The 103555-nt window shown below is 39.2% G+C and overlaps 5 protein-coding genes across 11 annotated transcripts; 4 read left to right on the top strand and 1 right to left on the bottom strand.

The window, feature by feature from the left end:
- The first annotated feature begins 2054 nt into the window (after positions 1-2054).
- Positions 2055-6322, top strand: sfrp2 (secreted frizzled-related protein 2). The gene is made up of 3 exons (XM_042485436.1): positions 2055-2607; positions 2836-2916; positions 4009-6322. Exons 1-3 carry the CDS (start codon positions 2106-2108, stop codon positions 4311-4313), a joined length of 888 nt encoding a protein of 295 aa, XP_042341370.1. The 5' UTR covers positions 2055-2105; the 3' UTR covers positions 4314-6322.
- On the top strand, positions 5008-15042 carry tnip2 (TNFAIP3 interacting protein 2). 3 transcript variants are annotated; one of them, XM_042485433.1, is made up of 7 exons: positions 5008-5067; positions 11047-11606; positions 12036-12335; positions 12478-12567; positions 12753-13016; positions 13140-13256; positions 14251-15042. In XM_042485433.1, the coding sequence occupies exons 2-7, from the start codon at positions 11289-11291 to the stop codon at positions 14524-14526; spliced, it is 1365 nt and encodes a 454-aa protein (XP_042341367.1). In that variant the 5' UTR covers positions 5008-5067; positions 11047-11288; the 3' UTR covers positions 14527-15042. The 3 variants fall into 3 exon arrangements, with proteins under 3 accessions (XP_042341367.1, XP_042341369.1, XP_042341368.1); XM_042485435.1 differs by having other exon boundaries at positions 12039-12335; XM_042485434.1 differs by lacking the exon at positions 5008-5067 and having other exon boundaries at positions 11030-11606.
- Positions 15043-23187: 8145 nt separating this feature from the next.
- Positions 23188-45842, bottom strand: fam193a (family with sequence similarity 193 member A). Of its 3 annotated transcripts, none has more exons than XM_042485118.1 (23): positions 45462-45842; positions 43847-43921; positions 41401-41643; positions 37219-37394; positions 36948-37115; positions 36312-36558; positions 36072-36196; positions 35238-35385; positions 35055-35129; positions 34871-34945; positions 34650-34762; positions 33604-33846; positions 32987-33143; positions 32661-32807; positions 31406-31684; positions 30871-31093; positions 30473-30787; positions 29152-29434; positions 28819-29005; positions 27412-27651; positions 26351-27260; positions 25317-25398; positions 23188-24223 (listed from the first exon to the last, which is right to left on the bottom strand). In XM_042485118.1, the coding sequence occupies exons 1-23, from the start codon at positions 45681-45683 to the stop codon at positions 24130-24132; spliced, it is 4827 nt and encodes a 1608-aa protein (XP_042341052.1). In that variant the 5' UTR covers positions 45684-45842; the 3' UTR covers positions 23188-24129. The 3 variants fall into 3 exon arrangements, with proteins under 3 accessions (XP_042341052.1, XP_042341051.1, XP_042341053.1); XM_042485117.1 differs by having other exon boundaries at positions 30425-30787; XM_042485119.1 differs by lacking the exon at positions 43847-43921 and having other exon boundaries at positions 30425-30787.
- Positions 45843-47123: 1281 nt separating this feature from the next.
- On the top strand, positions 47124-65860 carry arfip1 (ADP-ribosylation factor interacting protein 1 (arfaptin 1)). 3 transcript variants are annotated; one of them, XM_042484545.1, is made up of 10 exons: positions 47124-47392; positions 48814-49199; positions 54439-54540; positions 55933-56041; positions 56585-56686; positions 58324-58436; positions 58634-58855; positions 59868-60025; positions 62576-62750; positions 62840-65860. In XM_042484545.1, exons 2-10 carry the CDS (start codon positions 48816-48818, stop codon positions 62993-62995), a joined length of 1521 nt encoding a protein of 506 aa, XP_042340479.1. In that variant the 5' UTR covers positions 47124-47392; positions 48814-48815; the 3' UTR covers positions 62996-65860. The 3 variants fall into 3 exon arrangements, with proteins under 3 accessions (XP_042340479.1, XP_042340480.1, XP_042340482.1); XM_042484546.1 differs by lacking the exon at positions 56585-56686; XM_042484548.1 differs by lacking the exon at positions 48814-49199.
- Positions 65861-85077: 19217 nt separating this feature from the next.
- fhdc1 (FH2 domain containing 1) lies at positions 85078-100552 on the top strand. The gene is given in 12 exon segments (XM_042485789.1): positions 85078-85268; positions 85271-85651; positions 88349-88410; positions 91110-91212; positions 91345-91430; positions 92448-92548; positions 93985-94055; positions 94161-94268; positions 95063-95133; positions 96868-96985; positions 97150-97314; positions 98206-100552. Coding segments are annotated over 12 exon segments (3558 nt in total). The 5' UTR covers positions 85078-85145; the 3' UTR covers positions 100375-100552.
- The last annotated feature ends 3003 nt before the right edge of the window (positions 100553-103555 follow it).

Below are 103555 nucleotides of genomic sequence, written 5' to 3' on the forward strand. Positions count from 1 at the left end.
TCCGAAAGATTCAAATGTGACAACACAGGAATCAACATGTGGTAGGGGAGAGCAGGGTTGGTTGGGACAGGAGGACAGGAGGAAAAGTACTTTTTTTAGTAAGTTATAAAGCACCATCTCTTTGCCATTCACCATGCTTAATTTTCCTCCTTCAAGTTGAGATCTTCAGACAATTGCTTTACATTTTATCCAGTTTTACAATCTACAGCATGTAAGTGAATTTTTAGCACTTTTGTTACGTTTCTTGTACCATACTGCCTTATGTAATGCCTCACACATAAACATGTATTTGAAAGCTGATTTTCTGGCCTATCCGACTACAGTAGTGTTAACTTTTGTTGGTGACGAGCACAGGGGTCTAAAGTTTGTCTGATCGCACTGTGATGGTTAACTCAGGGCAGTAAAGAGAGTATTGTATTGTACTGTTTAAGTATTGTTTATTGCAGGAACTTCATATAGGCCTACATTTTCAACCCCTGTGCATATTTTCAATGTGCAGAGTTTAACTATTTAACTTTTTTTTTTTTACTGTGAAGTTGTTGTTATTGACTGTTTTTTTGTTTTGTTTTGTTTGTTTGTTTGCAAAATGAAACAAACTAAGTGCCCTACATTAATCCATAGGCTACAATAGCCTATGGTAACAGTACTGAGCTGATAGGTGCCACCAAAATGAAGACTGGACAGACAGCCAAACTCCATATCTCAGTATTTTTATGGAAATGTAATCATTTTGCAAATATTTTCTTTTTCTCAAAAATGCATTAACAAGTGACATTGTAATATAAAGTGTTCAAAATTAAAAACACTTTTTTTTCCAATTTTAATTACATGTTTTAACCAGGAATAAGGTGTTCCAACTGTCCTGGGCATGCTGAATTTTGGGTGAAAGCACTCCTTGTACTTTTACTTAATTGAGCCTTTCACATTTGGGTTTGGACTCAAAAAAAGATGAATTGTAAGCAGAAAGCTGTATCTGTTCATGGATCAAATTATTTTCAGTATTGTACAAGTAATTTGTGAGTAATGGAAGGAAAAAATGTCCCAACTGACTTTGCTCTCTCCTATTTTGCACACTAGATTATTTTTTAAATAGAGTGATGATTCATTGCTTCTGAAAAAAACAAACAAAAAAACAAGTTTCATCTGAGTTTTTGGTACCACAATAGAATTTCAATTTACCTCCATTGTATTGAGGTAGCAGCTGAGGACTCTGGGTAAGTAAAACCAAAAAATATCTTAATATCCAGGGACCACAAAGTAAGTGGGGAAATATGTTTCTGTAATTTGGGTGAACTGACCTTTTTAGCTTCAAATTCCACATACATGCTAGATTTAATTGTTCACTCATTTTCAGCTTCTTCTGAGAAAGTGAGAGAAAGGTCAGGCCTGAGAAGAACCACGCTGCTGTCTGCACACCAGACTGTAGCTCAGGGGGGCCTGAGAGCGGATAGGAGCCAGAGCCAGAGAGAGGAGGCAGATTTGGTTTCACCCCTGGGTGTGCTGAGTGGTGGTCTGCTTCTCACACCAGGGCAAACAATATATCACCATGTGGTAGGAACCTGCAGACCTGCCCAGAGGATTTCACCACTGAACTCCTAATGATGGAAAATTAACGCTCCACTGAGCTGAGCTAAATGCCCCTACTGACAACATTTCCAGAGTATTTACAGCATGGGCCTAAAAACAGCAAGTTAAGGGATCACTCAGGATATATTTCTGTTGATTTGGGCGTAATGAGGGAAAAGCTGTCAGACACGTTTTGTTATGATTTCCATGAAGGGCAGGAGATGAAATAGAGGGGGAAATTCTGAAGAAAACGACTGGTGATAAAATACTATGAGCTATAATTAGGAATCAGAAATGCCTGTCAGACCCAGAGGAGCAAAACGTAAAAATGTGGGCCGAAAAGACAAATTTGTCCACCTGATGTTAGGAAACCTAAGTGCTGAATGGAGACGCGGTCTTTACGCACAACATACAGACTCCTCCCAGACATGTCTGGAAGAAAACCTCTTGTTACAGTAGGAGCTGGTCACTGACAGAGACTCCTGGCTGATGCTCAACAACTCCTGTATAATATCTGCAGGTTTTTACGCACATAAGAAATGAGGGTCATAATTTCGACTGCGATGGTGGTGTGGCTGATGACAATACCCTGCATGGAGGCTATCCACGGATTGTACAACTTCGGCCAGCATGATTTATTCTACAAAAAGAATAACTGCAAGCCAATTCCTGCAAATCTCCTTCTGTGCCACGATATAGAGTACACAGAGATGCGCCTTCCGAACCTGCTCGGACACGAAACCATGAATGAAGTTCTGCAGCAAGCCTCGTCTTGGATCCCGCTGGTTCAGAAGCAGTGTCACCCCGACACCAGAAAGTTCCTCTGCTCCCTGTTCGCTCCCGTCTGTCTGGATGATTTGGACGAGCCCATACAGCCGTGCAGGTCTCTGTGCGAGAGCGTTAAGAACGGCTGCGCGCCTGTCATGTCCGCTTTTGGCTTCCCCTGGCCAAAGATGCTGGACTGCGACCGCTTCCCACTCGACAATGACCTGTGCATACCACCTGCAGGCATCGAGAACTTTGTGCCAGTCACCAAAGAGGGTAAAGTCTTGTTAAAATGATTTATTTTGTAAATTTACCATCCCCAATTATAAATGGGACTTCAGTGGGATATTAGTTCATAAAGTGCATGATTTTCTATACATCATATCCACACATATGTACTTTTTTTGAGTACATATGAAATCCACTGTGGTCACATGTTGATATGTTCTTATTTTGAACATTTTGAATTATGGCAGATTTTGTAACATTTAATTTCTCTTATAGTGCCCAGAGTGTGCGATGCTTGCAAGGAAACAGATGAAAATGACAACGAAATTGTTGACAACCTGTGTAAGAATGACTTTGGTAAGTCCACCAAAAGCATTTAGATTTCGTGGGTGGTCAGTATTTAGAGCATATGCATTTGTCTACTCCAATAAAAACAAAGTAGCAGAGGGCTTTTATTTTGACAAATTACAGACATTTACAACATTAACTGATGAAAAAAAAGAAGTTACAAATCATGCATAAGAATTCACCAGAATGCACAAAATTGTGTGTTTGAAGCTCAAATTTTTCTGTTGGACCCCTAAAACATCCGTTTCATATGTGTTTAACCAATGAACCATATATAAAGATGGGCAACCTGTCTCCATTTACCCCCGTTATCCAAAAATGAAGTCAAAATATCCTTGCTATGGCCACCACCATCTTGCGCTGGTGATGTCATTTGGAGCCACAGTCTGTGCAGTAGCAGCCTCCGCAGTCTTGAATTCCCGCCCAAACATCTATGTGACCAAGCACAGGCAGCGCTATTTACCACGGGAACACTAAATGGAGCAAATAGCTCTCAATCATGATGTAAAACCCCCTTTTTTATAGCATCAAATAAATAAATAAAACCAAACTTATCAGAAAAATGAATACCTGAAGAAACATTAGCATGATTAGAACTACTTAAAATAACAGAAACTATATTTGGGAAAGTTTTATTTGACAAGTTTTTAGTTTGGCTTGTGTCCCATATGCTAACATGGAGGGGTCTTTTGACCTATACTGCAGCCAGCCACCAGGGGGAGATCGAGATGTTTAGGCTTCACTTTTGAGGAGCTGTCATGTCATCCAGTCTGTGGTCTCCCCTCAATATTGAAACAAAACCAATGCCCTTGATGTCAACCTACCAGTTTTATCAGAGCCCCAAGAGGTCATGAAGGGAGGTTCCAGTTAATTTCAGGAGAAAATATCACGTTAAGTGTGTTTCATTCATTACAAAGTATAAAGAAAGAATATGTATTGTGACCAGGATCTCCCCTTTTGCATGCATTTTAGCAGTAAGCCATAAGGAAACACACAGACTCTCTCAGGTGGCTCTCAAAAGGCCAACATGTCAAAAAAGATGATCTCTAATACAGTTTTTGTGAAAACAAATCCCTTATTTTCTCTTCTGCTTGCATCAAGCTCTAAAGATCAAAGTTAAGGAGATCTCCTACATCAACGGCGACACTAAGATAGTGCCAGAGAACAAGAGCAAGACCATTTACAAGCTGAACGGCGTGACGGAGCGTGACCTGAGAAAGACGGTGCTGTGGCTGAAGGATGGCCTGCAGTGCATCTGTGAGGAGATGAACGACATCCATGCCGCCTACCTGGTCATGGGCCAGAAGATGGACGGCCATCTGGTCATCACCTCGCTGAAGCGCTGGCAGAAGGGACAGCGAGAGTTTAAGAGGATTTCCCGCAGCATTCGCAAGCTGCAGTGCTAGGAAGGGGAAAAAATACCTGCATGTGTCACTGTTGAAGGAAAAGTTTAGTTGAGCTCTTTCTGATTCTCTCTTTCCAGGTGTCACACAAGTTGCAATAACGGTTCATAGATTCCTCTCTAGATTTCAGCAATGATGTATCTTTGGCCTCAGACAACACACTTAATTCCTGTATTTTTCATCAGGTTATAGGTTGTTTTTTTCTTTAAATAGCACAGTATGTTAAAAAAAGGCAATACACAGCATGTCTACTGGTAAAAAACCTCTACAATTATCATTTTCAATTAGTTTTGGTTCTTAAAGGTGCTTTTCCCCAATACACTCAAGCTACATTAATCAATAAGGCCACAATATTAAAAAACAAAATACATAGTTAAGTGATTTAAAAACATAGATTGGCCATGTCTTCTGAGCAGGGCATTCATTTGATATCTAAAGACACAAAAGTGAGCAAATGGGGTGAAAAAAAGGTTCCTTAAATTGTAGTAATATGAAATCCTTGTTTCACCAATAGACTCCCATTTTGCATGCAGTGAATAATTAGCTCCCCCTAGTGGTCAGTGTCAGTGGTATGTCTTTTCCTTTGCTGTCATCTCATTGATTGCACTCAGCTGGTGTTCAAGGTGTGAGGGAATCACCAATTTCATAGTCAGATGGTCAAAGTGAAGACTGCCAGAGTTTTGAGTCCAGGATTAAAAGTGGCTGACTTTCAAAAATCATCTGCAGATGCGGCTCACAGATAAATCCTGCAATGGGGGTGAGTTTAAGACATTGCTATTTTCTGCTGCGGTTTTCCCTGGGATCTGTTTCTGCTGTAGTCATGGGGAAATCCTTTTAACAAGTTTAAATCATCAGCAGTTGTTTGTTTAGGACCATTCAAAACTCCTAAAAGGAACAAACTACATCACAAGGGTCAAAGGCCTTAACTAATTAAAGTAAAAAAAAAAGTTCAATAAAAAGAGCTCTGGTTAGATGTTTGGAGGAGTTCCTAAATAATGTATTTGCATCTTTTAAAAACTAGAAGCTGATTAATATTGTGTGGTGCATATTGAGTGAAGCTGTGATCCCCGTGTGCATGGTGCGATGTTCAAAGACAAAATAATGTTGGTGTTTTTGTACCGTTTTCTCAAGCAAATATGAGAGATAGCTGGCTATATTCTCTTCCTCTTCATGTTTTAATACTCTTAGTAAGCTTTTTGTACTTGAGCCACTGCATACTTTTCTACCACAGTATGATAAAACTAATATTTTTCTACTCCAGCCTTGCATATTTCATTTAAACTTTGACGTTTTGAGTTTGCATCTTAATCCTGTTGTTTGATGAGTGACACAAGTTGGGTTTTTTAGGTGTTATTAGAGGATGAATATTTGGTTGATAGTGTTGATTTCATGAGCAGTAACTTGTTCGCCGCAAATAATCAAGTGGTCTGTGTGTGAATGTGTGTGCAATGTAAAATATTTTTTGAAAGTATTACTGTGTAAATATTAAATACCACCTTTTATTCTTGTATAAAGTTTTCAGCGATTAAAAGCTGCCAACAATATGTTTTCATATGAATAATTTCATTGTTGTGTTTGTGTGGCTAGAAATCAATATAGTCACCAAAAAAAAGACAAATTCAAAAATAAAACTAATGGCCAGAGTAGTAAAATGAAAAATAAACCTGTGGTATCTATTATCAATAAAACACCACCATCTAGTGGTAGTCAATGGTAAAATCTGGTCATCTTAATCACTGGATGCATACAGGCATATGGTGGTGTTTTCATTGCATTTTGTATTTACATTTATTTTTCCAGTGACCTACCATTATGAAATGTAACAAAGTTTAGCTTAACAACATAGTGTCACTTAAATGACATACACATAGTGAGTCTATATATTTCACACTTGCCTGTATTTTAATACAAATGTTTTCATATTTGGCCCGCATATCTGAATCTGTTGTATTTTTGGTCTTAGCGTAGAACCAGGCTACTGTAATAAACAGATTTACGTTTTTTGGCTGAAACACATGATACTTATTTTGTTTTGCTTCTGATGCCCATTTGTTTTTCAGTACTTTGATTACTGTGAGAAATTCTTATACTGCTCACAAACTGTTGGTATGAATGAGGCCCAAGGCTTTTAAAATACCCCAGCAGGTAATTTTATTCATAAAAAAAGATGGCAAGTTTGCCTTAATGTCTAATGTCTTTAAAAGTTTACCTCTTTAGATCATCCAATTCAATATACCTATGTATTTGCCATTGTGTCTTACGTTACTACAGCTTTGATTTTACTTTGCTGTTTGTACTGTTGATAATGTTTGTCCTGGACTTTGGCCTTTTGGCAAGTTGCATATAGAATCTTTATTGCCTTTATTTAATACCAAAAAGCACCCCATAGTCTTGCACAATGACAGTTTTTTTTTTATTATTATTTTGGTCTATAAAATATCAGAAAATAGTGAAATGTGTGACAATTTCCCCACGGTAAAAGCGTAATTGAAAAATTGCTTGTTTTGCATGTCCAAACAAACAAAAATGTCCACATTATAGGGCTACTATAAATTATGTGAGATGCAACAAATTGTCACATTTGAAATTCTGGTACCGGCAAATACACAGCATTTTTACTTAAATTGATAATTACAACTGTTTGTGATTAAAATGAATACTCCACCGTAAAATGACCATTTGTAATCACTTAGTTGTGCAGTGTTACCTTGAAGACTTTTACCTGCCTCCATGGAAAAACTGGGGACCATGTTAAACAACAGCAAAATTAGATCAAAACATCTGTTGACAAACTTTCACACAACTTGTTCAGTGTAATCCAAGTGTCATTTATCCAGTTGTATGCTCAGTTCTTTCCAAACACACTTATTTTCACTAAAAAACCTTAGTCTTGGAGTCTGGCTTTTAAGAAGTTATAGATGAGTAAACCTTTCACTTTAGTTTTAAATATTAAAGTTCTTGTGAAAATGCATGTATTTGGGAAGTATTGGATAAATGTGGCTTGGACTTTACTTCACGGGTTGTGAGAGAGTTGTTGTATTAATGTTTTTATAGCCTGTAGTTTTGTTGTTGTTAAACGTGGTCCCCAATCAATAAATCAGTATGGCTGCCATGGAGACATGTGAGAAACATTGTCTCCACAAATTCAAGGTAACACTGTACAACTAATGTACAAATGTTTTGTGTGTGAACTATTTCTTTGATTCTTCATCAACTAATTGGGTCAATTCTACAACAAACTACATACAAGTCCCATCAGCTTATGTATTCTCAAAGTGTTTCCAGGTAGTTTCACCTGAGGCATGTGGGCAGTGTTGTTACGTGGGTGACTCACACTATATTAACAGGTAAAAAAAAAAAAAAACCCCGCTGCTGACTATAGTCTAAAGACCTTTTGCCATTCTTAAAGGCTTGATCAGCAGTGGGGAGTCCCAAGCATTTCCACTTCTCTGGGATCCGCACACTGTGCCACATTAACTTTCACATTAGCTGAGTTTACTGCAGTCACATGATCAAGACAGACTTTATGTGAGACTAAAGAAGGAGTGTCAGGATGGCATCTCAAGTATTCAGAGTATCTCCTGCGGACGAGAAGCCACATTCAGGCACATCATATTGTACCGAAAGTCTGTCATTATTCTCATTTAAGTCTAACATGAAAAAACAGCTGTGCTAAAGTTAATGCAGTCCCTTTGACTTTCTTAACCTCTCCTGCACAATTCTAGTTATTATTGTTATTATCTATTTGTTTTTTATCAAATCTTGTGTGCTAATAAATTCAATTAAATACAAATAAATACATATGAATTAATTATATAACTAGTCTAAAAGATTCACCCAAAATCCCACCCTGACACTTCTTCCCACATGGTTTTGACACGCTTCACACCTTCATTCATGCGAGTCTGACAACATTCATGTGATTACCATGTGACCTCAATGACTCACCTCCACAGCTCTCATGTTACATTATGCTGTGATTGACCCAGAAATACCTGGGACTCCCCACCGGCCAGCAGAGCTAATGTGCCCCACTAATGAATGACCTTAAGGTCTTTAACTCTACACCTTCAGTCTAGACAATAGTTTCATTTTGACACAGTAATCTTTAGAAGTACAATGTCTGTAGTCCAGGGTCCAACCCTGAAGTTTTACTCATAACAACAACAGGGCGATATGTGAATTATTATGTCTTGTGTATAACACATGCTACAAGGATTGTGCATGTGTAAATACATGCTGAATTAGGTCTACAAATCAGCTTCAGCTTTACCTTACATGCACATTCGTGGAATGAAACTTATACATTTATTTGGGTACAGTTTCAGCCACTTCGATTTCTACCACTCTACTACATTTAAGAGGGAAATATTGTTCTTTGCACTTCATTACATTTATTCAAGAGCAACTATATCGACTAATTAGCAAATTTTACATACAAAACATGCCAGTTTTTTTGTTTTTTAAAAAATTATTCCATTACTGATTGAACTACCAAACGCTATATGTAGATTAAGTAAGCCTCAACTAGCTACAGCGTTAACAATGCTGCTTATGACAAACAATGTGTATGTATTTATACTTCTAAATACTGCATTTGAATGCTTATTTATTTTCACTACTGTGTGTGTGTGTGTGTGTGTGTGTGTGTGTGTGTGTGTGTGTGTACACATTATGGCTGTTCCAATTTTCCTTCATAACAAATTTTACTTGTAAGCCAGGCACATAATGCTTCTGTTGGTGGATGTTTGTTGTTTTTTTTTTTTTCTTGAGAGATTATTTGTCCTTATTCCCTGTTGAAAATTTGCATCTTTAAAATAATAATTATTTTACCATTTTATATATTTTTCACTATTTATAAGGGATTTATTGAATTGTGAGTTATCTTGTCAGCTTAACATCTCACAAGGAAAGGTGCGGTTGGATTACTGCCTTGTGAAATACCAGCATTACATACTCAATATAAAGTATGATATTGTGGATTTTTTTAGAATCATAACTAAGACAATATACGGTAAACTCAAGCAGCATGACGCTACAAGGGCACTTTTGGCTAATTACCAATTTTTATTGTAGTTAATTTGTGACGGTAACGGATATAGTGCCTTTTTTCCAAAGTTTCAGAAAGCAGAAATACCCCACAGGATCATTAAGAGCCACACAATGGTCAGTCATACTGTATGAGTCAACCTGTTAGTGTGTACAGCTACAGGACAATTACACACTCACTGGTGTGGCCATAACTGCGCAACTCAGCCTGCTTAGAAAGACTAAGTTACATCATAACAAAGCGAAGAGAAGCGAGCGCATATGATGCCTTCACGGCTATGGGATAAATCAACACCTCCGTGAGTGTGTTAAATATGGGGGAATTTGTTATGACTCCAACTGCACTGTTGTGACGTTTAGGGGGCTGGATGCGTGGAAACCCTGTAAACTACCGTTCGGAAAATATATGCTTTTTGAATCGGTATTGGTTGTCGTTGCATGTTAATATTGACTAATAGTTATGTCAATATATGACTAATAGTTATGTATAGGTTATTTTGAAGCTACTTTTTGTTGTAGCCTGCAATGACACCTTTTGTGGTTTAAAAAAAATGGTGCAGGATGCAAGTATTTATCTTTATTTGCCCCCAGGCTCTGTGGCCAGATAAGCAAAAAATAAATTAAAATAAAAATAACAGGAAAACATTTTTGCTACTTAATCTTGCACAACTTGTTTGCTATTGCTAATCTAACACACTTTAATGTTTTTGATTTATTTAACACAAGGAAAATAAAACAAGTGAATGAATAGATGATTAAGGGTAATTTAGCAACTATGGTGGATATGTTGCTACAAAACAATCAATAAAAAAAAGATCAATAGAGGTATTATTAGGCTATATTAAAAATCAAAAGCGAAAGAGTAATTTTAGAGTGAATTAGGTTGATCTACATTTTGCCAACCAGTAAATGCAATTATAAAGTAGTAGTAGTAGTAGTAGTAGTAGTAGTAATATAGGACTTATGTAGCTCTTTTCTAAGTACTGTAAGATGCTTTACATGAAATGCAAAAAGAAAAGAAATACAAAATGGAGAATATAAAATACTGAAGGTTGCTTACATGAACTGAACAGATACAAATTCAAGAAGAAAGTACAAAAACAAAATGTAGAGGATATGAGTTCAGATTTGGGGAGGCAGTAGCAGGCATTGTAGGCTTTTGAAAAGATGGGTTTTGAGTTGTTTTTAAAAGTACAGTATTGGGTTCAGTGGTGGGCTTAAAGATTTATAACATCAGAAATGTGGACTTTGACGCAGAAGAGTTTGACAAAGCAATAAAAGATGGATAAAGAAATTAGATAAAAAATTTCTTGCAATTAGGGTCTTACAAATTCAAGTGTTAATGGGCCTATCAGGCCTGATGTTTACCATATTGAATTTAAGATTTTTTAAGGACCACCTGATAATGCAGACACCCTGATATAAAAGCCCATTTGTAAAAAAAAAAAATAATAATAATGCCAAGACAAAATATCTAAAACATTTGCTAACCAAAACCACTTGGCTGCTTGAAAAAACGCACTTGCTTTCGATAATCCAAATTTACGACGGCCCTGAAGGCACCACCACTATTTTTCAGCAGTTGGAGGCACCAAGCTTTAAGTTTTAGCTTATATGCAAAATATGTATCTGTCTTTTCTTTACCTTTTGTGCCAACAGGCTATAAACCCCCTTTTTACCTCCCCAGTGACGGTGGACGGTGAATCTCAGGCAGGGCTCAGTTTGACGCTCAAAAAAGTCCGCGGGGAAGTTCCCTAGGAAATCCCCCAACACTGTGCGGGGATATTATTGTCGACACCGCTGCGCAAAACCTTCGACACAATTGACCTCCTCGGTCCATTTCTGAAGACACGGGACTCGAAGCAGAGGCGTCAAATGCCGGATTATTAAAAGACTGAAACATCTGTCAAATCTACGAAATCATCAACAATGGATAACGTCAGCCTAAACACGGACACCGACATGCTGAAAGACAAACTGCGGAGCTGCAGCACGCTCAATACTCTGTACCATGAGACGCGGCAGGAAATCGACCTCCTGAACAAACAGATCTATGTTAAGGACAATATCATTGCAGATTTAAAGGCGAGGCTGGGGAAATATGAGAGGATCTACATGACTGTGGGAGATAACGAGTCTGTGGTTATCGGACCGTCCAAGTCTTTGCTGGAGAGCTTGTGTAAAGAGATATACAAACTGAAACAGAAGAGGAACGATATGGAGTTCAAGACGTCTCGACAAACTGAGGTAAAATAATCCTGAAAATGCTCATCATAAATGTGTTCAGGGCAGATGAGTGTTTGTAGACGATGGAGCCTTTAAAGTTAACACAGTGGGACAGTTTGGTAGACTTTCAACAGGTCTGGTAAGAAATAGTAAGCTTTAAAACCCTTTAAATCCATATTTCATTTTTTAGAATTACAATCATCCAGAGGTTATTGTGATGCTCGATGTAATATTAGTTTGACTTTTTTTATACAGAAAATGCATGCAAAGAAAATCTATGATCCAGCTATGATCCAAAGAAAATCAGTGAATACTAGCAGCAATAATCAGAATAATAACATCTTATGTGTATTTGTTTGCTATTTGTATGGATCTTTTTAGTACATAAAATATGTCAATAGATGACAAACTGATGTGATCACACAATTAATCTCCCTGTCTTCCTCCCAGGAGATCCAGAGGCTGAATGTGCAGCTCCGAGAAAAGGAGCTAGAGTTGGAGAGTGTCAGGTGTCAGCCGGACCACGAGAAGGATCAGGAGATCCAGAGGCTGCGGTCCGCCCTGCAGGAGAGGGAGCGGTCCGAGGCCACCAGAGTCGTGCTCTGCACATCCCTGGCGGAGGAGGCTGACCAGCTCCGCAGCCAGCTTGGTGCAACGGTGAAGGTGTGCCAGGAGCTGCTGGCCAGGCTGGAGAAAGAGAAGAAGGCGGGAGGAGAGGTGGAGGATGTGGCTCGGCAGGAAAAGTCTGAGGTGCGAGACCCTTTCACTTTATTAGATGTGTGTTTACACATTTGGGGCTGCTTTTTTATTGACTTTGCATTGGACCTTTAAATGCAACATTCAACTGTCTCAAAGGCCTCTTTTGTAAACTCTCTTCCACCTTTTTCTACAGATGACAGAGTCTTCTGACTTGAGTAGTGTTACCGCTCAAATCCGTCAACTTAAGGAGGAGAATCAACAGCTGAAGCAGCGAGTGGCTTATGTAAGTCATAAGTTTGCAAGTTGTGCTCAGTGTCAGTTCTTATATTTCCCCCTAAACCCAAAATCACACTCGAAGATCAAACATTTATACACAATTTTTGTTACATTCAGCATCAGAGTGAAATGCAGAACACAGAGAACAATGATCAGAAGTTCTAAACCTTATTTTGTGATTCCTTCTTTAAGGTACAAGGTCTGAACTCTCAGTGGCAAAAGTATGACTCCAGCAGGGAAGACTATATCCGAGGTTTATGTCAGAGGCTGAGGGAGACCCCCGGGCAGGCCTTGGTGCCCGGGCTTGGCTCTATCAGCACTGGGTTGCTTCATCAGGAGATTTCTAGGCTCAATGGCTTATTGGAGGAGAAGATGAGCGAGTGTGCGCAGCTGGGTAGAGAAGTGGAGGAGATAAGGAGGCAAGATCAAGACCGAATCCAGACTCTGGAGCAGCAGGTCGGTGCTACATTGTGGTCTAACTCAAGATTTCACTAATAGAAGTTGAGTGTTTACAGCTCTTGGGGCATCTGATGAGTTTTAAAAAAGTGACATTAACGGTTCTGTCTTTTCCTTAATCAGGTCCTCATTTATGCAGACGACTTTAAGTCGGAGCGTGCGGACAGAGAGCGAGCACAGGGGCAGATCCAAGATCTCAAGGAGCAGATCCATCAGTTGAAACAGCAGATACACAAACAGGTGAGACGACAGCACTTAAACAAGGTGAACACGTTCACTTTCTGTTTCAGTTAACTACAGTTGCAGAGGTACGGGATTTTTTTACGCTATGATAACAGTCTCGGAAAATATCACAGTATGACGATATATGGTATTAAATGGTTACAATTCTTATCAGTTACAATTACCATGAAAGGAAGTAAAACAGAATGATTTAGTTTAAATACTTGGATTGAAACTAGAAACTACTAAGTGAAAGTACAAGTAAAAAGTCCCCTGTTTGAAAATAACTAAAACAAAGATGAGATTTACCATCTAGTGGCAAGTGTTTTCAATAATGTAGACAGGCAAATGTACAATAATAACCATCAGTTTTCATACCACAGTATACTGTAGATACTCTATAACAGCCACTGATTAGAAATGGTATTCGCTGTCTGAAGTGGGCATGGTCGTCATTCCCCCACATACCCAAACCTAGTTTGGAAGTGTAGTAAAAATTGTGTAGCAATTCCACACTATAAGCAGTGCAATTATAATGTTTGCTCCTCATTTTGGTGCTTGTTTTTATCTGCTATCTTAATTTCTCGACGTCCATCGTTGCCAAATCGCACAAGAGTGTGTTGCAAAAAACAGACATGTCTGGAACAAAGTTATTTTTCTCCTGATTTGTTCGTCTGGAAAAGTCGATATTTAAAAGGGCTTGTGACAAATTGGGCCAATATTTACTTCAGTGACTGTGGGACCAAGGGAATGGTTACGCGTGTTCACTTTTCCCATTGGAGCAAACGGCCTCAGGGCTGCCACTAGTCTCCTAAAGGGGCAAGGTGGCGGTAAAAACCTACGTGAACGCAGATAAAAGAAATGACTCTAAAGTGTGCCGTCTCGGATTTATGGTTTTAAGGGGTCTCTGGGTTAACCTTGAAACTGGATTATCGCTGCAATACTACAGTAAACATATTCCTGTATGCATTAGCTTGTGCCGTCCTAACGGCTTATGAATTGTCTTCGGCAGTGTGCAAGCAGAGAGAACAGAGAAGTGGTCCCCATGTGCCGTGTGCACATAGGACACAGGATCACCTCAAGGCGACACAAGGACTCCTCGGAGCCTCTCTTGAGGACCACTGCAGAGATGCAGCAACAGCCTGCAGCTGCAGCGGCGACTGCGAGCCCTGCGTGGAACGAATGCCCGGGCATGTCGGAGCTACAGTGCCCACGATGCCTCGCCACATTCAGCGACACAGAAGCTACAGAGTACCTGAACCATTGTGAAGAGTGTGCCAAACTATAAGCGGAACAACACTCATTTTTGGAAAAGACTCTTATCTCTTGCTGACAGTAATTCAACACTGAAGAGCAGCACTACACAGCAGAAAATAACCTGATTGGAGTTTCCAATACGGAGAGACTTGACGACAAATGAAACGACTGACTTGAGATGTTTGTACATAGTGAAGCAAAACTGTACAACCCAAAGTTCCCCTGTCGCAAGAGAAATGAGTTCATCAGTCTACATCGTTAAATATCCAATGTCGGGTTCTTAGTGTTCTCCTGTGGCAATGATGGAAATTATTGTGGTGGGATAATGGATCTGAATGCAATATATTGAATATCATATACCTCAATGTGTCATATTACAAACCTGTTGCACTTTCTTGACATTTAAACCAAAACTGAATCGTAGGATCATATGATTAAGAGATTCATGACCTATAAGCTTCTTATTTTGGATAATGTGGTGCTATTAGTTTATTTTTTAAGACATATTTCTGTCCTGTAAATTATATATTCTTAATAACAAATTTAAGTAAATAACTATTATAATAATTATTTATTCTCTTTACATTTGTAATTGGAAAAGGCAAAACATTTCAGTGTTTCGTCACCTTTTTTTTCCACCAAAGCCAAGAAATTAGATTTTTTTTTTTTGGTAAAATGTTGGGATCAAAAAATGTTAAATACAACTGGATAAAAAATGTTTGATCCACTTTTTTTTTTTTTTTTATCAGTGTGTGCAAAGATTGCATCCCAACTGACAATAATATGATTATATTTTGGAGATATTGTGCTGTTGTTCTTGAGCTGGCACATTATTTTTGTAATAAAAGACTTGTTTACCTGCACTTTACCTTTTGGTGATTTATATAGCTTTAAGTGTGCTTTATTATCGCGTGGGGTATTTTAATTCTTGAGTCTTGCAGCCTCGAGCTGTAACCACAGATCATAGCCTTACCACGAAAATGTTGGTGCTACTTAATCTAAGTCAGTGTGCATGTCTTTTTAGTGTGTGTGTATGTGTGTGTGTGTGTGTGTATGTCCATCTGTGTCACGTGTATGTGCTTGTGCGCGGTGGAAAACCCCTTCCCAGCGTTGCCTGAATGGGCACGCTGTACTGTGACAGCCATATTCCCAGCTGTTGTGTGGCTCAGGCAAACACTGCAGGGGTACTGAGAAGACCAGAGAAAGAACTGATCTCGAGTTACATCCAACAACCGCCTGCGGATCAGCTAGTGACCAAAACATTCTGCAGACAGTCACTGTGTGACGTACCATTTTGACAAAAAAAGGCCAACGGTGCTGTTTGGTGAATCAGTTATCATGGGTTCAGTGTAGTAAGCACAGGAAGCTGGACATCCCCTGTTTTAAAAGGAAGTAGGCAGTCACAGTGCACAGAAAAGACGTAGCCAAATAAGTGTGTTCTCTGTGTGTGTGAGTGAACACATAAGTCCTTTTGCTGCTTTGTGTTTTGATCAGATCATAGCTCATTTAAAGCAAGACTTTAAGTTTTAAAAGAAGACACGTCACTGTCTTCTTACGAATAAATAGTTGAACACGTTTGCTCAATACTCTCTGGGGTTTTGTCACTGTACAGCCTAACTTGGTCTGGTATGACCGACAGATTGTCATATATTGGCAAGCTGTAGATATTGCTGTGTGGCTATAACTATATGACTCTTATCAACTTGTGACTCATTTGTGGCAGTGGTACTCAACCTATTTGATCTGATGTACCCTGTCTGATGAACTTAAGTACCCTATCTCACTGATTTCCACTATATGTTCCAAATGTCTAACACCAGTCATTATATAAAAGTGAATATTGCTAATTTTGAAATACAATTTAACTGTCAATAGTTAGGCTGGTTTGGTCAGCAATTGGGCTTCTCTTGGCGGTAGTTATTATATATTGATAAAATATACTCAAAAAGAAATGAGGCAAACTGGCATCTCATCTTGCTGTCCAAAATAATGTAATGACTAAAATTGCCATAATCATCACTAAAGGGAACTGCAGTTTGTGTGTGCGTGTGTGTGTGTGTGTGTGTGTGTGTGTGTGTGTGTGGTTTGTCCAAGTGGAGTTATCGTACCTCAGCAGAACAGGCCAAAAGTGGAATACAACACTGGGGTCGGTCACGTCATGCCTGCTGGCCCAGAAAGACTTTTCCCCTTTGACTTACATCAAGAAAGAGACGTCTGTAAATCAGCAAAAAAAAAAAAAAAAATTTGTAAGCATCAAAATCCCCTCGAAATGACTAATTTCACTATCTAGATTTAAACCATCCAGTTTGGTAACTGGCTAAAAGAGCCGCAAGATTACATTTTTTAGACGGCCATACAAGCTAGCGAAACGTTAAACTGGAATTCAGTCGCTCTGCCGGCAGAAGTTACCTGCCTACGCACACTCGGTCGCACTTGACTGCTGTAAGTCTCTAGTGTGCATGCCTTATGGGCCGGTAGATGTGGGTATTTTATTGTATTTTCTACCTGTAAAAAAAGCATATTTTGCCATTGAGCAGCTTTCATAGCAATGAATGGGGCCCTGCTCCCATGGCTGTATCCAGACTACCTATAATACACCCCGAACAAGCCGCTCAGCCTTGCAGACAATTTTCCCCAGTGGCCACTCATGGTACTGCAACAAAAAAATTCCCCTGAGGCCCAAAAAGCATTTTCCCCCATAGACCACCATCATAAACGAGACGTCTCTGTATAACTGTTAACAGGACACCTCGAAATGCAAATTAGGTCAATTATGAATGTTTTTACTCTGCATTTTTTAGCCATGGTGGTTTTATATTTGTACAACTTTTCTCAATATGAAAGGCGTTTTAAAAATTGGGAACATCATCACAATGTACTGCAGAAGCTAAAAAAAATGTTGTTGTATGCGCCAGGTGAGCATATTGCATATTTGTGTGTTTGTGTGTGTGTGTGTGTATTTATCCCACTGCTTGTTAATTCTTTGAATTGTTATCTATTCTTATAGCTAACTATTTCAACCATTTATCCATTACTTTTCATTGTTTCAGCCGTTTATCATTTTAAAACTTGATTCTATGTACTTCTCATTTATTAGCCTACTTTTAGTTACCTGTTTAAACTTGTTTTCAAACACTCATATCTACTTTGTAATGGTGTTGCAGATGACTTAATAAGTGGATAGAATATTTTAATGACTGAAAGAAATAACTTAATTTTTACATGTACCCAAATTTGAGTATCACCAAGTTATGGGATAGCAGTAAAACTAAATTGCTTTTTAGCAAAAGTTGCATCATCTTGCTTTAAATACAATTAAATATTATATATACCTAGATAATTGCTGTATTTGCTTTCTTATCAAGTGTCAGATGAGAAGATTTACTTCATCTCATCTACTCAAGAAGCAAATAAATGTATTTTCCTAAATGTAGACTTGTAAATGTAGAATTATTTTTTATCTAAATCTCAAAAATTGAGATTTTTAAGAATTTTTGTCAATTTAAAGTTTTTCCACCAAAACTAGAATTGCGATTTTTTTTTTTATTTTTAAAGAAAAAACTGCTTAAAATAAAAGGTGTTTGACTACTCCTGAAAATAAATGAGGAGGTTCGGTACATCACCTAACTCTTCAAGCATTCAAATGACAGCAGGCAGCATCACATGCTAACTTACTCATCAGCTAACTGGGGAAGATTTTGTTTCCAACACATTTATTTAATTTACATAACAAGCCACCCTGGCTCCAGTTCATGAGCCCACAGAACAATTGGTTCCAATTGTGTATTTAAAGGGCAACTTCAGTAGCCTACCTCGGTTATAAAGCTAACCGCATACAGACTGGTAGAAATACACACAGGCCCTAAAAGGCCATGAGCTGTCTGCTGGGGATTCTCCCCCTCGCCAAACACACCCACGCATCTACAGCAGGGTCTATAAGTGACTGAACTTCCACACAGAAAAAAAAACACTACCCACCGATCTGAGAGTGGAAAAAAATAGGTCACAAGTCCCCACCTGAGGTGTCTGGGAACTTTTCTAAGAAACAATAGAATTAATAAGAAAAGTCAGGTGACAGTGCGGCAGATCAGTTCCTGCTGGAAACTAGTTTCAAAGCTTCAGGATGTACTGATGCAGTCGTTTAACAAAGAGGGAAAACTTCAGCCTGACACTTATCCAGACAAATACAGAATGGATAGATACAGCCTTTAATCTCATGTGTATCCTAAAAGAATGGGAATTTCCCGCCATCACAAGGGAATTCCCAAAAAAGCAGACAAGTTTATTTGAAAATGGGGCGCTGTCGACCTGTGCAGATCATTTTTAATTTATCGTGTGTTGGTTGAGGTAGTTGGTATTAATGCTGACTGTTTTTAAGGGATTTTCTTTTGTGTGTGTGTGTGTGTGTGTGTGTGTTGGAGTCCAAGGTTTCCACCATATAAAACAGCACTGTGACAGATTGTAGCCAAGAAAGGAGGAGGGGATTCCCTCTTTGGAAGTGTATGTGATCCTGAAGCGCTCCAGGCAGTTGACGATGAAAAGATCAGCAGTCTGATTACAAGCTTCAAGGCAGCTATGATCCCTTCTAATAATCCTATTGACGCTCGCCCCTGTCATTGTCACACTGCTCCTATCGTGTTTTCCTTCGTCAGCCTTTTTTTTTTTTTTACAGCAAAGGTCACCACAGGAAAACATTATGAAAGGACACATGATGGAAATTTCTTCATAAATGACTTGTAGATTTATTAATCTATTTTTAACTGAGGCAAAGTGTTGACCTCAGTAGCTGTTATCTCTACATATGTATATATATACAAATCTGTGTCAATTTCATGTTTCATTTAGATCACAGCCCACATTTGTTTCGTAGACATTTAGCTCGGTGTTTTCAGCTTGTCTACGTCAGCGTAGTTTTGTGGGGCATTTGCTTAAATGTGGTAGATCCCATCTTACATCACTGGTGACTGAGAGCGAGCGCGCTCTACAAACAGCCAGACAGTCATTCATAGCTGAAATAAAATATGAGTCAGATCTGCCCTGGTGGCTCTAGCAAACCAAAACCTTTTTGTCTTACCTCTTATGAAGTACATTTACCACAGTTTTCTCAATCATCATATTTGAATGAGTGGTAATTTTTCATTGTGAAATCCCTGGGTTTGAAGAGAGAGTCACTTTTCAAAAAGTCAAGAGGAAGCAGTCTGTGGGGAACATAACTGTAACTCACTTCCTCTGCATATCCTTTTGGCTGTGAATGTAAGATATGAATATACTGTACTTCTCTAGCATATTTGAATTTTTTTTTTAAATCACAAAAAATGTAGTTTTCTGTAAAAAAAAAAAAAAAAAAGTATAATTCTGCATCCTGACATTATTAGGCATCTTGGGCAATCTATATTGATGTCTTTGTACAAATAGATGTGAAATTAACAAGTAAAAAGAACTAAAATTGAAACTCAAGATTAGTTCCTAGTTTTCACAAGATATACCCACACAGAGATACACATTGTATTCAGCATATTTTAGCACTATATAAAACAAAGGGAGGCTCAGCAGTCATATCAAGCTTTTAAAAAGTTATTTTGCTTCTGTTTAAGCAAACTGATGGAAGAACACCAGCAAAAGCTTTTACTGCCGGACACTTTGTCCTGTCAGTACTATTCAGTGAAAGGTATGTATTAACTCATCTACATCTAGATAAACCAAAGCATGACCTCATTACATGCTCACTTCACCCTGAGGGAATGTACTTGATTTCAAAACAGCCTCAAATCAATTTTCCCTAGAGTTTCATGTGCATATATGAAATGGGGCTACATGTAAATGCCTGAGGTAGCCCAATGGCTGCACCTCCTTTGTTTAACGTACTTCACAGTTGAAACTGAACCCTGGGGTCTACATGACTCAGTTACAGTGGCCCTCTAGATGATTATGACTGTCAATTAGTGGATTTCCCAAAAGGAAGACGCATTTATTTGAGGGAGTGACTCACCCTGCAACCATGTCGAGCCGCAGACATGCAGAGTAGCAACAATAGGTAAAATTCCTGCTTTGCCGCATGTAGTATGTCCTGTCCACCAGGCCCGTATGGGCATGAACACACTGAAGTGAACTGACCTTGAAAAGAAGAAGTAAGCTTTCTTACTTTTGCATTGAATAACAAGTTAAAAAAAACAAGTTAAAAGGAAATAATTTTTTGCTTTGTCGCCAAAAGTTACACAAGAAATACAACTCTATTTGTTTGGCAAACATGAAGCTGCAGCTAGCTTAGCTTCACTCAAAAAAAGGGGGAAGCCTGGCCCTGTCCATTATATCTGCCAACCTGCACCTCTAAAACTCCTCAACACACTACATCTTGTTTGTTTAATCAGTACAAAAAGTAACGTGTAGGGCTATTTTTTGGCTCTGCGTGCCCTGACACACCATGCTAATGGTCAGTTGTTAGTCAATGGCATTTTGGCGTGTCCCACACTGTTGGCATTAGTTGGCTCTTGTCGGCTTTTTGATTATGAATTGTTGGTTTTAAGATTTAAAAAACGTTGACATCAGGATGTAAAGTTTATGAGCCAGGCAAGGACTTGAGATTGGGGGCAGCAGGAGAAACATAACTGCGCATATTTAAGGGATCACAGACTCATAAATCAGGAAATCTATAATTATTGATTCCTGGATGTAAACCCGTGAGCTAGAAACATTTTTGCGTAAGTGCCAGGCGAGCAATTCCCTTGGACTGAATAGACATTATTTTGGGTCCGATATCTAGTTTTCATTATAGAGAACCCCAGTAGTGAGTCCTAAAACACTGAAATGAATCAACATTTTAGCATCTCCGGTTCCCTCGTCTCAAAGTCAATGTGTTTTTTTTTTTAAAAAAAAATACGTTTTTAGTTAGATTTCTGAAATAAGGTTTGTGGTGAACAAAAGCTGAAGAGACTTTCACATTTTGTTCAATGACATAAAATTTCAGTAAATATCCCAGTGCACATTTTGAAGCTTTTATGTCTTAAAAAAGACTGCGGCTATTGTATTGTATTGTTGTTATTAGCTATAGACTGTATGGTTTTAGTCTAATGTTAGCTTTTTACTTCTGATGGCTGCATTTAGGCTTCAGAAAAACTGAAAGTGGTGTTCATATGTGAAGATCATCGTGCTGAACAAAACATGAAAGTATCATTGACGTTTGTTTACCACAGAGCTTATTTTTGCAATGATTAAATATCCAATGGAAAAATCCCATAGGCTTTTTACAAGGGAACGTGCATGATAAGTATTCTTTAGTATTTTAACATCTGGTTGTGTTTTTTTTTTTTAAATCACAAAAAGTTTTTTTCTGTAAAAAAAAAAAAAAAAAAAAAGTATAATTCTGCATCCTGACATTATTAGGCATCTTGGGCAATCTATCTTGATGTCTTTGTACAAATAGATGTGAAATTAACAAGTAAAAAGAACTAAAATTGAAACTCAAGATTAGTTCCTAGTTTTCACAAGATATACCCACACAGAGATACACATTGTATTCAGCATATTTTAGCACTACATAAAACAAAGGGAGGCTCAGCAGTCATATCAAGCTTTTTAAAAAAGTTATTTTGCTTCTGTTTAAGCAAACTGATGGAAGAACACCAGCAAAAGCTTTTTACTGCCGGACACTTTGTCCTGTCAGTACTATTCAGTGAAAGGTTTGTATTAACTCATCTACATCTAGATAAACCAAAGCATGACCTCATTACATGCTCACTTCACCCTGAGGGAATGTACTTGATTTCAAAACAGCCTCGGCTATTGTATTGTATTGTTTTAGCTATAGACTGTATGGTTTTAGTCTAATGTTAGCTTTTTACTTCTGATGGCTGCATTTAGGCTTCAGAAAAACTGAAAGTGGTGTTCATATGTGAAGATTATCTTGCTGAACAAAACATAAAAAGTATCATTAACGTTTGTTTACCACAGAGCTTATTTCTGCAATGATTAAATATCCAATGGAAAAATCCCATAGGCTTTTTACAAGGGAACGTGCATGATAAGTATTCTTTAGTATTTTAACATCTGGTTGTGTTTTTATCTGCCAAGTGGATAACTAGCATCTTGAATCTATCTTACCACCCAGTTTAATGATAAAGACTTCTACCACCTGCTGGTTTGAGAGTTTTTTCCTCTCATGCAAGTGTAGAACATACACGCTTAGATGGCCGTTAGCTCGTCTCTGCAGTCTGGTGAGGTGCAATGTTTGGGATGAGACACAAGTGACATGAGCGGACGCAACAGTCAGCCTTCGCTGCTACTAAGTCTTTAATGTCGGTTTGGTGTGTTTGAGCCTTAAACGGTTACCAGGCAACTGGCGGAGACTTCAAGAAACTTAGTAAAACAGCAAAGTTTTTGTTTTTTTTCATGTTTTTTTTTCTAAACAGATTTAACAAACCAAATGTTACATATTAAATAGTGATCTGCTGGTTAGCTGAGCCTAGTCATGCTAAGCTAATTGGCTGCGAGCTTTAGGCCTCAATTTCTAGGACAGATAAGAGCGTGCTATTGATCTTCTTATCCAAGTCTCCACCAGTAAGCGAATGGGCTTATCTCCCCAAAATTTCAAACTATTTTTTTTTTTTACATATGTATGTGTAGTTTTATGTGTCCATGTCCCTTATTAGAAAACTCTACTGCATGTAGGAAATAAGATTTGACACAAGACGCATAATCCTGCCATACTACTGTATTCCATCTTTCAAAAAAGAAAGACAAGATTTAATATTACTTAACAATATGTTAAAAGTAGCCAGTTTGGCTTCAGTGTTAATACAATATACACTCTATAACAGATTGATAGTGTGAGTATTGTTCTTTTTCAATTTCATTCTGAAAGTATTCTGATACAAGCTGGCTACAGGTCAAAAATAAAGAAAACAAAAACTGTAACTGGTACACTTTTACTCAACAGTTTGTTAAACAGAACTTAAAAACCAAAAAAGAACATTGTCAAGTATTACGATTTCCTCCTTTCTGTGAAATAGGGTGGAGGAGGTGGTGGTGGTGGGGAGGGGAGCAGGGAGTGGAGACCAGCTGACCAAGCCCATTCCCTTCAATCATGTGGATGAGATGCCGTGCTAGGAACGGGAAACGATGGGATAGTAAGCCACAATATCTCAAATACAGCTTTTAATTCATTACATTTCTCTTTTTTTAAGTTTTCATTGTCTCTTTTTTTTCTTGGAAGGAAACCATCCAGACATAGTAAGCATCTTCTGACTACAGGTAAGCCAATATAGGAAAATAATTTCAGACCATGGCTTTTTCAGTCAAGAGAAATGCCCAACTCAGACTAAAAGCACACAAGCACGCAAGGAAAATTAATCAGATGTAAAGTAGCTTTTTGTGATTCTTTTTGTGTCTTTTCATTTCATTTTTGTTTTAGTTCTGCAGGTGGATCAGTCCAGATGGGTCTGTGTTGGAACCACACAGCGACAAGAACAAAGCAAGGCAGCGTGGGTGTGATTTGGGCACAGCGGGAGAGAAGTTTCTGGGAGGACAACAGCTGGGTGGAGGTAAGGGGATGGGCGGGTTGGGGGTGGGGGGGGGGGCGCGTGGGTTGGTATAGCTGTTAAGGTACTGATTGTGTCCTGACAGTCACTCACTAACACCCTCAATGTGCAGCAAACGTAGCTTTCTTCAAACTAAAGTTTGACCAGTTGATGGAAAGCCGTTGGCGAGTCTGCCTTGCAGAATCCAAACAAAACCTGCAGGGAAAAAAAGACAACAGAAGGTCATTAACTTCTTTAAGAACCATTCTACCTTAATATTATTATATTCTTTTTAAAGTTTTTTTTCCTTAAATCGGTCCACAGTCATCTTTTGTTAAATCCTTTTACAGAACAATCAATCTTTTTAGCTTTTTACAACCTAATTGTAGAACACGAACAGAACTACTAGTGGTGTTTTTTGTTATTTGAGATGACTAATAATAATAATGTTTTTATTATTGTTATTATTAGTAGTATAATTGTTATTTTTGTTTATAATAATAATATTATTTTACATGGTAATAAAATATGGTGAAATTTTCCCCTTCTTCCAAATTTCCTCAAAATGTATTTTACTATTTTAAGCCTCATTGAGAAGATAATTCTTTTGCATTACATAGATTTCAGTTCTCTGTAGATGGGGTGTCTAGCTTAAGCCACTTCTTTGTAACTGCTTTTCTAGCAGCTAAACTCAGTGTTGAAAATATGTATATTTTTTTTTTTTATATCTGTAGATGTTGAAAGCAGAAGCCCCCAAAGGAGTATGTCACACTTAAAAATATTTTTTTATCCCATCTATAGTAACTACTAATTCTGTACAAATCTCACACCATAATGTATTTACTTTTGGACAGGCTCTACCTGTTTTCAAATGTCAGTTTCAAATGTTAAAAGGTAACCTGTGGAGTTTTTCATGTAAGATTTCTTGTCAGAACACACACTGTTTTTATTGGAGGCCTAATATGTTGAATGCATTTGCTGAAGATCGTCTTTTACAGGGAAGGAAAGACAGCATTTTAAAACCTACACTGATTTCATCCGTGTTTGCTATCTAGCAGACGTCCTCTTCCTTGCCTTTACTGGCAAACTGATGCACGTCTATCTCATTGCTATCCAGCAGTCATTCAGAGGAACATTGCCTAACTGTGGAAACTTGTTTCTGCATTCACCCATTTATGACCACATTACTGATTAGCGCTAACGGTGGTCAAAAACTCCACAGGGTACCTTTAAGATTAACATCAAGAGAAAAGCTCTCAAAAATATCTCACCAGTATTTGACAAAGTTAGCTACTTTTAATACACATACCTTTTGAAATATTCCACCTCCCTCTCTGTTTCATCCATTTCAGTGCTATCCAGGTCGATGTCTTTGGGCAAGAATACATCATCTAAAACAAAACAACATAAAGGCATGTCAGATGTGCTTATCTTAAACGTATTAATTTTGTGTGTATATTTTGTACTGAGATAATCTGAGACATGCACGTCAGTCTTAGATGCTTCTTTGATACTCCCACTGTGTGGTAAAATTCTTCACACTAGCTTTGAGTAACAGACGTGATGTTATGTGCATTGCCAACAGGTTTAGACGCTCAGTCACTCAAACAAAGCGTAACACGTAGACAAAACAATAAACAGTCAAAGTGTTGATGTGAAGCATTGGGTCAGCTGCCGAGCAGCGCCCCAGAAGTCCCAACAGCCTATTCCCCAAAAAGAGAAAATAACTGCTATGCACTGTCTCATGTATGGCTTGGTTTTATTCCTCCAATGAACCCATTTGAATTCAGATGTACAGAGTTGTAAACATAGTTTGTTTAATTTTTTTAAAGTTACTGCCAAAAGATTTAGAAAGGGTTTTAAAGACATTCAGATTTGATAGGCAGATTCAATTCTAGCTCAGCATGTTTAAAGGCCAGATTGAGGCTGAGTATTTGGGGCCAAATTTCACCACTGGCATCATGCCAGTGGAAAAGGTTTTTACACAGCCACAGGGCAGATTACAGCACCAGTGTGTCAGTGTCACTGATATTTGCAACATAAAGTAAAACTGCTTCAAGTAATTCCCCATACTACCTGCTCAGACGTAAATGGCAGCAGCAGCAATCTGCACAGTGCACACTTTCACCAACAACGCTGGGATGCCATATATACCACAGAATACCCAAGAGACAAGTGAGGAAACCGATCTCGATGTCTCTGGTCAGAGTTTGAATTTCCCTCACTTCTTGCATGATGTCTGTTACTTCAGTAGTGAAGCTGGTCAGGAGTGAGACGAAACTGCTGGACATCAACATACACCTGAAACTTAAAAACCAATCCGTGAATCATGATAGTACAAACCTATGGAGGTGTTCATCTTGTCCCCCTTCTTCTTCTTGTTCTTCTTGGTCTTGCCTTTAGGCTGTGGGGATTCTGCACTGGGAGGTTTGCCATTCTGCTGCGTCTGCTCAGTCTGGGACGCCGGAGGGGGGGACGGGGAAGGGTTTGACACAGGTGGGCTTCTCCTGTCTTCCTTTATTTGGGTCAGGGGTTGTTGAATCTGCTGCTGCTGCCTTTTCCCACTGGCGCTTCTGATATTACACCTGTCCTCCCTCCTGGGTTCAGTGTTTGGGAGAGGAGCCAGAGCCTCGGCAGGCCTGGTTCGTGTTGCTTTGGTGTCTGTTGTAGTGGTGGGGGTGGTGCCATTAGCTAGCTTTGCCACGACATCTGAGCTCTTGGGGAGCTCTGGAGCTTTCTTTACAGCAGCCTCACAAGTGGCCACTTTAGCAGACTGCTTGGCCTTAACTTTACTGTTGACCTCAAGCTGAGGTGGAGGAGTGCCATTGTGGAGGATGGCTGCACAGTTGGGGACGTTGGTCTCGGTAGAAAACGCCCTCTCACTGGTGTGTTTTGGGCTGTGCTGTGTGTCCGGCCGAGGTGCGGGATCAAATCTGGGTTCCTTCTGGTCAGGGAGGCGGATGAGGGTTTGTAGCAGTGACTGTGACTTTCCGTTCTGTAGGTTATCTAGGACGTTCTGAGCTGTCTGTTTGAGGGGCTGTGGGTTGTTTTGTGGGGGAGCGGTGTTTTCCTTTGCTTTCTCTTTCTTTTTCTTCTTGGCAGCGCGATGTTGCTGCAGCTCTTGCAGCCGGAGAAGTTCCTTTTGAAGCGCTGCTTCTTCCTCTTCCTGCCGCTGTCGCCGCTGCTGCTCTTCCAACATCTGCTGCTCCTCTCTTTCACGGGCCTCCGCCTCCAGACGAGCCTTCTCCTCCATCTGAAGCACACAGAGGCATACATTTACACCAAAAATATCCTAGTTTTCAACAGAAAGTCCCATGCATTTTAAATAGTAGCAGAGTTGATGTATTTTTAAGTGTTTTAGAGGCCACTGAGGTATATTTAAAGACTTCTGAAGGGACAGTTACCTTCTTTTGTTTATGCCTGGCCCGTTTGGCTGCCTTTGAACTGGAGGCAGGTTTATTGTCAGCGCTATTGATGAACTGCAACAGGTCCTCCACCCGCCTGTGGTCCTCCACTCCTCCATCTCGTTCTATCACTGGTTGCTGCTCCTCACGTTTGGGCTGCTCCTCCTTACGTTTTGTCAGACGCAAGCGCAGCTTCTCCCGCATCTCTGCATAGTTTCGACTGGTAGGAGCAGCTGGGGGCTGTGAATTATAAAGAATGATCATTAAGGACACTATGATAAATTCTTCCATTAAGCTAAAAAAATCTGGTTAACTATACTGTAGATACCATATTTCATTGTTTTGTTTCACATTATGTAAGTCTACAGAGTAGGAGCAGGTAAAATATTGAATATACTTGATGTATTGTGGCTTAATCCATGTGGGATATATTAACAGACTATTGTGAACACTGAGTAAAAATGTCATTTTTTTATTTCACCAGCGCTACACTTGCACTTTTCAGCTCTCTCGCTCTCTTCTATTGCTCTCTCCCTCTTACAGACACACACACATAAAGAAAGAGTAACAAACACGATACGTCACACACAGTCCTACCCCAACCCAGACCACTCAAGCAATAATCTGTGAGCAGGCAAGGAGCGTGTTTTTGTATTTTCAGAGCTCCGATCATGACCATCTGGCCGCATTTTGCGACCATGGCACACCAGTGTGACTTACAAATGATATATATGAATATATGAACAAGTAATATACAAATAATAGTTGGAAAATGTTAGTTTGTTTCTAGCCCAAAGTGAATAAATCCTCATATTTAAAGGCACTGCAGTAACAATTTAACTTTCTGCTAACTGCTAAGATCCAATTGTTGACCAGAAGGTTCAAGTTCACAGCAAAAACAACAACATTTCCGGCCCGAAACAAACTGGGTCTTCAAAATAAAAGTACCAGTAGTTCCACTTTGATTTATTTCATTATAATGGTACTTTTGTTTGACTTCAGTGTAACAGTATTTTGGTCAACTTAAGCATAACAGTTTTTTAGTTAACTTTTAATTTGCTTAACTTTATTGTAACTAGTTTCTTTGATAATTATGTATTTTAGTAGTCTACATTACTTTGGAGGAGATTTAAACATATCCTGATATACATTATACATCATGGTATAACTTAAAAATATCGCAATATCATTTTTAAGCCGCATTACACGGCCCTAACACAGGGAATCAAATGGTTAATTAAAAATCAATCTGTTACCCCTAAATTTGAATTTAAACAAACGAAATGCGGGACTAAAATTTAAGACTCCTTGTGGAAATTCAAATACGTGCATATGCATCTGCCAAAAAAATCATGTTAATTTGAGGCAAACACACTACTTTCAGTGAGTAATGAATGTGTTTCTTACCCCGCCGTGACCAAAGAACTCGCAGTAGCAGCAGTCACAGTACTTTCCTTCTTTCTGGTTTGTGGAGGTGGAGGTGGAAGAGCTATGCTCGGAGCAGCTGTCCTCGTCCTGACTCTCCTCCCCATCGTATGGTGGGTGCTCGTATGCCCCGTTCCCCTCACAGCGATGGCCTTCACAATCAGGATCACTGAAAAGAATGATTCTTAGAACTGGTCCCTTTTATTTTATCACAAATAACACAAATCACCTTTATAAAACAATCAGTCACTGGTATTACATTTGATTAACGGGTGTCCATCTTCATGAACTCGTAGGATACGGTGGTGGTGTTACCTGCAGACGCTGGGTGGTGCACTGACAGGACCATCTGCTGAGGAGGCTGGAGGCTCGGCAGGCGGGAGGCACAAACCCTGGTGGGCCTCCATGAAGTCAGGGGCTGGAGCCGCCATCTTTGGAAAGGGCTGGGACCCCATTGTGGGAAGGTGCGTGGTGGGTGCTGGGGGCAGAGTGGGACCGGAAAGTGGAGGAAGGGAGGTCAGTCCTGTAGGGCAGGTTCTAGGGGGAGCTGGAGCGGGTTGCCTATGGTCCTCTTTACCTAGATTGTGAAATACATCATCTAGAGAGGAAAAAGAAAAATTGGTTGAGAGCTTTGTTTAGTCCTTTGCTGTCCCACAACAAACTCTTTAAAACATGCACTTGTTCACAAAGCTTTATAAAAAAAAAAAAAAGGAAAAAGTTAGCAAAAAATATCATAAATTTAACTAGCACTCATATTTTAAAGAAAAAAAAAATCCACTTAAAGTTAAACTGAAATTAAGGTAGAATTTTAGAAAACCTGTATGCATTCTTTGTACGTTCTTTGTACTTAAGGCTGCACAATTAGTCAAAATCAAAATATGACCAAATGCAATATCCAAATCACAGGAGCTGCAGTTTTTTGATAAAGGTAAAGCCTGTCACAACATACCATCGTAAATGAAGCATTGTGTTGCTACAGCGAGGCCCCGGCCTACAAATCATGTTCATCATAGACATTTACATCAGACATATGGGAACTTGCCTTTTGTTCCAGACCCCAGCAAAAATCAAATCAAATCAATCTTCTTTTTTTTTTTGGTAAAAAATGAAAAGCCAAAATGACCATTCCCACTACATTGAGACTCATATCAAAAGTGCAAAATGAATGTCTTGTTTAGTATATTGTGCAGCTCTATTTTCTTTTGGTCAAAACTGCAATTTCCAAATGGAAGAAATTTAAGTTCTATCTTTTTCCTGCAATGACAGCAGCCCCTATACTTGTGTTACAATAGAAGATTATCTACAATAGCTGCAGTGTTAGTTTGTTCTTTGCATGAAAAAGAAGAATAAATTAACTTGTAGTTCAACTTTAAAAGCAGGACTACAACTAACTACACTTCTTCTAGCTTCTTGCTTGATGTTTTCTGTTATGTCTGTATTTTGATTGGAACGTTACAAGGCAAACATTTTTCCTTGCTGGATTTTACAATAGAAGTCACACCCCTGTAATAACTGTTATGACTGTCTAAACAGCCCATAATTTAATCATCTGTGTAAACCTAACCATTGCTCCTACCGCCTATATTACCTAAAGAGTTGGGTCTTTTAGATGCTAGGTGGATGGGTGGGTTATTACTTGACTGGACAGTGGTGGCAGTGCAGGACACAGAGGATGTGGAGGCGGAGGTGGCCATCACTACTCGGTTGGTCTCCATGAAGGCATCCTGGAAATTGTAGAGACACTTCTTCTTGGCGCCACTCTTCTTCTGCTCTTTGGCTTCAGAAGAGGACCATGATGATGACGACGAAGATGATGAAGATGATGACAGTGACGAGGAAGTAGAGCAGGAGGGGGGTACAGGGGTGGGCAACGAGGGGTGTTCCCCCTGGGGGCCGATAGATGATGTTGGGGGTAAGGGCACGTCAGCGAGGGGTGGTCCAAGCATGTCACCTGTTGATAAATCAAGTCATGATTTTAACCATCTCTGACTTGCTGAGATTTTTTTTTTTTAATTATTATTTCTGCTGGCTCACCTGGCAGGGACTCAGGCAGCAGCACAGATGGATTCCAGCTCTTCATCACAGCAGCATCCCACAGGTTCTCAAACTTGAGCGAGAGGCACTGCAGCGAGCTGTTCCAGTCACCTGCTCCACCTGCACCGCCAAAGCAGTTCTGGTAAACGTGCTCCGGTAAGGATGGGCTGAAGGCCGGCTGCTTGGCCGCTGAGTGGTTTGATGTCGGGTTTGGGGGCAGAGGCTTAAAGAAAAAAGACACAAGTTACAAAACAAATCATGTACCTTGTATGGCATTATGACAAATAAGATTTTGACTTCTCCTAGATTGAGTTCATTCTGACCCCTTGTGGTAGACAGTTAAAATTACAGTGAGACAAAGTGAAACTATAAAACAACTACACTCAGTGTTGTTCCTGGAAACTCAAACCCACGCCCCCGTGAATCAATTTTCCTTCAAAGAGACTTTTATAGCTATGATTGTACACACTGTAAAAAGAAAGTAATCAGGGAAAAAAATATTTGTCACCTTACAGTACACAGGGATGACCCTCACCTTGTTGTGTGTGAGAGGAGGACTGGGAGGGTAGAGTGTAGGGTGCAGTAGGGGCCGGGAGAAGTTGTGTAGGGGCAGGTGGCCGTGGATGTGGGGGTAGAGGTGGAGGGCAGGGTGGGCAGGGGGTGTCTTGTTGTCTGTGAAGAACTGGTGTCCCACAGTGGGAGGAGGTGCAGCGTGGAGCCGACTAGGGGGCAGGCATGTGGCAGGGCCCAGGGTGGAGGAGCTGGGGTCCTGGTTGCACACATGGCACTCGCAGGCATGCTGGACCTGTTCTACCTGAAAGTAGTGACACAAATTCAAAACATGTTGGCTACTCTTCGTATGAAGTCCGTGTTCCTCTGTGTTGCCCTTAAATGTAATAAAGGATTTTTATTCACTCATATTTAGAGCTTAAACAATTAGTTGATAGGAAAGTCAGTTTGACAACTGAATATGCTGCTGTCAGATCAGTTTCTCATCGGTCAGACAATCACTGGTGTTACTTTCAAAGAGCATTTTTCCCTAGCTGATAAACCACAGGTTGCGTCTGTTTGCTCTAATACGGATTATTTACGGGAGTTAAAATGTCGGGACTAAGAAGGAGAACTTTTTTGGGGGGCCTTGCTCTGGATAAAGGGAAGGCAGATGCATGTAAAGAGAGAAGGTGGACTGGCCAATATGTGTGGCCAGCGGTATGAAATTCTCCTCTACTGTTGTTGTTCAGCACATGTACATGTAGGATGTGACAGTTGGTCTTTGTCCTGCCCCGTCTCCACTATGATTTGATGGCTGGGTGAAAAAGTGACAGAGATGAGTGCAGTGTTTTACCCAAAGTTGAACATTTGAGAAAATAGATGCTTCACACTGCTGACATAGTGTAATTATGTGGCCCTTTAATTGTAAAGAATTTGAAAAATATGCTGGCCCTAGAAAAAAAAACACTTTCATGGAAACACAACGCTACCAGTTAGAGTGATCTCAGTGCATTGTGGCTAATTTACTTAATCTAGAGAAAATGTACAGATTATTTTATATTTTTCCCCACTAAACAACTGATTGAAAAGATGGTTAAATAGCTGGTAAAATTTCAGTTGACAAACTTTTTTTGTTTGGTTGACTACAGCTTTACTACGGTCAAGGGTGTGACATGGGAACTAGGGCATGTCCTTTTCAAGAATTATTGTAAAACACATTTCAGTAATAACTGTATTTATAATAGGTTCATCTTATTTCCAAGAAATTATGAAAAAGCTTATTGTAAGTGTTACAACACCTGTTGGTGGTTGTAGGAAGGTGGAGGGCTGTTGGTCTTTCCTGAAGAAAGCTCCTCCGGCTGCCCTCGGGGCTCCCCACCAACCTCACCATCTACTTCCTCCTCGTCACCTTCTGATGAACTGCTGCTGCTGGTCATATGAGGAGACTGAGACAGAATCGTGTTGAACAAAGAAGACTCAATTAGGGAATGGGTGAGAAACGCACACAAAACATTCCCCGAACTACCGGTAGCCCACTCATAATGAACATCAGTTTCATCATCCAGAAACTCAGCAGGGAAATTCACAGCAAATCTTGGGAGTTTTTTGAGAGTACAGAACTCACCCCTGCCTTAAGTTCCACGTTTTCACCTTCCCCGTTGATGTCATTATGGAGGCCGTTCACAGCAGCGCTCACAACGCTGTTGTCCTCGTAACCACTCATAGGGTAGATGTCCCCAAACTTACTGGACAACGGAGGCACTTCGTCATCATCACTAATACTAAAAGAGGAGTGAAATGAGTAGCTATGTTAGGGGTATGATACAGAGTGGAGACATGGTTGTTTATGGGATGACATGCAATTATGAAGTCAAGTCAATTTTATTTATAAAGCCCATTATCACAAAACACAGTTTGCCTCAGAGGGCTTTACAGCATACGACATCCCTCTGCCTTTAGACCCTCACATCATCTAAGGAAAAACTCCCCCAAAAAATGGTAGAAAACCTCAGGGAGAGCGACTGAGGAGGGATCCCTCTTCCAGGACGGACAGACGTGCAATAGATAAATTACAATAATGACAAAAAGGAAAGAGAAAGAGAGAGGGGAAGAGATGCAACAGCAAACTGATATACCCCAATGCTAAACTGTGCCTTTATGAGGTTTTTTTTTTATTTATTTATTTTTTTTTTAACAAAGCATTAACAACCTTTTGATGGGAAGAGTGACTGGCTGACTTACAAAGTGTTTGTATCCCCTTCAGGTAGAATGAGCCTCGGATGCTGCTGAATGGTGATGGGAGAACTGGAGTTGGAACCAGATGCTGAGCTGCCGGAGGAGAGGCTGGGAGGGTGCACCTCTGCCAGGTAGTCACGGGGAGGTTCCCCCTGCAGGGGCAGCTTAATGTGGAGGTCCTCAGCGATGGGAGAGTCCATGATTCCACATGTCAGGATGTGGGAGAGACTACAGTCATCACAGGTACACCTGCAGGTCAGCAATACAGACAATATTTTAAGAGCAATATCTCACTATTGATATCAAGTATTCAAAATAACATGGTAAAAAGTAAGGAGTTAAATGCGTGTTCATCCTGTAGAGTCAAATATTTTTCTAAATGTTTTGTCAAAACATCTCGAAAATAGTTTTTTGTCATAATACAATTATACGTGGAGAAAAAATATAGTGAATCACATATTGTTATCACATAATCCGAACAAACTTACTAAAGTCAAGCTTTTCCACAATTTCTGAAAATTTTCGAATGAATATTAGGCTCAATGTAATTTTTGAAAAAAACACACATTTTCACAATTTCTTCATAAAAACCCAACTTTTTTTTTTTTATTGTGAATCTACTTGGGAAGAAATACACATAAAAATGTGGTAAATAATATATTTTTAAAAATAATAATAATAATAATATTTTGTTTTATGTCTGGGGTTGGTATATTTGTGGATATTTTTCAGGAGAAATATTTCAAGAATTTTGCGACCCTAGTCCAGCTCAAAGTTGCCTTATGTTTAGATCATTGTGATAGGAATTACAGATGCAACCATACATGTAATACAACACGACAAATTCAAAATGTATTCACACTTAAGTTTACTGATTAGGTGAGCCATGGGCATAATATTTAGAGTGAGATCAATTCCCTGAAAGGGAATAAAATCTTCCATAAATAAAAAAAAAAAATGACATGAGAAGATCAGGACAAACCCTGTATATTTATTTATGTGACATGACCTCAGGCCAGAAAATGACACACCAGTGAATCCTGGAAACTCACCTTCTTCGATAATTGCAGTTTGGGCAGTCTGGAATACTCAGACGAGATGAGAGCATTCTCATAGTGTCTGTGAAGTTGTTTTCCCCGGTGGGGGACTTCTTACTGTTTGGTAACTGTAAAGAGAGCAACATTTATAATAACAAAAACGAAAAAAAAACAGTTTGAAGCACAAAAACACACATTTAAATTTGCCACGATGGCTTCATATTCTTGTCGTATACCTGTTCTTCTATAAATCTTCTCTGCTTAAAGAACTCCCAGTCCTCCTTCAGCATTCTCTGCTTAGTCTTCAAAGTCTGAAAATAGGTAGACAACAAGAACATAAACTTCCATAATACAAGAAATTTAACCTGGACATTATGTAAAACTTTGACTGTGTTCAGTTAGAGTTTTGAAGTCTCTTACGTTCTTGCTAATCAAGGACTTGTGTGGCTCTGGTCTTTGGTTGGTGACGCTCTGACCCTCCACCTTAAAAAGCAGCTGCAAAAGAGTCACATACTTATAGATTTTATCACTGCGTCATTATCAAGAATCACCTTTTTATAAATGCATTGTTACTTTCTGTATCAAATGTCTTGAAGTGTGTACCTGCTCATCTACATAGTCATCAATCCTCTTCTCACACTCCTGCCACTCAGTAGCCACAGAGGCCATCTCCTGCTGCAGCTGATGGTAGCTTTCTAACAAGGTCCTGTACATATCTTCATTATATGAATCATGAGAGGCTGTGCCATGCCTAAAAAATAATATACAGGATACACAAATTATTAAAGATACTTGTAAGGTTTCTATGTGGGACATAAGTCTAATTTGGGTCAAGAGTAGCAGATTAAAGGGGACTTATTATGGCTTTGCTTATTTCCTGTCATATATATATATATAATGTTAAGATTTCATGAGGCTCATATTAAAGGTAGCCGAATTCCAAATAATGAGGTACAAGTCTGTAAAACTCTGAAAACTGACATTTGCTTGTGATTGATTTCTTTCTATGGTCATCTGCTCCAGGCACAAGATGTTGTTTTAGAAGCTTTTATCGTTGGTTTTCATGGTAGAGAGTGCCACTATGCTCCTTTACATTTATTCCCTGGGTGCAATGCTGGTGCAGAGACAAGGAAACCGCAGATGCAGAAGACCCAGAAATGCTGACCAATCATGACAGACTGAGCTTTTTCGGCAGAAAGGCTTAATGAGACAGGAGTTAAGACAGAGTGATTCAGACAGATGGTAAATACAGGTGTTCCAGTACAGACAGTGTGAAAAACAAAGTGTTTTTTTGAACATTAAAGCATATAAACATGTTCGAGTAAAAACCCAGTTACAAGCATGAAGGTGAGAATAAGCATAATATGTCCCCTTTAAAGTCATAATGATTATTGAGTAACTCATATTTTTCTTAAAACTAGTTAAACTAAATCTTACTTCAGCTGTGCAACCAGTGCAGGTAAACTGCTGTGCAAGATCGGTTCAGAGAACACCAGATTCTCAAAAAGGTGCTTGTTGTGCAGCTCCCACGTCACCTGGAATTTCTGGAGGTGCTCATTTTCCTAAAAAGAAGAAAAAAAGGATTTGGAATCAAATACAGTATTAAACAAGCTAGGAAGTGCCTTTGAAGCCATTTGCATGACAGCTTACAGTATCTCACACAAAAGGTAAACCAACCAGGGTGAGCAGGAAGCTGCTGATGGTGCGTGCAGCTTGACAGAGGGCGTTGTACTCCTCTAGCAGCAGTGAGATGAACTGATAGGCCTGAGGAGGACCCAGGGCTGCAGACACAGTCCCTGCTGGTCCTGTAGTCTTGGGTCCTGTAGATAGGTGCTTCAGTAGCCGCACCTTCATTTCCAAGACGTATTCACGCGCCTGCTGCTCCAACCGTTGATACAGCTGGTAGGGGTCCTTTTCACAAAGTCTACAAGAGGAAAAAAGGGCCATTAATCTTAAAAATGGTAATACACTGAGACTGGATAGGCTAGCATAAATGAAAACTCAAAAAAACCCCAACCAAATATTTTGTTCTCCTTAATCCCCCCTTTGGTCCAGACCTAAAAATGCTCCCTTCGTAAGTCATGGCACAGCAAAAGGTCCCATTTCAATAGAAAATACATCACATTAAGGACGTAAAGATGCTACTTTATGGGGCTTTTGACCTGACAGATTACAGCAGAGAAGGTAGGGGTTTCAACATCATGTCTTTTTAAAGGTGGTCAGGTCTGATTGTTTTTACAGAGGCTTTTTTTTCCTGCATCCACAGTTCAATAGAGAGACCCCTAGTGGACAAAAAAATCAGAGTAGTTATACCTATCAACCAGCTCCTTCATGCCTTCCTTGTCTCTCTCTAAGGGCTGGTCGTGGTCATCTGCTAATGGTGTTCCAGTCTGACGGTAGATGCAGCGCACCAGGTAACGAACCTCCGACCAGTGATTCTGTAGCTGCTGTGACTCCCTCTCTGACTCAGCAGAGATCTCCCTGTTATTCAGGACATGGATTCATTTAAGATCCCATCAACTTTAAAGATGAAATAAAACACTGATATTAAATTTTCTTTCTATGGTAATCACTCTGAACTGACCGTCTCTCGTTGCAGGCTTCACAGCTGCACACTGTATCAGCAGGCATCGGTGCGGTGAGGTCCGGGGCAGGGAGCATGGGTAGTGTAGGCGCAGCAGTGGTCAGTCTGTCCCCTGTGGCCGCCTCCTGGCCCAGGTTTCCGTTACCCACAGGCATGTGCAAAAGGAAGTCCTGGTTCTGTGGGAATTATCAAAAACAGCACACTGAGATACAGAACAATTTTTGTACTTTTCTCAAAATGTAAGTGAGCAAAGTTTTAAAATAGCTTCATTGACTGTGCTGTTGGCTGAATCAGTTATTGTTGTTGATTATGTTCATCATTTTTTGGGGCCCTATCTTACAACCGACAGAGCATAGCACAACTGCGAATGGTAGTTTTAGACCGATGCAGTTGACATTTTCATGGCCAGTGCCCGTGTTTTGTAAGAGCCCCAATCTGTATGCCTCTGGGTGTGTAGGTCTTAAAATGAGGTGTGGTCAAGAGCATTGTTGGCAGATTATTTAAGGTAGCAGAAAGCTATTGCACCACTGAAAAACAAAACCTGGTCTGAAGTCAATAGTGTGGTATTTTCCTGGTTTTTAAAGGGCAAATTATTCAGATAGGAAGATGTGCCTACATACGGGGGTTCACAACGCATGTAGACTCTGCTTGTTACACACACAGACGAACGTGTGGATGGGTGAAATAATACATCAGTAAATCATCATTACAGTCTCTAAAATGTGAACATATTCGAGAGCAGAGCAGACCTGCTGCTCAATGCTCTGTGCATTTATGTGCGAGGAGCAGTGTAACTTCATCGGTTATTTCAGACGCTGAGAGTTTAATTCTGAGGCGCCTACTAGCTCACCTGGTAGAGTGGACATCCTATGCACAAAGGCTATGTCTGTGCCACAGCGGCCGTGGGTTTGATTCCACCCTCTGCCCTTTGCTGCGTGTCATCCCCACTCTCTTTTCCCCTTACACCCTATAGCTGAACCATCCAATAAAGGCCAAAAAAAAGCCCCAAAATTAATCTTCAAAAGATTGGTTCTTCTTTCTGTGTTGAGTTCATAACTACCATTATAACAGTATTTGCTGCAGTGACATTACTGCTCTTGCTGCATTACTCTCAGCAGAAAACCACTTGCTTCTCCAATTTGCCAAATCCGCCATGTACACGATAGTGCACCAGCTGCAGGTGCACCTGGCTTTTAAAGGAAATGAGACATGATGTTCTACTAAGTTGAATTCAAGTTAACCCAAATCACACCTGTGATCTATTAGGGGACTAAATACAAACCCTTTTACCTTTGCACTTTGCACCCAGATTATGTGCTGTTTAACATGCAAAAGTAGAGTTCGACACACCCTTGATGCACTTGCGATAGGCACTTTGGATTTGTCATTTTAGATATTTTAAATGGGGCTCTGGATGTCTAAAGTCTAAAACATGCTGCAACATCACATCACATGACAAGCACACATTGGACATTTCAACATAAATCAATGTATGAAAAATGAATGTGGATCCACTTTCTGTGTTTGGGGTATTTTACTTAATTTCTCTGAGAAAAAATAAGATCTTCATAAAGCTGGAACTATGGCTCAGAGGTCTAGATATTGATATACATCAGCAATAACTTTCTCTCTGTTGACTGTGGCAGCTACAAGGCCAGCACAGAAGAGGTACTATAGGCCGACAACAGAGGAAGTCCATGTACAGTAGCTGGGATGAACCAAACCAAGGTGCAAGTCTGAAGCCAGTTTAAGACTGCGTAATGAGGACACAATGCCAACCATGTATTCGTACATCAGGAAAAGTATGGGGTAAGTTCTTCTTACTTGAATCACATGTTGGTGTTTTTAGTTTGGCAGTCAGTCACAAACCGACACTTCAGATCTAATTCAGTGTCAAATTTATTTTAAGGCAAACTTTGTGCAGCTGCTTCACATTAAAAGCTTTCCAGTGGTTTGTTTCCTGTAGGGCAATGATATTGTGAATCAGCATAGTACCTGCTGTTACAAGGATGCAGTGGAACAATACATTTTTGAGGAAACAAAACCCAGGGCGAACAGCCAGGAACAAGGCACAACAAAGAAAGCATACCTGATGTGCCTTAACATAAAGAATAATCAATAACTTCTAAACCAGCTCAACAATGTAACAGTAAAAAAAAAACACTTGAAGTACTCAATACTTTTGAGTTATAATATTTCTGACAAGTGTTAAGCTAGTATGCAGCAGGACGATTTGTTAACTAGTGCACAATTTTCCAGGCGATGCAAATTTTAAATAAGGGGTCAGTAAGGAAGTGTGTCTTAGTGTCACTGTAGTAAAAATTTTTTTACAACCAACACACTACACACATGTTTTCGAAATTCTGCTACAATTAAGTGCTGCAGAAAAGAGTAAAAAAAAAAAAAAAAAGCATTTTAGCACCTGTCTCGTCTCAAAGTCAATGAGTTTTATGAATGGGTTTTTGGTCAGATGCTTGAAATAAGGTCTGTGCTTAACACAAGTTTAAGAGATTTTCGCGTTTTGTTCTGCAACATGAAATGCATCAGTAAATAACCCACTCAGGAATTTGGAAGCTTTTACGTCTTAAAACAGGTGGTTGCTAACAAGTGGCCAAATGAGACCGCAGAAAGTTATCACTCTGAACATAGTTTTAGCGGTTTATTGTGGTGATTAAATCTAAAGTAATGTGACCGTTGTGTGGTTTGTTTATAACCTAACATTAGCAATTTACTTTTGGCGAATGATTTTAGATTTCAAAAATCAAAAGTGGTGTTTAGTTGTAAAATTATCTTGCTGAACAAAATGTGTACTTTTTTTTTGCAGTAACCCAAAATCCAATAAAAAAAATCCCACTGGCCTTTTTTTAAAGGAACTGGGGTTTTAACTTCCCTGTTGGGCCTACAAATATATGTCATCCCTGCAGCACTACTGTATATGCAACACCTTAATCTGTGTTTTAATCTGAGTTCTCTGTTTTAGTTTCCTGATCTAATAGTTGAGTAATGATTTGGGAATTCCCTAACATTCAGAGACATGTCATCAATGTGAGAACAGTTTACCGCTGCATTAACATAGTAACTGTAGAGATGCCTACATGTGATTTATTGATGTGATTGCAAGAATTTACTTGAGGCTCTGGTCACGCAACCAAAATACAGCACATTGATGTGGCAGCAGAATTGAGTAAATAAAACCTACAATCACCTTCTGCTCTATTTAAAAAAAGAATGGTGGAATATAAAACTACTGCTTAGATCGTAAACAACAAATAACAGATTTTCTCTGCTCATTGTGTAGCATTTAATAAAATTAGACATTGAAACAAACCATTTGCAAAAAAAATGAAGGGGACTCCTCTTTTTTAAAATTCAGTGTGTAATAAAGAGTTTTTACAGGCAGACAGCCTCATTAACTACAATAAATAATCACACCCGTGAAAACACAACCCAGAAGGAAAAATGTGACTTTGTATTCAAGTAAAAAAAATGCTTTGTTGAATCACAAGATGTTTCCACGTCTTCGCTGGCCTTGTCCTTAGAAAGACCCAGACTGAGCACATAGCCAGGCCGTCTAACATAAAGAAGCTCTTTATGTGAGAAGGTATTAGTCTGGGACATCATGGCATTTTTACAACATAATTCTTTGAGCGTATTTATAGTCTTACTCTGATGTGTAAACCCAACATCTACACTGTATAAAAAAACATCCTAAAGTCTGGGGTACACTTACTGAAAAGAATAAATGTGTGTAATTGTCTATAATTGGTATTAGAGCCACTTTGTTGCCTTTTGTTTAAAGAACTTCACAGAATTTACATATTTCTGACCTAGATACTTTCATCTAGCAATAATTCAAAGTGAAACCCAAGTCAACATATGAAATGATAGTAGGTCCTTTATTACATTTTACAGCAACAGCTGTAGCCTCTGGTTGCTCCATCTGTTCCAGCTTTTCTGGCAAAGAAACTAATGTGAACACAAGAGTTACACCCTCCACTGACAGACTGACCGCAGCTGCGTGAGTTAAACTGCAGATATATGGCACTGGTGCTGAGAAGGATGACGTTTGGAAACTTATGGGATCATTCACAGAATCTGAGAACCTGCTCTTCTTTCACAACAACCATAAAATTTTACCCACCACCTTTTAACTTCAATATTCTTTATACCCAGGCGACTTACCCCCAACGACTGTTCCAGAGCAGTGTGTCGGTCCTCCTTCTCCACTGTGCGCCTACAGTCAGAGCACACCCACAGAGGCAGCTGGAGGGCACTGGGAGTCTTGTTGGGCTGTGATGTACCGTTCTGGCCCAGGATCCCTGCCTCTGAAGGCACAGCACTGTCTTTGCGCTCACATCGGCATAAGAGGCAGCGATCGCCAGCCGTGTACGGAGCCCGCTGGTTCAAGCCGAACGTGAATGGGGTCTGTGGTGAGTATGTTTGAAGGAGGAAGTTGAGAGAAAAATAAACTACAAGTTACGAAGCCACTTTAGCATATGAATAAAACACGGTCTTTGAAATAATAATTTAATTTATAAGTTAGGTGTTGCTCTGTTTGGAAGGGGTGGGGTGAAGGGTGTAACATGTGGAGGATAGTGATCTCATTGTGGCACATTAGTCTTTTTTTATTTCTATTTTATTTAGTTATATTTATTCATTTATTCATCCATGTATGCTGCACTCTATATCAATTTGTATGCTTTAACTTTTATATTATTTTTATGAACGTTACTGCCATAACTATTGCTTTTGTTTTTGTTTTATTTTTTGAAAAATACCCCCCAACAACAGAACAACAACAGAAAAGCGAAATATTGGTAAATATACGAAAATATAGTGGGACGTCTCAGTTATCTGTTTAAAGAAACATCAAACATCAGACCATGTCAGTCAATATGGATTGTGAATCTAAAGCCCTTCTCTAAAAACAATGTGCAAGTTAAAAAAAATGGCTCCAAGATGGACCAGTCTGCTATACAGTATATCTGCTATATATTAAGGCAGGTCACACTCTATTTCTCCCTAACTCACTGCACTCTGCTGTCTAAACTGCCCCTCTGCGCTCCATTAAAAACATCGAAACCATTTCTTAATGTGCAGCCTTGTCAGTGAGTGAACCACAGAGTGGCACAAACACATAATTAGCAGCCAGAAGTTTCAATTAATGATACCCACATTCAAGGTGTTTGTCAGACAGCAAACTGGCTTTTAGGGATTTTAAAAAGAGGGTTTCTTTGCATCTACTTGAGCGACATTTTAAATGTGTGCCAGTAGTTCCCAGGAGATTCTGACTCTGTGGGTGCAGTGGTTTCTTAGCTTTATACACTCCTCTGGCAGCAATATTCTCTGACTGTACTAAAAAGCAGAGTAGTACGGCAATATTTTCCCCCCAATTGTTTGGCTTTATATTTAGGCATCCTGCAAATGTCAGACAGGGTGTAACTACTGAAAAAGTTCACAATTTGAGTCAATACAATATGATTATGTCACAATCAAATTCATTTTGGGAAAAAGCAGTACCCAAAAGTGTTCCTCGTATTTCTCATTTCAGTTAATTACAACAATCAATTTTGTAAAAGTATTATCTGAGACACGTTTTAAACAATGTAGATTTGCCTGAACCATTTTCATAGTAATTTCTTATCAGAATAGCATAATCTGATGTGTTATAAATACACAAATAATAAAAACAACCAGGTAACATAAGGTAGTGTTGGTCAACACTCGCCTGGCACATTTAAAATAAACAAGGGGTGGATTCATTAATTCACAGTGTGTGTTGAATAAAATGTCTTGTTCTGAACGATACACACAAAAACACTGTTATAGCTCTATTGATTACTTACTATGGTGTATGTGGCTCTGATAAGATAGATGAACATTTACACTAATACACGTGTTAATACTTTTGTAAGAACTGTCAAGCAGACTGGTTTGATTTTTAAAGAACATTTTGGCTTTTGGACAGCTTCTACAGAGAACTTACAGGTATATGGATGAAGGGATACATTCTACTAACACTCATTTATATATTTCATTATTGATTGTCCTGATGCTGTAATATCCAGTTTGGCTGGTTTTCTGTGTTTGTAATTATTCATTCTGCTGCCCAACATGACAATATAAAGTTTGGTTAAGGCAAAATCTTTTGTTTAAGAAACAGTTTTAATGATTTTTATGTAATTACTTACATATGGCTAAATACTAGAAAGCTGCATTTGAGTAATTAGCACTATAACACTATTGTTAGAAAAGTGCTGCTGAAACTGAAATTGCTGTTGTGATCAATAACTTAGGGCAGTCACAATACAATGATTGGCTCCAATTCCATTCCAGATGTGTAGTCTGAAAACAGATGTCGGAGCGTCTTGATCTCACATTGTTGCAAAGTGCACAAAAGTCTTTAGAGCCCATAAGAGTGATATTTGTGACTGTGGTGTCTCTTTGGACACTGACTGTTTTAAATTTTGTGAGTAAAAACAGTAAAATAAAGACCAAATTAAGCCATCTTGTAGTGTGATCCCCCCTTTTAGTGTGGCTAAAGTTCTGGTATCAAGGTGTAAATTATGTCTGGCAAATAGGAAGTGGTCTCCGACTTGGACTTCTGAAACACCGGATGTAAATTTACCTGAAGGACCCCGGAGAAGTCAGCATTCACTGGTCCTTCTGTAAACTGTGGTGTTACACTGTTGTTTACTTTGACCTGAGGGGATACAAACAACTCAATGTTGACATGGAACAGGCCACTTAAGACACTTGATTTATTAAAGTTAGTGTACCCTGTAACTAATATTAAAACAGTCTATAAAAGTCAATATTTGTTGGCCAGGCTGATGATTTTTTTAAGACCTATGGCTGATTGACCTGGTGAGTGAGTCAATGGTAACATCACATTTCAAATCCTTACATAATGAAGTTCACGTCTTCAGGCATGCACAGGATAGGCAGTAAGACAAGCATAATAAGCAGCATCCATTAATGATTTATAGACATTTTTTTTTCCATTTGTACCTATTAGTGATTAGTTAAGGTTTTGTTTGCCTGCTCTTTTGGCAATTTTGCATAAGACGGCTGATTGATGTATTATAACAGCAGATTATTTAGCCTAAAAGATTACATCACCTTAATAACAGATGGACAGTGATGTTAGTGATGATATCAATATAAGTAAACAAATAACTGTGACCACACAACTTACACGTGATTTCATGCAGCGTTAAGGAGTGTATTGTTTTCTTACGATGAATAGATGAAGAAATTCTCAAGATTTCTCTGATTTGAGGGGTCACAGCATTTAGGGAAGGAGGTTACTAACTTGACAGGAGGCTGCTTGTTGGAGCATCTATTGTAAACATACACACCTTTACGACAGGGGGGGCTTTATCTTTTTAGTTCCAACAACACGTTAAATATACAGGAAAACAGACAATTCAAAGTCCACGGCCCAGCAGAAAACTAAACACATAATGGCTACATTTGTTATTTTTTGTGACTCCAAAAACTTTAAGCATTGATCAGTTAGAAAGAATCTAGCTGACATCTTATCGTGTTATAGGGTTTTTAGTGCTAACTTTTGTGCTAATGGTGTACAGCTAAGCTTCATTTATAACTAAAGTTAGTTGATTTAGCTTAGTATCGAGGACGTATAAACAAGTTACACTCTTAATAAGCAATATAAGTGGAAGGTCAGCTTGTAATAACACATCGAGGCCCGACGGGGCTGAAGTTGTTACTCCTCACTGTTAGCATTAGCTAACATCAATGTTTATCTGTGTAATAGCAGCCTGTGGTTCAACTCTGTTAGCTAACGGTGTAATCTTAGTTTAGCCAGTGTAATCTCCACCTACCTGGGTTGTATTAGCTCAAAATAATGCTTAGTTGTCTAAGTTGTTGCCGATTCAGCCGCGGTGTCTTAACTTGAGCTAACGATGATTGTCACAGCGCTCGGCCAGGACACAAGTAGCCTAATGTTTACGGCCGTTTATTACAACATAACAAGACCTGTTTAGCACGCGTTACACCGTTATACGACCTGCAAGCTGCTACAGTTTTCCACAACGCATAACAACCAGCATTAGCGGCAATTAAGACAGTTAATTTCTAGCTACGCATAGGTTAGTTGGCTAGCTGTCCTCCTCGTATCAGTGTCGGGCCCAAATCAGATTTGTGTCGTTGATAACGCTGCTAGCTAGCCAGTCGCCCCGTTTTGACATCCGCCGGTTAACATTAGGTGACAGCCTTACCTCTCCGTTTATCCGTGTGATGGACCCTATATTCCCGTTGCCTGTGCTGCCAGGTGTTAAAAAGCTGACGACAGAGGCAGGTGTTGCTGTTCCCGCACAACCAAGGGCCGAAGCAACCCCGGCCTTGCCACCGCTGGTATTGCAGACAGCACTGCAACTACTGCCACCGCCCCGCTTGTTCTTCCTGCGTTTAGCCCCTCGTTTAGCATCGGTTGGACTCATTTTTTCCACAAAAGAAGCGAGACAACTTGCCGTCCAGACTTGGCAGGGTCTCAAGTGGAATGCCAGGCGCAATCACTCGGGTATAAATCCGGGATAGCGATTTAGAGACTCCCAAAACGGCAGACACTCAGTTCTATCAAAGTGCAAGCCGACTTCATATATTCCAATATGGCCTCTAGCTGGACTGCCTCAACCAGGCTTCAGTTTGCGTTGCAACGCAACTGTGCGTCCCTGACCCCGGGGCTTATGGGAAACTGAGTTTGTTGTGTTATATCGACTTGTGACAAACCATAGACTGTATATAAAGATATTTACGGGTATATACAGTATTTATTAACATGTACTTTATATACAGTCTATGTAACAAACTAAAGAAAGAGGTCAGAAAGCTGCAGTTAGGGACTGTTCTTTATTTGTGAGAGGAGGTGATGGCTGGAGTGTGACTTTATTTCATTTGATAAATATTTTTTGTTTAACATCCTTTCACAACTGGCCAACAGCCAAAATTGTACCACTCACTTTACTTTTCTTGTAAAAACAGTATACTAATTTATCTTGTTATAATCTTGTTATTATTTATTATGTGAAGTTTTTCGATGTATTAGGCCTAAGTGATGTGGGATCATGTTGTTACTACAGAAAACGGTTCCTGTTATATCAAGATAAATATTGTAATAGCAAGAAAAGTTTCCTGTTAACATGAAAATATCTTGTTTTAGCTTAAAAATATCTTGTTATAGCACAACAGTATCTTGTAATAATGTGAAAATCCTGTTATAACAAGAAACTTTTCATGTTATAAGACCACCTGATACTGAACTTTTTTTTTCCTGACCTGGAAGTAATACGCATGTTATTACTACCGCAAATGCTGTTATACCAAGATAAATAAATAGGCTGTATTGTAATAGCAACAAATAATGTGGAAAAACATTGTTTTAACAAGAAGGTTTGCATTCTTGTCTTTAAGTTTAAATGCCTTTATTTTATTGACCTGTACTAATTTCAGTAAACACAATTCAACGAATACTAGCAGCAAATAGAAATAATAGTACTAATAATTAAACATTATCGAGACAGTATAAAAGTAAATTAAAAGATAAATTAAAGAAAAATAAAACTGTAAAAATAAATGAATAATAAATAAAAGATAAATAAGACAAACTACGATTGATTAATCAAAATAGACAACATCACATAAATGCAAATATAGAAAAATGGGTTTTCAGAAGTCACTCGGGGAGGCTCGGGGGAAAATATTTGTTGCTTCAGAGAGGATAAAACAAACAAACAAACAAACAGACAAAATGACAAGCAAAAAATAAATAAATAAATAAATAAATCACATCCCGACAACTCCTCCTCTGATAAATAGAGAACAGTCCCTTAGACCTGGTCACTGTAGTCAGCACATTTCAGCAGCAGGGGGAGAGCGCATGCAGCAAATGATGTGGTCTGCTCCCGATGACAGCCGAGGGCCCGCACGGTGGATCAGTCTTTCCGGGGTTCAAACAGCTAGTCTGGTGTGTCTAAAGAGAGTCGGGAACCATCGATGACAAATTAGCAGTGTATCTATGCAACGTTTGCATTAAAAGCAGGCGCACTGCGTTACATAAAGACGTCCAGTGCGACGCGGCATCAAGGATTTCAATCAACTACAACAACGGCTAACAGTTCGCAGCTAAATAGTTAGCCACGACCGCAGACAGGTAATGTTAACCAAAGTTTTGAGCATCGCGTTTCTCTCATGGCGTTCAGTTGCATATCTGGCGAAATAATAAGATAACGTGAACCGTTTAAAGTGCTTTTATTGAAGTTTTTCAAAGGTTTGTTAGCTACTGGTTAGCTAGGTTAACGTTAGCAAACAACACGTCAACGGTTCTGATACATCCACGTTACCTCACATTAGTGGGTAGCTTTAAGCTAACTGACTGAGAGGAAAAACTACAGAATTGTTTGTAGAAATATTGATCATGTAATATAACATTTCATTGTAAGTTTTGACGTTACTAGCATTTAAAGTATTAGTACTTTTGGACACCCTTTCTAATCACGTGACTGCACTGCAACAGGTAATTGCCCTAACCTTGCTAAACGTGAGAGCCAGCTCCGGTGATGTGTAAGAGAGAAAAGGGGCATACATTGTGACAGTAAATGTGATGTGTGACTGTCAGTCGTACACGTTTTATCATTCACCCCGTTTTCTTTGCAGCTAAATGTCACAAAAGTACCAAATCTAACTGAGTAGTTAAAATGTAGGTAATATTTTTCTGCAGGGAGCTGGAAACCTGGGCATGCACACCTTAGCATTACCTTGCCAGCGCATAACTTACATCTGTTTATTTGCATCCAAGGCAAGGATTGCTTTAGTGTTTCAAGTGACTGCTGAGACTTTTTGGCTTTATATATAAGTCATCTTATTAACGAAAGCTCATCAGATGTGGTCAACAGAACATGATACAGTTCACAAAGCTCTATATTTGTAGAGAACAGAGTCTTAACCAAGTGATAAAACCATCAGTGGTGTTAGCTGGAAATGTCTTTTCTCTTGACTTGATATATAGGACATGTCAAAATTAAATTTACCTATCTATTTTCTTGTATGGATGTTTTATGAGGCTGTGTCCGGCTGTGTTTTCCGTATGAATGCGTCTGTGGTATAGATAATAAACACAGTGTGTAAAGAAATGAGTAACTTGGGAACAATTAAGTAAATGTATCCTACATACTGTCACTCACAATAATGCATTGTGCAAAATGTGTTGTGCAAGATGAGCACAGAGATCATTTCCAGCTACCACCTTAAAAAATAGTTTCCACATGGTATAGGAACATAAAACAATACTTCTATTCAGCAGTGCCAGAACAAATTTTCATCCAGCTGCTTAGAAAAGTCTTAAAGGATTTTAGAAATGCCCTATAAACAGCAGTATATGTTATTGAACCACTTTCTGGCTTCTTCCAAATACTGTCAGGATTCAGTGACCTGAATGTAATGATCATTTGTTCACACTCAGGCACAAACTGGTTTAGGTTGGCATTGCAATTCTTTATTGTAATGTATAAGTGCACTATGCAGTCCACTAGCTTGGTAGGACCATTTTATACCCTTCTATCTGTCTGTTTTCAGGTATGTCTGAAGTTAGTCTTGAGGCTGAAACGGGGAAGACCTCAGCCGAGGACTCTCAGATGGATTGTGAGGAGGCTGGCAAAGCGAAGGAGAGCTTGAGTGAGGAAGTAGAACAGGAGAGTGTAGACAACAGTAGTGGAGGAGATGACACAGCTGATGTGCTGTACGACATTGATATTGACAGCGCCGAAGAAAATGCAGAACATGTTGACAGAGATGTTCAGAAGGAGGATGAGGGCATTCAGAGAGAGAGTGCGGTGGCATGCAGTGACAGTGATGCCGCACGCGTGTCTGACAGTGTAGAAAACGGGAGATGTGAGACAAATCATCGTGTTGAAACAGCTGAAACGCCAGAGGAAAGTGGGGATTCTCACACTGAAACAAAGGTGATATTTAACTTCACTTTGGACAATCAGCCTCCTCTAGCACTTTCTTACTGTGCTCTTGTTCATGTTGCTGTTTCAATCTTTACTTGCTGTGATGGTGGTGGCCTCTCCTACATAATCAATGTATTATTCGATTGAATTTAGTTGTGACGCTTTATCTGATATAATCAACAACATGAACTTGAGTTATAGCTGTCAAGACCTTGTGTTTGTTTCTCGCTGGTAGATGTGTTTCAGATTCTGCTTCGCTGGAGGTTTGTGGAAGATATAGTCGGGCGTAGCTGTTGCTCTGTGTTGATGGTGCAGTTGGTGGCTTTCTCTCTTTTACTTGTGCGTGTGTGTTTGGGTATGATCAAGACTTCATACATTTCTTCTGCTTTGTATTACTGCTGGCTTCTCTCAAAGTGATTGTTGAGACAGATTTATCTTTGCTGCTTATTATCATGCATATGTTTGTTATTATGAAGTGTCATTAAGTATCAGTGGTGAAAGAGGTATTCAGATCCTTTTCTGTGGTAAAGTACTAAAATGGTACTTGAGTGAAAGTAAGTATGATCAGGAATATGCACTTTAAGTATGAAAAGTAAAAGTATCCAATGCAGAAAAATTAATGCAATTAATAAACACACCCAAAAGACTCATTTTTAAAATTATTTAAGATAAAAGTATTAAAATAATTGAATAAATATATATTTTTAGAAACACCTAAAAAATAACCATCCAAGAACAGAGAAGAAACATCCAAAGAACTCAAAATTATAAACAAAATGGAAAATAACACTCAAAAAAGTCACACTTAAAAAAGAAAGAAATGTTAATGAAAATAGTTCGCAATTAATTTTCTGTTAATTGACTGATTGATTAATCAACTAATCGTTGCAGCTGTACTTGTACAAACTATTATGCAGTTTAATTTAAAACAAAACGTAATTTTATAAACTCTTGCGTTGTTTTATACAAAAATATGAATTTCTGCAGTAACTAAAGCTATTAGATAAATATTGTGTGGTAAAAAGTACAGTATTTCCCTCTGAAATGCAGTCGGGTAAAAGCATAAAGTGCCACGAAAATAAAGTCGTAGTACCTCAAATTCTTCCTTAAGTACAATGTTTGAGTAAATGCACTTAGTTACAATCCACCACTGGTAAGTATGCACTTCTCCATCTTTTTGCCTTCTTTTGTTCCACACTGACTCCGTGTGTGCAAGTGAACGTGTGCCCGATGTGTTAATGATACCATTTCCTCACAGCGTTTCCCTGTTTGAAACTGGGCGCACATAGCGCTCTTGTACTCTGCATGCTGTCAGTCACATGGCTGGGTAAGTGAGGTGGATTTGGACTCCTGACTGCACATTCTCAGGCAGTCCCACATTTTCTTGTGTCGCTGGAATGTGTGACTCCTCGGGTTGTGCATCTGTGTCAGGCTCAGTGCCAGTGTGACACGTCAGAATCAAAAGTCCTCTTTCTTTTGTGAACCCTCTTTTTTTGTTAAACCTTAAATGCATTGCAGTTGTAAACCGGAATTTTCTGAACTTCCTTTAACATGCATTTTCCTTTGTATTTGCAGCTTAAACTAGACATTGTGCAACATGGTTGTGTCACGTTCTGCAGTTTGAGAGGCGAGCCATGATTCCTTCCTCTTCAGCTGACGCAGCTAATTGGACAATTAGTTTATTGTTGTTATCTCTTCCTCCCACGTCATGTTAGCCTGTATCCAGGATACTGAACTGTAGGGAACAACACAAGATGACTCGCAATACCTTGCTTTTTCATACCGCGGGTTAATTTGCAGCCGCTTCGTCACTCTGAGTGCTCCAGTATACGCTGACACTATGAGTAAGCTTCCTTGCAGAGTGTTTGCAGATGTTGGGTTGGATCATTTTGGCTCTATGACTCCGGATCATCCCTAAAACCACGAATCAGTCCCAGTAGATTTTGCCATAAAGAAGGAATCTTGAATAGAGATGTATGGGTGATTCTGCAACAACTGCAGCTAAATTAAAAGAAAAAAAATGGTGCTGGTTGGCAAATTTTGTTACAACTGGTCTGAATTTACATCCTTTTTTTTTTAAATGCATGTAATCGGAGACGCACATCTGAAGAAAGCCTGTTCAAACTTGATGGCAGAGAGGATTATCAGGCAGGAGTCTGTCTTATCTGCAGTAAGTTGCTAGACAAGCCTACCAGTGCATGTCTGTGCCGATCTGCCTGCATGCAGGCGTCATATGGCCTTTAAGTATTTATGTGTCTGTCACATGACACAGCACTCAAAGTTAAGTCTTTTCACACATGCCAACATTAAATCTTTACCTAGATCAATTTGATGTCATTTTCCAAGTGGACATAGCTGTAATTTTTAGTTCCTGCTTTAAAAAAAGACAAGATTTGACTTCCAGAGGGCCAAAAACCGTATAACACACCAATCTCTTTACATAAAGCCTTCTTCTCCCGACCAGGCGTAACCCTTTATAAACACATGTGCAGTATCAGATGACACTATATCCTAATGTTGTAATACATGACCCATCTTTTTAATGACTTAATTAAGACCTAAGTTAAACTATTTTTAAGAAGCTGTCAAACTACTATATACTTTATTGTTTAATTAAATTGTGCTTTTTATCTTAAAAATATATATTATAATAAAAGGGCTGTCTCAGAGGTCACTAAATCTCCTCACAGGCTTAGCACTGCCTGACATTTTATGGTCATATACTACTTCATTTTAGAGAGAGCAAACCTCTTTAAACTTTAAACTTTAAAATGTTCTTCTAAACCAGGCATTGACATCAAATGTGTTACTGACATAAACCTACGATTAAACCCACATTTTTGCTCACACAGTGGAACCAGTTGGTCAGTTTAGACGAGACCTAGATCTGGTTACCTGCTGATCTGGTAGCTATTTGCATTATTTAGATTCTGGTTAAGGTCGGCCTGTATTTAAAGGACCTTGTTTAAAGCTGTAACTTCAGATTTGTTATTGATTTTGGAACATTTATTATTACAAGTTCCTTGTCTCTCACAACTTTCCATTTACAATTCACATCGTTATATATATAAAAAAATATATAACAGTAAAGAGATATAAGGCAGGTTATAAATTCATCATCCCCTCCAAATTATCCATTTAAATGCTAATAACATGATTGGCTTTTCTACATTTCCAATTTATTGTAATAAATGTATGGGCTTTTAGCTTAAGAGCATATATCATTCGTTTTTCTCTAACCACCTGAAAGATACATTACCTAAAATCGACTGATCTGGTTCAAATGTATGGGTAGGGAGCGATATGTTTGTATGTTTATATTGTATCAATACACAGATGTCAAGTATGGACTTGGTTTATTATTAATGAATTTACATTTATTTATAATTAATATTACAAGTACAAGGTAATCTTTTGGTGCCCTAATAATTTAAAAAAGATAAATAGTTACGATTTTGCTGCAATAATGACCAAAGTTAGGTGAATAGACTAAACTTGTGTCTGACTGAATCTTGTTAGATTAAGCAAATGTTAATACACTTTGGCTTTGGGGACATTATTTTTTTTTTAGTCGAAAAAACATAATCTCAATATTTTTTTCCACTATACTCAGCATATTACAACAGATTTAAAATTTGCAATTGTATTGTGACTTCAGTGACAATACGTAATAATATCACATTGTGGAGCCTCTGGTGATTCCCACCCCTATTTAAATGGTCTGTTCAGGATTTCATTCATTTCCTTCTTTACTCTCTCAGTAAACTTGTAATTCAGGTCATTCCCGGAAAATGTGGTAAAGTCTTTTATTAAGCTATCTCCAACAGAGAGTATTACATTTACTGTCATGATTAGATAATAGTATTGGTGTTTTGAAACATCTCATTCTCAAAGATTTGTTAATTTATAACACATTTGTTTCGCGTTACCTGCTTTACCAGGAAGTGCCACTAATCCACATTAACCAGCTTTACCCTGTCAGACCTCACAGAGCTCGCATGGAAGGCTTTATAGTGGTTAGGTCAGTGTCCTCGTTCCTAAGTCCACAGTGATTAGCCGCAAATTGTCCTAAAACTAACACAGCTGTATCTTCAGCCTGCAACGACACACAGCCAGTTTATTATAAGCCAAACAAAACTGATGCTGCCAGAAACTGTTGTCTCCACCCTGTGGCTTACTACAAGCCAACATGTAAATGTGTAGCTAAGCAAACCAATGTGTCATTTCGATCCACAGGCAGAAGAGGCACCATAACTTATGTTTTCATAATGTTTATAACAGGTCTTTCCTCATGGTGGTTAACTATATTCAAAGTCAAGGAGAGTTTTGTTCCATGCGTGTTCCTGAATTGCAGGATTTTCCCAGTTAGACCACAAAATGACCTGTTTTAAAGCATGATACACACAGTTTATATGTGGGCTGACATAAGTGATGTCACTGTAAAACACAAGGCCTTGTATTTGCTAGGAAACTCTGAAATGAACGTGGCAACGAGAAACCAGATATTGTTGATTCAGTGCATTGCTATAGCAGCAACTGTTAGAGATAACTTGTCGATTTCCTTGTTTGCATACAGCTTCATGGGTGGAGCCATGATGCACTAAACCTTTATGACGCATCATTTAAGATGCTGTGTGTACATTACTCCAACCACGAATAATGTGATGCTCCTGGTAACATGTTATATCCTGCCATGTTCAGTAATTACAGAGAAACTGCATTGTAAAATAGGGGAGTGTTGAATATGTATGTAAGTTGTTGCACAAGAGCTTCAGCTATCCTGGCAAAGGCTGCAGCACTGCGACCGCACTGACTTATAGCTCACTGAGTTCTCCATGCTGTCCTAGAGAGATGATGACAGAAATTGTAGAAAGAGGGTGGATTTAGCAGAATACAGGTATATTGATTGCAAAAATGTTCAAGGGTTGGACCTTTAGGTGAAGTCAGAATGTTTTCTTTAATCTATACGCTGTATGCTACCATATGGTTAAGATACTCAGTTATCAGTAGTTTCCATTTGTTCATTTTAAACATTCAGATTTATCACCAATATATATGTTCATCCTGGTGTCTCACTCTCATTGTCCACAGAGTCCACCATGATTGTGCCCACAAGATGGCAGCCCACATCTATTGTGTCTCACTCGTGGCTCCTGTGTCCTCTTTTCTTAATGGATGTGTCTTTCTTTGAAGTTTTTGGGGAACGCTTTGAAGACTAACCTGCTTCATTTCACCCTCCTCATTACAGGAAAGCACAATGACAGAGGAGTCTCATAGAAGCTCAGCCGCTGAGATCCCAGTCACCAGCAATGGAGACCTGGATCAGAGCCCTGAGACGGTTTTTCAGAGGGTAAGGGCTTATTCTGAGACTTTTGACAACAGCATCTCTCAAAACTATACAGTTATCTCATAGGGCTCGGTGAAATGGAGGAAAACAGACGTCAGTGTTTTTAACCAAATACCCTGATATTGTGATAATGTTGTAGGGGTGACTATTGGTGCTTCCAAAAAATATTTACACAACAAGATTTTTGATAAATGATCATCAGTAATGTGGATATAATGACTAAGTGGGTAAAGGCAAATAATAGAGCAGAACACTCTTAACCTTTAAAACCAGAAGAAGGCAACAGTTATGATGCTACAATATCAAAAATCATAGACGATATGTAATCTTATATTGCGATATTGATATAAAAGACATATATTGTCCAATCTATATATCAGACTGTGAGTCCATGGGCTTTCCAAACAAAACCTTGACTAGGTCTTTAAAGTCCTTCAGTTAAAAGATTGGGTTTTAAACAACAGTACTCTGTCTATCTTACATTGCTGCATCAAGTATAATGTTTCATTAAATTGTTTCAACATAAAATATTAAAAAATGTACTGCAAAAAATTAAAAGTGCAAGCGAATATGAGAAAGTATTATTTGCAAAATACTAGGGATGCAACTAGCAATAGTCTTATGTTCAAATAGCTATTATTATTTCATTTCATTATTATTTGTCTATGAAACATATCAGAAAACAGTGAATGAAATTGCTTCTTTTATTTCTACCAACAGTCCAAAACTCAAAGATATTCATCTTAATATCATAAATGTCAAAAAAGAAGAAGCTGAAACCAGCTAATGCATATTTTAACTGATCGTCAAAACAGTTGCAGATTAACTTTGTTCACCAATTTGTAAAGGAAAATTCAACTTTGCAGCTCTACAAAACAGGTTTAATTCTGTGTAGCAGAGACATACTGAGACAGTCAAGGTGAGATCCTCCCGCAGTAAAGTCATTTCGATGGAGTCCTCAGGGTGCCCTCTCTTTCTCATTCATCTGACTGAGCTGGCAGAGCTTCCAGATGGCTCGCTCTTAACCTCTAATAGCTCACAGTCGCACTGACAGTCTGGCAGGGACGATGCCACAGCCAGCAGCATGCAAAGCGCCTAAAAATGTTAAAGGTGTACAATGCCGAATTGTCGCTAACTGTTAACACGCTCGCCAAAGAAAGTAAAAGCTAACTGCAGATTCACTCGTTTGGTGTTTTGCGTCATTATATTTGTATTCTTTCGATGCTTTATATCTAGGATGCCTGCTGTGTATGGTTCCGTCCTCACTTGAGCACTGTTTTGTTTTTTTACATTTTATAGACTGAAATATTAATCTAGGAAACAGTCTACAGATGAGTTGATAACGAAGATAATTGTTTACCTATAAATATAATCTCTGTTGGATTTTTTTCACAGGAATCTTATCCCATTGGCCCCGGGGCCCTAAACCTTTCAGACTCCTGTGTCACGGCCAGTAACTTTGGTTCAACAACAGAGGGCATCATTGAATCAGGACCGTACAAAGGTAAAACATTTCACTCTCCTTTTTTATTGTTACTCTTCTTGTTTTTATGTACTTAACGCTTGCTCATTAAAAAGTTATCGAGCCTTGTTACATTATTTTATTGCTTTGCAGCAACCAAAAACAGTCTTTCTCTCCATGTATTCACAGCACTCCGTGTTGGGGTTTTAACCTCTGTGAGATTTGAAAGGCAAACATTTGAATTTGTAAAGGTGGACATCCAATTGAATTGAATGAGTTTCCTCTGATCTCCACATTGTAACCCTCCTCCTTTTCATCATCGTGCCCTACTTATTAAAAATGCAAATAGAAACTCCCTGTAGAGTGGTGAGCTGTTGTAGCCCGTGTACCAAGTTGTTGCCATGGCTATTTTCCATGTTATTTACATTGGTTGAGATAGGATTTTGTTCTTTAACATATTTGTCCCGCGGCACAGAGAGATAAGAAAAACACGCACAGGAAATCATCAGTTAGATAACCCCCCTTTAAACATGTATAGGCTGGATGGTGACATACTAATGAATCATAACTCTGAATATCTCTCAGGGTCAGCAAGCCTGCCCACATCACCCGTGGCACCTGTAGCTCCCAGCTCGGCTGTTGCTAGCCGCCTGGCGCGCTCTTCCAGCGATAGTCAGGCTGAGACAGGTACCAGCAGCGATGGAGTATTAATCAAATGATACTGAGTCGTCACCATTTGCACACTGAATTAACCCTGTTGTGCCTTTCTTGGTTTTCATCGGTTTCTTACCTGCTCCTTGTTCCCACAGGCTGCGCTGCACTCAGAATCAAACCTTTCTTCTTCTCCTGTTTATTGGCTCTTTGCCTTTGCATAAGTCTGGGCTAATTGAAGTAGTTTTCTGGCTAATGATCCATTCACACACCCCTAGAGTCATTTTACAACAATTTAGATCTGATGCAACCTCTTGATGCCTAAAACATTTGCTTGGCTTGAAAAGAAAACTGCTTTCATGTTTAATCTCGGTGGGTTTTCCTGCTTGTAACCTTTGTCCTGGCAAAAGTTTGCACCTGTAGTCTCCCGTAGTTTCTGTCTGTGGAGTCCCGAAAGTGACAGAAAGTAGTAAATGGCTGTCAGACAAGTTAGAAATGTAACAGAATACATTAATATATCATTTTTGAGGTAAAGGTTTAGTGTGTAGGATTTAGTGGCATCTCAGTGAGATTTCAGAGCTGAAACTTGTGCCAAGTGTGCAGAAAAACTAAAAACGTGAATGGCCCCACGTAGAGCTAGTGTTTGGTTTGTCCACTCAAGGCTGTTGTGGAAACTGTGAGGAGGACTCTGTGGAAGAGGACTCACTCTGATTGTACTTATAGACAACTCATTTCAAGGTACAGAAAACACAATGATTCTTATTTTCAGTTTACTATAAACTGATGACAACAAAGTCATTTTATATACCATTTCTGTTAGTAGATCCCCCTAAATCCAACACACTGGACCTTTAATTAATTAAATGGAGTTTAAAATAATGTGCATAACCTGTTCTTAATTGGTTGAAATAAAAATGCATATATGTATTTCCTTTAGCAATAATCAGTGATAAAAAAACAAAATAAAACATATTGAAAATACATATAGTTTTTGTTTTCTACTAAGTCCCTAAAGAATGGTGATATTTATAATATATGTTATTATCTAAAGAAATATCACCTTACGGGACTTTAGGGGCTCAGTAGTAAACGCACTGACCACCAGCTGATGAGCTAATCTTAGCTAAGTGAAGCTAACGCTCTCCATAAAACTACAGCAGTCAGTGCACACAATTTGAATCATATATGCTGCACATTTTTAGCATCACTGTGTAAACTCTTTGGTTGTGTAAATCGTTTTAACTGCTGAGAAAATATTTCTTTTTAACTCATTTTAATTTTTTATTGATGTATTCAGCTTTTCTTTTAACTTGTCTGATAACCTTTTTTATTTTGTGAGTTTCGGGGCTCAATATCTTTCAGCATCTCCCCTCTATGCAAAGTAAAACACTTTTCATCACTTTTACTGTGACTGTTAGCATTATGAAATGGTAAGTCATGGCTAATCACATTTTAATTTTCAATGTGATTTGAATATTTCTAGATGTCATCAGTGTCCTCTAATGCCTTAAATTTAGTATTTGTTTTTTTTTTTTGTTTAAGTTTCAGTGTTAACATGACAATCTCATTACACTTTCCGATGATTATAACTGCCTTCATTTTCACCACAGCTCTCTCCCCTGCAAACCCAATAACTTAATCAGCCACTAAGTGAATGACTTTTAATTGTCCAGGCGGGATGAATGCGCAGCCAAAGAGTGGAGCGGTGGTCCTTTCAGATGACTTAAAGAGCCCAGCGATGGAAAAATTGGACCTAGTGAGAAAGTGGAGCATCAACACATACAAAGTAATCCTCTCTGTCCTTGATTTTTTTATACATCCCTCCTCTATTGTGCTTCTTCTCTCAGCCTTAGTCTCAGTCTTTATCCTCTCTCCGTTTATTAGGATGTTGGCTGAAAAACGATACCCAAAACTGACAAATCCAAATGATTGATATCGTCTGTTGTTCTCCTTAATATTTTAAAATGCTGCTGTCCTCTGCAGTGTACCAGGCAGATCCTGTCAGAGAAGCTGGGACGGGGATCAAGGACTGTGGACCTGGAGCTGGAAGCTCAAATCGAAGTCCTCCGCGACAACAAGAGAAAGTACCAGAATGTCATCAAGCTGGCTCAGACGCTGGCCAGTCAGCTGTCCCAGATAATGCAGACGCAGAGGCAGCTGGGCGACGCCTTCGCCGACCTCAGTCTCAAGTCGCCAGAACTGCATGTGAGTCCAGATGCTTAAAAATCAATCAGATCGTGTAGGATAAACAGGATAATTAGTGCCGTGGCAAAGACTCACAAACTTATGCAGGATACAGTATTCGGGATGCACAGATTTATTTTTTTAACATTGTCATGATGTGTTCAAATGTAATCTTGTAAAACTTAGACTTTGGTGAGAAACTTCAAAGAATTAACAGCAATATAAAATAGATATTTGAGAGGGAATCATGATATGTTATACCTAGTAAAAAGGATTTTGACACAGTTAAAATAAGTTTTTCATGTGAGAAAAGGCTATTTTAAAGGTTGTTTCATATATTTGTATGGCTGAATTTGTGCTCATTCAATGGTAGTGTAATGAAGGGCTGAAGGAGTTTAAAATAGTTCTGTTTCTTTTCCATAATGAAGATTTCTTCTTTCCCTGGTACAAAAAGGTGAAAAAAACACAACAAAATAAATCACAAGAAACATTGATGTCAGCTATCAGGAAAATTGTCATTCTACCGGTGCATTAATCGGTGCATCACATATGTATTTGAATTCACGTTTGGGTCATCTACTGGGCAAAGGTGTTTTCAGAGATTGTTATCCCTCAGCTTATTTTTATTTTCATTTTATTGAAGCATCACAAGTTATTGGCTTGGATTGCAGTAAAGTGTCATGCATAATTAATGTTAGGGTTTTTCTCTACTTCCTCCGAGTCCTCCAATTGTGTTGCAGGATTTATCTTAATTGCCTCATGTATCAAACACAGTGCAGCCTCTCTTATATTTGAGTAAGTGCATTCCTAACAGTGCAGTGATTACTGTAAATCATAGAAATTTGTTCTTATAGTTTTAATAATCACTATTACTTCTGTGTATATATATATATATCTATTTGGAATATGTATTTTCTCATGTTGCCAACCACAGTTAGTTCAGTCACGGTGGATCACGGTGCCAAATTAGCTAAATTCAGCGAGGATAAAATTTGATTAAATTGATTACATTTTTTTTTACTCTTTTCTTTAGGAGGAGTTTGGTTACAACGCTGACACCCAAAAGCTTTTGTCCAAAAATGGAGAGACGCTGCTGGGTGCCATCAACTTTTTCATCTCCAGTGTGAACACACTTGTGGATAAAACAATTGAAGACACCATGATTAATATCAAACAGTATGAAATTGCAAGGTAAGTAAGACATGGCCATGTGTGTCTCCAAACCACAATGACTATCTAACTGTTTGGAGAAAATGTTTCAGTCCTGGCTGGATCTCTTTGAGATCAATAACTTTTTACCTTTGTCAGTTCAAAAAACCTGCACAGAAACTTCACTGTCCTTGCCTTAAAAAATTTAAGAATTCAGTCGCTACCAAAAGTCTTATTTGTGATGAATTAAATGTGGATTTTGTTTTCTTCTGCAAGAGGAAACATTTGAAGTAACCAGAACGGCTTTAGTAGCAGCATTTATGGCAAAAACCCACTTTCTGTTTCTTTCTGTTTCGTCACCATTAAAGCGCCCACTTTCTGTTAACACATTAACATGCGCAGTCACATTCTGGCAATTACATGAAAAATGCAACCTTTCCAAAAATTTTGCAAGTATACACACTGTATGTATGAATGCATATGAAAGGAGTTTTGTGTAGTTTTCTTATAAACAAACAGCTAGCTACTCAATGAAAGGCATTTGAGTGTAACCTTGAGGTCTCATAAACACACTGAAAGCATTTTCTCAGTTCGTGAAATATTTTCAAATCGGTCTATTTCTTTTCTGCCTACGTTGGCTCTTTGCTTCATTTCTTGAAGCACAACTGCCATTTTCAAATCAGTGGAATAGTGTGAAACCATTGGCTGGACTGTTTATCGCATAATCTGCTTGCATGTGCATTCTCGTGTCTCTAAGCAAACAAAGTGAATATTAAAAACACTCAGTAGCTCTTCTAGAGGTCAGAAACTCTACAGTGCACCTTAAAAACATCAAATTAGACATGGTGTGCAGGCCAGAGGTTACACCAGACTTTCTTTTCGTCTCTCCATTTGACGGACAGGCTTGTAAAAATTGTCATAATATATTAGTATTACACATCATTTTAATTTTCATATTCAATAGCATCTAGTTTTAATACATTATATATAGTACAAGCTTATAGATTATGTATTTATAAGCCCAGGCGAGTGCTATTTAAGTTCCATAGAGCATCTGTGAATTAACTGTGGCTTGTTTTGAAGGTTATGTAACCACTGTTTCTATGGTGACAAGTTTACTTACATTAGTCATCTATAGCTATAAGATAAAAGGATGTTTTGCTGCCTCTTGCGGCAGCTATTGACTGAGAAAAAATTGAACTCGGTGTGCCACTCAAGGCTACTATCAGCACCCATCGGCAATTTTTAAGTTGGAATGTATTCTCCCATGATGCTCACTGCCTACGTTGATTTCATGAATCACTCTTAATGTCAAGATGACAACTTTACCCATTTTATTTGTTTTTTATTTATTCTCTTGCAAGACTTGTGCTTTAGTGATAATTGGATCTTCAAGCTTCTTAAAAAACAAGTATGAATTTCTACCAGATTATTCAAAGTAAGAATATTTTATCTTCACAAAAAAAAGTGCTGGAGCGCTCCGACAGCACTATGCCACAGTCGGCATGGAGTAAAAAGATGAACCGAGACAGCGACCATGCAAGAGAAAATTTGCTGCTGATACTCTGTGACACTTTGCAAGGGATTGCAGCGATTTGGCCCATCAATACGATGGCTGTAGACAGCTAGACAGCGAGGTCATGCATCTGAGATCAAAGACAAGACTAGACATCTCCGACAGCACTATGCCACAGTCGGCATGGGGTAAAAAGATGAACCGAGACAGCGACCATGCAAGAGAAAATTTGCTGCTGATACTCTGTGACACTTTGCAAGGGATTGCAGCGATTTGGCCCATCAATACGATGGCTGTAGACAGCTAGACAGCGAGGTCATGCATGTGAGATCAAAGACAAGACTAGACAATAAATATGGAAACTCTACCAACTGGATAGGTGTGAATTACTTACGTTAGAGGAGGCAAGGGAAGGCAGACTTATTTGTATAACACATTTCATAAAACAGGGCAATTCAAAGTGCTTTACAGTGTAATACAATAAATGTATTTGATAAAAATAAATAAAGGAGTAAAGAGAAAAGATAAAAAAGATTATATGAATTACTAAATGATATGTAATTTTAAAAAATCCACATCAAAAATAGGAAAAGTGCAGACAAGAGGTGCTGAGATTAAAAGATTAAGTTTAATTGTTTAAAAAAATCAAGTTTAAATATAGTAGGCAGTGTGAAAAAGGAACGTTTTTAGCTTTGACTTGAAAGTGGTCAGAGTCGGGGCTCGTCTAACATCATCTGGGAGGTTGTTACAGGTTTGTGCTGCATGATAAAACGCTGCTTCCCCATGTTTTCTTTTAACTCTTGGGACGGTCGGAAGGTCAGCCCCACACTGACAGTAGATTGCTGTTAGTGTATTAATCTGTCAAAGTGACAAATGTCTTTCAGATTTTTCTATCGCTGTTAAAAAAATTACTTTGCGACTGAGACAAGTCAGTTAATGCAACCAGGAAAGACTTTTGTCTCATGTTGGTTTCTAACAGTCTTGTTCCCATAGTGATGTGTTTTGTTTTTTTGCATATATTTTATACATATACATTATATATTTTTAACGCTGTTTAAATAATACCATACTTCCAGGGTTGAGTACGACGCATACCGTACGGATTTGGAGGAGTTGAATCTGGGGCCACGTGATGCCACAACCATGCCGAAGATAGAGCAGTCCCAGCAGCAGTTCCAGATCCACCGTGAGAAGTACGAGAGGATGCGAAACGACGTCTCCGTCAAGCTGAAGTTCCTGGAAGAGAACAAGGTCGGTTAGAGACGAGTCCTCCTTGACAAACCTGCATCAACATATTGACTTTCACCTCAGCAGTGCTCACCATCTCTTTATTTCCTCAGGTGAAGGTATTGCACAACCAGCTCATCCTGTTCCACAATGCCATCGCTGCGTACTACGCTGGAAACCAACAGCAGCTGGAACAGACACTCAAGCAGTTCCACATCAAGTTGAAAATGCCAGGTGGGGACAGTCCATCCTGGCTGGAAGAGCACTAATCACTCCGTTTGAAGCCACAGTGGCTCAGTTTGACAGGAAATGTCAAATTCTACAGAAACTACAGGAATCTCCCTTCCTCCCTTCAACTCTACTGTCACTGCCTTTCAAACTTTCACAACTGTAAATCTTTTAACTCAAAACACAAAATGAAAAAAAAAAACTTCTACAATCCTTTTTACTGTTGTTGTTAAATCATCCTTTTCATCTTGCAGTTATTTGAAATCATAGGAAATGCACTTTTAACCTGTTTGACAAATCTGTCGAGCAGGAGTGGCTGCAGTAAACACGTTCAAAGACTCTAAATGGCCTTTTGTATTCAGCACATGAATGTTGCATCCCAGCTCAGCTCGGTGGACTGAGCTCTTTTAGGGCAGCCCCGGGATCAAAACGACTGCTGTTTTACTCATGATTAACTTTGCTCTGCTCAGCTGACTGGGATGGGGATGAATGCTTTATGAAAGTCAAATCAGGAAGCTTCAGAAGACTCTGAACATGAATTCTCTCTTGATTCGATTTTTTCATACCTGTTGTGACAGACGGGGAGAAAGGCATTCAGATTTATGAATCATGCATATGCAAAGTGGTCGCTTTTACTAGCAAACTCTGATTAAAGTAGTAGTTTGACATGTAGGGAATAAGGGAAATTGAGAATATCTAGATTTGCTTTCTTGCTGAGAGTTTGTATAATTGACCGTTTCATTGCTATTCTGTTGCCAGGGCAACAGATTGGGTCCATGTTTACTTCCTGTCACCATTAACAAACATTCCAACTGGAAATACACTTGGACTCATTTAGAAGTTTTATGTTGTCCAAATCGGGTGCATTATTATGGATCCCGCTGCTTTTCTTGGCAAGCCCCGCCCTTATGTGCTGTGATTGGCTGGTACTGGTCCTAACATGACTTATTGCCCTAATTCTAACCACCTCCAACCATAATGCATTAACTGGCTGAGTCACGCATTCACAGCACAGCAGAGCAGGACTTGATTGCATTCAAATGCTCCTTAGATGGTCCCAATTGCCCAAGTTGGGAAATCCTTCTTCCGACTTCGGTATGTTCTTAAGCGTTAAACCCATATCGTGGAAAAACCTGGATACTATGAAGAAGATTTGGAATATTTAATTGCTCACAATGTTAAACGTCCCAGTGAAGATTCATGATGTCATTCAGGTTTGGTGAACCAGTGTGAAGCTGTATGTTACCAAGTGATTTAGTTCCAGTTAGTACCTTTACCTGATAATGCTGATAAATAACTAATCTAATCTAACTCTATGTGGACAGCAACTAACATTAACAGCCCAATACCTAATATTACAAAAAATTGACATTGCAATTTATGAATAAAATGTTGATTTCCATCAACTGAACATTTACTTCAATCCGCCATGTTTCTACATATATGACATCAAGCTGGCAACCTGTCAACTGAAATTTTTGATGACTTTCTCGGTTGCTCTCAATTGAGGGAGTGTTTACATTAATTTGGCAACTGAATTTTATTTTATTTTACATCTAGCCTTGCTCTGTCCAAACATTCTGCACAAGCACCTCTAATCCTCACTAATAAAAAACCAAAGTGTAAAAAAAAATCACGTGGTTTTATGGGAGGTTACATGCCTCAGGACAGAGACAGGTTAGCTGTTTCTCCTGATTCCAGTCTTACTAATACTAAGCGGCTGCAGGCTGTAGCTTCATATTTAGGATACAGACATGATAATGGTATTGATCTTCCCATTTAACTCTCGGCAAGAAAACAAATGAGATTCTTTCCCAAAATGTCAAACTATTCATTTGAATTCATGTTTAAAACTCATATTGATGACTTTTCACAACAAGTTCGACATTTTGTGATGCAACTTTTAATCACTATTGCCCTCTCTTTTTTTTTGTTTCTTTCTTTTTTTTTTTCTTTTTTTTTTTTAGCATTTCCCTATTTTTTCTAAATTCATGGCATATGACTGAATAGGTCAAAATGTCTCTTTATATTCCAGAGAAAATGAAGGACCAGCCTTATGTGACTAAATGTGCCTTGAATGTTTGAATTTCTTCTTCTCTTCTTCTCCGTGCTTTGATATCTGGTCTTGTTGTTGAAAACAGGCGTGCTCACTCCCAGTTGTTTCGGGACCAACTCTTGGAAGAGAATGGACCAAACACAGATGCACACACTCTTAGAAGACAGTACAGTTAGAGTCTGTACAACTGTACACATTAAAACACTCCGCATACATGATAGCTTAAAAAAATGCTCCAGTAACATTCAAAAAGTCTAAATATATTTTAAGACTTGCTCTTCTCAAAGATATTTATCTGTATTGCACATGCACATTTATGCATTTGAGACTAATTACAACAAACTTGTAAGAACTGTATGATATGTAAACCAAAATACCATTAACTTGAGAAACTTTTTGTAAATTTGAAAGACCAGCATCCTTTGTCTGAGCTGCTAACAGTTTATTTCATTCGGTTATATCAAAGTATATTTTTCAAAGAGGACATACTGTACGCTGGTATAAGTAACCAACTGTCATGTCCTCACTTTGTGGATTTGTACTTTTCCTATGGCTCACCATAGCAGTTTGAGAGTGTGAATCTTGTACAACAATCTATTGTTTCCTGGAAATAGATGGATATATATTTGTAATTTTCTCTATTTTACCTTGTAGTTTATGATCAATGCTGCCATTTGGCTTTGTTTTTTTTTCCCCCCCTGAAGATCTACAGAATGATGTGCTAGTACTAGTATGTGCTAGTGGATCTCTACCTTTGTAATAATGAAACATTAACAAATGTTGAGTTAAGAAAAGGATTCTGAATGTTGTGTAACCTCTTTGGGAGAATAAACGTTTCTTTTCTTTATCATCCAGAGGTGTTTGTTGCAGTTTGTATGAAAGGTCACCACCAGGGGCCAACAGAAAAATCTGAAGCAAAGGAGACTGACAGTACATTTGGTCATAAGTGTCATTTTCACTGCACAATGAAAAGAAATAAGGATAGAGGTAAGAAAACTAGTATGGCTGGAGAGAAGAAGTTTTAAGGTGGGAAAAGTCAGAAATGTTTGCATAATTGTCCAAATGTCTTGCAAAGTCTAAAATGTATTATGTATTCAAGCTGAAACAAGTTTTTTTATGCTGAAAAGGTGACGAAATTTAGGATGATTGTCAGATCTGAAAATAAAACAAAGTAAAAAAAATAAAAAGTATGTTTTCATCTGAGCTGTAAGGGTTCAGTCCTTACGTTTAACTAACAAAAGGCTACAGCATAAAAAAGACGCAGACATCACTGAGGGGGCAAGAAAAGCTCGTGACATGCCCTCTTTGAATGTACAATCATTCCAGGTAAATCTTTTCTGCTTTCATCCTGTTTATCTTGTTTCTTCTCAGAAAGACGGCAGTGGTTTATACTCTGTTGACATATGGATGTGATTTGACTTGTGTTTACTTAAGTCCAGGTGCTTTTATGTTCCTCTTTAGGTTTTCATAATCACACCGACCACACCCATGGGTATACTGTACATTTCGCAGGATCTAGTTAATCCTCAGAAAAGCCTTGAGGATGTTGATCACAGACTCAGCGATGTGTTTTGTCTGTACATACATCATCAGTAAAATGGGGCAAAGCAAATAAATTTCCATTAACCAGACTCACATCAGCAGATTAATGTTTCACAGAGGACGGGAATGGAGCGCTGCAGTTATAAGATGTCAGGTCAAACATATAGATGTATGAGGTAAATATTTAAAAAGTAACCGCAATTATAAAAGCAAATGCATTATTACTGAATGCATTTCATTCAGCGAGAAGGAGAAAAAACTTTCCCATTTCTGAATTATATTTTCAAATTATTTGTAGTTTAGGGATTTGTGCAAAAAAAGAGAGATGCACATACTTTTCTTAGGATGTGTTATATAACTGGAGGAAAATGCATCTTGTCTAAATGAAGTTTGTCTGTTGAGCTATTTGTGCAAAAAGATATTGAAAAGAAAAGTTGTACTTTTTAATGTAGTTCATTATGTTTAACACTGTAATGTTTGACATCAATTTTTGTGACGGTAGATTTTTAACTGTGTGATTTTGTTCACACACACACAAAAAAAATAAAACAAATAATACCTTAATTTCAAGATTTAGAAGACTGGGGAAAAAAACATGCAATTCCCCTCTTTTTCCAGCCAAGAAGTGAAGTCTTTTTCCTGTGAGAAAAAAAGCATAAATGATGACATGTAAACAGTTATCTACATAATTTTATCAGCTGTGTAAAGTATAACTGCTAATATTTGCATTATTTCCTAAAAAGTGTAGCTTCTTCTCACTGCTGTCACCCCTCAATGTATCCCTGACTCATCTTCATGTTGTGAATGAAGTGTTCAATACATCGAGTATTATGATGCCGTAATAGCAAAGGCTAAAAATACTGAAGTAAAGGTAAAATTTGTGCATTCTCAAAAGTAAACCATTAGCAGTCAAATGCATAAAGTACCCAATCCAAAGTGATTTTCACTCTTTTTTGGGGGGGCTTTCATGATGTCACAGCAGTTAGGGAGGAGAGGACAGAGAGAATAAACATTATGAAAAAAATTGAGAGAAATAGGACAGAAGTAAGAAACTGGTATGCATGAATGGCTGGAGGGATGAAGTTAAGACGGCAGGAAAAGACGGAAATATTTGCAAAAATGTCTGAGCCTCTTGCAATAATGTCTAAAATGTATGTATGTATGTAAGAAGTACTTAAGGTCTTTTGTGTAGGATTTAGGGGCTTCTTTTGGCAGAAATGGAATATAATATTTGTAAGTATGTTTTCATTAGTGTATAATCAGCTGAAAATAATAATCCTTATGTTTTTCATTTCTTTGTTTTATCGATATAAGGAGCAGGTTCTCTGCCAGGGTGTCTACTATGTTGTTTCTACAGTAGCCTAGAATGGACAAACCAAACACTGGCTCTAGATGGGGTCATTTGTGTTTTTGCAGCGACCACCTTAGCTCTACTACATGTTTGGCACATGGGAGATATTTCAGTTCTACAGCCTCACTGCGAGATGCTACTAAATCCTTCACTCTAGATCTTTAAAGAGCAATAACCAAGTATGCTGTGCTTTAAGTAACTTTAAACGTCAAAAGTACACTATGCAATAGACAAGATTGCCCCATTCAAACTACATTATTATTCCACTGTTGAATTAATATAGATGCAAACATGTGGGCAGCATTTCACTGTTGCAGTACTGGTCAAGGTGCAACTGATTTGAACTACTATCCAATAAATGTAGTGGAATAATAAGAAACAGGAGTGTAACGTTGTATAAAATAAAAAAGTGCAGGTTCCTCAGATTGTACTTAATATCAATACTTGAGTAAATGTGTTTAGTTACTTTATTTCCAGACCTGATTACCGAAGTACATTAATCCACCTGAGTGTGTGTCATTGGCTGCAGCCTTGTGATTGCACCAGTGGTCACAAGCTGCGTGTGGCGCGCGCAGTGCACATGTGAACGCGCCTGTTCCACCTGGCCCAATCACGTACGAGGAAGCTCACAACACCGCCGTCTGCCGCTGCTGCTGCTGCTGCTGCTGCTGAGTGCGTCTGCACTGTATGTGCTGCAGCTCGGCCAGGACACCAGCTCCAGCTCACCTGACCACTGATAACCTGACATACAACGCAGATTTTCTCCTCTGAAAAGTATCGAGCACTAACTCCAACGGTGTCGGAGCGCATTACGAGTCCCGGCGAGCCCTCTCATCCCTCCGGTAAGTCAAGCAGGACGGTACCGCCGCATCATGCTGTGTGTGTGTGGATGTGAAATATGTAACGACCTGCTGCAACTCTGCTGTGACAAGTCATTGTACCGTGAGTGTGAGAGTCTGCATCTTCGTTTGTATTAGCAAACAGGGAGCATTAAACCTCCCTGCCACTGTTTATCTTCTCTTTGAGCCTTTAAGGTGACAACACAAGGTGTCCTGCAATGCAGTTAAGCTCCAAAATTATACAATTGTGAAGATTTCGGGTAGTTTAAGGCTGAATCTGTTGCTCTACTGTATGTAGGCAATGTAAACACCAAGGAAACATTGATTTGTAATCAACATTTTAAAGATTTGATTCAAGAACTTCATTTAACATTGCTACCAGAGAGCTCAGAATGCAAATTATTACACAATACATGAAGCATTTTCTGCCTAAAGATGTAAATCTCCTTCAAGCAGCACATCGTGATATAAAAATCATACATAAACAAAATATTAACGTCCCCTTAGAAGTCTTTATGTTTTAAACATTTAATCAAACATTTAATGTGGCTGCTTTGACCCTGATCAATAGAAAAAGACAATATGTCCATACTAGAATACTTTTTAGTATTTTAGTTATATGTTGGCTAGAGTAATAGTTTTTTTCATATTGAAATAACAACTTTTAGTTGTCACTTTGAGTTAAGAGTGTCTTGCTGCAAATGGCTGAAGCTTAGAAGTTTGGATTAATGAGCAGTTTACTTACTTGCATGATCCATGAATGTTGAATTTTGGCTGGATCTAGTTTGAAATGTTCCAGAATTAGTGCTTTGTGTTTTGGTATTTAATAACAATGTATACTTTTCACATTAGCCTTCTTCAATATAAACATGTTTCCTATAAAATCCTTGTTTTATGTGACAAAAATCACCAAAGTTCCATATACTATATGCAAGTCCATTTCTGCCAATGCGATAAAAAAGATAAACATTATAATGAGAAACTTTCTTAAATTGATGACTTCGTATCGCAAAATAATGAAACTTCTAGAATTAATGGAGTAGTATCTCAAAAAATGACTCATTATCATAAAATAATGACTTAGTATTGTGTGACTAAATAACTCAAAATAATAAAATAGTAGCTCAGAATACATGCTTATTATCTTAAATGACTTAGTATTACAAAATAATGAGAAACTTTCCTAAAAAAATAAAGTACTTATTTTGATACATATCTCAAAACAGTGGGTTAAATCTCAAAATTGCAAACTTCATTATTTCGAAAAGGTTTCTCATAATTTTGAGATACTGTGTTTATCCTTATAATGACTTACAGGATCTCTCATTTTTTCATCACATCGGCAAAAATGGACTTCAATACAAACAAGAACTTTGCTTAAATAAAACAGGTTTAAACTGATTGAACTTTGATTTAATTTAGGACCAAGTAATAAGAAAATCTATGGCTTTTTACAGTTTTTGATTCTCTACGGCGCTTTGATTGATTTTGGTTGCTATCCCATAGGGTTAAGACACAGTCCTTTATATCTTGTGGACATTTTTATTCTCGGTAAAAGTGATTACTGGAGTAAGATGTTTCGGTGGTGTGGTGGTTGTTGTGGATTCACTATCAGAACTTACTGCCCCATCCTCTTTTAGTTCAGCATATATGGCTTTATAACTCTGCCCCTTTTGGTTTTGTTCTGCACCTCAGACCCGAGCTTCCTTGGCTTTTGTACACTACTATACATGCTGAGATGAATTAGAGGGCAATCCATTCAAGTGTTGGGAACAATACCCCTGTGGAAAAAAAGGGTTTCTCCCCGGGTCAGGTCAAGGGAGAGGGCGGTGTCACCCCCCGGTTGCTGTGGAGGCCGAGAGTAACATGGAAAACTCAATTCTCTGACGTCATCCCGAGGAGGAAGATGTTGGGGGGCTTGATTTATTTCTGTGGGAGCAGGGAGGGGCTGAATAGTTGTTGGCAACTTGGGTCAACTCAAGTGGTCTTTATTGCCTGAAAATCTGTCCTTGTCTTCTAAATTCAATTTTAGACTGTGATGAAAAACGGTTAAAAAATACAAAAAACTTAACAAAAGAAGAAAAGAGGAAGACAATTAAAGCGTCGTCGGTGGCTGCATGCCTTTTCCTGATGTCATGCCCACCCCTGTTACCACCCAAATTCCTCATCTGTAAAGTGTCTAATAAAGAAATGTAAAACTGACAACAAATAACTTTTTCACCAAAACCAAACAAAAGAATTAAGGGAAAAAATAACAAATATTTCTTCCGCACATGTTGTTCTGATAAATATCGTTTAGGGGTTTTCTGAACAATGCTCAATGGCTCCCGTGTTGTGTTTTGTGTGAGTCGGTAATGTGATCCGTGAACATGCGCCAGCCTGTAAGTAGCGTTTCTCAGGTATTAAAGTGTATTTTAATGAAGCCTGCTGTGTCTCTGGGCCCTTGGGCACTTTTCCCCACTGCCATGTAAACATGTTTGCATTCCCTCCATGTTTCCCCTGCCGTTGTCTCTATGGTGACTTGAACACCTGCTTTATTTGTCACCTGTGCATATCATAATAACCACTGTTGGTTTAAGCCAGCCGTTCAGTTAAATAAATCATACAGTACTCGTGTTATTGCGCTTAAAATGCCTCTGATTAATCTGAAAGCTTCCGTGGCAGACGCTGGTTTAACGCTGCACTCGGCTGTGAAAGCCAAGAGGTGCAGCGAGATTTGCCTAAAGCTGATCTTGGCACCGGGCTCAGATTGCTGAGGCAACAATTGAGAGAGCAGAGCCAGAGGTGATTGAGACGCAGTGGTCTGCTGCGGGCTAGACACTGATCACCTGTTAACAATAGAACAAACAGAAGACGAGGCAAAGCTCTGTTTTTGATCCATAGCCTCGCAGATGGTGTCTCATCTCATCCCTCCTCCTTGTCATTACCTCGCCTTAGTGGGTTTTGTTTCACATTGTTTACTTTTACTCTGGGTATGTAATGCCTTTCTATATTTTATAAGGAGATTTAGTTTTGTGATCTGAATTGTAATATGCTTCTGGAAAATGCTCTCTGGAGTCTGTTTGAAGCTGCTGTGTCATTATGGGGGACAGAGTAGCTCCTGTTAGAAGTGGACCGTATTGATGAAATCCCCTGTGTCATTTTATATTGTTATCAATACATAGTAATGTTCAGAAAACATGAAGCAACATGTTTGTAGTGGCCTGTTTGAGAAGGGATTTCTCTGTGTTTTCACCCTGCTGTTCTAATGGGAAGACAGAGTTGTCTCAACCTTAAGCTGGTAGCAGGGTTGGTAACAGCACCATATGGACATCTGTGCGAAGGAGAAAGCTGACAGGACGATTGTGATGTTTTGACCACGTTAGGCGTGTGACCCGCAATGTGAGACTTTAAAAAGCAGCTAACAGAGGTTAGCGGCTTGATCAAAGAAGAACAGCAACCGAAAATGTCCATAAATTGGGTAGACGCAGGTGTGGGAGCTCTTTACCTGTTCAGCTGCAGGTGAGATCAACCCGCCTTAAACAGGAATAACAACTGATTGTTATTGCTGTTGTCACACTGGAGGCTGATGCTGTTACTGTTGTGTGACAACACCTGCAACAACCAATTGTTATTGCTGTTGTCACACTGGAGGCTGATGCTGTTACTGTTGTGTTACCAATCGTGCTCATCACACCTATTATGCTTCCGGAGGACTCTTTTCGCTATGCTTTGGTCTCCAAAACCTCCTAAAGGAAATGTCTGGCTCTTTGGTGGCTGAATAATTTTCTGCTATCACCAGCTAGTTGCTAATTTTGTCGGCACATTTGGTTTACAGTCAGTTTCTCAGAGCAGCTTTAAAGATATACGATCCGTTGCTAGTTTATAAGGCACACATGGCTAACACAAATGCAGTCTTATAAAACCGTTTTGCAATAAAATCTTCCTTCATGAAGGTTGTAGTTCAGTTAATATTTAAACTGTAGTAGAGAGGTGCTAATTGAACTGCGTAATCATTTAAAAGGATGGAGTTTTTGATTGTTTCCCACTTTTTCATGTATTTTTGGTGGCCCGCTACAATTAAAACATCTGCTTCCACATAGTGATTTTATATTTTTGGAGGTGGATCATTCATTAGGAGTGCTATTAGAATACAAATACCGTTTGGATATCCATTTCACCATACGCTGGTAGCGCAGAGCGTACTGTGGGCACAGACGGAGCAGCAGAGCAGCTTGTTTTATTAGTTTGCTCTGTAGCAGCTGCTCCTCTCATCCATCAATCTGATCAGCTTTGACTGGAACAGATCAGTTATCCACCCCGTAACTCAAACTGCTGCTGAGGGATAAAAATACTCATGAAGTTCTGCTTGCACTGTATTTATGAACCTGCAAAAACATCCAAATTTAGAAAGAGGACAGCCAATATCAATTGATCTGCATGTTATTATTTTGATTAATGGATTTTTAAATAAGTTTAAGAAAACTCACTCTACATCTAAATGTGCAATTTATTGTATTTACGTTTCAGTCTGATGAAAGTCACTCAGACCCAAAATCATACATAAATTAACCAGCAGTAAGAGAGAAAGTGTTTCTTTTTTACAGTTTAAAGTGCCCTTCAGCATGTGCCAGAGCTCAAGATGACATCTTCAAATTGCTTGTTTTATTTGAGCAACAGCCCAAATCCTGAAGATATTCTGTTTATAAGCATGTAAAACAGAGAAAGAATACAAATTTGAGAAGCTGGAACAAGAAAATGTTTACCAAATAAATGGCTAAATGATGATCAATTATACCAAAATCTGTCAGCTAACCACTGAATCTTGTAGTCATTTCAGCAGTATTGTAAATGTGCTCTGTAGTTAACTGTTAACTGTTTACCAACAAAACTTGAATGAGTGAGACATAGAAAACACTTTTCTGCATGGTCAGTTGTTAAGAGGATAAGCACGGATTCCTTGTTTGTTTGAATCAGATTTAGAGAGGTTTTACTGCTGGTTATATGATTAGGTGAATTCCCTCCTCAGTTACAGGTTAGCAGACAGGTACAGTATAACCTGTGTTACAGGTGAGGTAGTCATTCATATTAGTCTTAGCTGAACCCGTCTGAAGCCTGTTCAAACAGTCATTGGCAGAGCAGCAATGCGTGCCCTGCAAACTTGAAGCTTTAATCTCTAAAATCTGAAAACCTCGTTGCAGACACGGGCTGTTATTACCAGACTTATGCTAAGCTCGGGGGATATGTTGTTTTGGGGGTGACTGCATCTGCACGCACACACAAAATCCTTCCTCCTCTGACTCTGCAGGTGTTTGTGCAGCAGGGGGAGGGACAGGGAAGGAGCTTTATAATTTTTTCTGTGGTTGAGGTTTAATATTTGTGAAAATGCGACATCATTAGATTTTTATCCAGGGTGTTCGTCAGCAGGATGCTATACAGAGCTGATTTAAGTCATAATATGATTTGCGTCCTCGTATTTTGGCGATGTTCAGCTTTTCCAGTATATCATGATGAAGCTCATAGTAAGAAAGTAATATTGCACTTGTACAGGTGTCTTATAAGAAATGCTTGATTCAACATAATCTCTGCCTCAGTCTGCAGGCTGTTGCACACTCCAGCAGAGAAAAGATCTCATGCATTTCCATGATTATTGAGTGTAAGATCAATGTGTTAACAGTCACAGAGGAAGTTCTGTAGCTGTTTTTAAAAACAAGACAGCCCAAAAAGATCATATTTCCAACATGAAATGCTTATTCAAACTCCACTGTAGCACCTTCACTCCACCTAAAACTAGGTATCAGTTATTCTAATGCCAGTTTTAGGTTGCAGCAGGATTGCTCAGAAAAGATGCTCAGTCAGTAGATGACTCATTAAAGAGGACTCAAAGTGAAGCAGCAGAGCACAATGCCATAATTACTTGACATGATCATTAATCAGAACTTTAGGTAACCCAAATAGCCTACGAAGTGTTTTGTGCACTTTACAGACTGCACTTCATAACACAGAAACCCACATTTCTGTCAAAAAAATTCACTAAATGTCAAGTTAAGTCACACTGTTGGCACATACTAACCACAGACCCTCCTGTAGATTTTCTCTTTATATGGAGAGTGAAGGTGTTGTTTCAGTTTTTACTAACTTATTTAGAAAATAGATTTATTGCCCAGTTAGCCTTAACAATAGAAAAACCTGTCTGAGTAACATTTTAATAACCTTATGGTGTGAACCTCACTCAGTTACAGAGAAGAAGAAATAATTGAGCCTGGGAGGCTAATAATCAATCTGCCGAGGAAATTTTGTGAATTAAGAAGACATTGCTGTCACTTCCAGCTGACAGCTTCCTCTCACACTGAATGGGACTCTGATGCAGAGAGAGATGGACGGGAGATTGTGGTCTATTTATAGTAACGTTTGTGAATTGTGTGCCAATTTTGAGTCCAGGCAGAGGAACATCCGGGGCAGTTTTTAGCTGGATTTAATTGACACATTGAAGATGGAGATGGATTGATGATGAAAAATTAGAATATGAACCTATCGTGACAAGCAATATGGAAAGCATACTCTGCTGTCATTTAGCAGGTAAACCCACAGTGGGAAGATCCATGTTTTTCAGTATTGCAGGTTAAATCTCACATGGCATGAGGTGCTCAGTACTGTACTTTGGCCTCATTAGGAATTTATTCCTCACTCTAGACAAATAACACCATGTAATAATCCCCTTAGCACCCATTTTGCAGATTTGAGAGTGAAGAAACATGTTCGAACCACATTAATCCTCTGTGCAGAGCCCTCTGTATCACACATGGCTGTTTGTTTTGGAGACTGTTTGCCTGTTCGTGTTGCAAACAGGTAAATTCTGCATGTGACCAGACTCATTCTGCAACATTATTTTGAACTTGTATGTCACATGCAGCAATGTTTTAATCAGAGTTTTTTCTTTGGTCCTAAATAATAGCTTCTGGCTTTTATCATGGGTTAAAGAAAGGATGGTAAAAGAAAAGAAAGGAGCCTGGGAGGAGCACTGCCTGGAAACCTTTGAACAAAAGTTAAAAGCTAAGCAGACAAAGTGTGTAGAGGAAAGGAGAGAGACTCCCTTGATGAGGATTATTTGATCTGACAGTTTGTGGACAGAGTACTGACTTGTTCATTGATGCATTTGCTCATCTGGAGTCCAAGTCTTGATGGCTTTGTGTCGAGGAAGTACAGCTGAAAGCTTGAGTGTTTTAACTCATTGATTTCTCAAAGATGATTAAGAGTTAATGTAATTGTGTTGTGCAAAATATCCACCTGCGGGGTGTAAACAGGCCGTGAAAAGTCTTAAAATGCATTTATTTCAATTTACTGAGATTTTTTTTTTTATAAAATGCATAAAAAGTTTGGTTACAAAAGTCTCAAATTTTCTTTCTTGCCTGTTGTTGGCAGTAATGAATTAATGATAAAGTGTGCGTATTACACTCAACCATCACCAGGGAAGTCAGTCTGCAATACATGCAGTGAAAGTGTCAGCGTGGGAGGAACTTTTACTTTGTAAATTCTCTGAATTTTCACTAAACTTTTTTTAAAAAAAGTTGCAGGGAACTATCAGTAGATGATGTTGAAAGTTTCTGTTATGATTAAACATTTGTTTAAAGCATTTGAACAAAGTTTTGTGTTGGAGTTTGTTATGTACCAAAATCAAAATTTTTATTCTAAATGCATATTGCTTCCAAATAACGATTATCGGTCTCATTAAGTACTAATTTAAGGTATCAGCTCTGAAAAACCAGTATTGGTATAACCCTAGTTTCAGGTTTCTTTGCCGGTGTGGTGTCAAAGTCTGCTCCGCCATCGATATGTGTTTCCCATATTAATATGATAGCTAATCTAGTTTACCTGGCAAATGTTTGAATCTGAGATTTTAGGGAGGTTCTCAGACATCACCCCCTTCAGTAGAGGAATATTAAAACCTTTCCAGTGAAAAACTTCGCACAGATATAAGTCATTAAATTTGAAGTCAAATATTTTAGGGGACAAAACCAGAAGAAAGTTTTTTTTTATTAGTTTTTTTTATTTAGGGGGGTAAAATTGCATTCTTTGTGGAAAATCCTTTAATATAACATGATGAACCCTGCAGAGACCCTGACACAGCAGAATACCTGAATGCTCTCTATAGATGAAACCTAGAAATTCTATTTCTTTTTCCCTTCAACGTGTTGCTTCCTGCATTATGAATATTTCACTAAGCCATAAATGTACACAGGTGAGTTGCCTCTGGGTCAGCACCACTGAGTGTCTCTCGGCTCTGGACAGCAGCAGTTGGGTTAGAAGAGGGGTTACTTTATTCATGGAGGCCTGAATAATTTACTCTGTCAGGTTCTGCCAGGGTTCACTCAGAAAATACAGACATAATGGTACCAAGCGCTCAATCTTTGAAAATATTTGATAAATCCAGGATTTTCTGAATAATGGGCCCCTTGTCGACAGTTTTTCCCAATTAGACGATTTTTTTTTAACGCTGTGTTTTGTTCAGGTATTGTGGTGCATTACACAACCAGAGGCACAAGGTGATAAATGGCTTCTAATTCACCGGATATTTGATATTTAGTTTGTAACTTAAGCACACTTTGTCTGGATACAACAAACGGTTGGAAGAGCAATTTATATAAAGGTGTTTTTAAGGTTTTCACGTAGAAATAACATACACTTTATGTGTCCAAGGTCCATTTTGTTTTAGGAAGAGACTTTAATGTCATTTATGTAACACATCAGATTCATATGGCTTGAATAGATAAGTGACCCTGCTGCTGCAATCTGTCATCTTCTGCTACATCTGAATGATGAACTACAGCTCCTCTGCTGTTGCCAAGAACCGCTGTACTGTAAACGTTTGGCTCTGTTTGCCACATGCACCTAAAAGGTGTCATTTCATATCCCGCGTGTGTGAAAAGAACATTTTTGGCAACATGGTCCTTTTGTCTTTGGTATCTGGGCAGTTGTAGCTGGGGAAGTGTGTGTGTGTGTGTGTGTGTGTGTGTGTGGGTGTTGTTGTTGTGTGTGTGTGTGCGTGTGCGTGTGTGTGTGTGTGTGTTCTGTTGCTGAGAAAATGCTCAGCTCTCAGGCTATTGTGTGTCTTCTCTATTGTAAATAAGACGTGGAAATCAGAGCGATAAGCCAGCACTGTGAAGAGAAAAAAATGATAATTTTGCAGTTAAATGGTGCAGTTGTACTTTTAAACAGTTGATTTATTTTATGCTTGTAAAACCCTTTCATAGCAGCCATGCAGAGGCCTTCAGTGGGAGCCATAAACTGGACCTTGATATTTGTGGTGAATTGATCCTTGAATTGTTATGGACGCCGATAATAAGACAGAGACTAACAGGTAGTTTAAATATCTCTCAGTTAGAATTATCACTGATTGACAGGAGAGCCCACAAACAAATTCCGGTTTGATGACTAACCAGAAATATATTTTATTGCTTAAACATGTACTAAAAGCTTCATTTGCCACTTAATTGAGGGAAAATGAATAAAAAACAATTACGAATAAGAATTATTAAGTCATTTGTTAAACAACAGTAAATATTCCTCTTTCATGACAGACAAACAGGAGATAAATGTTACATACAAGAGGCAAAACTCAAGGACAGCATGAGGATGGATTCTTGCTTGATCAACTAAAGTTGTTCAACAGTCTGGGGTATTTTATGCTTCATAATGTGCCACATATTTTGTGGCTTGGCATTGTCATGCTGGAATAAGCAGTGATGTTTCTGACAGAGATGTTGTCTGGATGGCAGCATATGTTGCTTCAAAACCTGTATGTGCCTTTCAGCATTTATAGTGCCTTCACATATGTGCAAGTTATCCGTTCTATAGACATTAACCATACCATCACAGATGCTAGCTTTGAACTTCGAGATGGTAACAGTCTGGATGGTCCTTTTCCTCTTTCCTCGTGGACACAATGCCCATGATATCCATAAACAATTTGAAATGTGGACTCGTCAGACCACAGCACACTTTTTCACTTTGTGTCAGTCCATCTCTGATGAGCTCGGGCCCAGAGGAGTCAGTGATGTTTCTGGATATTGTTGATATCTGGCTTTCAGAGTCTTACCTTGCATTTGTAGATGCAGCAACAAACTGTGTTTACTGACAATAGGTTCCAGATTATTCCTTAGCCCATGCAGTAATATCCAGTTTATAATTATGTCAATTTTTATTGCAGTGGAGTCTGAGGGGTCGAAGGTCAAGGGCAGTCAATGTTGATTTTCAGCTTTGCCCTTTAAAATGCAGAAATTTTTCCAGATTTCCTTTCCTCTTGATGCTGTTATGGATTATAGATGGTGAAATCTTATATTGCTTGAGCCTTTGCATTTAAAAACGTTATTAACCTGTTGGACTATTCGTTTTTCACAAAGTGGTGAACTTCATACCATCCTTGCTTGTCAACAACTGAGCCTTTTAAGGATGCCCCTTTCATACCCAATCATGATGCCGTCACCAGTGTGCATATTTACAAAAATAATAATGTTTACGAGTTTAAACATTATATATCATATTTTATCATATCATACTGTATTCAATTAATATAAAGCATTTGCAAATTATTGCATCCAGTATTTATTGATTTAACACAGTGTCCCAACAATTTGGGGAATCAGGAGATTAATCGATAATCAGAATTTGTTGCAGCCCAGAAACTTGTAGTTATGATTTGTGCAAAAAAATCTAAAAAATGTCTCGTCACTGACTGCCCCCTCATCACTGTTTGGACAAGTAGAGATCAAGGTGGTCGGGGGGATCAAAAACAAACAGGTCTGACAGCGATATCCCACTGAGCCCTACGTAAAACGCCTCTCTGCTAACGAGCGTTCCCATGGTAATGATGATGGGGCAGGACTGGCCACATTCCTTGTGAACGCACCTCTTTGCCCCTACGGTGTCAGTGAAAGACCTCAGCTCTGCGGGCGTTCAGTGACCCTCAGGAAATTGTACTGGAAGTTAGCAACAGGGGATTATTATAGCAGCCGGTGGCACCTTGACCGTCAGCATTACACATTTGTGAGTGAGAGCAGATTTTATTTGTTTTGGACTTGTGGCTCCCTGGATGAGTGTTGACGGTTACCTCCGGTTTTAATCCGTTCTTAGTTCTGCAGGATGTTTTTTTTTATAGAACAAGAAAAGAAAAACAATCCGACAGGCAGTCAGAGGTCACTTTTTGTTCATGAAACTTAAGACAGGTGCCAAATTAAAGTGTATTTGGCGTCCGTTCTTCTAATAGAATGATATTCCCTCATTTGGAGCTTTTGAACACAATTGCACAAAATCTCACAAAGGTATTTGATTGGGTTGAGATCAGGCGACTGTTAAAGCCATAGCACACAATTCACATCAATTAATAGGCTTTAACCTCTCAAAGGTGATTATATCCTATTTTTTAGAATATCATTTTTCTTGTGTAAGCAGATGTTTATTTTGAAAAGACACAATGCAAGTAAGGAGCGTAAATTGACGCACCATCCCTGAACGTCCAAAAATGACACAGGAGGATATATGCCGCGTCATATTTTGACATGACGAGCTACTGACCAAGTGTCTGTAATTAAGGAATTGGGAGTGAGAATATGTTGTCAGAAAACAGCCATATGTCATATATATTATATATAGAGTGTATAGCATTTCAGCTCATTAATGAGAAACAGGAGTCAGAATGGGTTGATGGCATTTTTTATGAAATCACAAAAACTATCAGGTCTGCATTTAAAAAAATAAAGATAGAAATTCACCAGAAATTTAGAGTGAACTCAACCTGATTTAAGTCTGTGCAAACTTTGACAAATTACAGTCCTGTCTGGCCCAAACCTGGCAAGGTCAGATAGGCCCAGTCTAATTTGGGCAGGGAATAAAAGCTCTAAGTTTAGCACAGTTTGTTTCAACTTAATAGACCAAACAATTAATGGATTACTCAAGAGAGTAATCAGACAGAAAATCATGTTTAGCTTTAGTCTTAACTGACACAGAGACATGAGACCCACAGTATTGGAAAGGGACCCCACCCAGACACAATGAGTTTGAAGATAACCTTAACCTGTCTGGACGCGGGTTCTGGGTGTGGTCTCAGTTATAGGGACTCGTCAGAAGCCTCAGAGTTGTGTTAGGAAACCGCTGCTATAGAAGAGCATTTATACATTCATGTAAACTTTGACCTGTTGATCTGGGCTGTGTTTCCTGTCAAAGACCAATGAGAGTGGGTGGGGTGTGTCTTGTCACTGATGGCGACTGATCAGAGCGGGACTGCCTCGGGTGGACAACAGGTGGGTCTGTCTGTGTTCACTGATGGCAGCAGGTTGGATGGGAAGAATCTGGACACACAGACTGCTTTTCTCTACCCTCGGGGCTTCTCTGTATAGTGTTACTGACAGGTGTGTTTCCTCTTCTATAAATCATTTCAGGCAAAAGGATGTCAGTCACAGCCTGGTTGGCTGTTTGAAATATAATTAAATGGATGTGAAAAACCAAAAATCAATCACAGTCACAAAGCTGATTTCTTTAGAGAGGCAGGATTAATGTACCTGGAGTCTGAACACATTCACACAGTGATCGATGTCTGTTTTACTGCAGTTACAGTGCAGACAGGAAAACTGTGCACTTTCTCAAAGTGTGTGTTCAGTTTAAGGAACTAGGTGAGCTTATCTGAATGTTAAAAAATGGCTACCAACACCTCTAATACCCAGTAATTAACAGGCTCTATTTCTTTTGTTTGCTGTTTTATGAAGGTAATGCCCAGCTATTTCTTGGCCAGGTGCAGTCTCAAGGCTTTAACTCTTTGCAGAAAAAGCAAATAAGTTTATTTCTCAAATTGTGAAAAGGCAGTGAACAGAGGAAAGAGTGGTCCAGAGAGGCCGAAACGTTATTACGATGTGCACCTGCACATGAGATAGCTGGATGCCCAAATATCTCCTTTGGAAGAATAAAGAGAGAAAAGAGACAAAAAAGCAGCCGACAGTGTAACTCTTTCGTTCCAGAGTTTTCTCCATCTGTTAGTGTGTCCACGTTTTTAGCACCACAGAAGGAGATGACTCAGTGTGAGGTCAGATGTTCTCAGAGCTTTATGAATTAGACATGAGCGACGATGTGGTCCAGGTCCGAGGACGGGACAGCTGAGCATGCAAGCTGATGTTGGCAACATGAGGCCATTGGTGACGTCTGCTTTATTAATTAGTCATAATCTCTGAGTATCAGGTGGAAAAGGTTGCTAACTGATGGGAGGTCACCACTGAAATGTTACTAAGTTACATAAGAAGCGGAGAGTTGATTATTTAAATCAGCAGAAAGTGGCCGCAGACACATTATGTGTATGTGAAGTATGTGTTATTATTTAAAGATGTTCTGATTAATCTTGTTTGTTTGGCCTGAAACCAAATTCTTTCCATTATGGTGCTGAGGGGGACGTATAATAATTGCTGTGCCTGATTTATTTCCTGTTTTTTTTTTTTGTTGTTGTTTTTCAGAAGCACAGCTCGTTTCTTTGTTTAGCTCAAGAAGAGTATCAGATCACTGTTCCCTGTCAGCTTTGGCAGTGAGTGATGTGTTATCCTGAAACTGAACCTGTTTGCCTCCAACTGAGAGCTACAGGGAGACTGTAGATTTGACAAAGTAGGAGAGAGAAAAGGAGAAGTACTTCCTTCCTTTCTGGCCTCTGAGGATGAAGACCGGTTGGGTATTCTGAACTCATTAATTACATTATCAGCTACCACATATGGGTTAAATAAATTATCCTCTGGTGTTTCTGAAAGACTGTTGTTTCAAAATAGTATCGAAACATTTGTTGAGTGATTTAAATTTTAGAGGTTTAATCTGTAAAAAAAAAAAAAAAATGATAAAGATTTAAAACCATGAGATAAGCCAAGCAGTTTGGGCTCTACTCAACTGTGTCTTTTTACACACAAAGTGATACGTCAACATTATTCATGTTGTGTGTTTATGTTAAGAACAATAATTTCCTGATACATCACTATCAGCATCAAATGTTGCATGGTGCTGCTTTGCTTGGTCTTACATTAACGTAAATAATATAACCTGAGAGCAAAATACAATATGATATTAAGGTGTAAAGTGTATTTGCAATTGTGTTTTTTTTTTACGTGTAATCTAATCTAATTTGAGTTATATTTGTGGTGCTAATTTATTATTATTTAAGATGATTATTAGTTTTAATATCATATCAATATAGTTTTAGGGCTGTATCTAATTATTCTTTCATCATGGATTACTTTTTTGGTCTATAAAATGCAAGGAAAAAAGTGAAAAAGGTGCAACACAATTTCCTAAAACCTACAACTTGTCCAAACAATTCTCAAAAATCCAAAGATGTTCCTTTAACTGTCACATAAGACAAAGAAAAGCGGCAAATCCCCGCTAATGACAAGCTGGAACTGAGGAAAGTTTGGTATTTCTGTTTGAAAAATACATTAAAAAATCCAAATAGAGGGCAATTATATTGATGTTGATCGACTAACTGACTAATTGTTACAGCTTTACATTGTTACAGACAAGAATATTACAGAAACGCAGTCCATTGCAGTGACCCCAGTAATGGATGAAGGCACAAAATAAAGAGGAGAGGAGGATGAACATGTGCTGAGAGGGTGGCAGGGTTTGTGCTACAGTCAGTGCTCTGTGAATGGTGGCAATGTCAGTGAGGGCTGGCAGGTCGCGGGTGTGGAGGCCAGTTATTTTCAAGGATGTATTTGTGATTTTCAGGAGCTTGTTTCTATCGGTGCGGGTGAACACGGTGAGAGAGCAGCTGGTGAAGTACAGAAGGGTTCAATAATGCAGACGGAGCAGGAGGTGGACCTGACTGAGAGAGCTCTTAGTTTTGCCGATGGCAGTCTTCCTTTAAAAGTACTGTGAGTGAATGTGATGTTTCCAGTTTTGGGCCTGGTTTCATGATTTAAATATCCTCTTTAGTTGCTTTGGTTGGTTTTGCTTTTTTCTTCCAGGGTGACCTTGCAAGCAATCTGACAAAACTTGCCCAATGTCAACTTTTTTCAAGTGTTGTTTTGTTTGTTGTGTTGCTATGAGACAGGCTCTTCCATATGGCAACAGATGGTGTCGATCTGAATACGTTGGAGGCAGCTGGTTGTTTTTCATAAAGTTCTGCACTGGATACTGATTGGCCTCCAGTTCCTGTTCCTCTGAAATCTGTCTAGTTGGGTTTTAGAGATTGTTGCATTTCACTCGGTTACATTGCTCTTTAGTGTTGATTGAATTATTTCAATTAACACTAAAGAGTCAACAGCCAGAAATGAAATAAGGTGAAACAAGATGAGACAAGATGAGACTAAATGAGATGGGACGAGATGAAATGAACTTTATTTATCCTGAGGTAAATTGCCTTGCAGCAGTTTCAATACAAAGAGTGCTCATACAAAGCATGCAATAAACAAAGTAGAAAAGCAATGTATAGCAAACATAAAATGCAATATATAGCAAATATAAAGCCAAATATAAACATAACAGAGAGGTGCAGAAAGTAAGAACTAGCTCACAGTTAGGCTCAAAATATAAACATTTAAATATAAAACTAGCTTACAGTAAAGTAGAAAAAAAAGATTAAAAAGCAATAATTGAACAGACCATCACAGAGATTTTTTTTTTTTTTATGTAGAATTAATCTAACATGAAGATATTTATTTATTTGCTAAATTCACTGACGTGTCCACCTGAGCAGCAGAGAACCTCTGCATAAAACATGACATTATTAAATGAGACTTTGTTGTAATCTGCAGTTACTTGTTATCTTTCCTAGTGGCCCACTGCATGAGAACTTTTTAGGAATGACAATGATACCAAACTGTGTAACAGAAGCTAAGCTGAGGTGTAATGTCTCTGACCATTACACACCCCACAGCCTGACTTCAAAGCCCTTCAAAGATAGAAAAAAAAATAGGATTTGCCATTTCCCCTCATAGTGAGCCCCTTTGACTGGGTACCCCTTCTCTTTTGATCTGTCGCACCCCTTAATTTCCCCTAATTTCAGATTGTCCCTGACAACACGCATGACTACATCTCGTATAATCCTGTTCTATGTTGTTTTTGTTGCTCTTGTAGCTCCATGGCCATCGCCGCCTCCCGCCCTCTCCCCCTGGGAGGTAACCTTCAAAAGCTGTGCTCGGCGCGATGGATGACCAGCTGAGTGATGGAGATGGACAGAATCAAAGGACATGCTCCCTTCATTGTGACCAGATGAAGGGACACCTACCTCCTTCCAGCAGTGAGGAGACGAACACTGCAGCGGTTTGATGTTCTTCAGAGCAAACTGACGCACTCAAAAGAAAATCACTTGGAAGAGTTGTGAAAAAGAGGAACTGCTGATCAGATATATTCAGTTTGTGTACTCTCTCAGCATAGAGCTCATATGCTGACTGCTTCTCCCTGTGATGCTTGTTATGAGTTGTCCAACCAATGAGCCCGAGAGCTGCAGCAGCGAGGGAAGCAGCTGCACCACGTCCTCCATCACCACCTCTGACCCGTCCTCTATGTCCGCACACACTCGCACCACCCACCCCAGCCGTCCCTCAGTGATGCCCCTGACACCTCCAAACATGAAGCTCCCCCACCTCCCCCCCTGCCGCCACCTCCTCCAGGGGCGCCCCCACCCCCTCCACCCCCGGCGACAACACCCTCCAACCACAACGCAAGGAAGAAGCGCCGCGTCCGCAGCTTCTTCTGGAAGCCGATACCGGAGGAGAAAGTACGCGGGAAGCCCAACATCTGGACGCTGGCGGTGCGGCAACAGCAGTACCAGATCGATGTTCGCTCTGTGGAGGAGCTGTTCGGGCAGCAGGAGGAGGCAGGGACAGGTGTACGTGGGGCGATGCCGGCCACAGGAACCTCTGCTCGTGTCTCCAGGTCTCGCTCCTTTAAGGAGAGCAGCAAAGATGAGGTGAGAAACTGAAAAAAACAGCAACACCGGGACATTTCTCTGACTGTAAACTAAGCTGACAGGTGATGGTGGAGTTAACAGCGCTGACACAGTTATTATACATCAATCCTCTTAAAATTTAAGTGGCCCATGTCTGGGAAATAATTCCCTGGATTTTCTTTGGACCAGTAAGATTATTAGATAAGATTGTTATGAGATTCAAAAGTGCCCTTATTTGTGGTTTGTGATAAAGTTTATACAATCCACAAGAATCATGCTTAATAAACTACTGTGTGGCTGTCAGACTCGGGCTAAAAATGTGAATTGACTTGCAGATTTTGCTCTGGTATATGTCAGAAAAATGCCACAGACGAGTATCATATTTAGCATATTTATCACTATTCTGGCAATGTTAAATATGATGATCAACTGAATTATTTTCCTGTTTTTGTTTTGGTTACCATAATGCCTAAATGAATGCAAAAATATAGGAAATAGAATTCAAACTGCATTTTTTTTCTGGGGGAGGAACCCCAGACCCTGTTTTATTTCGTCCCCTCCAGCTTCTCAAACCAGAACTACACCCTTGGCCTAAGTCAAGCAAAATGTTTAAACATTTAAGGTTAATGTTTTTCCTCTTAATTTGATTTTTTTTCACACTATGTAGTCTGTATGACTCTTCAAAAGTATAAACTGAAGAGAAGAAAGTCTTGCACATTGTTAGTCACAGTCAAGATTCTGGCTCAAGTCTGACCGTATGAAGTTTTCACCAACTGAAATGCTATAAGATTTGTAATTGAAGATATTACATTATTCTGACTATACTCTGTTTTATTCCCTGATGTTGTAATAACAAATCTCAGATTAAGATTAGATTTTTGTTTCCCAAACACGTGCATGAGGTGCTGGTTACCTCAGGTCCTGAACACACCACCGACAGGATCAGAAAGTCCCTGATTCATAAACATACAATGCTACAGTGCATAACTCTACTCCTGCTGTGTTAAGATATCCCTGTAGGGACACGTTAGGTAACAGCGCGTCAGTTACAGCTTTTCTTTGAGTGTAAGAAATGATTTGTGCTCATACACAGAACAAAGGCATGCTTGCGTCAGTATGGACTCCTGGAAAGCAACATGTGAACTGTAAACGATCCCTGCATGAGGCGTAGGGAAGACTCATGTCCTCTGCGTCTCCACAATGAGCTGACTGCAGCTGGTCAGACCTTACAGTGAACAGTGTGCAGGGAACGGTTGTGACAAAACACTCCTTTGGGAGTTTTTAGGCATCATTTGTGCACAAAAAAGCACATTGTATCTCTAGTTGCTGTTCTTTATGTATTATTTATGTAATATATTCTCCCAAATCTTATGTCATTGTCATGGTCACAAGGGAGCAAGATATGTATTCAACCAACATAAAATGTCTTAGTAAGCCTCCAGAACTGCTTTGATGCTGCAAGTCTCTGGAGTCTCATAAAACTTGTTATTTCGTGTTTGGGTGTTTTGAAAATGAAGAGAGTTTTCTAAAGAAGGCTTTGAATAGCTATGAGTTAAAGATAATGCCATCATTTTTGTACGCAGAAGCACATAACATCTCTAGATAGTAAGCCTCCAGAACTGCTTTGATGCTGCAAGTCTCTGGAGTCTCATAAAACTTGTTATTTCGTGTTTGGGTGTTTTGAAGATGAAGAGAGTTTTCTAAAGAAGGCTTTGAATAGCTATGAGTTAAAGATAATGCCTGCATCATTTTTGTACGCAGAAGCACATTGCATCTCTAGATAATACTCTTTCTTTATATAATATATGAAATGAACTGTCCCAAATCTTACACTGTTGTCATGGTATCAAGATATGTATCCATTATTTTAGGGCTGGAGACAGTTGTTACTCTCAGTCAATTATGTAATTTTTTAGTATATAAATGGGACAAATGCTCATCACAGGTTCACAGAGCCTAAGGTGATGCCCTCAAAGACCGACAGTCCAAGACAAAAAAGATATTCAGCTTTTAAAGATATCAAACAGAAAAAAGCAGCAAACCTTCACTCTCGGAGAAGTTGAAAACAGAAAATATTTGCCATTTTTGTTTGATATATTACTTAATGAACTGATGATCAATTAATGTAGTTGCTGCCAATCAGCTAATCATTTCAGCTGCTACTGCGCAATATGGATTAAATCAAACATCAAGATATGTTAAAAACAATACTTTGAAATTGATTATGTGGCAATATTGTTATGCTTTAAAACCAAATAAAGGGCAACAATGCTGATATTATGATATCCAGAATTGTAGAGGATATCTAATTGCATATCACAATATATCAATATATAGTTCAGCCCTAACTTTACTTTATTCCTTCACCTGTCTTCTTCCACCTCACCTGTGCTCTTTGTCCAGAAGTGTCTAATTGCTATTCATGAGCTCTAATGAGGTCTTGTGAGGGAGCCTTTTTTAAAGGTGCTTCCTGTACAGTCACCTGTACAGGCCTTTGTTAATGCAGGAGGCGTGAACCACGTGTGGCCCGGTGGAATTTCAGTGTCCCATAGGGTGACGATGGGTGGTGGCGGCGGTGGTGTTCTGTAGGAAACACAAGCATCAACAACCAGGAGTAGTTAGAAGGAGGGAGGGGTGTGTGTACATGAGTGTGTTTCACTGTGTGTGAAATCAAAACTACAGTACCATTCATGTCTCGCTTCTTTCATTTGTTTTCAGATCAGCATCCTCGACTCTAAGAGGGGGATGAATGTGGGCATTTTCCTGAAGCAGTTCAAGAAGTAAGTGTTCACCTGTGTCCATCTGTACACAGCATGTACAGATGGACAAATGAAAGGATATAAAATGTCTTAGTGAGCCTCCAGAACAGCTTTCTTATAGATTCTCCAGATCTCTGGAGTCTAATGACACCAACTAGTCCTTATTTGCTGCTAAGATGATGGTGGTGGAAAGTGATTTCTAAAGAAGACTTTGTGTATAGCTTCGTTTCATCTCCTGCATATCAGTTTATGACCATAGCACACAGACAGACAAAGTAACTAGGATACAGTTTCTGCTGGTGCTGCTGTGCTCATTTGATGAGCAAGATTACTTTTTCTGTTATCAATCGATCAATCAGTTTATTTATATGGCACCTCTCAAACAAATCGAGTGCAAATCATAGTGCTTTACAGTTTGGTTGCAAAAACAAAAACAAGAACCACATGAAATAAGAAAAAAAATAATCGTAAAAAGTGGATCTTGAAAAACTGAATAAGTAAAAACCACAAAAGCAGATACAGATACAGTATATTATATCTGCAGGGGAGTGTAGTGGAACATACTGTGGTTGTGTAACAGTTTTAGAAATGGCATGTTCTTTAAATCCAGATTATGAGGCCACAACAGTAAAGAATTAGAAGTATAGAGGGTTTAGGAGAAGGGAGGGTGGTGAACTTATACAGTTACTTACAGTTTGGCACTTTCAAACTTTTAATTGCACTTAGGAGACAGATACATTATGAGGAAAGCATGAACTATTTAACACCCTTATTTTGTAATTATCCCGAGGTGCATTGAGACTCAGGAGAAAGGGAAGAAGACCAATCATTTTATTTTTTTATCCCACTTAATGTACCACATTTGGTTTTACAGTGTTACAGCTTTTCACATACTGCTGTGCTAAAATATGAGACCCAACACTGAAGATATCTTTTAAACATTTGAAGTTTCAGTTTGAGTTTTGGTGCCTGACTAAAGGAAAGTCCTTTAAAAAGCTTCATAACAGAGGGAGATTAGGGTCAAAATTTTTGTCCGTTTTTCTAATAGGCTTTCTTAGCTCTCCATTGTTTGTAACTAATTGGTTCAGGAAATCTCGAGAAGTTTTCAACTGGACTCAGCATTGTGTTACGTAAGTCGTCTGGAGCAGCAGAGGAAATAAATAGTGTGTTAGGTGTCTTTTTGCATGATGGTGTATTTGCATGGCTCCCCACTGTATTTTAATGACATTTGACTGTCAGCCATACTGCGCTCAGTCAGGATTGTGTGTGTGTGTGTGTGTGAGCAGTGAGCTCATCATCATCAACATAGTGTGTATTTTTGTGTGTGCCTTCATAAATATTATCCTCTGTCCTCGCTGTCATGGGTTTATAAATGCTTTGAGTCAGTTTTCATAAATAACTTTTTAAAGTGCAGAAGTAAAAAAAAAAAAAAACAATATACAGAAACAGATTTGCAAAGTGGGACTCTCAACGTTTCTTTTTTTAATTCATCTAAGTTCCCATTATGGTTTTATCTTTTTAATAATGTTCTTCATATTCCTTAACATAGAAGGACATGAGTGTCTGGAATAATTTAATGATACTTGGGTTTATGTTGTACACCTCTGTTTTAATCATTTCAACCCTGTTACTTAGAGAGTCACTTTTTTGGCTTTTTGCTCCACTAAATGACTCTACCACAATGCCCATGAGCCTCAACCACTGTTGCCATGGAGTGTACCTTGGAGCTTTGATTTACTATTTACGAACCAACCCAGTGTTTTTGTGAGAGACAGAGAGTAAGAGAGAACAGAGAAAGCAGCTTCAAGAACAGAAATATGCAGCAGTGAATGCTGATATTGTGGCGGGCTGGCACAGATAAATGAATGCGTAGTGAACCCTGTTTCCCCTGGGTGCTCTCAGTGTCACCTCATCTTTCCCAATTCATTGTTATAGACTTTATACTTGATAACATCAGAAATTTGAGGTTTGGCACTCTTGTCTTTGGATTTGGGAGAGAATTGGTCATTTTTACTATTAATATTAGTAATATTTTTGGACTATGAATAACATATATGTGTTTTAAAAATAGGTGTAGTTCTCCTTTGATATCTTCTCTATCCTCTCATTTACAAATAACTGTGCCTAATTAATCCTGCAGCAATAAATACATATAGGCTCAAAACTAATTCACAATATTAAACTTGTATGTAGTGACAAAAGAGTTGCCATTATTTACAATTTGCGATTCTATAGTGTCCAAAAATGCTGTTATACTTTTACAAAGTGTGGCCTCGTGAGCTGAAGAAATGTGCATCTAATTTAATCTTAGTATTTAAGCCTTGTAACGGTTGTATTCATTACAGTACTACAGTACTGGGTTACATCATATTATTACTGACTGGATATTATGTGTTGAAGGTTTTCTCATAGTCTTCTTTTGAAGCAGTAATGTCACTGGGAATTGTGTTGCAGCACTTCAGCCTTTAGATGAATGAATGTCACTAAAAAGTAACGAGAAATGATTGGAAATGTCGTGTAGTAAGGAGCAATAAAATGCTTACATGTGCAACTGAATATTGTTATCGTCAATATTTTTGGTTCATTTTTCCTGACAGGAACACCTGGCTCTGGCAGTAACAGATTTATTGCCTTCGTAAACACAGGGGAGCCAGCTTTAAAAGAGAGCACCTGTGCTGTTTAATCACTGAGTTTCAATTAAAATGAACTGTGCATTTCAGGTCGAATCGCTCCATTGTTGAAGACATACGACGCGGGGAAGGAAAGATTTATGGAGCAGAGCTGCTCAAAGACCTGCTGAAGCTCCTGCCAGACGTCGAGGAGGTCTGTGTTTATCAAATGGCTTTTAGTATAAGGTTTTTTAATCAAAGACCAAACCTGATAATAAAAGACAGCAAATGTAGATAGAAAACAATAGAGCCTGCTGAGTTTCCTCTCTCTGTTTTGCTCCAACAGGTCAAGAAACTTCAGGCGTTTAAAGGAGATCCAGACAAGCTGACGCTGGTCGATTCCTTTATGTACCTCTTAATCCAGGTGCCTCGGTGAGTGGATTTCAATAGTGTGTGCGCACATAGAGTCATTTTACTTAAAGGGAAATGTGAAGTTTCTTGTTTGACAGAAACAAGTTTGCAGCGTATACATTTGATAGGATGGAATCGAGCTTTGTGGAGACTTTCCAACAAACTTGTACCTCATTCACACATATTCATATTAAAGTATTTATTTTTCTTGTCTGTGTGTTACTTAACAATTTAAACTGTAATGTAGAGCTGGCATTTGCAATTGGGGTTAAGACTGAGAAGTAACAATAATTTGAATAAAAAAATACTACTCTCAGAGTTTCAAATTAATTAACTGTACTTCTTAAATAAGTCTTGGGTATCTGGAAGTGCATCATCAGTTCCCAATGCCACTCAGCCTGACATAAAGTTATGTTTATTGTTTTATTCTCCATCATGCTGAACATTTAACAGTAGAAATAATCTTTCGGTATCTCTGCAGAACCTTAACCTTTGTAACAAGTCTGTCAGCTTCTTTTTCATCCATTCTCACCCTTAACATTTCATCCTGATACAAGTCCCTCACCACCAAAAACAAAACTAAACTCTCCCGCATAACTAAGTACTCGGCTCACCCCAAAATCCTCTGTCTGAACTGTGTAACCGCTTAGTGTTAAGGAAAGCCAGCCTGAACACAGAGGACCCTTCTCACCCCCTCCACCACTCCATCCAGTTACTGCCATCAGGCAGAAAGTACAAAATCCCGCTGGCCTAGAAAAACATTTACAAGAAATCTGTTTTTCATTATGCAATAAGCATCCTGAACAATCTAAAATGGACACTGCACATTAACATGCTTTTATCAGTTGCTGTTTTAACATTTCTTTTTTTTTTTTTAAATGTGTTTTATATGTGATTTGTGTGTATAGTTGAGCCTTGTCAAAGGAGGCTTTCTGTCACTTTTGGGACAGACAATAAAGTGTATTTATCTATTCTATCTTAACCTGCAGCATGAGCTCAGACCACAGATGTAACTGCTCTCTGCTTCGTCTCCGACAGGTTTGAGGTTCGGATCGAGGCCATTGTCCTTCGCGAAGAGTTCTTCCCTTCCTGTGCTATAATGAGCCGCGAGATCGATGTCATCCGCGTCGCCACTAAGGGTAAGAACACGCAGACTCGGCTGCCTTCACACACACCCATGCACGCACACACACACAGTCACACACAGTCACACGCGCTCAGACAGGTGACCCAGATATTTGAGCTGTCAGCAGTGCTGAACAAGAAGTAGGAATGTGTCACCTGAGATGCGATGTTGTGGGGACGGAGTGGAAAGACAACGCTGTGCCATCTTTGTTTAGCTGATTTTTTTCGACATGTAACTAATAAATTATTTATATTCTAACATTTTCATTAAAGGTTTGCAAAACATGCCATCATTTTTGTTATATTTCAGTTGCTGTGTATGACCTCAGCCTCAACCTTACCTTGTCTTGCTGAGCTGCAGCACAAAAACAGCAACAGAAATTTTTTAATTGTTTCCTGTCTACAGATGATCTACTTTTTATGAGTATCATTCGAGTAAAACATGTCAGTATCTGTACATCTGATGAAATAAATCTTTATTTGGTTTGATTTGTTCAGTCCATTTCTCTTTTTTTCTAGATTTTTCTAGATGATTTCTAATTATTTCAAAAAATATAAACTTCTGATCAGCCCATATCAATCAATTTCAGGCTTATAACAACTTGTGGTTGGGTCCCATCCCAGGTTTAAACCTCATCCATTCAGATTATTTAGGTGGTTTAACAGATAAAGATGATGGTGGTAATACCTACTAACATTATGAAGCACAAAGTACAGCTAAGGCTGATGGGAATGCCATTCATTTTTCGGGTATTTTACTGCAGTATTGACCCTGGTGCCTCCATGATTGTGTTAGATGAAAAGTTAAGGGTTCACCAGAGTTGTTCTTATTCATCCTGATGGGGAAAATGAATGTGTTCATGGCAGTCCATCTGTAGTTCAGTCCAACATTGCAGTCTGTAGAGCCATGCTGCCCACAGGACTAGTTATGACTTGTTCTGCTAAATTTAAAATTGACGGTGAAATAACACACAGAGGGCACATATTTGTTTCCCCAAACTCATTGTGGGTGTTTTAACTGACCAAAATACTAAATAGTGTTTTTTGTTTTTTTAAATGCAACCATCACTTGAACCTGTGTCACTTCAGCTGAGTCACACTGTCCTGCCGCTCTGTGGTTTATTGGATTTTTCTGAAACCCTCTAAAGCACTGTGACCTTTCACTGCATTGCAGAGCCATCAGTTTAACACTGCATGGGACAAATTGAGGGAAACTTTTGTCACACCATTTAATTAAAACTTTTTTAAAACCTTTACTGTTAGCACTAAAAGGGCAGCGGGTCAAAATGCAAAAATAGATTTATCAACTTTCTGCGGAGAAGGCCCTCACTATTCCTCCTGACAGTGGTTCGGTGTGATGATTATAAATGAAAGTGAAGTAGATCGTAATGTGCTGCCGTGATCTGCTGTGGATTCTCGTTATTGAGTTTTTATTGATCTCATGCTATAGAGCTGATGAGCTGCGAGGAGCTTCATGCCATTCTGCATCTGGTGCTGCAGGCCGGAAACATTATGAACGCTGTGAGTCCAACAGTTTATTCAATACATTATCATCACCAGCACTTATCCTTCAACAGACTGGTATATTTCTGTGAGATCTTTGATTGGTTCCTGTTTGTTTTACAGGGTGGCTACGCAGGCAACGCTGTGGGCTTCAAGCTGTCGTCCCTCCTCTCATTGGCTGACACAAAGGCCAACAAGCCGGGGATGAACCTGCTGCACTTTGTCGCCATGGTAAGGCTTCAGTAATACAATAATGCACACAATACAATTATGTAATCCAAAACCACTCAGTGAAGAAAGGAGTCAGAGAATTACCATGTCAACACTTTACTGACACCATGACAGCATAAAATTGAATGTTAAAAGCTTTACTGTGTGTAGCAGGGTAACGTACTGCATTGCATCAAGTCAAACCTCTTCTGTATCTACTTTCATATGAGAATAATAATCATAATTCTTGTGTTTTATAAAGCCACGTGTGTATATATTTGACACTGTTTCAACGTGTAAATCACTTAATGTGCTCAATGCGCACTTTGTCTATGAGATATGTTGAATTAAAGTACTGTACTTTACCATGGAGGCTCTGTTGGAGACATTGCTCATGATTCTCCAGGATAACTAGACACAGATTTCATCCTATTAATATTTTATCTTGGAAAGTCTGTGGTCTTTCCTGATAGCTGCAGTTAAATCACACACAACTTCAAATGTGTGAAACAAAAATCTAAATTAAGTGAGACACATATTTCAGTCCAACATGCAAAAAAAGATGGTCACTCATCAGCCACAGAGAGTTGGTTTTCTATAAATCTTTCACAGCAGGGCTGCAGGAGTGAACAGACTGCAGGAGGGCAGGTGGACAGCAGATGGTGACAGGAAACAGAGAAGAGCCAGGAGAGGCTGGCCAAGCCCTTACGTAACCAAACAAAGAGCGCTCCTTTGCACTGCGATGATGCCACTTCATCATGCACACAGCAACAAACAGTTTGGATGTAAATTTTGTGATGTGTCTCTCAACACAGGAGGCAAAGAAAAAAGATGAGAAGCTGCTCAGGTTTCCAGAAAAACTCCAAGATGTCCAGAGTGCAGCCAGGTAAACTGTTCCCTACAGTTTTAAAGAAAGCTGGAAAAGTCATAACAAAAAAAGAAAAAAAAGAAACATTGCATTGTGTAATTTGTCAATGCACTTGTGTCTTGACAGTGAAGTTGGGAATGGTGGCATTAAGCAGGCAGGAAGGAATCTGTTCTTGATCAGAGGTCGATAAGTTTCACCATACTTTGTTTTCCAGTACTGCACCACTGAAAACAGGTGGTTTGTTGAATTATTCAGCAACTGTGACTGGCTGGCCCTGTATTCATCACATTTTAAATTTGTGAATGTAACTACAAGCACTGTGCCAGCACTCAAAACAATGTTTTTCGTCTCTTAAAAGGAATATGTTATCCACAAAATGATCATTTGTATAGTTGTTATTCAGCCGTGTTACTCTGAATTTGTGAAGAAAACTCACATGCCTCCAAAAAATCAAGAAACAAGAAAAAAGAGAAATCTTGATGAATCAACATCATAGGGCTCCAAACTGTATTAAAACATCCATTTACAAATTCAAACACAACTTGTGGTGAGTAATTGACATACAATTGATCATTATGTGGTTAAAGCACTCATTGACTGTTTTAGGCACATTGGCCTCTGACAAACTAGCCATAAATACATTTTGATTTTGAGGTTTTGTCATTTTTGTTATTTCTGTGTTCTGTAAATGACCAAAAGTGGGAAAAACCATTTGATCCAAACTGACATCTTGACTTTTTTTTATCATGCATCTATGCTGACAACAGCTGTGATTAGAGACATTGTATTTGTGATTTGTCTGTCCTCCCCATTCTCATGAATGTGATATCTCAGAAGTCCACCTGGACTCAATAGGGAACTAATTAGAATTTGGTAGTCAAAGGTCACTGTGACCTCACAAAACATGTTTTTGGCCATACCTCAAGAATTCATGCTCTAAAATCTCACACAAATGTCTCAATGGATAAAATGACAAAGTGATGACATTTAATGTCCAAAAGGTCAAGGTTAACTTCACTGTGACATCATAATGTTCTGAAAAAAACATAAACTTTTTAACAAACATGTCTGGTCATTATGCAATGCCATGACTCAGAGACAGAAGGGGAGACATTTTCTCAGATGCTGAACTGATACTGATCTGACTGTGGTGGTTGTGTAGATCTTCTGTGCCGCTGGGTTGAAGGTGTGTGTGAAGCACCCATGTCTTAGGATTTGTAGCTTATTTGCAGCAACATCCATCTTTGAGGAAGTATCATGGCTACATATGAGTCTGGACAGACATGGATGTAAACTGAAACTGAAACTGCAACTTGACTGGTTTGCAGAGAAATCCAGCCTCAAGGTGGTAACTGTAGTTTATTGCTGAATTGACATGCCCAACATCGAGCCTCATTACTTAAGCTGACATCTAATTTAAATGCAGTATTTTGAGAGTCATGTTCAGAACGCAGTGTGATGCTGTCAGGCTCTGTCAGCTTCACAAGGTCGTCCTCTGTGCGGAGACAGCACAGCTCCTGCACCACAGGGCCAAGTCTACTCCTCCCTCCCTGTGAAGGCAATTCTCACAGCCTTCCTATCTTCACCTTTAACGGATGACAGTCTGACAGTGCGTTTAGAAAATGCTGTCATATTGTGATGTTCAGCAGTAGTATGAAAACAATTTTCAGTCAGTGATGTGATTATTATGTATTTAGTCACCAAAGCACATTTTCCTGATCTGAATCTCTCTGCTTTTGTGTTTTCCTGTAGAATCTCAGTGGAAAACATTGAGGTGGAGTTTTCCTCCTTATATGTGCGGATTAGATCCCTGGAGGAGAAAGTTCAAGGAGACCAGGAGCTTCTGCAGCAGCTGGAGCCCTTTCTGCAGGTGAAGCAGCAGCAGTACTTATGTAATACTTTCTATACACAGACTCACGTACAGAGAACTGGATTCAGGCCACTGTACATTTCTGGCACTGCTGACTCAAGTGCTATAGATAACGACATGCATAAAAGTGCCATAATAAAAAATGTATGCGCCTGATGTTTTAGAGTTCAGCTCTGACGCTTCAGGACCTGAAGAGACGCAGGCTGGATCTGCGTAAAGAGGGGAACATGCTCATCGACTTCTTTTGTGAAGACAAGGACACCTTTAAGCTGGACGAATGCTTCCGCATCTTTCAGGACTTCTGCATCAAGTTCAAGAAAGCTGTCAAGGTCAGTTTTAGTGAAAGAGTAATTCTAATTGAACAACTTTTTACTGTTTCAAGCCTAATTCCCACGGGTTCGAATGACATCGTACTCACAAAGTTGATTGCTAGGATCTGGGGACACATTGCTAAAAAAGAAGTCAAGTCAGGTGTGAAGTCCATGGAAACACTTAAACATTAAAGAAACCTTGTTGGTCAACTTCAATTGATGGTTTCAAAACTTTCAAAAGTGTTGGATTATTTACAAGCTGTCTTGCCCTGTCAGACTTTGTTGGAGTTATATTTTTGTAGTGATGTTTTAGAGACTTAAAGTCATCAATATCAATGAAAGGTGAACACAGGACAGTGAAGGTGTGTTCAGATCAAACATGACGCAATTTTTTGCGTTGTATAACTCACACAAATACAGCCGCTGGCGTGTTTTTTTTTTCCTACCAATGCCCTCCAAAATATATCATTTTTGGGGGCTAAGCAGCACACGTGAATACATGACATTTGCTATTGTTGAACTATTTCATTAATATTGGGAGCCAAGCTACGCAAACAAAACTTCACATTTTGGTCATGACAACTGTTTTGGTCTTTCCTGCACTTTATTGTTGTGGTTTTGTCCAATTTGTCAAAAAAAGCACTCAACTGTGTTGACTGCATCAACAAAAACTGCCCACCAAAATAGGAGAGCAAGTTGTGCATGCTCCGTTACTTTAAGACACTGATACTGAACTGATAGCCATAACAACCTAAGGAAGAACAATATTGAAATATTTGTGAAATATCCATTAAGATGAGTAAATTTCAAGGAAAAAAAGATGTTTGAAATCAATTTCTTCTATTCTGATTTACTATTACCATCATTTTCTTCTTACCTCTAAACATCTTCCATATCCTCTTTTCTCAGGACAACATGGACCGCGAGTTAAAGGAAGCAGCTAGACAGCGTCGTCTGCGAGAGCTGGAGGAAAAGCGTTTTGCTTGGTCAGGTTCAGATCAGAGCAGCGGGTTTGGTCGCAGCAGCAGTGAGAACGACGTGGAGATGCTCACCAAGGAAGGCCTGCTGGACTTCTTCCAACAGAGGTCTCAGAGTCCACACAGCCCGCTGGGACGCTCCGCCAGCGCCCGCCGCCACCGTCACACCATGACCTCCATAGCAGACAGAGAACTAAAAGGATACCTGGAGCTATTTGGAGGCTCTGTGAATCCCACTGACTATTCCAAGTTTAACAGCCTACCTCGGTCGGGCCGCGCCGTGCAGCGGAGGACGACCCCCTGGATCTTAGCCCAGGACGACAACCGCGAGCTGGGCTGCGACAGACAGGTGACGTCGCCACATGCAGAAACTGAGCCGATCAGCCCGCTGGCCAGGTTCTCCTCCTCCGGGCTAAACGATAACGACACATATAACAACAACAATTACTCATCTGTGTCAGAGGGCAGCACTCTGCCCCGTCCCTTTTGTGTTTTTCAGAAGCCCGCCCATCTTCCCAACCCGACCGTTACCGGCCACATGAATGTCAGCGTGGAGACGCACACTTTAGTTCGAGGTCCTCGAGCCTTTGACCTACCGAGTCCAAACAACAACAGCAATCACATGCACTTTGTCAACCAGGGGGATGTTGTGGTGACTGATTTGGAAAAGGAGAGACAGTCACATCCCATAAATCTGGACGTCCTTCGACATGATAGAGTTCTAGAAAGAGGAGCGGATCCCAAAGCAGCCTGGGCAGGGAAGATGGATCCTCCTACACAGGCTGGGGTCTCTCCTGAGAGAGACAAAGAAGAAGAGGACAACAGCACAATTTCATCAACAACCTGTGATACACCCCTCCCATTAGATACATCTGTGTCCAATAAGAAGCCAGTGTTTTATGTACTAGACTGCACAGAAGCAGACTGCTCTGTCACCTCGGATTACTCTGAGGTTGAAAGCTCGTCTCTAACAAAAGAGGGACTTCATTTCAGAACACCTGACAGCGGGAGATCTGATCAGGAGAGCCAGCAAGATCCAAGCTCTCTGTCCTCTAACTTGGAGTCTCCCAACGACCAGTCAACCAACGAACTTTCAGCGCCAAAATCTGCGGACGCATCATCCATGACCCCGTCTGCGACAGAGGAGTGGGACACAGAGAGCTGTGACACCGCTGAGGGGAAACAAAGTGTGGACAAAGATGCACAGAGAAGCAGCAGAAAACCAGCCCACGCAAAGAGCAAAACTAACAAGGCGACTAAAGGCAGCGGAGGTCGGGGCGTGCGAACGCTGACCAGCAGCGAGAGCCAGGGCATGCGAAAAGTTGTACCGATTAGCAAGCTTACAAGGACAGGCAGCAGCAAGAGAGCAGAGAAGCCTTTGGCGAATGACGGTGGAGAGTCACGCCGGCCTCTTCGGGACCAGAGCACCCCGGCGAGAGGACGGAGTGAGAAGACGACAAGACCTCCTCGACACTCCAGTCTGCCTCCGGATGAGTCAAAAGGTCAGAGGGGAAGCAGCCTCACAGGTGGCGTTTCAAGATGGGCACGCGATTCAACACCGAGAAAGGCCTCCATCCACAAACCAAGCGCCAAACCCCTGAGGAACATCCCCAAGCCTGCGCCTGAGGAGAAGATGTGCCGCTCCACCATGAGAGCTCTGGCTCAGGCCCAAGCTCAGGCTCAGGGCGGAGCGTCCTCTGAGAACAGCAGCTGTCACACAACCGGCGTAAAAAACCCCTCTGAAGTCCCCAGCTTTGCCCGCAACACTGTAGCTTCAACTTCCAGGACCAAGAAGGAGCTGGCTCAACCGTCTGTCCCCTCGACGCCGTCTCGCAGCCCCTCGCTTCTAAGTCGACAGACCCCAATGAAGCAGAACAGGTTGCCACCCACAGTTCATACCAGCGAGGAGCGGCCACAAGGAACAAACCTGAGACGGGTGCAAAGTGTCAAAGCGACCAGTCGCAGCGCTTACCGCAGCGAGACTCCGCCTCCACCTTCAACACGTGACGATATTCGTAAGACAGGTAGCTTTTCTGAAAAGTCAGTCCAGTCGAGAGACTCGGCGACACCAAGCAGAGGAGCTAAACCGAGCTGGAAATAAAACTGCAGCAAGACCTGAAGAAAGAGGCTTTGATTTACATTGTTTTTCGCTTTTCTTCCCATCTACACTGCAAAATCTCATATCATGCAAAAGACGGGAATCTGAAAAAAGTTTGACGCCAACTCACCTTACTCCAGTAGCTGACGCTCTATCAGATTTATGAATTGCAAAGAGCAAGATGCAATTAACTGCTGCACATGTTCCTGATTTTTTTTTTTTTTTTTTGCTACTTTTTCACAACTCCCTTTTTTTTCTTGAGGGGGGTATTACTTAAACTGACAAACAGCAAACTGGTGTTTTCACACAGGAGCCTCTTTGCTTGCTTAGCTGTCCGTTTACTCTTCGTGTCTGTGATGCTGAACACTACTGACTATATGATGCTGCTAATTAGCTCCGACAATTTGAGACTTTCCGTTTCATTCAGGGCTACAAGATTTTTTTGTACTTTAACTTGCTGCTGTTACGGTGTCTCTTCCTGTAGTTTTGTTGCATCCTCCTGTAAAGTTTTGCTCCTGTTTGCTTTTCGGTTCTTTTGCTTGATACCTCAGAAAGATCGCAGTGGCCTTGTACCAGCAGGAAAAGTAGAATATGTTCATTTGGCTCTGCATGATGAAGATGTAGACCTGATAAACTGGTTTAAACTGCAGTGTCACTTTTTACAAATATTACTACAATATATTAAGTCACAGATTATAAGACAGTGTATTCCAACTATGGTACTTGTTGTACCTGTATGTTTGTGTCAGTAGTTAGTAAATGTGTTAGAACTCCTCCATAGTATCATGGAGTAGACGTGCACGTAGGAAATGTTTCCTGTATACTTTAGGCTGATACACAATCTAATGCTTTGAGAGAAAAGCATTGAACACGTCTGAAACGACACTGAAATAATCATCAGTTATGTGATTATGTTGATGGTCTAATGTTTCTACTGTGAATGTAGTCATCTCAGATGTTCTGTAGGCCTGCACCTTTTTCTTGATAAGGTAAAATCGCAACAATAACTGGCCATAATTCAGCCTAGCCCTGGTTTGTTCACGTATTGCCGTTAAATTTGAGTCATTTGTTATTCTAAAAAATAAATGCCCGGTGATCTTTGAAAAAATCTAGCTAATTTAAAAACATTAACCTCAGTTTAAAGCTATATCCAGAATCCTCAAAAACTATTACAATCATGTGAAGGAAAAAATTATACCCTCTGTTGTACAAAAAAAAAAAAAGGTTAAGCCTATTTCCCCCAAATTTCAATGATATTTTTCTATTCAGGAAATTACACAGATCCTCCCTTATTTTGTGCAATGCAAAAATAATATCAACACATTATTTTATATAGAACTTAATTAATGTACATCAGTATGGGTAAAATGTGACATGACAACAGTCATAGATTTTATTTAATATATATATATATATATATATATATATATATATATATATACATATATATACTCAGTCGCTGCAGAAGCCTCAGGCATATGGGGCACACACTCCACAAGGTCAGCTAGAGGCCGTCCTTTTAAAAAAACAAAATTATACAAAATAAGTGGTTTATACTCATGTTTCTTGTGTTGTGCAAAACGAGCAAGGACTGATATCTTTTTTTGGCTCCCTGAATAGAAAACATAGTCGCAACTTGGGCTAGGGCTTAAAAACCTTTTTTTTTTTTTTTAATCATGTTGCAGATGTAATCTTTTTTTCAGCCAGCTGTTTTGTAGTGTGTGATGATTCATCATATACCCCCGTAAGTGTTTATAGTCATCCTTCTTGGCTTTTCAAAGATCACCAGTTCTTTATTTTCTAAAAAATACCCAAAAACAACACAACAACAATTGCTTGGCTAAGTGACTCGAATGTAACGATAATAACCATTTCACACCACTTGCCTTTCAAACTGCATTGTGCCATTGCCTTGATGGCAGAAACACTCACGACAGTGCATTGCCTTAAAGCTTAATGTAGCCGATCCATCACCAGTAGAAACTCCTCGATTGTAAAAGAGGAGAGTAGAAACTTTTCCTACATTCCATCACACCGAGCTGAAACAGTGACTCCACTGGTTAGTGACTCACTTTGTACATAATGTAAAGACATAGTATTTTTCTTAATATCAGTATGTTTACATAGCATCAAAAAATGAAGGGTAAAAGAGAGAAATATGTGAGCGCAGAGATATTTCTAAAATGGTATCCATATCTTGTATCAGATGTTGAGAGCTCTGACCTGCAGTGTGCTGACGTGTGGTGGCTTCCTCCTTCCTGTTCCTTGTGATGCAAATGAAGCTGATAAACACATAAGGCCCAGTGTGACATCATGCCTGTGTGTGTGGCCTGCATGTGGCCGACACTTAAAACCTTATTCAAGTAACGGAGGGCAGCAACTAACGATTGATTACATCATTGATCAATCTGGCAGATATTTTCTCGGTTGATCATGGGGTCACAGTTAAAAATGTTTGTCACAGAGTATAGTTGAGTATAGACAACTTGAAAATGCTTGTTTTGTCCAGATCCAAAGAGAGCCACTTTACAGTTACTGAGAGAATCTGCTGTTTTTTAAGCACGTTAGCTGTAACTAATTTCTTTCATAATTTTTGCATTGAAAGTCACTCACATGATTGTCAAAATTAACAGATATTTTTTTCTGCTGATTGATAAATTAATCCCCTGTTAGCATTATAAAGCAATGAATTTACGTTTGAAATTAGTAATGAGTATCTGTCTGCTACAGCTCATTGTGTTTCACCGCCATTCAACCTAAAATAAAAACATTCTCATTTTGAGCATGAAAACCTCGGAAACAGTACTTTAACGTGATTAACTAAGTAACTAACCCTAACCCTTAGAGCTCCTGAAAAAGCAGAGTAGTAAGGGACTGTTTGTTATTGGTGAGAGAGGAGGGGTTGGTTGGGAGGCAATTAAAATGTATTTATTTCACATACTCAGAACCCACAAGTTGGTTTGAGCGTTTTCTTAACATTTACATCATTTATCACAGCCAGGAACATGAAATGTGGTTATTTATGGTGGAGGGAGGGTCATGCTTTTTACCACAAGTCATTCAGGCTTGAGGAAAAATATTTGTCACTACGAGTAGGATTATGATCTAAAAAGACAAGTCACATCCCAGCCAACCGCCCTGCTCTGATAAATGAAGTACAGGCCCTTAGTTACCTTGAGCTGAG

The sequence above is a fragment of the Plectropomus leopardus genome, chromosome 4 (genome assembly GCF_008729295.1).
Source record: "Plectropomus leopardus isolate mb chromosome 4, YSFRI_Pleo_2.0, whole genome shotgun sequence".
Classification (NCBI taxonomy): Eukaryota; Metazoa; Chordata; class Actinopteri; order Perciformes; family Serranidae; genus Plectropomus; species Plectropomus leopardus.

Bases quoted from the DNA above. Each gene is read 5' to 3' on its own strand.
- sfrp2 (XM_042485436.1), top strand. From the start codon at position 2,106: ATGAGGGTCATAATTTCGACTGCGATGGTGGTGTGGCTGATGACAATA. The intron at 2,608-2,835 runs GTAAAGTCTTGT...TTTCTCTTATAG, and splicing joins TGTGCCAGTCACCAAAGAGG to TGCCCAGAGTGTGCGATGCT. The intron at 2,917-4,008 runs GTAAGTCCACCA...GCTTGCATCAAG, and splicing joins CCTGTGTAAGAATGACTTTG to CTCTAAAGATCAAAGTTAAG.
- tnip2 (XM_042485433.1), top strand. From the start codon at position 11,289: ATGGATAACGTCAGCCTAAACACGGACACCGACATGCTGAAAGACAAA. The intron at 11,607-12,035 runs GTAAAATAATCC...TCTTCCTCCCAG, and splicing joins AGACGTCTCGACAAACTGAG to GAGATCCAGAGGCTGAATGT. The intron at 12,336-12,477 runs GTGCGAGACCCT...CTTTTTCTACAG, and splicing joins CTCGGCAGGAAAAGTCTGAG to ATGACAGAGTCTTCTGACTT.
- fam193a (XM_042485117.1), bottom strand. From the start codon at position 45,683: ATGAGTCCAACCGATGCTAAACGAGGGGCTAAACGCAGGAAGAACAAG. The intron at 35,386-36,071 runs GTAAGATTTAGT...ATTATTTTTTAG, and splicing joins GCACTGGTTGCACAGCTGAA to GCATGGCACAGCCTCTCATG. The intron at 34,763-34,870 runs GTATACGACAAG...CTCTCTTTACAG, and splicing joins GAAGATTTATAGAAGAACAG to TTACCAAACAGTAAGAAGTC.
- arfip1 (XM_042484545.1), top strand. From the start codon at position 48,816: ATGTCTGAAGTTAGTCTTGAGGCTGAAACGGGGAAGACCTCAGCCGAG. The intron at 54,541-55,932 runs GTAAGGGCTTAT...TTTTTTTCACAG, and splicing joins CTGAGACGGTTTTTCAGAGG to GAATCTTATCCCATTGGCCC. The intron at 62,751-62,839 runs GTCGGTTAGAGA...TTATTTCCTCAG, and splicing joins AGTTCCTGGAAGAGAACAAG to GTGAAGGTATTGCACAACCA.